Below are 139,275 nucleotides of genomic sequence, written 5' to 3'. Positions count from 1 at the left end.
ATTATCTATTGTATAGTTAAATACTTATATTTATACCTCTACTATATATCATATCGTATTATATCACTGTCTAACAATAACATTACCATCATATCATCAGTACTATTACCATCATCTTGCCACTGCACCTTATCTACCTATTTATCTTGTGCTTCTGTTTTTTATTCTTTCTACCTCAATATTTTTATTTTATTTTATTCTATTGTATTGTATTTTATTGTATTCAAATATACCGGCTGCTATGACGATTTAATTTCCCTTCGGGGATGAATAAAGTAATCTATCTATCATCCATTTATCCATCCCTCTATCTATCTATCTATCTATCTATCTATCTATCTATCTATCATCCATCCATCCATCCCTCTATCCATCCCTCTATCTTTCCAGATAGCAGCTAGCAGCTAGCAGCTAACCCCAGGGGGACCTTGCCTGTGTCGGACCCGGTCCCCGCGCCCCCGTTAGCGGGGAACTAGCTCCTCCCTGAAGCTCGTGGTCGCGTTAGCAGAAAGCTCCTGTTAGCTCCAGTAGATAAAGATACAGTTAGCTAGTGGAGAAAGTTAGGTAACTAACCAGCGCAGGTAACTAACTCATTATTACTACTAGTTACTGGTTATTCTCTTACTCACAGTCAGAACATCAAGAAGAGAGATGGACCAGACTTCCGCAATGAAACACGCCGCTGATTCGTTATCGATGTCAACAGTTAGCGACCGGGCCTCTGATTGGTGAGCATCAAATACGAAGCGTGATGATTGGTTAGAATTAGGAAATCATATGTGGGAAAACCAATCAGAGGCAGGGAGGGGCGGGTCTTTGGGGAAATTACTTATTGGTTAGAAAATAGGTTTTCAGACACAGCAGCGACCTCAGCTGGCCTGGAGACAAACTATTATTACATTACATTATGACCAGGGGACGGCCAAAGTTTATCCTCTCTTCTTTTTCTCTTCTTTTACTCCTTCTCTTTTATTACGGCTCTTTTATTCCTTCTCTCCATCTACTTTTTCTGTATTATTTCTTCTCTTCTTTTATTCCTTCTCTTTTACTTCTTCTCTTTTATTTCCTCTATTCTTTTACTCCTTCTCTTTTGCTTCTTCTCTTTTACTTCTTCTCTTTTACTTCTTCTCTTTTATTTCGGCTCTTTTATTCCTTCTCTCATCTACTTTTTCTGTATTATTTATTGTCTTCTTCTACTTCTTCTCTTTATTTCCTCTCTTCTTTATCTTCTTCTCTTTTATTTCTTCTCTTCTTTTCTTTTTTCTCTTTTCTTTCTTCTCTTTGACTTCTTCCTCTTCTTTTTTGTAAAGTGTTGCATTTTTTGAAACATGCCCCTGAACCTCGAAGCCCCTCCGTATAGTTTCACTGTCTGTGGTGGATGTTCAGGGGTAAACAGCGCTGCAGCAGAATCCAACACAATTGAAGTAACTGGTGACTCCTTCTTCAAATGTAAGATACAAACACGCCTCCTGTGACGTCATCAAGTGTCGGCAAGCCTGGACATTCAAACTCCAGTGGAAACTGAGTCAATTAATCAAGATGTTAGTCTGACATCACAGGAGCAGGATGGAGGCGTGTCCTGTTTTCAGCTGATGAAATAAGTCGGACATGTTGAGACGACTGATACAAAGATCGTGTTAAATTTGAATCCTGGGTCCAGTGAATTTAATTGTGCTTTCATGGGAGGATGTTTCAGGAACAACACTATAAACCTGTAACCACCACCAATGTGTTTTCTAGTATTTACACTGACGGGTCAGGAACAGTCGATCTCAATCCTGATGGGACGAAACATCATGTCTGAGCTCCTGGTAAATGTTAGAGGTCAGAGGTCAGCTTGGTTGGCCAAGGTCATGAAATGGTCCTGGTTAGTAAAAAAGTCCTATAAAGATAGTCTGTGTGTGTGTGTCTGTGTGAGGGTGTGTGTGTGTGTGTGTGTGTGTGTGTGTGTGTGTGTGTGTGTCTATCAGCTTCAGTCAGATTCAGAGGAAACGAGGAAATGCTCGCTGATGTTTCATCACACAGACGCCAACAACTAAACTAACTTTCATCATCCTGTCAGACTGAAGACAACACCCCCCTTATCTGGCAGGGAGGAGTGAATGTGTGTGTGTGAGTGTGTGTGTGTGTGTGTGTGTGTGTCTGTGTGTGTGTGTGTCTGTGTGAGTGTGCGTGATATTTCATTTGTTTTGCAGAAAATGTCATTTTTCTGTCAGTTGGATAAAACACGTGCTCATGACGCTACGTACACAAATACAAATGTTGTTATTTTCAGTAAATATGTGATAAACTGAACATATACGTGATCAAATATACATGTTTGTAGCTCGAGGAGAAAATAGGAGGATGGAGAGAGGGATGAAAACAAAGTCTGGAGGCAAAGAAAGACAAATGATGTGAGAAGAGATAAAACAGAGACAGACGGACGCTGGAGAGACATTAAGGAACGAGTGCAGACAGACAGAGAGACAGTTTCAGATCCACAGACAGATAGAGGGAAGAAAAAAAGAAAGAGAGGGAGGGGGAGAGGAGGAGGAGTCAGGGAGGAAGATAAAATACAGTCTCAGCAGAGAGGAGACGTCCAAAGTGACGAGGAGCTGAGGAGAAAAACGGTCTCATCACTCATCTGCCGCATAAACGACTGAGGAGAAACGAGTCTGCACTGAAAGACAAGAGACGAAGATCTGGAAAAGAGGAGGAGGAGGGGAGGAGGAAAGGAGGAGACAACAAAGTTTCCTCAAACTGACTCACTGACGACGGAAACTAACAGAGCTAAGAAGGAAAAGGAGAAAGGACACAGAAAAGAGACAGAAGAGGAGAAAGAGACAGAGAAGTCGACAGAAGAGGACACAGCGGAGGAGACAGAAGAGGAGACAGAGACAGAGACAAAGAAGTCGACAGAAGAAGAGACAGAGGAGGAGACAGAAGAAGAGACAGAGACAGAGGAGGAGACAGAAGAGGACACAGCGGAGGAGACAGAGACAGAGAAGTTGACAGAAGAGGACACAGAGGAGGAGACAGAAGAGGAGACAGAGGAGGAGACGGAAGAGGAGACAGAGACAGAGACAGAGAAGTCGACAGAAGAAGAGACAGAGGAGGAGTCAGAGGAGGAGACGAAGACAGAGAAAGAGACAGAAGAGGAGACAGAGGAAGAGAAGGAGACAGAAGAGGAGACAGAGAAGGAGTCAGAGGAGGAGAAGAAGACAGAAAAGGAGACAGAAGAGGAGACAGAGACAGAGAAGGAGACACAAGAGGAGACCGAGAAATAGACAGAAGAGGACCAAAGAGAAGGAGACGAGGAGACAAACAATTCAAGCTGAGCTGATAAAGGAGGAGCAGATATGCAGAGGTGCATCATGGGAATGTCTTAGGTCCATAAAGACACAGACGTGAACACCTTTGTCCTCTAGTTCCAACTCCACCACATCCACCCAGCATGCTGGCCAAGTTATCCCAGGGAAGGAGCTCTGCGGGTGGGACAGGAGGGCTGCTGCTGCCCCCTGTGCTGCTGGGACTGATGATGATGATGATGATGATGACGATGATGATGATGGCGGTGGAGGCAGCGAGTGTCGATGACGTCGACAGCGAAGAGAGTCTGGAGATCCTGGATGAGGACGAGGCCGTGGACATCCTGGTAAGAAAACATTAGTGATGATTAAATATTGATCTTAGTAAAAACAATGATGGACACCAGACGTGATGATGTCACCACTTTAAATCCTCCGCCATAGTTTCTGTACTTAGCCGGACCATCAGCACAGTTGCTCCGGTTACCAGGTGTCAAACATGTCCGTCTCGTCTGGTGTCTTCCAGGAGCCGGCGTCCTCGGACGCGTCCAGACTGTCTCCTTTCAGCTCCTGGCTGATCTTCAGAAGAAACTCCAACAAGGGGGAGAACCGGAGAATCAAAGGGTCGAGGAGAACGTCCAAGGTCAGAGACACGCCCCCCCTTCATGTCCCCCATGTTTTTCTCAGACAGCTGATCGCTGTCATTAGAATTAAAGGAATCATACAAAGATCTGTTGGGACTATTTTCAGCAGCGGAGGAATCCACACGAGTTCTTTGTGAGTGTTGAACTTTGACTCACAACATGTTGATGCTTCTCCACAGCACGGCCTACCTGGACCTCCAGGACCTCCTGGACCTCCTGGACCTCCAGGACCTCCAGGACCTCCTGGACCCCTTGGGCCTCTGGGCCCCACCGCCCCCCTCTTACCCCAACAACAGGAGCTGAAACAGAGAGGTGAAACTGAGGCCTTTATGCTTAGCTAGGATAACAGTTTCCTCCTGTCTCCAGTCTTTGTGCTAAGCTAAGTTAACAGCTTCCTTCGGATTGTGTATTTGATTTGTTTGGTATCTGTGTATGTCATGGTCTAAATTACCCAGAATTCATAGAGCATTAGTTGAGATTAACGATGACTACAGACATCTGAAATGTGACCTGTCCTATCACCGCCCTCAGACATAGTGGGAGGAGCCAGCGTCCTGTGTGATCGTCCCCGTGTCTCCGCCTCTTTCGTCAGTCATCTCCTGCAGCCAATCACCATTCAACGCCGCAGTCTGCTGGAGCTGCAGCCATTCAGCGAGGTGACCAACACACACACACACACACACACACACACACACACTCTGATCCATGTCCAATCTGCTAACATGGAGGAGGTGGGTTATTGCTGTAGCCAGTCACCAGGGGGCGTTGTCCTGTGATGTATATGTGTGTGTGTGTGTTTGGGAGCGGGGCTTCATCAGAGGACGTCTCCAGGGGCCACAGCCTCACTGACTCTTCATGTGCGGCTTTAACACACAAACTTCATGTGACCTTTGACCCCTGCAGCCCTCAGACTCTGGGCGGAGCCTCCAGAGAGGTCACAGCTTCAACAGCAGCAGCGGCAGATACTTGGTCCACGTCTCTGGATTCTACCAGCTCACCTGCAGCCTCCTGATAGGTGGGGCCACTATATACACTATATACATGTACAATTATTAATATTAGAAAACTGCATCTAAAGTGTGTGTGTGTGTGTGTGTGTGTGTGTGTGTGTGTGTGTGTGTGTGTGTGTGTGTGTGTGTGTTTCAGAGTCGGGTGACAGAGTTCAGCTTCGCCTCAGAGACAGTGTGAGAGCATCGATCTGCATCGAGTCGTTGTGTCAAAGTAACATGTGAGTACACTATATATAAAGAGGATCAGTGACTGTATATAAAGAGGATCAGTGACTGTATATAAAGAGGATCAGTGACTGTATATAAAGAGGATCAGTGACTGTATATAAAGATGATCAGTGACTGTATATAAAGAGGATCAGTGACTGTATATATAGATGATCAGTGACTGTATATAAAGAGGATCAGTGACTGTATATAAAGAGGATCAGTGACTGTATATAAAGATGATCAGTGACTGTATATAAAGAGGATCAGTGACTGTATATAAAGAGGATCAGTGACTGTATATAAAGATGATCAGTGACTGTATATAAAGAGGATCAGTGACTGTATATAAAGTGGATCAGTGACTGTATATAAAGATGATCAGTGACTGTATATATAGATGATCAGTGACTGTATATAAAGAGGATCAGTGACTGTATATAAAGTGGATCAGTGACTGTATATAAAGATGATCAGTGACTGTATATAAAGAGGATCAGTGACTGTATATAAAGTGGATCAGTGACTGTATATAAAGATGATCAGTGACTGTATATATAGATGATCAGTGACTGTATATAAAGAGGATCAGTGACTGTATATAAAGTGGATCAGTGACTGTATATACAGACGATCAGTGACTGTGTGTGTTAGCTCTATAGAGTCGGTGATGGGCGTGGCTGCTGCTGGAGGAACCTTCAGCATCCTTCTGACAGGAACTCTTTATCTTCAGGTACGAGAACACCTCCACTCACAGGCTCCTCCCATATCACTGATGCTATGATTCAAACTGGTGGAGTTTTTCAGCCAATCAGAGACTCTGAAAACTGTTGTGTTATATTTGGACGAACAGAAACAGTTTGAGGTGTTTTAGGTTCGACAACCACACAACCGTTCAGATTAAAGAGACACAACCTGAACTTCACAGCAGGTTCTAAACAGGTTGATTAAAACACCTTTTCTTTAGTTTGACGTGATGAACAGTCGATGTCCGTGTGGGACCTTGTTCTTCTGTTGCAGGCCGGAGAGTACGTCTCTGTGTTTGTGGACAACGCCAGCAGTTCGTCCCTCAGCGTCCTGCAGGACTCTCTGTTCTCTGGGATCCTGCTCGGAGTGTGAGACACCAACAGATGACATCCGTCAGCAGGGTAGAGCAGGGGAGGGACATTCAACATCGTCCAGCTGTCTCTGAATCCTCAAAGCCCAGAGCAGGACCAGACAGGACGTTTGGATCCAAGCTGGTGTCGGACATCAAGACCTGAGACCTGCAGCAACACAACAGGAGCAGACCTCATGTACACAACTTAGACCTGGTTCAACGCTCACACATCTGAGGAGCACGGAACAAACCTTCTCATCTCCATCACACTGAGTCACTTCCTGTCTGAATCTTCATTCACAAACACCAAGGACACAACTTTCACCCCTTCAGCTTCACCGTGTCAGAAACAGCTCAGTTTGTTTTTGTCCAAATTCACTTCTGTCGACAGAGTTTAAAAAGGTTTGTCCTTCAAACAGAGAAGAAGAAATCCACACATCCATGGACAGACAGAAGTGCATCTTTTATTTAAATGACAAATATTCTATATTCATGTTGATAATTCTATTCATGTTAAAACAGTGACCTCTTTCCTTTCTTTAATGGAAACCTCCCTTTCCTCAGACTTTCCATTGCTGCAGCTCCTCTTTTCAGCCTCTGCTCTCAGTTGACCCGACGTAGGAACGGGGCTTTTCGGACTCTGCGATCTTTGTGTTAGCATAATGAGCGGCTAGCGGTCGGTCCACACAACACTTCCTGATCTCGTCATGTGACATCAGGAGAATGTAGAAGTGTGGGCAGGATGACCTACCAGGCGTTAAGCACTGAACAAACGTCTTGTTTAAAGACGTGAAGATGAGGACTTCATCAGCCTGAAACTCTTGTGTCTTACTTTGCTCTGAAATAAAAAGCTGAATGTGTAAATGCCTGCAAGGTTTCCCTCTAACTTCTACTAACTGACACAACCTGGCCCTGAGAGAGACGTTACACCAGGAGAAAGCTCAGCTGCTGGAGTTGAGTCACATTTTCCAGGACTGGTGAACAAAGACGTCTGTGTTGAGCTGTAACGTCGTGAGAAACCTCAGCCGTCTACACAGAAGGATCCTGACCGAGGCTGACTCTGGAAGTCTGCTCGGGGGTCTGAGCCCAGACAGCCTGACCACTGCCGAGTGGTTCACACGTTCACTGGAAGAACCAGAGGTCGTCTGTGCACATGAAGGTGTGAATCACAGGGAGTGAATCCATGATGGTGAGTGGATGAAGCCACATGTGATGGTGCTGAGAGAAACCTGCTGGAGCTGCACTTTGTTCTTCATGTCGCAGATCAGAACTGAAACAGAATCATCTCCGTACAGCTGCTGTGGAACCATCAGTCTCTGTGGAGGAGTCAGAGCAGTCCGGTTTCCTGGAGCACCATCTCGTGGACATTAGAGGAACTGTGGTCATCTTCTGGGGTCCACCTTTGTTCTGATGATATTTTCATATTTAACATGTTGTGAATTCTTTATGTTTTCATGCCTTTTCTCCGCCCCCTGCTGGTCACAGACAGTCATGTAGATTTGACGCCTGACCTCATTTTACTTTAATATGAATATTTATTCTCTGGATGTGATAAACATGTGCTGTGTGAATAATTATGATAATAAATATATTACTTTCCACCCATGACCACATTTATATACTTAAAACAACATTTAGTTTGATGAATGAGCTTCAGGACGTACGTATGTCAGACTAAATTCTTTAGTCCCTAAATTATAATGTGAAACCAAAACTTAGAGATCAGATGAAACCTGGAACAAACAGGAAGCTTCAGACTCAGATCAGAAAACGACTCTCTATTTGTGATGATGGCGATTTCTGTGAATCAAGCACAAAGTCCAACACTTGTTTATTCCAGCAGCTGCAGATGGATCCAGAGTCCACGTCCCCTGATGACATGTACAAATCATAGACATGTCCAAATGAGAAAGACCAGGGATGAGATCTGTGGTCTTATAACCCACAGCCCCTCCCCTTGGGTGTGTAAAGTTATTTATTACCCTCCTGATGTCTTATCAGGGTGGGACACATCCTGTCTTCATGTCTCTGTGGACGAGCCCTGAAGTGAGACCCCTGGGGTGAGATCCCATAAACAGAAAGATATCGTTGAACCGAGGCGTCACCATGAGCAGTTAGCAGCTGCTACATCAGCCGGATGGATCCTCCTGCTCCTCTTCATCATTCACTTCATGCAGGTTTCACAGGCCCTCCCTGACTGACACGCTGGTAGCATTAGCATTAGCAGAATGCTAGCTTGATTAAGAGGGAATTACCCTCAACATGATATAAACAAAGGCACATGACATTTTCATTTCAGTTTTAGATTTAATATCAATACTAGTTTAAAAAAAAGCTTCATATTTATTTTCGGTCATTATTTCAACAAGAAGTCATTGATTCATCAACAGGAAGTCATTGATTCATCAACAGGAAGTCATTGATTCATCAACAGGAAGTCAGTGATTCATTGATTCCTCAACAGGAAGTCATTGATTCATCAACAGGAAGTCATTTATTCATCAACAGGAAGTCAGTGATTCATTGATTCGTCAACAGGAAGTCAGTGATTCATTCATTCATCAACAGGAAGTCATTGATTCACCAACAGGAAGTCAGAGATACATTGATTAATCAACAGGAAGTCATTTATTAATCAACAGGAAGTCAGAGATTCATAGATTCATCAACAGGAAGCCATTGATTCATTAGCAGGAAGTCAGTGATTCATTGATTCATCAACAGGAAGTCATCGATTCATTAACAGGAAGTCAGTGATTCATTCATTCATCAACAGGAAGTCATTGATTCTTCAACAGGAAGTCATTCATTCATCAACAGGAAGTCAGAGATTCATTGATTCATCAACAGGAAGTCATTGATTCATCAACAGGAAATCATTGATTCATCAACAGGAAGTCATTGATCAATTTAAGAATGTCAGGACTGTGATTGTGATGAAAACCAGAAGTTTACTCATCGTGGACAAAAGGATCAACACCAGGTTCAGTCAAAACCTTGAGGAGGAAACGTTCATGACTTCAAGGTTCAGTTTGACACGATTCAGAATTTATTTACTGTAACGAGTTCCAGCTGAGTCCAGTCGACTCTTGTAACTTGTATATGTTTGATCTTATCTAACAATCGGTATAATTGAATGGAGTCGAGTGAGTTCAGGACTCGGGTCTCCACCAGGTATCAAACCTGTGTAATATACAACGACACACAGCGGCGTCACTGAGCCGTCGGTCCAGGTGGAACCGCTCGGAGTCGGTAGCGGAAGCGGACGTCAGCGCTGGGCCACAGGATTCCCAGTCCGGCCCTGCCGGGGTCCAGAGCAGCTCCGCCCTGACCTTCCTCCAGCTGGAGGTCCAAGTGGAGCAGCACGAGACACAGGAACTGTTTGATCTCGTAGACAGCAAAGTATCGTCCGGGACACTTGCTGGAGCCAGAGCCAAACGGCATGAGGTAATACTTCAGCTTCCTCCCGTCCTTGTAGAAGTTCTTCTTCTCTTTGCCGTCCTGCACGAAGCGATCAAACCGGTACGTCTGACAGGAAGAGCAACAAGACGCAGCTTCGTACAACAGCTCAAGTGCAAACAGGTCGAAGAGGAAAAACACTGTAAATGAGGAACTCATTGATAAACACGATTTACAGTATATCTACCAGAGTGAATTAAAGTCATCAGGTCGACAGGCCGATATGAAGAGTTTGTAAAAACAAAGATAATGGTTTGATAAAAGCTGATTAAATATGTTTATGATATATAAAGCTCTTCTGATTTGAATCGATTTGTTTATTGCTAAGTGATCGATCGGTACCTCAGGCTCCTCGTAGATCTCAGGGTCCATGTGTGTAATCTGAGGGAACAAGGTCACAACATCTCCTTTTCTAACGGCCACCGAGCGCTCGCCATCCAGCCGCAGACTGAAGTCATCCATCGCCACGCGGACGTTCATGGAGGCAGAGGACAGACGCAGACTCTCCTTGACGGCGCTGTCTGTGGAGGAAGGTCAGATCCCAGGTTACTATTAACTGAGAGTTCAATGGCGAACCAGCTAAATCCGACCGCCGCTGAAGTTTGACTTCCTGCCAACGTGACAGTGGTTTAAAAAAAATGCAAAACGTCGTACCCAGATAGACGAGTTTGTCCAGCTGCTCTCTGGTGAGCGTCACGTCTCTGTCGCTGCTGAACTCCACGCCGCTCTGCGACAGGACGTCCAGCAGCTCCTGACGGACGACCTCCGCCACCTCTGGGTGAGTCACCAGGTGGTACAGGGCCCAGAACGTGGCGGGGACAGTGTTCGCCGCCGACGCCCACAGTATGCCAAAGTTGTGGGCTGAAAGATACAGGAGGTCGTAACTCAGCCATAGACTCATCCAATCAGAGACAGTTAATAACGATTGATGACATGACAGCTCCCTAACTTGAAGCCAGTGTCTAAATCACCCCCTGGTGGCTGGCTGCAGTACAGGGCATAAACTCCTCCTCCTCCGTGTTAGCAGATGGGACATGGACCAAACTAAAAACTTAAAAGTAGTCGTTAAATAAATGTTTGTAAAGATGTTTCTGTCATTTCAGGTCGTTCTTCTCTCTCTGATGTTTGTTCAAGTGTTTCTGATCAGTTTGGTTTCGATCAGTTATTTGATGATATAAAACCAGGCTGAGACGTGATGATTGACAGCTGACACTGACTCCTGGTCAACCTATCCCTACCCCCCCCCCCCATCTCTCCTTCACAGACAGTTGAACACATGGTGGTTGTAAACAACATTTAAGCAACACACTGACTACTCATATATATATATATATATAATTATATATACATATATATATATATAACATTTAAATAAAGAAACAGGATGAGGTGAGACAGACAGATAAATAATTAAAAACGTGTGTACTGAATACCTTGTTGCTTTTGGGAGCTTGTGTGAGATGAACAGTGATAAAAGTTTAACATTTGACAAGTTCACATTAAAAGTTTATATTTACAGCTGATTATAAAATGATGGTTTATAAGTGTCAACCTCAGCAACTTGACAACTTGTTTCCCAGAGTTTTGCAGATTATTGTCTCCTCACATCTTCTACCATTAGGACCTCCTCAGTTCATCTGCTCCTTCATCTCCATCAGACATTATGTATAAACACTTTAAACATGAAGTTTCAAACTGGTTCTTCTCATCACAGAGAAGTGTTAAATGATCTACATGTGATTGCACTCGTTCAGCAGCAGAACAGCGTCCTGCTCCTGATCACCGGCCTCAGTAAAGGACCATGTGTACCTGCTTTGTCCAGATCCCTCAGCATGTCGAACTGATCGAAGATCTCCAATCGCTTCCTGATGAACTGTGAAGCGTTGGACCAACGCGTCATCTTCTGCGGCAGGAAGACTCTGGTGAGCTCCTCGCGGATGGCCTTGGTCTGTCCCAGCAGCCACAGAGGGATTTGAGCCACGAGGAGGGGAAACTTAGTGTCGTACTTTACAAAGTTCTCCATTATCACGTCCATCCCGCTGTGGCGGCTGGCGGCCGGCGGCCGGCCATACATGGTGAGGAGCGTGGCTTCGAACATGACGGAGTTACAGAACTTGTATATGCTGTGGCTCTTCCAGTCGCATTCCTCACCCGGCCTCTGCCCCAGGAAGTCCTGACGTAACACCAGCTGGAGGTTACCCAGCATGCTCTCTGTCAGGGGAGAGAGACTTTCGCCCTGGAGGAGGAGGAAGGAGCGGCTGACCTGCTCCTGCAGGCCGGGGAACTCCTTGGGCTTCATGAGCGGGTAACCAAAAGCATGCGAACCCACCTTGTAGGAGAACTCATGGAAGTCCAGGTGTCGGCCATCTTTGACGATGTTTGGAAACAGTAGCGGGTTCAGGATGAAGGTCATGTACTTACCTGCAGGGGAGAGGACATCTGAGTCAACACAAAACATGACCCACCAGTCTGTCATGGAGGAGCTCAGGTCCAACCCGACGGAACCCGGGACAAAACCAACCGAGTCTGACTCCGACCACACAGCGATCTGTTTCCTGAGTCCGAAGCTGAGGTTTCTCTGGTTACAGCCACGAGCAGCATTAAAGAATCAAGCTGACGAATCTTACCTTGTGACTGAACCCCCCCAACCCCTCAGCCCCTGTGCTCACTATGGAGTTTGCTGGTTGGATCATTTGTCTGTGGGTGGAGTCAGACTGGGTCAAGTTTTGGTATCAGCTGTGGCTGAGGTGAAGGAAGGAATTTAAATACCGACCGGCTATCTGCACTGTAAAGATGTCTCCATGTTTCTTCTGATGTTCCAGAAGAAATTTGAAGGAATTTTGTCCAAACTCGAGAGCTTTTCCAACAACAGGGATCCAGCCTTTAATCAAGGGAGGTTCTCCGTCTCTTCTGCAAGAGAGAAACGTTTGATTCATAGTTATTCTTCTTCATGATTAATATTTTTATTAACATGGTTTATACATGCGTGGATCTCTTATCCTCCATGTTTTATTCATCTGTGAACAGAAGCTGCTTCTGTCCAGTTTTAACCAACCATAACTGAAATGTTTCCTCCCATCTGTAACTTGTGTATTACTCTATTACACCATTACTTTGTAACTAGGTTACTCTACTACTCTAGTACTCAATTACTTCATCACATAATGACTCTGCTATTATAACTTTTATAATTAAGTAGTATTAATATAACTACTAATCTATTACTGTAACACTTTACTACTTAACAACTGTATTACTCTTCTTCCTCATTTATTTATTGACTTCCAGGTTCTCCTCCTCACACACAAGGTTCTGAACGGACCCAGTTACACAGCTCCCTGTCTAGTGAACCATGTTCCCTCTAGAGCGGCCCACCCACACCTTTAACCACAACTACATGATCCACACAAAGGACTAGAATCACACATATTATAATTTTATAGCAAAAGTTGTCCTCTGGGCCTGCGACAGGTCCTCACTTGACTCCTTTCTGCGAGGCCGCTTCTTAGTTTTGAATGATTCAGTTTTACTTTGTGATTCCTCTTCGTCACTAGCAGCTTTGCTCTTCATCATCCTGCTCGACCCAGCTCATCTCAAAGGTCTCCCTCATCTGTGACTCCCCCCCGCTAATGATGCGTTCAGGTGTTAATGTGACGGTCAGCAAATACAACGACACCTGCTTTATAGGTCAAATCAAATAAGAACAATGTAGAATTTATATCTCGTGTCTTTATTTCATTACCTGTGATGATAACTTATTTTGAATCAATCCTAAAGTTGGTATTAAACGCTTACTTACAAACCTAAAACTTTTTTATCTATTTATTTTCTGATGACCTCTCACGACCCACCTGCGGTGGCTTCACGGCCCACCAGGGGGCCGCGGACCACACTTTGGGAATGACTGCTCTAGAACAGAGAATATCTGCAGCAACTCTATCAGAAGTTCCAACAACAAACCAAAGAAAATCCCAGTAATAAAATAACAGAATAACAGAGTAATAATATAACAGAGTAGTTAGATAACAGAGTAACAGAGTAATAGGATAACAGAGTAACAGAGTAATAGGATAACAGAGTAACAGAGTAACAGAGGACCAGAGTAGTGAACTCTCTGGTCCTCATTAGTCCGGAGGAAGCCGCAGCAGCAGCGGCTCAAACACTCACCTGGTCCTGGAGGATCTGCGGAGGACGAGCAGCAGCAGAGAGACGAGGCCGAGCAGCAGCAGCAGCACAGCGGACATGATTCAGTCTGAGTCCGGGGACCGAGTGAGGAGCTCCGGGAGAGGAGGAGGAGGAGGAGGAGCGGGAGCAGGAGGAGGAGGATGAGGAGGAGGAGGAGGAGCGGGAGCAGGAGGAGGAGGATGAGGAGGAGGAGGAGGAGCGGGAGCAGGAGGAGGAGGAAAGACTCCACAACAACAACACAACTCTCCTCCAGCAACAAGTCACCCGAAAGGCTTCCGGTGCCGACCTTCAAAATAAACTCCCTGACCAAGTGACTAAGACGTCATGAATGATTCATGACGTCACACCTTCATTCTTTCACTAAACCAGTTTTAAACTTATCTTAACTGTTGAGTCTGGATCATCAACAGGAGGTTATATTATATACGTATATATATATGTTTATATATATGCATATATATATGTAATAGTAATATAATTTCATGATGTATCATTGAGAGAGAAACAAGGAGTCACTGGTGACGTCAGGACGAAGGAGAGAGCAGGAGAAATAGTTCTGCTGTGACGTCACAGCAGTTCATTTCTAACTTGACTGGATTACATTCCCTCACAATGAGAACATAAAGATGTATTACACAAGTGGAAAAAGGACGTCCTAGAAATTTGATTTAGTTGTGAATTAAAGGACAAATGAGGATCGAGGATCACTCCCAAGTTCCTGATGTTTCATTGGAAACAAGGACGATGTCGTCTAGAGCAGCTTCATCATGAGATAATGTATCTCTAAGGTGTTTGGGGCCAAGTGTTATAACCTCTGTTTTGTCTGAGTTTAATAAGAGAAACTTGCGGGTCATCCAGGTTTTTATGTTCTTGAGACATGATGAAGTTTAGTTAATTGATTACTTTGTTCAGGTTTTATTGATAAGTATAACTGGGTGTCATCCGCATAGCAGTGGACATTTACCGAGTGTGTCCTGATAATGTTTCCTAGTGGAAGAATATATAATGAGAATATAATTGGGCCGAGCACAGAGCCCTGTGGAACACCATGGTTAACTTTGATGCGCACAGATGACTCATCATTAATTTGCATGAATTGGAATTGGTATGAAAAATATGATTTAAACCAGTTTAGTATGGTTCCTTTATACAAACACAGAACTCGTCACTAAAGTGAAAGTTTACAGTGAGGTTGGTTTGATCGTTAAGAATCAAGTAAAGTTTCAGATAAAACACGTCACAAGTGCAAATTACAACAATGACACATTTAGGAACACGTGACTCTATTAAAGTGTCGATTCATCATTATCTCAGGTTTGCTGCATCATTTCAGATAAATGAAAGTTCTGCTGCCAGTCGGGGTGACGCATCCCACCGGTTGTTTTAATAAGAGAAACTTTACAGACACTCAGCAGCTGCTTCATGTTCCTGTCTCAGCAGGACATGAAAAGACTTGTCCACATTTCTGTCTTCAGTCGATCCCACACTGGGATCACTTCAGAATGCTGCTGCTGCTCAAGCCATCGCTGTGTTCATTTGTGCCTGGGTCCGCCTCCCCCTTTCAGCGTCCTCCAGTTTTATATAATCTGATAAAGCCTCTTTTCCACTGGTCAAAAACCACTAACACCCCGAACAACCAGCTTTTTGCTGAATGGGTCAAAGGTCATTCACTCTCGGGTCAAATTTCTCTGCAGGTTTTTATCGTCTCCATCAGACATGAGGCCCAGGTTGAACCCGACAGCATGGTGAGAGGGGGCGTGGCCAGAGGGCGCCTCAGTTGTTGGTGCGTTCATGACGTCGACCATGATGCATCAGCGAAGAAACACAGAAGGAAACTCTTATACCGTTCCCACGTTTTGGTGTGTAAAAAGATGAGTGTCAAATTCAATCAAATTCAAAAACTGTAGAAATCTGACAGAGTCCCAAGTGAGGATCCTCTCCCAGGACACACAGAAGCTGAAGGAACTGAACACATCAACACAACAACACAACAACAGGATTCACTTAACTTAACTTCATGTTTAAAGTGTTGATACATAAAGTCTGATGGAGATGAAGGAGCAGATGAACTGAGGAGCTCCTCTCAGTGATGGTAGAAGATGTGAGGAGACATGTTGTGTATCAAGAAGTCTTGTTGTGATCATGGACCATAGATCATGATCCACCACCATGATCTATGGTCCATGATCACAGTCTGTGATCCACATCAGGATCCACGATGTGGCTGCAGCTCTGATCCTGGAGACTTCTGGTGAAGAAGTCACGTCAGTAACATGTGTTGATGAGACATTAATGCGATTGAGATGGAGAAGAGGAAAGAGAAGCTCCATGTGTCACGTGACCCCGACCTTCTAGACCTGCAGCAGCAGAACTGAGATCTAAGACAAACCTGGACCAGCTCCAACTATAACTTTATCCTAAAGGAAGGTTTGAATCTCCAACGTACAGAGGGAGTCTGCCTCCAGAACTGAGGCTGAGATGATTCCACAGGAGAGGAGCTTGATGCTGAAGCTCCTCCTCATCCTCCTCCTCCTCCTCCTCTAGAGACGTTAAGGACAACAGCCTGGATTCTGGGAGCTCAAGGCTCTAGTGGTGATAAGGTACGATGAGCTCTTTAAGGTTTGATGCTGCCATATTATTAATGTAGGTGAGGAGGAGGATTTTAAATTCTAAATGTAACAGGAAGTCAGTGTAGTGAAGCTAACACAGGAGACATGTGGTGTCTGTCCCTGGTTGTCTTCAGGACACGTGCTGCAGCATTGAGGACAAACTGCAGAGTCTTTAACGACTTCCTGCTGGAGCCGGATAATACTTAATTACAATAATCACGTCTGGATGGAACAAAGACCTGGACTCGTTCTTCTGAGTCTTTTTGAGAGCTGATGTTTGAGATGTTACGTAAGAGGAAGAAGGTGGTCCTAGAAATGTGTTATAAATGAGATCAAAGGACAAATCAGGATCAAAGATAAGAGCAATGTCCTCAAGCACAGCTCCATCATTAGATAATGTGTCTCTGAGGTGTTTAGGGCCAAGTATCAGAACCGGTTTTATCTGAGTTTAATAATAAATAATATTGCTTGAGTTTATTATTCTATACTCCGCCTCAGTATAAAGTTTGTCCCACTACTTCTACACTAGAGCCATAAAAGAACATGCAGAACTACGTTGAATCGTGTGCTCAGACTTTTCTCAGACTTTCGTCAAATGATTTGCTCAAAAAGTGTGAATGGAAGTAAAGCTCTCTCGGCCAAAAGAGCGATGGTTGTCAAACATTATAATATCAAAACGTAGGAAAAACTTGTTAGCTTCGCAGACATGTCACTATGAAATCCATCAGACCTAAATCCTTTTTTTATATTTTAGTTCACCATGTTAATTATGAGAAGACATATCTGGAAGGAGCAAATCAGTCAAACTATTCTAACTCGCTCCCCTGGTCCCATTTCTTAACTCTAACTGATGAAGATCTGTTTGCTCGGCAAAGTCTTTGGATTCTCGCTGAGTTGTTATTTCCCAGATCGGAGTTATGGTTTTTGAACTAGAGCTGTTTGTGCCGGGGCCTGGATCTGTCTCTTCCCTGACTCACCTGGCTGGGCAGTCCCTCACACACACGGGTGGGGGGGGGACTTCTGAACTCATTTAACATATTGAGCAACAATGTGTTTGTTCCAGTGGGTTGCGTCATCGACTTACTGGTCACCAGTCCAAACCCTGCTGTCACATGATCACAGTCCCACCCTGATCACATCCTCATATTGACTCATCCTTACAGCGACAGGAAGTGACATGTTTTATGCTTTGAGGCTGGATTTTCTAAATGTAACCCCCACATTATTACAGGAAGTTACCAGGAACCCCACCCAAAACCCTGGATTTTCAAAATAAAACCCCCCAGATAGCTGCAGGACGTTATCAGGAAGGTCATTAGAGGTCGTCTGAACCAAGCTCCAGTTCTTTTGTTCCATTGTTTCGATTTAATCTCTGATGTTGACCTTTCACACTGGATACTTAGGTTCAGACTAAACTGAAGGTCTGAAAGTCTGAGTATTGATCAATTTCACAGGAAACTGCTGGAAATCAAATTCAGTAACTTTTTATTTTCACCATGTGATTCACTGTCAGTTTAACAGAGTCTGTAAAGTTTGAAGGAAATTATTCACACAAGATTAAAGTTTGTGTTTAATGCTGAAGCTTCATCTCAGTTTGTGATCTTGTTGTTCAACTGGATTATTAAACTTCATGATATTGACATGTCCTGAACATACCTTGACCTGGATGACTGAGAATCACACTTATAAAGCTTGGATTGTTCTAGATTCACACATTCAATCTTAGCTGCCTGTACTTTCTGATTCTGAGTCAAACGAGCATTCTCGTATTCTTCGTTTAAGTTCCTCTTACATCTGTTTGTACGACTCGTCAGTTTCAGCTTCAGAAAATAGAGATGATAAACACGCTGAAGGCCACCTGTGCGTATTTGAGTAAATCGTAGACTTTCATAAAGATGGACGACAGCCTGTCTCCACACACCCTGACCCACTCTCCAGAAATGAGTTTAAATGATCTCACATACAGACGCTGAGCCGACAGAAATCGGACAGCGATCTGTTTTCTGTCTGAATGAGATGTTTTCCCTGATCACACGTATGTAGTTTAAATAAATAAAAATAAATAAAAAGATACACGACCTAGACACTGTGACCGAACCGTCGGGCGTCCGAACTCGAGTCATTAAACACACCATTAAACCACACACCTGTTTGTATGAACGCTTCTGACATGAGGTTCAATGAGTCCAAACACAATCTGCCTCACTGAGGTGGATCTACACCTGAACTGTCATGTGATCAGACTGGGTGTAATCCGATTACCCAGGTTTGAGATTGCAAATTTAAATGAAGTTTGCCAGAACTTCTATGTAGCACTGTATCAGCACAACAGAATTCAGATAGACCAGGAGGGAATAAAGGTCACGAGAATAAATTGAGTTACTAAGACAAAAGGCACAATTTATCACACACACACACACACACACACACACACACACACACACACACACACACACACACACACACACACACACACACACACACACACACACACACACACACACACACACACACACACACACACACACACACACACACACGGTCCACTTTCAGAGACAGATTAAGAGGCTAGATTGAAATGAATAGGTCAGAATCTACTGGTGGTGTGAGAAACACTGCACAGACACACTGAGCAGTAAATGGTTCAGTCAACTCGGCAACAGGCACTTTTATAATACTTTAAATAATAAAACTATTTTGCAGCATAAATAACACAAATCAGATCAACATTGTCACGATATGATGTTACAACTTTCTCAAAGAGAGCCACCATGTGGCATGTCTTCAGTGCAGCAGAGTGTTTAACTGACACACACAGGGAAACTAGTCTGGTATCTCACCTGAAGGAAATTACCATCTGCTTCATCCTCCAAGTGTTATGATATAATAATAGAACTCACAAATGTACAAGTGTAAACTTCGAGGAAGGTGCTGCCCAATGCTCGATTGATCCCCCCATGGTCATCCTCTTTCTACAGACCGAGCAGAACCCTAAGCCTCTCGTCATTCCCAGCGACGGGCTTCAACCAGGGCTTGAACTGGTCGTGTTCCAACCACGACTCGGCGAATTCACACTTCCCCATGCCTATTCCTTTGCAGCCATATACATAATTAATAGCGCACTATTTGCAGCTAGCCGTCCTCTACATGGAAGATTCAACAACAAGTGCTACTCGCGCTGCGGTCTCGCGCTGAGACAGACAGACTGTCTAGTTCCTGTTATAAGCAGGGTGTTGGATGGGACTCTTATTTTGAAGGGGGGTTCTAACGGAGGGGGTGTTGTCAAGAGAGAAGTTTTGAAGTGTGAAGGAACATAGAACATAGGAACATAGACGGGTGCCATGTCCCGATTCAATAACCACCTCTCGTGTCATGTTTCGGCTGCGGCCTGATATTATATTATATATACATTTGTAATACTTTTCAAGACACCGCGGATACCCTGAAATAAAACGTCAGTAACACGTCTCCGAAAAACACTTCAGAGTTCATGGCCTGGTTCACAGGAAGTGAGAAAATAAAAGTTGAGTTTAAAGGCATTCCAAAATCAGCAGAGAAATTCAGAAAGAAAGAAAAGCAACGTCCTGTCGCTGATGACGAGATCACAAGTCTGGTCTCTTGACCCCCCCGATCGAGGTCACCTGTCACCGCTAACACTCTGTCCACACTTCAACGCAGTAACATCCGGGGCCAGAGGAGTTTCTGTTACAGGCGCAAGATTTCTTAAGTTTGACTTCCTGTTTGCTGATCATGTGACTTCTGGACTCTTCTCCAGACTGATGGACAGATGAGAGAAAACGGAGCAGGACGTCTGTGGATGACAGGAAGTGAGGAATCAGCTGACCTCAAACGGCAGGAAGGAAAGTTTCTGCTCAAATAAATAACAAAAGGTAAGAGGCCAGCGACGCCCTGCTCATGACTCCATAGTCTAACTGGTTAGGGTCGGCTCGGCTCCTTTCACGATGCCTGCAGCTAGTTGGTAAGACCAGTTTAGGGACTTCACAGCTCTCCAGCAGGAACTTCAAACCACGATGGGGTTGATGGAGATGGTTTCCTCTCGACTGCGACACCGGTAACTTTTCATCTTGACGGATCGCGTCTGTTTTTAGTTCTCAGTTTTAGTTTCACCCTGACAGCGCTGGGATTTGGCAGCTGGTAGGTCTTGGTTCCGAGAGGAGGCAGGAGGTTTAATGGGAGGTCACCAGTAGAAGGAGCGGGAGAGGAAGTTGGTGGCTGCCCCGAGCCAGCTGGCCCCGTCCTGGTTGGATCCCACCCGGGTCACCGCCTTGTCGGGTTCCTGAGAGGGACTCTCGTCCTCTGGCAGGTAGTCGGGCACGTCCAGGTTCGGCTCCATCTCCGCCGAACCGTTCTCCACAAACGAAATCAGCACCTGGAGACAGCGACAGGGAAGAGGACAGGCTCAATGGTTCTGATGGAGTCAGTGAAGTGGCTGCAGATTAGTTTCATAATGACTAATATTCACTTAAAATGTGGTCATGTGAAGTCCCACCGGGTAACGCTGTGGGTCCTCTTTCTTTTAAATCGAATACAATTAGTGATTTAACATTTTAAAGACATTGGTTGGTTGCATGGAAACCCACTAATGATAAAACCTGCGGGTCACTATACACCTTCACTTCAATATCCATCATATTAATGTTTACTTGAGTCTGTTTGGGAGTTTGACCATAAAACAAAGACAATGTGACCTTGTGACTCAGACGCAGTAAGTGGCTTCAAACCGAAAGTGAATTTAGAGCTTGTTTACAGCTGTTTTCAGACATGGACTAAAGTCTACACATGTTCCTCACGTGTTGCTCACGTGTTCCTGACATGTTCCTGACGTGTTCTGCAGGTTCTGTCTGTGAGAACTAATATCGGAGTCAGTGTCTCTGGACACTTTCTGGATCTTCTCCTGCAGCCTCCTAGTAAAATGTGTGTAACATGTTAGAGTGAGTCCATGTGAGCAAACAGCAGGACAATGTGTGTTTATACGTCATGTCCGGCCTCCTGCTGCTCTACAGGCTCCGCCCCTCGCCTGGATGTTCCCACATGTTCCTGTTTGATCGAGTCGGACCCAACAACCTGCTGCTGCTGCTTCACAAACACCAACTACACAACATGTACACACACTGTTTTACCGACTCGTGTGAAAACGGTTCCATTTTGGCTGCCTGTGGTTCAGGGTCACGAGGACTCTGCTGCCCCCTCCTGGTGTAAAGGATTATCTCATGCTAACACCACTTCAGGTATTAAGTTGTGAGAGTTATTAAGTTAAGAGTCGGCTTTACTTTACATAATAAGTGATTTCTAACAGATTCTGTTATTGAAGCTGATCTCCTTTCTCTGACCGACACTAAAGGAAAATGCTGTCTTGTGTAGATGTTGAAAGATAAACTGTTCTTAAAGGAGCAGGACACCTGATGCTCAGGCTCATTCTCCTTTGGGAGTTTTGATCCTGTGACCTTTGGACACCGTGAAGTGACTGAAGCTGAAACTGACCTCGTCTCCATGTTCTCCTTTGACCACCTGCTGAGCACTCATCACCTGAGTGGAGGCGATCGCAGACGCCAGAGACTGGAAACCAAAAACATTCCCATGATTCATCACTTCATCCAATTCACTCATTGACAATAACCTGCTCACCAGGCTGTAATTGAAGTTACATATTTCCAGCTGAGCTTATTAAATATGAAACCTAATTATAATTTCACTTCATAGAGCAGCTCATACTTCAGCTGAAATGCAAACAAATTAATAATCACATGATTAAAATACATTTTCCTCATCATCAGTTTGAATTTTGATGATAAACACATTTAGTTCGAGCTGGTAAAAAGGATCTTTGTTTCTATCATCATCACGTCTGCCTCACCTCGGCCTTCAGGTCCGCCCGGACCCGGACGATGCACCTCCTCACGGCCATCTGAAAGGTGAAGCTGATCACTCCTCTGATCTTCAGCAGAACCTCCTCACACAGACTCCTCCGACTCTGACGAGGACCAAAACAAACGTTCAGCCTGAGCCTCCGGACATCATCATTTATAATTCAGGGGTTCGGCGCCGGCTCCCTGCTCACCCAGTCGTCCAGCCCGTCGATGAGGAGGATGACCGTCTTGGCTCTCTTGTTGCTGGAGCCCAGGAAGAACTGGGCTTTGCGGCGGCTGCTGACGACGTCCTGGTCCGGCTCGGAGTCAGCGTGGCAGGTCGCCTGCAGGAGCTCGTAGATCTCAGACGCCAACAGCTTAGTCTCTCCGGGAGTGGTCGATCTGGAGGACACAACAAGACCAAACTCAGAGGGATCTGTGCATGCACCATGCTCGGAGCCTTAAAGTGCGACAATACTGTAAGAGAATTGTGTCTCGTTCCTCGTTGTTAAAGTGGGATTGCATTGTGTTTGATTTGGCTGCAGTGGTTTAAAGTCGGAGTCGTGTCCACATCACATGGATGAGACTCACTTCTGTACGACCCTCTGGAGGCTCAGCATCATGCCCAGCTCCCCCTGCAGCTTCTCCCGATTGGCTCGACATTCTGCCAGGTAACGAATCGCCTGCAACACCGACCAATCACAATCATCAGCAAGCCTAACAACCGGCCGGGCTGCAACCACGTGTTGGTTTTGAAATAAAAGTCGTCGTCCTGGAATCTTCAGCGGGAGGGTGAGTGTGAACGCAGCTCACCAGCAGGGCGGCGTAGACCACCTGAGGGTTTGGGTGGTCCAGGAAGAGGATGAGTCCCGGCAGGCAGCCCTGGTCCTGGACGATGGCCCGGCGGTTCATGGGGTCGGCAGCCAGGTCCCTCAGCTGGTTGACCACAGCCAGCGCGTCTGGCTCCACACTCATGTTTGACATTCACTCCCCCAATCAGGAACCAGCTGAGGGAGACAGACACACATGAGACACATGAAACGTCCACCAGGCGGCGCCACAGCTCTGGTTCCTGTCCGCTCGCCACCACCCAACACAAATCCTGTCTCCACACACAGAAACTCAACACATACACATTTAAAAAAGGTTTTGTGGCTTTTGAGATGTTCAAGGTCTCTGAGCATTTGCTGCTACACACAGATTAATGCTCAGATGCTAACATGGAGCTGTGTGTGTCCTCGGTCAGCAGCAGGACCCGGGACGTGCTGCCAGCAGCGGGTGAGGTCACCGGTCACTGCGGGCCTCAGGTGCTGTATTTTGGGTCAGAACAGCTGTGAGAGCCGCCGGCGCTGAGGAACGCTAATGCTAAAGCTAACAGAGCTCACCTGTGACCGGGCCCGAGCTAGCGGCTAGCTGTCCGGTGAGCTCCCGCTCCGTGGAGCACCGGGGACCGGGCTGTAGCGGCAGCTGGAGCCGGAACGAGCGGATTCTCCGGTTTATTCAAACACGTTAACGATGTTTCCACCGAACATGAACCGAGGACTTCCGGCTGGGGAGCCAGTAACAACAGAGCCTGTGATTGGACCGGTGACTGTCATGTGACTGTGCTGACCAATGAGCTGCAGAGTTCTAACAGTTAAAGAACCCACGCCCTGTGACATGAACACACACTTTATAAATATGTTATACATGTTTATACAGTGTGTGTTCACCAAACTGAGGAAACCTTTCAGTTAGAGACATGTGAAGCAGTCATGCAGCACTAAGTGGTTAAGAACAGTAGACATGTGCAGCCCAGTATAACCAGCAGATGTGAGGGGCGGAGCCCTGCTCTCCTCCCAGTGGCTGCAGTGGAAGCTGATTGGTTCAAACGCTTTGATTCCAGCTGAGAACATCAGACTGAACCCTCACAGCTTCTCTGTCAACATGGAGAAACTGGCTTCACTTCTGTTCTTCTCAGCTCTTGTAGGTTCGTATGATTTAGAAAAGAAAACCTGAAACAGGAAGACATCTTGTTTGGATATTCTTTTAGTTCCTGTTAAAGATTAAAACATTTCCACATCACAGATCTAGATGATAAAGATGTCCTCACTTCACCACTGATAACTTTTGAGTCTGCCCTTCACAGGATCAATTCATCAGGATCAACATTCAAACCCTGGACAAGTCTCATTGGAACGTTAGTGTGAATGTAACATGTGGTTTCCATCACTAGGTCACAGCTTGGAAGATGATGTCACCGCCAGCAGTGCTGAGGTGTTTTCAGCATCGGGCCGTCCTGTCTCTCTGTCCTGTCAATATTCTGTTAAAGCTGAAAACCTCCAGTGGTATCGACAGGATCCTGGATCAGCTCCTCACTATCTTCTCCTGATCACTGATACACAAGAGCCTCAAGTGGTGAGAGCGACTCCTCCAGACCCTCGACTGACAGCTGAACTGAACCAGGAGAGAAATGGAGTCACACTGCAGATCTCCTCTGCTGCAGTGACAGACTCTGCTGTGTACTACTGTGCTGTGAGGCCCACAGTGACAGGAAACTACACAACTCTGTACAAAAAACCTGTGGAGCAAACACACAACTCCTCAGGACGGGTTTGTGTGTTTGAGCTGAAAGCTGCAGAATAAAGCGACGTGTGGTTTAGGTGTTGGTAACAAGTAGTGATATGAGAGGACGCACAGAGAGGGAGGAGCAACACTGTCAAAGAGCAGAGCAGAAAAGACCTCCTGCTGTGCTGCATTCAATATCTACAGCAGACCTCAGATAGTGTCTGTAAGATGTTCCCTCTGCGTCACGCTGGAGTCTGGCCTTTGTTTCTCTTCATCCTGAAAGGTCGGTCAAAGCAGGAATAACAAATGTCTTCAGAGGATCTGTTTCTAGAAACCACTGGAACAGACAGTCAGAGTTTAACATGGTCTTTAACCACATGTTTCTGTTTCTGTAGGTGTCAGCTGTGATGAACTGACTCCAGACCAGACTGCAGAGTTCAGTGTAGAAGGCAGCTCTGTTACTCTGTCCTACAATTTCTCCAGGACAATAACTGGTACTGATTATTTCTACTGGTATCGACAGAATCCAGGACAAGCTCCAGAGTTCCTCCTCTCACACTCTGCTTCAGGACAAATACTAGCTGCTCCAACCTCTGGACTGAAGATTGAAGTGGAGCAGAACCAAATCCACATGATCATCTCTGCTGCAGTGACAGACTCTGCTGTGTACTGTAGGATATTTCTTAAATGTGTGGTGCACCACAGGGTTCAATGCTGGGTCCTCTCATCTTCACTTTACATGTTGAGTTTGGATCATTTTTTAAAAAAAATCATGAATTTCATGGTTTTGTTGAACATGTTTATAGTAAAGTTCCACTGAAGTCCAGTGATTATGACAGAAGGTTTGTCACATGTGGAGTTTTGGTGTCAAACACCTTCAGACTTTGTGTGAGTCTAGAACTTAGATCCTTGTTCTGTGTAATTGATGAAAGCAGCTGAATTTAAATCTCTCTGTTCTGCCTCTGATGTTCACCATCTAGTATTTGATCAGACTCTCTTTCCTCACCAGTTGACGTTGGTAGTAGTGATGCAATGGTTTCCACTCATCATTAGGTTTATAAAACATGATCATCTCATGTTTCCAAACCTTGAAGAGGGGATCCATCTTTTCACCACCTCAGTTAACTTTGTTGAAGTTCAGGTTGAACAAGATCCCTCAAATACAAATCCCAGCTGCAGCTTGAACAAACTGTTGCTCCCAGTGTGGAGGACGAGAAAGTCCAGATCTAAGAGGAGACGCAGAGATTCAGGGAGGAGCTGAGCTGCTACTGAACTATAGAAGAGAGAGGAGCTTCCATATTCAGACCAGTTCAATCTACAAAGCACCAACATCACCTGGATTCAACATGCTCTCACTGCATCAGGCTCTATCTTCTCTACTGCTTCTCTCCACTCTAACAGGTTTGTTACATTATACAGAACAAAAAGGTTCAATTCCTAAAACTTCACAGAGTGAATTGTGTTTGAATCCTTAAATAACAGAGTTACTTTTCTCCTTTAGCAATCAGCTGTGAAGAACTCACACCGGTCCACAATGAAGAGTTCAGTGCAGAAGGCAGCTCTGTTACTCTGTCCTATAACTCCTCCAAAGTGGACCTAGGGGATTATTTCTTCTGGTATCGACAGAATCCAGGACAAGCTCCAGAGTTCCTCCTCTCACACTCTGCTTCAGGACAAGAAGCTGCTCCAACCTCTGGACTGAAGATCCAAGTGGAGCAGAACCAAATCCACATGATCATCTCCTCTGCTGCAGTGACAGACTCTGCTGTGTACTACTGTGCTGTGAGGCCCACAGTGACAGGAAACTACACAACTCTGTACAAAAACCTGTGGAGCAAACACACAACTCCTCATCCTCCACTAGAGGGAGTCACTCACTGTTACTCTTACAACCTGAGCCACTGCACCAACCTCACATCAAGTGAACTGATTTGTTCCAAGATGTTACGACACATACACCAAACCAGTTTTCAGCAGAACCTCCACAGACTCCACAGATTTTAGTTAAAGCCTCAAATACCGAGTGTCTTCATCCTCCCATCACTCAGCAGCCTCACAGGAAGCAGCAGGAGAGAAGCTCACAAATGACAAGTTCAGTGGAAAAAGACCATTGAGATCAAGTTAATTAAGTGAGATTCAACTGAGAAAACTTGAACAACAACATGTGTAGGAAATGTAAAACCAACTGGTCCAATGTTTCAGGATCTCAGAGAATTTGGAATCATTTGAATATGAACGTTGATGCTGTCATGTGGCTTTTCAGACAATATCTTACAAGACACTTTATTGTTCAGAAATGTGTCACAAGTCCAAGAAAGAAACAGAAAACTGATCCAAAGACAGGTTTGTGTGTTTGAGCTGAAAGCTGCAGAGTAAAGCGACGTGTGGTTTAGGTGTTGGTAACAAGCAGTGATATGAGAGGACGCACAGAGAGGGAGGAGCAACACTGACAAAGAGCAGAGCAGAAAAGACCTCCTGCTGTGCTGCATTCAATATCTACAGCAGACCTCAGATAGTGTCTGTAAGATGTTCCCTCTGCGTCACGCTGGAGTCTGGCCTTTGTTTCTCTTCATCCTGAAAGGTCGGTCAAAGCAGGAATAACAAATGTCTTCAGAGGATCTGTTTCTAGAAACCACTGGAACAGACAGTCAGAGTTTAACATGGTCTTTAACCACATGTTTCTGTTCCTGTAGGTGTCAGCTGTGATGAACTGACTCCAGACCAGACTGCAGAGTTCAGTGTAGAAGGCAGCACTGTTACTCTGTCCTACAAGTTCTCTAGGACAATGACTGGTAATGATTATTTCATCTGGTATCGACAGAATCCAGGACAAGCTCCAGAGTTCCTCATCTCACACTCTGCTTCAGGACAAATACTAGCTGCTCCAACCTCTGGACTGAAGATCCAAGTGGAGCAGAACCAAATCCACATGAACATCTCCTCTGCTGCAGTGACAGACTCTGCTGTGTACTACTGTGCTGTGAGGCCCACAGTGACAGGAAACTACACAACCCTGTACAAAAACCTGTTGAGCAAAGACACAACTCCTCATCCTCCACTAGAGGGAGTCACTCACTGTTAAACCTCAGTGGTTTTTGATGACGTTTGTTTCACAATAAAACAAATTCTAACCATCATCAGGTTCTGTAGGATATTTCTTAAATGTGTGGTGCACCACAGGGTTCAATGCTGGGTCCTCTCATCTTCACTTTACATGTTGAGTTGGATCATTATTCTTCTAAAAATCATATATTTCATGGTTTTGTTGAACATGTTTATAGTAAAATTCCACTGAAGTCCAGTGATTATGACAGAAGGTTTGTCACATGTGGAGTTTTGGTCTCAAACACCTTCAGACTTTGTGTGAGTCTAGAACTTAGATCCTTTTACTCGTCACTAAATGTCTTTAAACCAGGTGAAATCAAATCTGCACTGTTGGTTGATATTAAGAATAAAAATGACACTGAACTGTTTTTTCTTTATCAGAAGAATAAAGTTTAGCGATGATGAAAAACTGTCGTTGCTACTTCAGGAGTTTAAAACACGTTCTTGTTGTGTTGGCAAAGTGTTTAAAGTGATGGACGCTTTAAATCATCTCAGCTACTTTCTGTAACTTCTGTTCTAAAGACTAAACACCATTGCCCTTAGGCAACCTGATGAGTTTTCAGTTATAGTGCGGGGTAGACTTACTCACAAGTTATCCCTCTATGCAGATGACTTGCTATTATATACATCTAACCCCGTATCTGCAGTTCCCTCAATTATCAAGACTCTAAATAATTTTGGGAAAATATCTGGTTACAAAATGAATCTCCAGAGGAGTGAAATGTTCCCTCTCTATCAGTCTGCCTCTCAAATTTCCCCATCACATTTCCCATTCAAAGTCGTAAAGAAGGGATTTAATTACCTTGGAGTAGAAATCACGCCCACTTTTTCCACTGCTATGTATCAAGAGCTTGGGAGTGCTCCTTGAAAAGTGTAAACAAGATATGGTGAGATGGTCAATTCTGCCGCTCTCCTTGGTTGGTCGAGTTAACCTAATTAACATAATTGTGTTACCAAAATTCCTTTACCTCTTCTAAAACATTCCCATCTTGATAAGGAAAAAGTTTTTTTAAACTTTGGACCAATGCATAGCGTCATTCATCTGGAGTGGTAAATCACACAGGATCAAAAGACAATCGCTTGAAAGACCCAAAGGGCTTGTTGGCTTGGCTTTTCCCAATTTTATATATATTATAACTGGGCCTGTAATATCCAGAAAATATTGTTCTGGATGGAGGACTATCAACCTGACAGCAGTGAGGCCTGGATTCATCTTGAGTGCACAGGCGGCCCGGTCCACTTGCGCTCTGTCTTACGCGCTCCGTCCCCTCCGACCCCACATACCCGACTCTTCTCCAACCCAATTGTCCTTAACTCAGTTAGAATCTGTTCGCATGTAAAAGACATTTCAACCTGTCTTCAATGTCAATTCACCCCCAAGTTGTCAATAATTACTATTTCCCACCCTCTACCTTGGACTCAGCTTTTAAAATCTGGATGGCAAAAGGCATAACTTCCACACGTAGCCTCTTTTTTCAGGGCAAACTTGGATCATTCGCACAACTCTCTGAGAAGTTCGACCTGCCACATGACATTTTGTGCAGAAAAACATTTCTTCATTTCCAAATTTACCAGCAGATAACACAACTGACAATCTTCTCACTTTGACTCCACACCGTAAAGGCTTCATTTCAGTCCTTTACAATCAAATCTGCAACATCTGCTCCTAGTCACTGCAAGAAACTAGAACACTTTGGGAAGAAGACCTAGGGGTGGTCCTGAGAGAAGATCAGTGGCAGCCTGCGCTAAACCTAGTTCACACATCATCCCCCTGCACTAGACACAGTTTAATTCAACTTAAAATCCTCCTGAGAGTTCACTGGACCAGGGCTAAACTTGCCAAGATTTCCCCTGATGTTGACCCCTCTGCCCCCGCTGTAAAAGTCAACCAGCTGATCACATACATATGTTCTGGTCTTGCCCTCTCCTCAGAACATTTTGGGCAGACATCTTTCATGCTTACTCTACCGTTTTTGGTGTGGTCATCCCTCCAAACCCATTATGTGCCATTTTTGGCTTTACTGATGAAACTCATCCTCTTAAGGGCCCATGTTGTCTGAGGGCAGAAGGTTGCTCCAGCTCTTTTCCACAACTCTTCAAGGAGTGAGGCTGCCGGCCTTTCTCCTCCTGCATCGGTGAGAGGGAGAAACCTGATTTCTCCAGCTCAACCCTTCTCTTCGCTCCAAAGAGAGGAACACAAAGGTCGAGCTTCCAGCTCACCTTCTCAGGGAAACCTCCTCGACCTTCAGGCTCTATAACTCCTGGCAGCGACTCAATGTCCTGCAGGTAAGGATTTCGAACAAGCAACGGAGCTTCACAGCTCAACAGAACCGCTAAGAGAGGAACCTTTCAACCAACCAGAGACTTCACCGAATTGCAAACGGGACATCAACCTCTTTCCTTGTCCCTCGGACTGGTAACACAATCTGGGCTTAATAATTATACATGCTAAGGAAGACTGTTTATTTGATTCTGTTTGTGTTCATAAGTTCGATGTGTTGTGTGATATTGTGGCTACAAGTTAAATGAAAGCTAATGTGAGATAGGCCCTTCACAGGTTTCCTTTGTAGGTCTCTCTGATTCTTGCACTCTCTGATTTAACATCCACACAGACACACATACCTCTACACCTACTTATCTACTTCCCATCTCCAGAAGAAAAGGGGCGGGGGGGTGCTATCTTAAGGGCCATCTTAGAGCCCACAGGAAGGTGTTACCCTTTTGGTCAACCACCATTTTGAGAGCCCCTAATTTACATTTCACACACACACACTCACTCACATACACATCCTTGTTAGTTAGTACGTTTTTTTAGTAATTTGTGTTTTTATACTTTATTATTTTCATAAAAACATGTTCTCTTTCACAAATGTTCTGTCATTAATGTTGCATAAGTGAATTTTGCCAACCGTTACACTGTCATGAACTCCATAACCTTCACTGTTCATTATATAATCTTTAATAGTAAATATTGAGATTTCTAAACGAACTAGATCTGAATGAGACTTAATCAATAAATTGTCTATCTTTTCCCTTCTTTGAAGGGTGGTGCCCCGTGAGAACTTTAATCAACTAAATTTATGATCTAATATTAATATTTTAAATATTAATGTTTATATATTTTTTTGATAACCAAATTTATTGAATGCCTAAAGGCACAACATTCTATGGTAACACTTTTTAAGCACTATTGCACAACATGTGTTTGAGCTGAAAGCTGCAGAATAAAGCGACGTGTGGTTTAGGTGTTGGTAACAAGCAGTGATATGAGAGGACGCACAGAGAGGGAGGAGCAACACTGACAAAGAGCAGAGCAGAAAAGACCTCCTGCTGTGCTGCATTCAATATCTACAGCAGACCTCAGATAGTGTCTGTAAGATGTTCCCTCTGCGTCACGCTGGAGTCTGGCCTTTGTTTCTCTTCATCCTGAAAGGTCGGTCAAAGCAGGAATAACAAATGTCTTCAGAGGATCTGTTTCTAGAAACCACTGGAACAGACAGTCAGAGTTTAACATGGTCTTTAACCACATGTTTCTGTTTCTGTAGGTGTCAGCTGTGATGAACTGACTCCAGACCAGACTACAGAGTTCAGTGTAGAAGGCAGCTCTGTTACTCTGTCCTACAAGTTCTCCAGGACAATAACTGGTACTGATTATTTCTTCTGGTATCGACATAATCCAGGAAAAGCTCCAGAGTTCCTCCTCTCACACTCTGCTTCAGGACAAATACTAGCTGCTCCAACCTCTGGACTGAAGATCCAAGTGGAGCAGAACCAAATCCACATGATCATCTCCTCTGCTGCAGTGACAGACTCTGCTGTGTACTACTGTGCTGTGAAGCCCACAGTGACAGGAAACTACACAACCCTGTACAAAAACCTGTGGAGCAAACACACAACTCCTCATCCTCCTTTAGAGGGAGTCACTCACTGTTAAACCTCAGTGTTTCTTATGATCCAGTCCAGATTCTTTGTTGTGATGATTAAACAGATGAATGACCAGCAGATTATTTTCTATATAAAATAACAGAAAGTCTCAAAGATGACAAGATGCTGAGTCATGTTCACTGCGTCATGTGTTGTTATACTTGAGGCATCGACCTATATTGTCCCGTCTCTGCTGTTTTATCTTTAAAGTTTAAACTGGTTCAAAACCACAATTGGACAAATCACAAGACGTATAATACTGAACTCTACTGTTGCAGTTTCATCGGTTTCCCTGAAGCTGGAGTCGTCTCCACGTACGAATCGTTTCACAGCAGTAACAGGTGGTTAGCTGGCCCCGCCCACTGACGTCCAACTGGACCAATGAGATGGTTGGAGTGTCCAGTGCAGAGATGTTGGAGGAAGTCAAAGCACAATGAGCTGGATGTTGAGGACGACTGTGCAGCAGAGAGGCTGCTGAGTGGTTTCATTCTCCTGCAGTGGAAGAACATTGTTCATCTGTTTGGCTTCAACTACAAAGACTAAGACATGTTGCTTCACCTCTTTGTGTTTCTCTCTCCCTTCATAGGTGAGTTCTACAACTAGTCTCTGTCTCACTGAACCTGTGGAATCATCATAACCTTTCTTCTGCATTTCATGACAGGAGGTTTATTTGTGGAGTTTAACAATTTACTCTGTGGAAAAATCTTCACATTTATTAGAAGAAGTCAAGAACCTGTTGAGTCTCTTGATGTTTGATTCTCTTCAGACTCACTGACATGAATAATCCTCATTTTGCAGCCATGGGTTCCATGGACAGCATAACACCAGAAAGTACTGAAGAAGTAGTTTCAGAGGGAAGACACATCAACCTGACCTGTAAATATGACGGATCCATCCGCAACATCCAGTGGTACCGACAACAGCAGAGATCCAGACCAGAGTTCCTGCTCTTCATCACAAAGGAAGGATCCATTCATCCAACTCTGTCTGATTTCTCTGCTCACATCAACCAGACTGAGAAACGAGTCAAACTGCAGATCTCCTCTGCTGCAGTGACAGACTCTGCTGTGTACTACTGTGCTCTGCAGCCCACAGTGACAGGAAACTACACAACTCTGTACAAAAACCTGTGGAGCAAACACACAACTCCTCATCCTCCACTAGAGGGAGTCACTCACTGTTAAACCTCAGTGGTTTGTGATGACGTTTGTTTCCCAATAAAACAAATTCTAACAATCATCAGGTTCTGTAGGATATTTCTTAAATGTGTGGTGCACCACAGGGTTCAATGCTGGGTCCTCTCATCTTCACTTTACATGTTGAGTTTGGATCAATATTCTTCTAAAATCATGAATATCATGGTTTTGTTGAACATGTTTATAGTAAAATTCCCCTGAAGTCCAGTGATTATGACAGAAGGTTTGTCACATGTGGAGTTTTGGTGTCAAACACCTTCAGACTTTGTGTGAGTCTAGAACTTAGATCCTTTTACTCGTCACTAAATGTCTTTAAACCAAGTGAAATCAAATCTACACTGCTGGTTGATGTTAAGCACAACTCTCTGAGAAGTTCGACCTGCCACATGACATTTTGTGCAGAAAAACATTGCTTCATTTCCAAATTTACCAGCAGATAACACAACTGACAATCTTCTCACTTTGACTCCACACCGTAAAGGCTTAATTTCAGTCCTTTACAATCAAATCTGCAACATCTCCTCCTAGTCACTGCAAGAAACTAGAACACTTTGGGAAGAAGACCTAGGGGTGGTCCTGAGAGAAGATCAGTGGCAGGCTGCGCGAAACCTAGTTCACACATCATCCCCCTGCGCTAGACACAGCTTAATTCAACTTAAAATCCTCCTGAGAGTTCACTGGACCAGGGCTAAACTTGCCAAGATTTCCCCTGATGTTGACCCCTCTTGCCCCGCTGTAAAAGTCAACCAGCTGATCACATTCATATGTTCTGGTCTTGCCCTCTCCTCAGAACATTTTGGGCAGACATCTTTCATGCTTACTCTACAGTTTTTGGTGTGGTCATCCCTCCAAACCCATTATGTGCCATTTTTGGCTTTACTGATGAAACTCGTCCTCTTAAGGGCCCATGTTGTCAAAGCTTTCACCTCTCTGCCTTCCAGACCTCTGATACTACTCTTATGGAAGGAACAAACACCTCCCACATTCAGTAGATGGATTAGAGACACCATGTCTTTCTTGAAACTGGAGAAAATCAGATATATGCTGAAAGGTTCCATACAGAGCTTTGAGAGAATCTGGACCCCTTTCTAGTCGAACTATGAGAGCATACAAAGCCCAGTGCAAGAGAAAGATTAGATGGCAACCACCATATACATATATATATATAAATATATATGTATATACATATATATATATTCTAAAGTCTCTCTTAATGTATGTACTTCTGCTGCATAGGGTAGGCTGGCTGGGGGTGGGTGGGTCTTTTTGTGGGTAGGGGTATAACCATTAGATTTGTGATGTGTAATTGTAGAACTGTATTGATTACCCCCCAAAAAACAATAAAAAAGTGTTAAACATAAAGACCAAACACTAACAGAATAAAGACTGGCCACGCCCACTTCGCTCTAACTCGACCAATGAGATGGTTGGAGTGTCCAGTGCAGAGATGTTGGAGGAAGTCAAAGCACAATGAGCTGGATGTTGAGGACGACTGTGCAGCAGAGAGGCTGCTGAGTGGTTTCATTCTCCTGCAGTGGAAGAACATTGTTCATCTGTTTGGCTTCAACTACGAAGACTAAGACATGTTGCTTCACCTCTTTGTGTTTCTATCTCCCTTCATAGGTGAGTTCTACAACTAGTCTCTGTCTCACTGAACCTGTGGAATAGATGATATTTGCCTGTTTCAATCCCATAATGATCTTTGTCTTGACGTCCTGTGTGATGTAGCTTTGACCTCAGCTCCAGTGAAGCAGTTTCTGTCAAACTGTGTTTTGGTCTCAACCTCATGAACAATGTTGGTCTGCTTCACTCTCTCTTCTCTCTCAGGACTAAGAGCTGCAGACACAATCTCTCCTCGAACAAAAGAAGTCAGTGGAAGTGAAGGACAATCTGTCAAACTCACATGTGACTATGAGACAACATCAGATTATGTTGATCTTCTCTGGTACAGACATGATTCTGACCTTCAGGCTCCTCAGTTTCTTCTCTACAAAGGAGCGAGGTCAAATAGTCATCGTGAACATAATCCTGATAAACGATACAAATCAGAAACAACCAGATCATCAACTGTAATGACCATCAGCAAACTAACCCTGGCAGACAGCACTTTGTTCTACTGTGCACTAGACACACAGTGATACAAAGAGTAGAAGAGGCTGTACAAAAACCTGAGCACACAGATCTGCCACGTCTCCAAAGAGGAGGGAAGTGGGATTCAAACCACCGCCTCATATCAGATGGATTCTGATCATTCCGGTTTCATCAGAGTCATCGTGGTTACAGCTGCTGATGAGAAACCGTGTGAGGATTCACATGAGCAGCAAATCCACGTCAGTGACAAAGCACCTGGACGATGCATCAAATAAAAGACAACATGTCAAATATGATCCACCACTGACTGTGGAGCACTGAGTGACCAGCAGCGCCCCCTGCAGCCACATGAGGGGAGTAACTCTGTTGGGCTCTGTGTCTGATGAAGAGATGTTCTGTTAGAACAAAGTGAATCAATGTGTTGACTGAGTCCTCCCACTGGATATTACCCATGATCCTCTGCTTCCTGAACCTGAAGAGCTACAGCTGGAACAAATCCAGCAAACTGATCAGAATTCTTCATGTTTCACAGTTTCCTGCTGAATATTGGAGATAAACTCTGTTTTTAATAACTTCAGAGTGTTTTGAACTGATCTCAGTTCAGCTTCACTCTTCAGCTGCAGCTGGTTGAGACAGTTTGAGACTCTCAGTCAGTTTTCTCTCAGGAGATGGAACCCACTCACCAGAGCAGAGCTGGACCACCTTGTACGCTCACACATTGTGTCGGGCCCCTCAAATCAAGCAAGCCCCCCCCCCCCCCCCCCCCCCTTGTATCAGAGCCAATGTCTCAGTGAGTGAAATGTGGTTTAAGCCCTGACTTCTGAGCAGCTGTGTGTTCATTTGCAGCCACTTACAGTGCCTTGCATAAGTACGCCCCCCCCCCCTTGGACTTTTCCCCATTTTGTACTGTTACAAACTGGAATTCAAATAGACATAAACAGACTTTTCCCCATTAGATCAACAGAATATGCATAGTACTTTGACGGTGCAAAATACCTTTATTGTGACACAAACAATAATGAGAACATAAAAGTTGACATATGTTGGATGCATAAGTATTCAGCCCCCTCTGAGTCAATACTTGGTAGAACCCCCTTTCTCTGCAATTTCAGCTACAAGTCTTTTGAGGTTTGTCTCTACCAGCTTTGCAAATCTAGAGATGGAAATGTTTGTCCATTCTCCTTGTGGATTGTTTGAGACCGTCTGTGAACAGCAGTTTTCAAGTCTTGCCATAGATTCTCTATTGGATTGAGGTCTGGGCTTTGACTGGGCCATTTGAAGACATTAACATGCTTTGATCTAAACCATTCCATAGTAGCTCTGGCTGTATGTTTAGGGTCATTGTCCTGCTGGAAGATGAACCTCCGCCCCAGTCTCAAGTCTTTTGCAGACTGCATCAGATTTTCTTCAAGGATTTCCCTGTATTTAGCTCCATCCTTCTTTCCTTCAATTCTGACCAGCTTCCCTGTAGCTGCTGAAGAGAAGCATCCCCACAGCATGATGCTACCACCACCATGTTTCACTGATGGGATGGTGTGCTCAGGGTGATGGGCAGTGTTGGGATTCCGCCACACACACATAGCCTTTTGCATCGAGGCCAAAAAGTTCAGTTTTGGTCTCATCTGACCAGAGCACCTTCTTCCACATGTTTGCTGTGTCTCCCACATGGCTTGTGGCAAACTCCAAATGGGATTTTTTATGGTTCCCTTTCAACAATGGCTTTCTTCTTGCCACTCTTCCATAAAGGCCAGATTTGTGGAGTAGACGACTAATAGTTGTCCTCTGGACAGATTCTCCCACCTCAGCTGTGGATCTCTGCAACTCCTCCAGAGTAACAATGGGCCTCTTGGTGGCTCCTCTGATTAATTTTCTCCTTGTCCGACTCTTCAGTTTGGGTGGACGGCCTCCTCTTGGTAGGTTTGCGGTTGTGCCATATTCTTTCCATTTTCTGATGATGTATTTCATGGTGCTCTGTGAGATTTTCAAAGCTTGGGATATTTTGGGCTCCTTGTTCTTCATGATGCTGTTTGTTCAGTAATGATCTCTAATAAACTCAGTCCGTCACAGAACAGGTGTATTTATACTGAGATTAAATTGCAAACATGTGGACCCTATTTACTAATTATGTGACTTTTTGTTAGGGGTTTCACAATAAAGGATGTGAATACATATGCACTCAACACTTTTCAGATTTTTATTTGTAAATAATTTTGAAATCCATGTAATATTTTCCCCCACTTCCAAATTATGGACTATTTTATGTTGGTCCATTACATAAAATCACAATGAAATAAATTATAATCTGTGGTTATGCCATAACAAAATATAGAAAAGTCCAAAGGGGGTGAATACTTATGCAAAGCACTGTAGCAGCAGCTGCATTTAAAGAACATCTGGAACTGGAGAAGCTCCAGACAAGATCCTGGGTTCCACCTTCTTCAGAGTCCTCATTGGAGGATTTGATCTTCCACAGCAACTCCACTTTGTATATGAGCCACAAATACTAAAGTGGGAGTTTATATTCAAGAGGAAAAACTGTGTCAAAGATCATAAGAAGTCAGATGGAGCTGAGATATTGATTCTGAGTTAACGTGTTCTCTTTCTCATAAGAGATATAAAAGAGTCAGAGGAGCTTCACAACAGTTCTGGAGCAAAGTGAATCTACAGCAGATGTGAAGGAGGAAACTGTGATGAATCAAACACTGAGGACATAAAAGACAAGATGCAGTGGGACAGGAGAGAGAATGCAAAGTGTGCGAGGGGTAGAGTTGTGAGTCGGGGCTGAACGGGGCCGAGACTCCTCCTTCTAATCTGAGTCCAAACACAGAGTCACAGCTTCTTTCCTCTTTCTACTCACAGAGACTCACACTGCAGATATGAAGCCTCTGTTCATCTCACTGCTGCTGGCTGCTCTGTGTCCTGGTATGAACACAACTCTGTGTCTCTGAAATCAACACAACTCTGTGTCTCTGATATCAACACAACTCTGACCTGACTCACACTGATGCTGTTACTGTTGTTTTACAGAAGGCAGAGCACAACAAGACATGGTGCAGCAACCAGGAGGAGACGTGACTGCGACTGGAGGAGAAGCAGCAACACTTGGTTGTCGATACGTCAGCAGCGCAGCAAGTGTGTCTCTCCTCTGGTACAAACAGGAAGGAACCAACAACCCAACATTCATCCTGATCCGCTTTCAAGTGGGAGAAGGAAAAACAGCAGATGACTTCAGAGAGAGATTTTCATCCACACTGAATTCCACCTTGAGATCTTCTCCTCTGAAGATCCAGAAGCTGCAGCCGTCTGACTCTGCTGTGTACTACTGTGCTGTGAGGCCCACAGTGACAGGAAACTACACAACTCTGTACAAAAACCTGTGGAGCAAACACACAACTCCTCATCCTCCACTAGAGGGAGTCACTCACTGTTAAACCTCAGTGGTTTGTGATGACGTTTGTTTCACAATAAAACAAATTCTAACAATCATCAGGTTCTGTAGGATATTTCTTAAATGTGTGGTGCACCACAGGGTTCAATGCTGGGTCCTCTCATCTTCACTTTACATGTTGAGTTTGGATCATTATTCTTCTAAAATCATCTATTTCATGGTTTTGTTGAACATGTTTATAGTAAAATTCCACTGAAGTCCAGTGATTATGACAGAAGGTTTGTCACATGTGGAGTTTTGGTGTCAAACACCTTCAGACTTTGTGTGAGTCTAGAACTTAGATCCTTTTACTCGTCACTAAATGTCTTTAAACCAGTTGAAATCAAATCTACTCTGTTGGTTCAAGCTGTTTTTTATTTATTAGAAGACTAAAGTTTAACTATGATGTAAAACTGTCGTTGCTACTTTAGGAGTTGAAAACAGGTTCTTGTTGTGTCTAAAGTGACGGACGCTTTAAATCATCTCAGCTACTTTCTGTAACTTCTGTTATAAAGACCAAACACTAACAGAATAAAGACTGGCCCCCCGGCTGGGGAGCCACTAACAACAGAGCCTGTGATTGGACCAATTACCGTCATGTGACTGTGCTGATCATTACATTACATTTCATTTAGCTGACACTTTTATCCAACGCGATTCACAATAAGTGAATCAACCATGAGAGTACAAACCCAGAACAATAAGAATCAAGAAGGACAATGTTGTGCAATAGTAGGGGGACTCGACGTTGGCTAATTATCAATAATCATGGAATATGATTATTGAAACAATAAAGATTATTTATTAAACAAAATAATTAGATTATTAATTGAAGATGATCAGTAATCAAATAACAATAAAACCATTAATGAGTAAATAAGGAAGTTCAACAATTAAGAATTATTAAATCACTAATTTGAGAATGATAAAGTTTATTGATTAAGAATAATTAAATAATTAATGTAAACTTTAAGAATAATCAATCAATGAATAACAACTACTAATGAAAAACAAGTAATTATCAATTTAGAAAGTACAAGCTATCAATTAATAATGATAAGGTTATCAACCAAGAATAATGAAATAATTAGTCACAACAATAAAATCGTCAATTTAAGAATGCTACTATCTATATTAATACTCGAGAAGGGGCACCACCCTGGTTACAGGGACCAACGAGTCAGTCTATAAGTATCAGTCTCATCTGATAAAGTTAAATTAATAATCTCAATAGTTAATATTAGGGATTATATAATAAACGATGAAGGGTTTGAGTTCAAGCACTGGCTATCATTATCTGTGTTCACATAAACATGCACCAATAATCACAAGATTCAAATACTTTAAGTATAAAAGGGGGTTTATTAAAAAGATATAAAAGTCAAAGTTGTTCCAAATGATTCTTCATTTAACACAATCCGCTATATCCAATACAGTCGCAGCACATTTATCACAATTGATCACACTGCAATCCTTCTGATAGGGCTGTGTGTGTGTTCGTGTGTGTTCGTGTGTGAGTGGGGGGAGGTGTATGTGTGTGTGAGAGAGAGAGGAAAAAGGGGGGGTCGATGACTCACGAAGTTTAAGAGGGCCGGCTTAACCCTGGGGGTTTGACTACAAAATTGGTGATGTAATATACACCAGGACTACAACTCAAAATGGCGGAGTCGCCTAAGGAATTTAGAGTCCGAATGGAGGGCGGGCCTCGATGTGTATTGCAATCAATGGTCGAAGGACCACGTAACTTAGAGTCAAGATGGTCAAAGATGGCCGACTTAAACACACGTGGGACAAAGGTCGAGGGAGGACAAAGGGATTCTTTGTCTTAGCTTAGCTTAGCTTTAGCGCCGAATGGCGTCGAGGTGCGTTCAGGCCCTCCTTGATATCAGAATGACTATATGTAATGCGACTATGTGTGTGTGCGTGGGCGAGGATGTGTATGTCGGCGGATGTGAGAGAATACAAGAGAGAGAAAGAGAGAAACATATAGTAACACAGATCGGAGATGATCTTAAAAACGCCGTCAGAGGCGATCACACAGTGAGGCCGGCAATCCAGCTACGTGAGAGGTGTCTTTTAACAGATGCACGTCTTCTGTGAGATCGGCCTGACGGAAACACGAATCAAACAGGAAGCGCCGGATCGTCACCGCGCGCTTTTCACAATAAGATCGACACGGCGGTCTTTCTATAAAAGTACAATCATATAAAAACACGCTAAGTATTAAACTAGACTCTGCCCAGACATATGTCTCTTACTTCGTGTTGCTTCGCGGGGTTTCGTGCACGACCGTAGTAGCGCGAATCCCGTAAGGAGGAAGTGGATGATGTCCTGGCCTCAGGCCGCTGATCGCGGAGCCGCTGGGGGCGACAGCGAGATTGCGCTGGGCCCAATCGGAGAGGATTCTTCTCGTTCTCCTTGGCAAGGTCTTTGCCCGTCTCGGAGAGAATGCTTCTCGTTCTCCTTGGCAAGGTCTTTGCCCGTCTGCAGGAAGGAACAACCGTCGCCGGATTGTCCGTGGATGGCGGGGAAAGTGTCTCTGTTCTCGGCCAGCGAGTGAGGGGGAGCTTCTGCCGCGCGCTATTCAGATTAAAAGCTTTAAGTAAAAATAGGAAAGAATAAGCTTACGATGTACTAAAAAAGGATAAGTTAAGCTTAAACTGGATTAAAAAAATAGCTTTAAACTAAAAGTGAAACTACGAAAAGATAAGTTTAAAATAAACTTATGAAAAATCAAACAGCTGTTAAGTTTGTTTCCTTTGTGTCCTGTGGATCGCTTAGAACTAAACTGGAGATGCTAGCTCTAATGTGAGTGGAACTGGAAAGAACTATTTTCGGTGTGTTTGCCCTTAAATAGCACCTTGGAGGTGACTCCCGCCTTCTAGCAGGGCTAAGGGTCTTAGGCCAATAGGAAGGTCAGAGTTCAAAATCTGAGGCGCGGCTAGAGACACAGCAGGGGTCATTGACAGTTTCAACTGTAGCCTGCTCCCCCCCTGTACTTTAGGCTGGATTGGAATATTCCACCAGTCCTCATTTTATAGTTCTCTGTGGCTGTAGGTCCCAACAACAATAAACAGTCATGATGTTGATGAGTGCTGAGCAGTGAGGGAGCAACGAGCCGATTGGCCGAAGCAGATCGGAGTAAACGGGCTGGGGTGTGAGGTTTGACCAAGTACTGGACCTGATTCTTTCACAGCACGGTAGCAATGTTGGGACAGTGTTTTTGTGGCCAGGTCTCCCCCTCTTCTCTTTCTTTCTTCAATCCGTCTGAGGGCGGAAGGCTGCCAGCCTCTCTTCCTGCATCGCCAAGAGGAGAAGCCTGATTTCTCCAGCTTGCATCTTCTCTTTGCATCCAACTCTACGAGAGGAGCACAAAGGTGGAGCTTCCAGCTCAACTCACCAAGGGAACCTCTTCGCAAATCAAGCTCTACCAAACTCCTAGAAGAGACTCAATGTCCTGCAGGAGAACTTCAACCAGCAACTGAGCCCCACAGCTCAACAGAACCGCTAAAGCAGAAACCACACAAAGCCAGAAGACTTCACATCACTGGCGAGAAGAACTGCTAACTGCTAACTTTATCGTTTTAATTAGTAATTGTATTATTTTTAACACGGAGTTGTCAAGTTAATAGTCAGGTCGTGGGTGGGAGAGTCTTTCTTTGGAAGGAAAAGTAGTTCAGTCTTGTCAAGGTTAATCTTCAGGTGGTGTGCAGACATCCACTGAGAGATGTCGGTCAGACAGGCAGAGACTCCTGCTGCTTCCTGTGTTTCAGATCGGGGAAGAGAGAGGATTAGTTGGGTGTCATCAGCATAGCTATGGTAGTAAAAACCCTGTATGTGAATGACAGAGCCGAGAGAGAAGAGGAGGGGACCCAGGACAGAACCTTGAGGGACCCCAGTAGTGAGAGGACAAGGTTCAGACACAGATCCTCTCCAAGTTACCCTATAAGTGCGTTCATTGAGGTAGGAAGAGAGCAGGGTGAGAGCAGAGGCTGAGACACCCAGGACCTGAAGGGAGGAAATCAGGATCTGGTGGTTCACGGTGTCAAATGCAGCAGAGAGGTCTAGAAGGATGAGGACAGAGGACAGAGGACAGAGAGAGGCAGCTCTAGCAGTGTGAAGCTGCTCAGAGACAAGGAGGACAGTCTCAGTTGAGTGACCTTGAAACCAGACTGGTGAGGGTCAAGAAGGTTGTTATGATGGAGATAGTTGGAGAGTTGATTAAAGATCACTCGCTCAGAGCTGTGGAAAGAAAGAGAAGAAGAGAGACAGGTCTGTAGTTATTGACTTCAGACGGGTCAAGGGGGGGGGGGGGTTCTTTAGGAGAGAGTTAGGGAAAAAGCCAGTGGACAGGGAAGTGTTGATAAGATGTGTGAGAAAAGGAAGAAGGTCAGGAGCGATAGACTGGATGAGAGGGGGTCAAGGGGGCAGGTGGTCGGGGGGCGGAGGTTACCAAGGTAAGAACTTGATTGGGAGACGGGGGGGGGGGGTGAAAGAGGAAAGAGAAGGGGATGAAGATGAAGATGATGGAGATATAGTCATAGAAGGAGGATTAGAAAATGAGGAGAGTAGGTCATCAGACGTTTTTGTAAAGTAGTTGACAAATGGCTTGGTAGAAGAGTGGGGGGGACTGGGGGGGTCGAGGAGGTTGGAAAAGATGGAGAAGAGTTTTTTGGTTAGAAAATTAGGTTTGAATTCTATTTTGGTAATAAAAGCTTTTGGCTGCAGAAGTAGAGAAAGAGAAAGAGGAGAGAACATGTGGACCTGGCGTGAAGTAAGAGGACAAAGTGTAAAGGAGAGTAACTGTGGAAGAGTTCGGATGCAGGAGTGAGAACGAGTCAGATGAAGGGAGATAAAACAGAGGAGGTCAGGTTTATACAGAGTGTGTTCATCAAACTGAGGAAACCTTTCAGTTAGAGACATTTGAAGCAGTCATGCAGCACTAAGTGGTTAAGAACAGTAGACATGTGCAGCCCAGTATAACCAGCAGATGTGAGGGGCGGAGCCCTGCTCTCCTCCCAGTGGCTGCAGTGGAAGCTGATTGGTTCAGACGCTTTGATTCCAGCTGAGAACATCAGACTGAACCCTCACAGCTTCTCTGTCAACATGGAGAAACTGGCTTCACTTCTGTTCTTCTCAGCTCTTGTAGGTTCGTATGATTTAGAAAAGAAAACCTGAAACAGGAAGACATCTTGTTTGGATATTCTTTTAGTTCCTGTTAAAGATTAAAACATTTCCTCATCACAAATCCAGATGATAAAGATGTCCTCACTTCACCACTGATAACTGTTGAGTCTGCCATTAACAGGATCAATTCATCAGGATCAACATTCAAACCCTGGACAAGTCTCATTGGAACGTTAGTGTGAATGTAACATGTGGTTTCCATCACTAGGTCACAGCTTGGAAGATGATGTCACCGCCAGCAGTGCTGAGGTGTTTTCAGCATCGGGCCGTCCTGTCACTCTGTCCTGTCAATATTCTGTTAAAGCTGACAACCTCCAGTGGTATCGACAGGATCCTGGATCAGCTCCTCACTATCTTCTCCTGATCACTGATACACAAGAGCCTCAAGTGGTGAGAGCGACTCCTCCAGACCCTCGACTGACAGCTGAACTGAACCAGGAGAGAAATGGAGTCACACTGCAGATCTCCTCTGCTGCAGTGACAGACTCTGCTGTGTACTACTGTGCTCTGCAGCCCACAGTGACAGGAAACTACACAACTCTGTACAAAAACCTGTGGAGCAAAGACACAACTCCTCATCCTCCACTAGAGGGAGTCACTCACTGTTAAACCTCAGTGGTTTGTGATGACGTTTGTTTCACAATAAAACTAATTCTAACCATCATCAGGTTCTGTAGGATATTTCTTTAATGTGTGGTGCACCACAGGGTTCAATGCTGGGTCCTCTCATCTTCACTTTACATGTTGAGTTTGGATCATTCTTCTTCTAAAATCATCAATTTCATGGTTTTGTTGAACATGTTTATAGTAAAATTCCACTGAAGTCCAGTGATTATGACAGAAGGTTTGTCACATGTGGAGTTTTGGTCTCAAACACCTTCAGACTTTGTGTGAGTCTAGAACTTAGATCCTTGTTCTGTGTAATTGATGAAAGCAGCTGAATTTAAATCTCTCTGTTCTGCCTCTGATGTTCACCATCTAGTATTTGATCAGACTCTCTTTCCTCACCAGTTGACGTTGGTAGTAGTCCAGATCTAAGAGGAGACGCAGAGATTCAGGGAGGAGCTGAGCTGCTACTGAACTATAGAAGAGAGAGGAGCTTCCATATTCAGACCAGTTCAATCTACAAAGCACCAACATCACCTGGATTCAACATGCTCTCACTGCATCAGGCTCTATCTTCTCTACTGCTTCTCTCCACTCTAACAGGTTTGTTTGTTAGGAGGGTGTGACACCATCACTCTCCATCAACTCCGTCTCTCCTACATCAGCAATGACTTTAACCTTGTCAGAATCCGTCCTAACTCTATCTGCACAGATGACATGTCCAAGAAACTTAACTGAGCTCTTCAGGACATGGCATTTCTTGGGGGCCAGCTTAAGTTTGTGATTCTTCAGACGTGAAAACACCATCTCCAGATGCTCAAGGGCAAGCTGCTCATCGGGGGCGAAAACCAACAAGTCGTCCAGGTAACACAGTAAGCTGCTGAAGTTTTCGTCTCCGAAAATGGACAACATCATCCGCATGAAGGTTGCAGGACTGTTACACAGACCTTGGGGCATCATATTGTACTCCTGGAGGCCAAAGGGTGAGGAAAACGCTGTGTACTTCTTGTGTGCCTCATGCAGTGGTACATTGTAGAATCCAGATGTCAAGTCCATGGTGGAAAAGAAAACATTCCCTCCAAGCGCAGCAAGGGCATCTGCTTGGTGAGGCAGTGGGTGTGCATCTTTCACAGTCTTTGCATTGAGCAATCTGAAGTCAGTACAGATGCGCAGACTTCCATCTTTCTTCCACACCAAGACCAGTGGGGATGCATACTCGCTGTTGCTGATGATGCCTCTTTCCTCCATCTCATTGAGTGCTGTTCTCAGCTTCTCATACTGGCCTGGTGGTACTCGGCGGTAGGGCAGGCGAAATGGTCTCTCATCCACGAGGTGTATTTTGTGGACGAAGTCCATAGCCTCCCCACAGTCCATCTTGTCCCTGGAAAAAACAGACTCATACTTTTCAACAAGCTGCAAAAGTCTATCTTTCCACTGGTCAGAAACCTCGCAGCCCTCTAAGTCTAAGTCTTTTAATCCCAACTTGTCTAAAGAATCTTGTCTCTGCTCAGGGGACTTTGCTGTCACAGAGGCCTGTGTAACACCATGGTTATTGACAAACACTTTCTCGGGTGAAGACAACTCCTCTACTGCGACACATGGGAAAACATCTGCAATCTTGCAGTTTCTCCTGAGAGTCACTGCCCTACTGCTAGGATTGCTAAGTTTAAGAGGAACCCACCTATCGCCCCACATAGGCGTGACAACACGGCCAACCATCACATTTCTGGGCCTGGATCTTGATTGTGTCGGTTCAACAATCACTGTGCTACCTACTGATAAGGGGGTTCAAGTTTAACACTCTGCCTCAACTTTACGGTGCCGATCTTGTCAGGCATGGGACCTCCCCGCCATTTGTCAGTGTTTGAGAGCAGGGACAAAAACTGGCCACATTCATCATCTGCGATGTCAACTGGTGCAGCCAGAAGTTTCCAATAGTCCTCAGACTTTTTCATCAAGTGTATTAACAGCTTGATAGCATTGCTACCGACAATCATGTCATCTACTTGTCCAGGGATGACCAGTGTTGGGATGAGCAACTTGAACCCATAAATAACCACCTCCAAATAGTAGACAGCTGAAGGGTAAACATGGTGTCCTCCAGCACCAACAACAACAATATCATCAGCATGACCACTTCTCAAATCAGGACAATCAAACAAAAGCGTGAAACAGCAGCTTCATTTAAAGAACATGACATAGAGCCACTATCGATCATCGCTTTCAGTTGAACACCACCTGCGGCACAAACATCGGTTTAGAATAAGCTGTCAGATTTCTGAAGTCTGTGTGTCAATTGAAAAATAACAGTCTTTCCAGATGGTGCAAATGAAGAAAGAGATTCATATAAGGATTCAATGTCATCACTATCACAGCTGGGAGGGTCACTATCATAATCCACACTATCCTCCCTAACGTGCGGATCCACTAGTTTTCCTGCTGCTGATGAATGGCTGACGATGTCCGGCCAGGACAAGCAAGCCTAGAGTGGTTCGGTGAGTGGCACTGGAAACAGAGTCTATGGTCACGACAGTGGGTGAAGGTTGAGTGAGCAGCATCATGACAAACAGAACAAGGCATTTCATGTAACCCTTCAATCCTAGTCCGCCATGGGCCAGACTGTCTGGCTGGGCCCGAGTGAACAGGTTTCTGCAGGAGCACTTTCTCCAGCATGCTAATAAGGCGTTCCAGGGTAGCAGAGTCTGTGGCCTGCGACTGCGGTGAGCCTTTCCCCCCAGTAGCTGTCGGCGTGGCAGTGTGCTGCGTGTTCATTGTTAATCTCTCCTTAGCTGCCTTGCTCAGTGTGGAGGTCAAACCTGAATGATACTCATACAAAATGTCCTGAACTTCATTAGCAGTCCACTTTTCCATCATCTTGGAACGAAAGGTCATAGAAAGTTCAGGAGAGGGACAGTTCCTTATGAACATGCGCGTCACCTCAGTACCAGGACAGTCAAGTGATTTGCCCTGCTCTTTAAGACGTTCAATGGCAAGGTCAACGGCACGGTGCAGCCAGAGCCAGTAGTCAAATGCACCCTCACCTTTCTCCGGCAAAGTGGTGTAGAAGTCAGCTAATGGGAGTGGTGAGCATGGGGCTGAGTCAAAGTGCCTTCGAAGGAGACCATAGATAGCCTCAGGGTCACGGTTGAGGTCAATGTCACTGTTCCTGGTACCAAACTTTACAACATCTCTAGCTTTGCCTCTAAGATGAATGAGGATTTCCTCGGCTTGTTCCTCAGATCTCAGATTACCTCTCTTAATAAAAGCCCTCATGAGATCCTCCCATTCTCTCACGGAAACAGGGTCAGAGCTGTCCCCTCTGTAGCATGGTGGATCTTTCAGCTTTCTGTGAGACACAAGCTGCACATGGGAGGCATCTAGCATGTTTGAAGTTGACATGTCATCTTTGGGCGGTGGGGTGAGAGCATTGGTTAAAGGGGTGCTAACAGATGGGCTTAGTTGAGTCATAATGTTCTGTAATACCTTCTGACTAACCTGCTGGATCACATCTCCCATCTGACTGACAATTTCAGTGGCAAGAGCATCAGGGCTACTAATAGTCGAACTGGCGTTTTGAGACTCATGCGTAATTACACTATCATGCCCCAGAACAGGAGTTTCAAACTGCAAGAACTTAGGAGAACTCAACAATCCTCTTCCCCTACCCCTGCCAAAGCTATGGGGTGTGCTATGGGGTGTGCTAAGATCAAATCATCTTAGCACACCCATCAACCTCATCAAATAAAAAAATATACAGTATCAGAAATAAAAATGAAATATCAAAATGTAAAAAGTTAAACACAGATGAGGCGGAAAAAAAAAACTTAATATATTTGCATTCAGCTCAACACAATTCAAGTTACATGTCCACCTGGTCACACAGAGAAGACCAGCAGCAGCAGAACAATCCCCAGATCGGCGCTGAAGAATCCACCATCCAGCAGGAGAATCGACGGGTCATGGCACCAATGTGACGGTCTCTGTTTTGCTTTGCTGCTTATTCATTCACTTCACTTGAGTCAGGCTTAGTGGAGACAGTTTAACTTTATTCTCTGTAACATATAATGGACAAACAGCCACAGTCTGTTATGGTTTGCAGGGAGGAGATGGACCCAGGATGCAGAGGTTACAAACAAAGGTATTTAATATAATAAAAGGGTTTAAACAAGACAAAAACAAAACAAGAACACTAACAAAAGTAACACTGGCGACAAGGCGCACTGAGAACAAGGAACGAGGAAGCAGGAGAAGCTGGACGAAACAGCAGGAGCAAACAAACCATTTCTCACGACGTGGGGAGAAAACAACTATTACAAACCGACCCCGGGCTTGGGGAACACAGAGGCTTAAGAAGACACAGAGGGAAGGCAGGAACAATTAACCCCAGGTGAAACACATGAGGACTGGGAAGACAATCACCGAAAGGAAGTGAAGATGGAAACCACACACAAGGGACAGATACTATAAAATAAAACAGGAAACCGAAAATACACAGAAGAGACTGAAATTAACAAACTAAAATGACAAGACACCACACAGTCATCTACAAAAGAAAAGTTGCATATTACTAAACATGTTTCATACACTAAATAAACCATTAGCAACTAACTAAAACACTAACAGGACAGAGAGACAACCTACAGCGCGAGCACCTGCTTCTGAGGTAAAAACAATCATCAATCATGAATTTCATGGTTTTGTTGAACATGTTTATAGTAAAGTTCCACTGAAGTCCAGTGATTATGACAGAAGGTTTGTCACATGTGGAGTTTTGGTCTCAAACACCTTCAGACTTTGTGTGAGTCTAGAACTTAGATCCTTGTTCTGTGTAATTGATGAAAGCAGCTGAATTTAAATCTCTCTGTTCTGCCTCTGATGTTCACCATCTAGTATTTGATCAGACTCTCTTTCCTCACCAGTTGACGTTGGTAGTAGTGATGCAATGATTTCCACTCATCATTAGGTTTATAAAACATGATCATCTCATGTTTCCAAACCTTGAAGAGGGGATCCATCTTTTCACCACCTCAGTTACCTTTGTTGAAGTTCAGGTTGAACAAGATCCCTCAAATACAAATCCCAGCTGCAGCTTGAACAAACTGTTGCTCCCAGTGTGGAGGAAGAGAAAGTCCAGATCTAAGAGGAGACGCAGAGATTCAGGGAGGAGCTGAGCTGCTACTGAACTATAGAAGAGAGAGGAGCTTCCATATTCAGACCAGTTCAATCTACAAAGCACCAACATCTCCTGGATTCAACATGCTCTCACTGCATCAGGCTCTATCTTCTCTACTGCTTCTCTCCACTCTAACAGGTTTGTTACATTATACAGAACAAAAAGGTTCAATTCCTAAAACTTCACAGAGTGAATTGTGTTTGAATCCTTAAATAACAGAGTTACTTTTCTCCTTTAGCAATCAGCTGTGAAGAACTCACACCGGTCCACAATGAAGAGTTCAGTGCAGAAGGCAGCTCTGTTACTCTGTCCTATAACTCCTCCAAAGTGAACCTAGGGGATTATTTCTTCTGGTATCGACAGAATCCAGGACAAGCTCCAGAGTTCCTCCTCTCACACTCTGCTTCAGGACAAGAAGCTGCTCCAACCTCTGGACTGAAGATTAAAGTGGAGCAGAACCAAATCCACATGATCATCTCCTCTGCCGCAGTGACAGACTCTGCTGTGTACTAATGTGCTGTGAGGCCCACAGTGACAGGAAACTACACAACTCTGTACAAAAACCTGTGGAGCAAACACACAACTCCTCATCCTCCACTAGAGGGAGGCACTCACCGTTAAACCTCAGTGTTTCTTATGATCCAGTCCAGATTCTTTGTTGTGATGATTAAACAGACGAATGACCAGCAGATTATTTTCTATATAAAATAACAGAAAGTCTCAAAGATGACGAGATGCTGAGTCATGTTCACTGTGTCATGTGTTGTTATACTTGAGGCATCGACCTATATTGTCCCGTCTCTGCTGTTTTATCTTTAAAGTTGAAACTGGTTCAAAACCACAATTGGACAAATCACAAGACGTATAATACTGAACTCTACTGTTGCAGTTTCATCGGTTTCCCTGAAGCTGGAGTCGTCTCCACGTATGAATCGTTTCACAGCAGTAACAGGTGATTAGCTGGCCCCGCCCGCTTCGGTCTAACTCAACCAATGAGATTGTTGGAGTGTCCAGTGCAGAGATGTTGGAGGAAGTCAAAGCACAATGATCTGGATGTTGAGGACGACTGTGCAGCAGAGAGGCTGCTGAGTGGTTTCATTCTCCTGCAGTGGAAGAACATTGTTCATCTGTTTGGCTTCAACTACGAAGACTAAGACATGTTGCTTCACCTCTTTGTGTTTCTCTCTCCCTTCATAGGTGAGTTCTACAACTAGTCTCTGTCTCACTGAACCTGTGGAATCATCATAACCTTTCTTCTGCATTTCATGACAGGAGGTTTATTTGTGGAGTTTAACAATTTGCTCTGTGGAAAAACCATCACATTTATTAGAAGAAGTCAAGAACCTGTTGAGTCCCTTGATGTTTGATTCTCTTCAGACTCACTGACATGAATAATCCTCATCTTGCAGCCATGGGTTCCATGGACAGCATAACACCAGAAAGTACTGAAGAAGTAGTTTCAGAGGGAAGACACATCAACCTGACCTGTAAATATGACGGATCCATCTACAGCATCCAGTGGTACCGACAACAGCAGAGATCCAGACCAGAGTTCCTGCTCTACATCACAAAGGAAGGATCCATTCATCCAACTCTGTCTGATTTCTCTGCTCACATCAACCAGACTGAGAAACGAGTCAAACTGCAGATCTCCTCTGCTGCAGTGACAGACTCTGCTGTGTACTACTGTGCTCTGCAGCCCACAGTGACAGGAAACTACACAACTCTGTACAAAAACCTGTGGAGCAAAGACACAACTCCTCATCCGCCACTAGAGGGAGTCACTCACTGTTAAACCTCAGTGGTTTGTGATGACGTTTGTTTCACAATAAAACAAATTCTAACAATCATCAGGTTCTGCAGGATATTTCTTAAATGTGTGGTGCACCACAGGGTTCAATGCTAGGTCCTCTTATCTTCACTTTACATGTTGAGTTTGGATCATTATTTTTCTAAAAACATAAATTTCATGGTTTTGTTGAACATGTTTATAGTAAAGTTCCACTGAAGTCCAGTGATTATGACAGAAGGTTGGTCAAATGTGGAGTTTTTGTCTCAAACACCTTCAGACTTTGTGTGAGTCTAGAACTTAGATCCTTTTACTCGTCACTAAATGTCTTTAAACCAGGTGAAATCAAATCTACACAGCTGGTTGATGTTAAGCACAACTCTCTGAGAAGTTCGACCTGCCACATGACATTTTGTGCAGAAAAACATTGCTTCATTTCCAAATTTACCAGCAGATAACACAACTGACAATCTTCTCACTTTGACTCCACACCGTAAAGGCTTAATTTCAGTCCTTTACAATCAAATCTGCAACATCTCCTCCTAGTCACTGCAAGAAACTAGAACACTTTGGGAAGAAGACCTAGGGGTGGTCCTGAGAGAAGATCAGTGGCAGGCTGCGCTAAACCTAGTTCACACATCATCCCCCTGCGCTAGACACAGCTTAATTCAACTTAAAATCCTCCTGAGAGTTCACTGGACCAGGGCTAAACTTGCCAAAGTTTCCCCTGATGTTGACCCCTCTTGCCCCCGCTGTAAAAGTCAACCAGCTGATCACATTCATATGTTCTGGACTTGCCCTCTCCTCAGAACATTTTGGGCAGACATCTTTCATGCTTACTCTACAGTTTTTGGTGTGGTCATCCCTCCAAACCCATTATGTGCCATTTTTGGCTTTACTGATGAAACTCGTCCTCTTAAGGGTCCATGTTGTCATAGCTTTCACCTCTCTGCCTTCCAGACCTCTGATACTACTCTTATGGAAGGAACAAACACCTCCCACATTCAGTAGATGGATTGGAGACACCATGTCTTTCTTGAAACTGGAGAAAATCAGATATACTCTGAAAGGTTCCATACAGAGCTTTGAGAGAATCTGGACCCCTTTCTAGTGGAACTATCAGAGCATACAAAGCCCAGTGCAAGAGAAAGATTAGATGGCAACCACCATATACATATATATATATTCTAAAGTCTCTCTTAATGTATGTACTTCTGCTGCATAGGGTAGGCTGGCTCGGGGTTGGTGGGTCTTTCTGTGGGTAGGGGTATAACCATTAGATTTGTGATGTGTAATTGTAGAACTGTATTGATTACCCCCCAAAAAACAATAAAAAAGTGTTAAACATAAAGACCAAACACTAACAGAATAAAGACTGGCCACGCCCACTTCGGTCCAACTCGACCAATGAGATGGTTGGAGTGTCCAGTGCAGAGATGTTGGAGGAAGTCAAAGCACAATGAGCTGGATGTTGAGGACGACTGTGCAGCAGAGAGGCTGCTGAGTGGTTTCATTCTCCTGCAGTGGAAGAACATTGTTCATCTGTTTGGCTTCAACTACGAAGACTAAGACATGTTGCTTCACCTCTTTGTCTTTCTATCTCCCTTCATAGGTGAGTTCTACAACTAGTCTCTGTCTCACTGAACCTGTGGAATCATCATAATTTTTCTTCTGCATTTCATGACAGGAGGTTTATTTGTGGAGTTTAACAATTTACTCTGTGGAAAAATCTTCACATTTATTAGAAAAAGTCAAGAACCTGTTGAGTCTCTTGATGTTTGATTCTCTTCAGACTCACTGACATGAATAATCCTCATCTTCCAGCCATGGGTTCCATGGACAGCATAACACCAGAAAGTACTGAAGAAGTAGTTTCAGAGGGAAGACACATCAACCTGACCTGTAAATATGACGGATCCATCCTCAACATCCAGTGGTACCGACAACAGCAGAGATCCAGACCAGAGTTCCTGCTCCTCATCACAAAGGAAGGATCCATTCATCCAACTCTGTCTGATTTCTCTGCTCACATCAACCAGACTGAGAAACGAGTCAAACTGCAGATCTCTTCTGCTGCAGTGACAGACTCTGCTGTGTACTACTGTACTCTGCAGCCCACAGTGACAGGAAACTACACAACTCTGTACAAAAACCTGTGGAGCAAACACACAACTCCTCATCCGCCACTAGAGGGAGTCACTCACTGTTAAACCTCAGTGGTTTGTGATGACGTTTGTTTCACAATAAAACAAATTCTAACAATCATCTGGTTCTGTAGGATATTTCTTAAATGTGTGGTGCACCACAGGGTTCAATGCTGGGTCCTCTCACCTTCACTTTACATGTTGAGTTTGGATCATTATTTTTCTAAAAATCATCAATTTCATGGTTTTGTTGAACATGTTTATAGTAAAATTCCACTGAAGTCCAGTGATTATGACAGAAGGTTTGTCACATGTGGAGTTTTGGTCTCAAACACCTTCAGACATTGTGTGAGTCTAGAACTTAGATCCTTGTTCTGTGTAATTGATGAAAGCAGCTGAATTTAAATCTCTCTGTTCTGCCTCTGATGTTCACCATCTAGTATTTGATCAGACTCTCTTTCCTCACCAGTAGACGTTGGTAGTAGTGATGCAATGATTTCCACTCATCATTAGGTTTATAAAACATGATCATCTCATGTTTCCAAACCTTGAAGAGGGGATCCATATTTTCACCACCTCAGTTACCTTTGTTGAAGTTCAGGTTGAACAAGATCCCTCAAATACAAATCCCAGCTGCAGCTTGAACAAACTGTTGCTCCCAGAGTGGAGGAAGAGAAAGTCCAGATCTAAGAGGAGACGCAGAGATTCAGGGAGGAGCTGAGCTGCTACTGAACTATAGAAGAGAGAGGAGCTTCCATATTCAGACCAGTTCAATCTACAAAGCACCAACATCACCTGGATTCAACATGCTCTCACTGCATCAGGCTCTATCTTCTCTACTGCTTCTCTCCACTCTAACAGGTTTGTTACATTATACAGAACAAAAAGGGTCAATTCCTAAAACTTCACAGAGTGAATTGTGTTTGAATCCTTAAATAACAGAGTTACTTTTCTCCTTTAGCAATCAGCTGTGAAGAACTCACACTGGTCCACAATGAAGAGCTCAGTGCAGAAGGCAGCTCTGTTACTCTGTCCTATAACTCCTCCAAAGTGAACCCAGGGGATTATTTCTGCTGGTATCGACAGAATCCAGGACAAGCTCCAGAGTTCCTCCTCTCACACTCTGCTTCAGGACAAATACTAGCTGCTCCAACCTCTGGACTGAAGATCCAAGTGGAGCAGAACCAAATCCACATGATCATCTCCTCTGCTGCAGTGACAGACTCTGCTGTGTACTACTGTGCTGTGAGGCCCACAGTGACAGGAAACTACACAACTCTGTACAAAAACTCTAGCTGCCAGAAGCCTCGTCTCCTCACTGCTCACCTCTGCATCTTCCCTCCACTAGAGGGAAAATATAAGTCAGTAGGTGTGTGTGATAACTGCTGTGAGGAGACCATGTGTCAGACTGAAGGTTGAACCTCAGCGAGTTCCTCCTGTGGAGTTAAACCTTGTTGTGGAGATGGAACATCGGCTCTGGATGATTCTTGCTGCTCTGGTCTTTAGTAAGAAAGAAAACACAACATGATTCCACGTGAAGCAGTTGAACATGTTACTGATCTGGTGTCAGTCAGAAATCCTCTTTCTTGATTTGTCTCTTCCTCTCCATGTTGTGTTGTTCCTCAGAGTGTGATGGAGACGACAGAGTGATGCAGCCGAGCGGAGGCCTCACTGCTGCTGAAGGAGAGACACTCACACTGGGCTGTACTTTTCAGACCAGTGATCCAACTCCAACTCTGCTCTGGTACAAACAACAAGTCAACGATTTCCCAAAGCTTCTCCTGCAACGATTCTCAACACAAGCAGATAATCCAGCAGAAAGACAGAGGGACAGAAGAACAGATGCTGCTGTCAACCAGACCTCATTTCCTCTGAAGATCCAGAAGCTGCAGCTGTCTGACTCTGCTGTGTACTACTGTGCTCTGCAGCCCACAGCGACAGGAAACTACACAACTCTGTACAAAAACCTGTGGAGCAAACACACAACTCCACATGACAGGTTTGTGTGTTTGAGCTGAAAGCTGCAGAATAAAGCGACGTGTGGTTTAGGTGTTGGTAACAAGCAGTGATATGAGAGGACGCACAGAGAGGGAGGAGCAACACTGTCAAAGAGCAGAGCAGAAAAGACCTCCTGCTCTGCTGCATTCAATATCTACAGCAGACCTCAGATAGTGTCTGTAAGATGTTCCCTCTGCGTCACGCTGGAGTCTGGCCTTTGTTTCTCTTCATCCTGAAAGGTCGGTCAAAGCAGGAATAACAAATGTCTTCAGAGGATCTGTTTCTAGAAACCACTGGAACAGACAGTCAGAGTTTAACATGGTCTTTGACCACATGTTTCTGTTCCTGTAGGTGTCAGCTGTGATGAACTGACTCCAGACCAGACTGCAGAGTTCAGTGTAGAAGGCAGCTCTGTTACTCTGTCCTATAACTCCTCCAAAGTGAACCCAGCGGATTATTTCTTCTGGTATCGACAGAATCCAGGACAAGCTCCAGAGTTCCTCCTCTCACACTCTGCTTCAGGACAAATACCAGCTGCTCCAACCTCTGGACTGAAGATTAAAGTGGAGCAGAACCAAATCCACATGATCATCTCCTCTGCTGCAGTGACAGACTCTGCTGTGTACTACTGTGCTGTGAAGCCCACAGTGACAGGAAACTACACAACTCTGTACAAAAACCTGTTGAGCAAACAAACAACTCCTCATCCTCCACTAGAGGGAGTCACTCACTGTTAAACCTCAGTGGTTTGTGATGACGTTTGTTTCATAATAAAACAAATTCTAACAATCATCAGGTTCTGTAGGATATTTCTTAAATGTGTGGTGCACCACAGGGTTCAATGCTGGGTCCTCTCATCTTCACTTTACATGTTGAGTTTGGATCATTATTTTTCTAAAATCATTAATTTCATGGTTTTGTTGAACATGTTTATAGTAAAGTTCCACTGAAGTCCAGTGATTATGACAGAAGGTTTGTCACATGTGGAGTTTTGGTCTCAAACACCTTCAGACTTTGTGTGAGTCTAGAACTTAGATCCTTTTACTCGTCACTTAATGTCTTTAAATCAGGTGAAATCAAATCTACACTGTTGGTTGATGTCAAGTATTAAAGTGACACTGAGCTGTTTTTTCTTTATCAGAAGAATAAAGTTTAGCGATGATGAAAAACTGTCGTTGCTACTTCAGGAGTTTAAAACAGGTTCGTGTTGTGTTGGCAAAGTGTTTAAAGTGATGGACGCTTTAAATCATCTCAGCTACTTTCTGTAACTTCTGTTATAAAGACCAAACACCATTGCCCTTAGGCAACCTGATGAGTTTCAGTTATAGTGCGAGGTAGACTTACTCACAAGTTATCCCTCTATGCAGATGACTTGCTATTATATACATCTAACCCTGTGACTGCAGTTCCCTCAATTGTCAATACTCTAAATCATTTTTGGAAAATATCTGGCTAAAAAATGAATCTCCAGAGGAGTGAAATGTTCCCTCTCTATCAGGCTCCCTCTCAAATTTCCCCATCACATTTCCCATTCAAAGTAGTAAAGACGGGATTTAAATACCTTGGAGTAGAAATCACGCCCACTTTTTTCACTGCTATGTATCAAGAGCTTGGGAGTGCTCCTTGAAAAGTGTAAACAAGATATGGTGAGATGGTCCAGCCTGCCGCTCTCCTTGGTCGGTCGAGTTAACCTAATTAAAATGATTTAGTTACCAAAATTCCTTTACCTCTTCTAAAACATTCCCATCTTGACAAGGAAAAGTTTTTTTTAAACTTTGGACCAATGCATAGCGTCATTCAGCTGGAGTGGTAAATCACACAGGATCAAAAGACAATCGCTTGAAAGACCCAAAGGGCTTGCTGGCTTGGCGTTTCCGAATTTTATATATATTATAACTGGGCCTGTAATATCCAGAAAATATTGTTCTGGATTGAGGACTATCAACCTGACAGCAGTGAGGCCTGGATTCATCTTGAGTGCACAGGCGGCCCGGTCCACTTGCGCTCTGTCTTATGCGCTCCGTCCCCTCCGACCCCACATACCCGACTCTTCTCCAACCCAATTGTCCTTAACTCAGTTAGAATCTGTTCGAATGTAAAAGACATTTCAACCTGTCTACAATGTCAATTCACCCCCAAGTTGTCAATAATGACTATTTCCCACCCTCTACCTTGGACTCAGCTTTTAAAATCTGGATGGCAAAAGGCATCACTTCCACACGTAGCCTCTTTTTTCAGGGCAAACTTGGATCATTCGCACAACTCTCTGAGAAGTTCGACCTGCCACATGACATTTTGTGCAGAAAAACATTGCTTCATTTCCAAATTTACCAGCAGATAACACAACTGACAATCTTCTCACTTTGACTCCACACCGTAAAGGCTTAATTTCAGTCCTTCACAATCAAATCTGCAACATCTCCTCCTAGTCACTGCAAGAAACTAGAACACTTTGGGAAGAAGACCTAGGGGTGGTCCTGAGAGAAGATCAGTGGCAGGCTGCGCTAAACTTAGTTCACACATCATCCCCCTGCGCTAGACACAGCTTAATTCAACTCAAGATCATCCTGAGAGTTCACTGGACCAGGGCTAAACTTGCCAAGATTTCCCCTGATGTTGACCCCTCTTGCCCCGCTGTAAAAGTCAACCAGCTGATCACATTCATATGTTCTGGTCTTGCCCTCTCCTTAGAACATTTTGGGCAGACATCTTTCATGCTTACTCTACAGTTTTTGATGTGGTCATCCCTCCAAACCCATTATGTGCCATTTTTGGCTTTACTGATGAAACTCGTCCTCTTAAGGGCCCATGTTGTCAAAGCTTTCACCTCTCTGCCTTCCTGACCTCTGATACTACTCCTATGGAAGGAACAAACACCTCCCATATTCAGTAGATGGATTAGAGACACCATGTCTGTCTTGAAACTGGAGAAAATCTGATATATGCTGAAAGGTTCCATACAGAGCTTTGAGAGAATCTGGACCCCTTTCTAGTGGAACTATGAGATCATACAAAGCCCAGTGCAAGAGAAAGATTAGATGGCAACCACCATATACATCTATATATAAAAATATATATTCTAAAGTCTCTCTTAATGTATGTACTTCTGCTGCATAGGGTAGGCTGGCTGGGGGTGGGTGGGTCTTTCTGTGGGTAGGGGTATAACCATTAGATTGCTGTCCATGGGTTCCATGGACAGCATAACACCAGAGAGTACTGAAGAAGTAGTTTCAGAGGGAAGACACATCAACCTGACCTGTAAATATGACGGATCCATCAACAACATCCAGTGGTACCGACAACAGCAGAGATCCAGACCAGAGTTCCTGCTCTACATCACAAAGGAAGGATCCATTCATCCAACTCTGTCTGATTTCTCTGCTCACATCAACCAGACTGAGAAACGAGTCAAACTGCAGATCTCTTCTGCTGCAGTGACAGACTCTGCTGTGTACTACTGTGCTCTGCAGCCCACAGTGACAGGAAACTACACAACTCTGTACAAGAACCTGTGGAGCAAACACACAACTCCTCATCCTCCACTAGAGGGAGTCACTCACTGTTAAACCTCAGTGGTTTGTGATGACGTTTGTTTCACAATAAAACAAATTCTAACAATCATCAGGTTCTGTAGGATATTTCTTAAATGTGTGGTGCACCACAAGGTTCAATACTGGGTCCTCTCATATTCACTTTACATGTTGAGTTTGGATCATTATTCTTCTAAAAATCATCAATTTCATGGTTTTGTTGAACATGTTTATATTAAAGTTCCACTGAAGTCCAGTGATTATGACAGAAGGTTTGTCACATGTGGAGTTTTGGTGTCAAACACCTTCAGACTTTGTGTGAGTCTAGAACTTAGATCCTTGTTCTGTGTAATTGATGAAAGCAGCTGAATTTAAATCTCTCTGTTCTGCCTCTGATGTTCACCATCTAGTATTTGATCAGACTCTCTTTCCTCACCAGTTGACGTTGGTAGTAGTGTTGTGCAAAAGTGCTTAAAAAGTGTTACCATAGAATGGTGTGCCTTTAGGCACTCAATAAATTTGGTTATCAAAATAAAATATAAACATTAATGTATATTAAAAATATTAAAATTAAATCATAAACAGTTTTCCTATTTTAACTGCATGAAACTTAATACTGACTGTCCGTACAGGATTTAACTGTTGTGTTGGTTATGGCTGTGAGGAGCGAGCTCTTGGTCGCCTGTGTCCCGGCTCAGAACTGTAATGATCTGCGGAGCCAGGCTCTAAGTGGATTTCAGAGGCGCTGTCATTGTGTGCTCGGTCATAACCATATTCTGAACTGTACTCAGAGATGCTGTCGTCATCTTCTGAGTAGAGGTTGTTTGTCTGGGCCAGAATGTCAGAGTACGGCTTCCTGCAGCTTCTACTGTGGGAATGCCTATCTCTGGGAACTTGATGGACAAGGCGGATACGCTCTGTGTCCCCACACTGCCTGCTGTCACCCCCCCTCGTTTTGTGGTGAGGGTGAAGTTTCGAGGCTGTGGATAAATGTGACACCTTGGTGTTTGTTCTGACAGGCTTGGTTGCACCAACTGTAGCCTTGAGAGTGATAACAGTTTCCCAAGTCACCTGTGACATCTTTCTTCTCTTCTGCATTGAAGGTTTTCCTTCCTGGGTCATCAGTACAACATGTGTGCGTATACATGGATGTAAATTGGGTAAGAACATGGCCTTGAAGGTGGGATTTTCTTCTAGGCCTGGTTCGTTCTTTCCCTGAAAATAAACATGCCTCAAACGTCTGAAATAATCCTTGGGATTTTCACAAAGTGAATGTTTAATTTCGGATGCTCTGACAATGGCTGTTATCTCATCAGCAGTAGAAGAGAATTCCTCGACTACTGTCAGGAGCTCTCTGTAGTTACTGGTGACACTGGAAGGAAGTGACTGAATTAACTTGTGAACAGCTGTAGAGCTGGTTTTTAACACAAGTCTAACCTTCTCTCTTTCTGTTGCAGTTGGCACATCACTTAAGCTGAGATCTAGTTCTCTAAAGTAATTATCAATGTTGTGATCACAGTTGTCTGGATCAAATGTTCAATATCTTCAGCTAGAAACTCCAGCAACTTGAAGTGCGGACACTGTGAGGTCCGGCTGCGTGCATCACCTGCTACAGGTCTCTCTGGTTGAGGGGGAGGTGCTAAAACATTTTTGAATGTTGAAGTCCCCCCTTTCGAGAGTTGTGCATGGAAAAATGTGTCATGCAGCAGTGGATGAGAAGTGTATGAGGCACAATGTGTTCTTGAAGATAAACTACATGTGTCATCAATGTCAGTCTCAGAGTCAGAAAGATGGGCGGTTAGGAAGCTGTTACCTCTTCCTGTCAGTGGAGGATCAGAAAGTGACTTCATTCCCAAAGACTTCGGGTCGGATGGGATTCTGTCCCATCTTGGGAGTGAAGAGGGAGTTAACTGTAAACTATCAGAGGAGTATGAATCGGAATAACCAGAATCGCATTGGTTCAAAAACTGATGTGAGGCCGCGCCTTCTAATCTAAGTTTTAACAATTCCTCCTTGTGTGAAAACAGATCTGACTCTGCTGAGTGCAGGTCTTCCAAATAGTGCAGAGTTTTCTTACTAGCAGTCTGAACCTCCTGGAGGAGAAAAGCATTTTGTGCTCTAAGGGCATTTACCTCCTGTTCCATGGCTGCTGTGCTCTGACAGGCAAGGTTGATTTGCCTGTGGAAATTAAGAATCATACATCTCAACAATGGACCCTTTGATGCTGTTTGTGCATCACACCTGTCGTTCAGTAGAGAATCTATTTCTTTATTACAGTCATTGAAGTTCAACTTGTTGATGAATTCAGGATAGCCAGGGGTCAGGCTTGGTGCTAGGGAAGAAACAAACTGTTCTACACAGGGATTCTCCATTGTTGGGTCTGAAATTTAAGGATTAGATTTAAATTTATGAATCAAAAACAGTGTGAATGGCTTTGGTGTTGCGATGGCAGACACCTTGTAGTGTGGATTTGATCATACACTAGCCTAACCAAAACTATGGTGAGTAAAACAATTCACCAAACTTTGTATCACAATAACTGATATGCAGGGCAGTAACAGTTAGGGGTTCTATAAATTCACAGGGCTGTGAGCACACTGTGGCTCTTTCTCATGTTCTCTTATCCAACTTGGGCTGATATGCTAGGCAGTAACAGCCAGGTACAAGCTCTGTTACATAGGGCCGGTGGCACGCTATGTCCTAATTCAAAAGCATTTAACAGTTACAGGCAATTTCGCAGCTTGACCAGTTAACATTGAATATGTGATATTCAAATGTTAAAAGAAATTCTTAAAATTTCAACAAAGAACGTTCAACTAGAATTATTAGCAACAATGGCAATCTTTTAGGGTAACACTATGATGACTTAAAATGGTAGTTCTTAATAATTAATTATTAATAAACATTTAATTTATGAATAAATAAAATTTCACCACAATGCACTTGTTTTTAAATACGGTTGAATGTCTACTCCGGTAGCAGACTAGAGGAATTGAATTCAAATCTTTGGTTTTACGGAAAATTCCAAATTTACTTATTAAAACAGATTAACATTGCTTAGTCATGATTTTTTTTTCAACTGTACTCTGCCTTACACGGGGCACCATTCATGTTGTGCAATAGTGCTTTAAAAGTGTTACCATAGAATGGTGTGCCTTTAGGCACTCAATAAATTTGGTTATCAAAATAAAATATAAACATTAATATTTAAAATATTAATATTAAATCATAACTTTAATTGGTTAAAGTTGTCTCCCGGAACACCACCCTTCAAAGAAGGGAAAAGATAGCCAGTTTATAGAATAAGATCAGTCTCATTTAGATCTAGTTCGATTAGAAATCTCAATATTTTACTATTAAAGATGATATAATGAACAGTGAAGGCTATGGAGTTCTTAACAGTGTAACGGTTGGCATAATTCCCTTATGCAACATTAATGACAGAACATTTGTGAAAGAAGAACATTTATTATGAACATAATAAAGTATAAAAACACAAATTACTAAACAATCAAACTAACAAGGAGGTGTATATGAGTGTTTGTGTGAATGTAAATTTGGGGGCCTCCCAAAATTGCTGACCTCACACCTTTCTAGAATGCTGTCAAAATGGTGGTTTAATCCCCTAAAATAAGAGTCCCCCCCCCCCCCCCCCTTCTTCTGAGGTGGCTTTACGGCCAAGGGGGATTGTTAAATTAGGTGAAATGCTATGCGTGTCTGTGTAGATCTTAATCAGAGAATGCCAGAGTCAGAGAGACCTACAAAGGAAGTCTGTGAAGGGCCTATCTAACATTAGCTTTAATATAACTTAGAACACAATATCAGAAACACATATTAAACTTATAAACACACACAGAATCAAATAAACAGTCTTGCTTAGCGCAGTATAATTATTAAGCCCAGATTGTTACCAGTCCGAGATACAAGGAAAAGAGGTTGCTGTTCAGTAGCAATTCGGTGAAGTCTCCGGTTGGTCGAGAGGTTTCTGCCTTAGCGGTTCTGTTGAGCTGTGAAGCTCCGTTGCTTGTTGAAGTTTTCCTGCAGGACATCGCGTCGCTACAAGGAGTTTGTAGAGCTTGAAGGGCGAGGAGATTTCCTTGAGAAGGTGAGCTGGAAGCTAGACCTTTGACCTCCTGTTGTTGGTGGGAAGAGAAGTGAAGCTGGGGCAGCCCTAGGTTTATATATTATATATATATATATATTATATATTATATATTCACAAAAACCAACAGTAGTGATGCAATGATTTCCACTCATCATTAGGTTTATAAAACATTATCATCTCATGTTTCCAAACCTTGAAGAGGGGATCCATCTTTTCACCACCTCAGTTACCTTTGTTGAAGTTCAGGTTGAACAAGATCCCTCAAATACAAATCCCAGCTGCAGCTTGAACAAACTGTTGCTCCCAGTGTGGAGGAAGAGAAAGTCCAGATCTAAGAGGAGACGCAGAGATTCAGGGAGGAGCTGAGCTGCTACTGAACTATAGAAGAGAGAGGAGCTTCCATATTCAGACCAGTTCAATCTACAAGGCATCAACATCACCTGGATTCAACATGCTCTCACTGCATCAGGCTCTATCTTCTCTACTGCTTCTCTCCACTCTAACAGGTTTGTTACATTATACAGAACAAAAATGTTCAATTCCTAAAACTTCACAGAGTGAATTGTGTTTGAATCCTTAAACAACAGAGTTACTTTTCTCCTTTAGCAATCAGCTGTGAAGAACTCACACCGGTCCACAATGAAGAGTTCAGTGCAGAAGGCAGCTCTGTTACTCTGTCCTATAACTCCTCCAAAGTGAACCCAGGGGATTATTTCTTCTGGTATCGACAGAATCCAGGACAAGCTCCAGAGTTCCTCCTCTCAAAATATGCTTCAGGACAAGAAGCTGCTCCAACATCTGGACTGAAGATCCAAGTGGAGCAGAACCAAATCCACATGATCATCTCCTCTGCTGCAGTGACAGACTCTGCTGTGTACTACTGTGCTGTGAGGCCCACAGTGACAGGAAACTACACAACTCTGTACAAAAACTCCAGCTGCCAGAAGCCTCCTCTCCTCACTGCTCACCTCAGCTTCTTCCCTCCACTAGAGGGCGATATAAGTCAGTAGGTGTGCGTGATAACTGCTGTGAGGAGACCACGTGTCAGACTGAAGGTTGAACCTCAGCGAGTTCCTCCTGTGGAGTTAAACCTTGTTGTGGAGATGGAACATCGGCTCTGGATGATTCTTGCTGCTCTGGTCTTTAGTAAGAAATAAAACACAACATGATTCCACGTGAAGCAGTTGAACATGTTACTGATCTGGTGTCAGTCAGAAATCCTCTTTCTTGATTTGTCTCTTCCTCTCCATGTTGTGTTGTTCCTCAGAGTGTGATGGAGACGACAGAGTGATGCAGCCGAGCGGAGGCCTCACTGCTGCTGAAGGAGAGACACTCACACTGGGTTGTACTTTTCAGACCAATGATCCAACTCCAACTCTGCTCTGGTACAAACAACAAGTCAACGATTTCCCAAAGCTTCTCCTGCAACGCTTCTCAACACAAGCAGATAATCCAGCAGAAAGACAGAGGGACAGAAGAACAGATGCTGCTGTCAACCAGACCTCATTTCCTCTGAAGATCCAGAAGCTGCAGCTGTCTGACTCTGCTGTGTACTACTGTGCTCTGCAGCCCACAGCGACAGGAAACTACACAACTCTGTACAAAAACCTGTGGAGCAAACACACAACTCCACATCACAAGTTTGTGTGTTTGATCTGAAAGCTGCAGAATAAAGCGACGTGTGGTTTAGGTATTGGTAACAAGCAGTGATATGAGAGGACGCACAGAGAGGGAGGAGCAACACTGACAAAGAGCAGAGCAGAAAAGACCTCCTGCTGTGCTGCATTCAATATCTACAGCAGACCTCAGATAGTGTCTGTAAGATGTTCCCTCTGCGTCACGCTGGAGTCTGGCCTTTGTTTCTCTTCATCCTGAAAGGTCGGTCAAAGCATGAATAACAAATGTCTTCAGAGGATCTGTTTCTAGAAACCACTGGAACAGACAGTCAGAGTTTAACATGGTCTTTAACCACATGTTTCTGTTTCTGTAGGTGTCAGCTGTGATGAACTGACTCCAGACCAGACTGCAGAGTTCAGTGTAGAAGGCAGCTCTGTTACTCTGTCCTACAATTTCTCCAGGACAATAACTGGTAATGATTATTTCTTCTGGTATCGACAGAATCCAGGACAAGCTCCAGAGTTCCTCCTGTACATCTCAGGGTTCAATGTGACAAGAAGGTCAGATTCTCTGAAGTCAGAAACAAGGTTCTTCACTCACCTGTCAGGAGATGATGTCAAACTGCAGATCTCCTCTGCTGCAGTGACAGACTCTGCTGTTTACTACTGTGCTGTGAAGCCCACAGTGACAGGAAACTACACAACTCTGTACAAAAACCTGTGGAGCAAACACACAACTCCTCATCCTCCACTAGAGGGAGTCACTCACTGTTTAACCTCAGTGGTTTGTGATGACGTTTGTTTCACAATAAAACGAATTCTAACAATCATCAGGTTCTGTAGGATATTTCTTAAATGTGTGGTGCACCACAGGGTTCAATGCTGGGTCCTCTCATCTTCACTTTACATGTTGAGTTTGGATCATTATTCTTCTAAAAATCATATATTTCATGGTTTTGTTGAACATGTTTATAGTAAAATTCCACTGAAGTCCAGTGATTATGACAGAAGGTTTGTCACATGTGGAGTTTTGGTCTCAAACACCTTCAGACTTTGTGTGAGTCTAGAACTTAGATCCTTGTTCTGTGTAATTGATGAAAGCAGCTGAATTTAAATCTCTCTGTTCTGCCTCTGATGTTCACCATCTAGTATTTGATCAGACTCTCTTTCCTCACCAGTTGACGTTGGTAATAGTGATGCAACGATTTCCACTCATCATCAGGTTTATAAAACATGATCATCTCATGTTTCCAAACCTTGAAGAGGGGATCCATCTTTTCACCACCTCAGTTACCTTTGTTGAAGTTCAGGTTGAACAAGATCCCTCAAATACAAATCCCAGCTGCAGCTTGAACAAACTGTTGCTCCCAGTGTGGAGGAAGAGAAAGTCCAGATCTAAGAGGAGACGCAGAGATTCAGGGAGGAGCTGAGCTGCTACTGAACTATAGAAGAGAGAGGAGCTTCCATATTCAGACCAGTTCAATCTACAAAGCACCAACATCACCTGGATTCAACATGCTCTCACTGCATCAGGCTCTATCTTCTCTACTGCTTCTCTCCACTCTAACAGGTTTGTTACATTATACAGAACAAAAAGGTTCAATTCCTAAAACTTCACAGAGTTAATTGTGTTTGAATCCTTAAATAACAGAGTTACTTTTCTCCTTTAGCAATCAGCTGTGAAGAACTCACACCGGTCCACAATGAAGAGTTCAGTGCAGAAGGCAGCTCTGTTACTCTGTCCTATAACTCCTCCAAAGTGGACCCAGGGGATTATTTCTTCTGGTATCGACAGAATCCAGGACAAGCTCCAGAGTTCCTCCTCTCACACTCTGCTTCAGGACAAATACTAGCTGCTCCAACCTCTGGACTGAAGATTAAAGTGGAGCAGAACCAAATCCACATGATCATCTCCTCTGCTGCAGTGACAGACTCTGCTGTGTACTACTGTGCTGTGAGGCCCACAGTGACAGGAAACTACACAACTCTGTACAAAAACCTGTGGAGCAAACACACAACTCCTCATCCTCCACTAGAGGGAGTCACTCACTGTTAAACCTCAGTGTTTCTTATGATCCAGTCCAGATTCTTTGTTGTGATGATTAAACAGATGAATAACCAGCAGATTATTTTCTATATAAAATAACAGAGATTCTCAAAGATGAGGAGATGCTGAGTCATGTTCACTGTGTCATGTGTTGTTATACTTGAGGCATCGACCTATATTGTCCCGTCTCTGCTGTTTTATCTTTAAAGTTGAAACTGGTTCAAAACCACAATTGGACAAATCACAAGACGTATAATACTGAACTCTACTGTTGCAGTTTCATCGGTTTCCCTGAAGCTGGAGTCGTCTCCATGTACGAATCGTTTCACAGCAGTAACAGGTGGTTAGCTGGCCCCGCCCACTGACGTCCAACTGGACCAATGAGATTGTTGGAGTGTCCAGTGCAGAGATGTTGGAGGAAGTCAAAGCACAATGATCTGGATGTTGAGGACGACTGTGCAGCAGAGAGGCTGCTGAGTGGTTTCATTCTCCTGCAGTGGAAGAACATTGTTCATCTGTTTGGCTTCAACTACGAAGACTAAGACATGTTGCTTCACCTCTTTCTGTTTCCATCTCCCTTCATAGGTGAGTTCTACAACTAGTCTCTGTCTCACTGAACCTGTGGAATCATCATAACCTTTCTTCTGCATTTCATGACAGGAGGTTTATTTGTGGAGTCTAACAATTTACTCTGTGGAAAAATCTTCACATTTATTAGAAGAAGTCAAGAACCTGTTGAGTCTCTTGATGTTTGATTCTCTTCAGACTCACTGACATGAATAATCCTCATCTTGCAGCCATGGGTTCCATGGACAGCATAACACCAGAAAGTACTGAAGAAGTAGTTTCAGAGGGAGGACACATCAACCTGACCTGTAAATATGACGGATCCATCAACAACATCCAGTGGTACCGACAACAGCAGAGATCCAGACCAGAGTTCCTGCTCTTCATCACAGAGGAAGGATCCATTCATCCAACTCTGTCTGATTTCTCTGCTCACATCAACCAGACTGAGAAACGAGTCAAACTGCAGATCTCCTCTGCTGCAGTGACAGACTCTGCTGTGTACTACTGTGCTCTGCAGCCCACAGTGACAGGAAACTACACAACTCTGTACAAAAACCTGTGGAGCAAACACACAACTCCTCATCCTCCACTAGAGGGAGTCACTCACTGTTAAACCTCAGTGGTTTGTGATGACGTTTGTTTCACAATAAAACAAATTCTAACAATCATCAGGTTCTGTAGGATATTTCTTAAATGTGTGGTGCACCACAGGGTTCAATGCTGGGTCCTCTCATCTTCACTTTACATGTTGAGTTTGGATAATTTTTTTTCAAAAATCATGAATTTCATGGTTTTGTTGAACATGTTTATAGTAAAATTCCACTGAAGTCCAGTGATTATGACAGAAGGTTTGTCACATGTGGAGTTTTGGTCTCAAACACCTTCAGACTTTGTGTGAGTCTAGAACTTAGATCCTTGTTCTGTGTAATTGATGAAAGCAGCTGAATTTAAATCTCTCTGTTCTGCCTCTGATGTTCACCATCTAGTATTTGATCAGACTCTCTTTCCTCACCAGTTGACGTTGGTAATAGTGATGCAATGATTTCCACTCATCATCAGGTTTATAAAACATGATCATCTCATGTTTCCAAACCTTGAAGAGGGGATCCATCTTTTCACCACCTCAGTTACCTTTGTTGAAGTTCAGGTTGAACAAGATCCCTCAAATACAAATCCCAGCTGCAGCTTGAACAAACTGTTGCTCCCAGTGTGGAGGAAGAGAAAGTCCAGATCTAAGAGGAGACGCAGAGATTCAGGGAGGAGCTGAGCTAGTACTGAACTATAGAAGAGAGAGGAGCTTCCATATTCAGACCAGTTCAATCTACAAAGCACCAACATCACCTGGATTCAACATGCTCTCACTGCATCAGGCTCTATCTTCTCTACTGCTTCTCTCCACTCTAACAGGTTTGTTAAATTATACAGAACAAAAAGGTTCAATTCCTAAAACTTCACAGTGTGAATTGTGTTTGAATCCTTAAATAACAGAGTTACTTTTCTCCTTTAGCAATCAGCTGTGAAGAACTCACACCGGTCCACAATGAAGAGTTCAGTGCAGAAGGCAGCTCTGTTACTCTGTCCTATAACTCCTCCAAAGTGGATCTAGGGGATTATTTTTACTGGTATCGACAGAATCCAGGACAAGCACCAGAGTTCCTCCTCTCAAAATATGCTTCAGGACAAGAAGCTGCTCCAACCTCTAGACTGAAGATCCAAGTGGAGCAGAACCAAATCCACATGATCATCTCCTCTGCTGCAGTGACAGACTCTGCTGTGTACTACTGTGCTGTGAGGCCCACAGTGACAGGAAACTACACAACTCTGTACAAAAACCTGTGGAGCAAACACACAACTCCTCATCCTCCACTAGAGGGAGTCACTCACTGTTAAACCTCAGTGGTTTGTGATGACGTTTGTTTCACAATAAAACAAATTCTAACAATCATCAGGTTCTGTAGGATATTTCTTAAATGTGTGGTGCACCACAGGGTTCAATGCTGGTTCCTCTCATCTTCACTTTACATGTTGAGTTTGGATCATTATTTTTCTAAAATCATTAATTTCATGGTTTTGTTGAACATGTTTATAGTAAAATTCCACTGAAGTCCAGTGATTATGACAGAAGGTTTGTCACATGTGGAGTTTTGGTCTCAAACACCTTCAGACTTTGTGTGAGTCTAGAACTTAGATCCTTTTACTCGTCACTTAATGTCTTTAAATCAGGTGAAATCAAATCTACACTGTTGGTTGATGTCAAGTATTAAAGTGACACTGAGCTGTTTTTTCTTTATCAGAAGAATAAAGTTTAGCGATGATGAAAAACTGTCGTTGCTACTTCAGGAGTTTAAAACAGGTTCTTGTTGTGTTGGCAAAGTGTTTAAAGTGATGGACGCTTTAAATCATCTCAGCTATTTTCTGTAACTTCTGTTCTCAAGACTAAACACCATTGCCCTTAGGCAACCTGATGAGTTTCAGTTATAGTGCGAGGTAGACTTACTCACAAGTTATCCCTCTATGCAGATGACTTGCTATTATATACATCTAACCCTGTGACTGCAGTTCCCTCAATTGTCAATACTCTAAATAATTTTTGGAAAATATCTGGCTAAAAAATGAATCTCCAGAGGAGTGAAATGTTCCCTCTCTATCAGTCTGCCTCTCAAGTTTCCCCATCACATTTCCCATTCAAAGTAGTAAAGACGGGATTTAAATACCTTGGAGTAGAAATCACGCCCACTTTTTTCACTGCTATGTATCAAGAACTTGGGAGTGCTCCTTGAAAAGTGTAAACAGGATATGGTGAGATGGTCCAGCCTGCCGCTCTCCTTGGTCGGTTGAGTTAACCTAATTAAAATGATTTAGTTACCAAAATTCCTTTACCTCTTCTAAAACATTCCCATCTTGACAAGGAAAAGGTTTTTTTAAACTTTGGACCAATGCATAGCGTCATTCATCTGGAGTGGTAAATCACACAGGATCAAAAGGCAATCGCTTGGAAGACCCAAAGGGCTTGCTGGCTTGGCGTTTCCGAATTTTATATATATTATAACTGGGCCTGTAATATCCAGAAAATATTGTTCTGGATTGAGAACTATCAACCTGACAGCAGTGAGGCCTGGATTCATCTTGAGTGCACAGGCGGCCCGGTCCACTTGCGCTCTGTCTTATGCGCTCCGTCCCCTCCGACCCCACAGACCCGACTCTTCTCCAACCCAATTGTCCTTAACTCAGTTAGAATCTGGTCGCAGTGTAAAAGACAGTTCAACCTGTCTTCAATGTCAATTCAAACCCCAGTTGTCAATAATTACTATTTCCCACCCTCTACCTTGGACTCAGCTTTTAAAATCTGGATGGCAAAAGGCATCACTTCCACACGTAGCCTTTTTTTTTAGGGCAAACTTGGATCATTCGCACAACTCTCTGAGAAGTTCGACCTGCCACATGACATTTTGTGCAGAAAAACATTTCTTCATTTCCAAATTTACCAGCAGATAACACAACTGACAATCTTCTCACTTTGACTCCACACCGTAAAGGCTTCATTTCAGTCCTTTACAATCAAATCTGCAACATCTCCTCCTAGTCACTGCAAGAAACTAGAACACTTTGGGAAGAAGACCTAGGGGTGGTCCTGAGAGAAGATCAGTGGCAGGCTGCGCTAAACCTAGTTCACACATCATCCCCCTGCGCTAGACACAGCTTAATTCAACTCAAGATCATCCTGAGAGTTCACTGGACCAGGGCTAAACTTGCCAAGATTTCCCCTGATGTTGACCCCTCTTGCCCCCGCTGTAAAAGTCAACCAGCTGATCACATTCATATGTTCTGGTCTTGCCCTCTCCTCAGAACATTTTGGGCAGACATCGTTCATGCTTACTCTACAGTTTTTGGTGTGGTCATCCCTCTAAACCCATTATGTGCCATTTTTGGCTTTACTGATGAAACTCGTCCTCTTAAGGGCCCATGTTGTCAAAGCTTTCACCTCTCTGCCTTCCAGACCTCTGATACTACTCTTATGGAAGGAACAAACACCTCCCACATTCAGTAGATGGATTAGAGACACCATGTCTTTCTTGAAACTGGAGAAAATCAGACATATGCTGAAAGGTTCCATACAGAGCTTTGAGAGAATCTGGACCCCTTTCTAGTCGAACTATGAGAGCATACAAAGCCCAGTGCAAGAGAAAGATTAGATGGCAACCACCATATACATATTTATATATAAATATATATTCTAAAGTGTCTCTTAATGTATGTACTTCTGCTGCATAGGGTAGGCTGGCTGGGGGTGGGTGGGTCTTTCTGTGGGTAGGGGTATAACCATTAGATTTGTGATGTGTAATTGTAGAATTGTATTGATTACCCCCCAAAAAACAATAATAAAGTGTCAAACATAAAGACCAAACACTAACAGAATAAAGACTGGCCACGCCCACTTCGCTCTAACTCGACCAATGAGATTGTTGGAGTGTCCAGTGCAGAGATGTTGGAGGAAGTCAAAGCACAATGAGCTGGATGTTGAGGACGACTGTGCAGCAGAGAGGCTGCTGAGTGGTTTCATTCTCCTGCAGTGGAAGAACATTGTTCATCTGTTTGGCTTCAACTACGAAGACTAAGACATGTTGCTTCACCTCTTTGTGTTTCTATCTCCCTTCATAGGTGAGTTCTACAACTAGTCTCTGTCTCACTGAACCTGTGGAATCATCATAACCTTTCTTCTGCATTTCATGACAGGAGGTTTATTTGTGGAGTTTAACAATTTACTCTGTGGAAAAATCTTCACATTTATTAGAAGAAGTCAAGAACCTGTTGAGTCTCTTGATGTTTGATTCTCTTCAGACTCACTGACATGAATAATCCTCATCTTCCAGCCATGGGTTCCATGGACAGCATAACACCAGAAAGTACTGAAGAAGTAGTTTCAGAGGGAAGACACATCAACCTGACCTGTAAATATGACGGATCCATCACCAACATCCAGTGGTACCGACAACAGCAGAGATCCAGACCAGAGTTCCTGCTCTTCATCACAGAGGAAGGATCCATTCATCCAACTCTGTCTGATTTCTCTGCTCACATCAACCAGACTGAGAAACGAGTCAAACTGCAGATCTCCTCTGCTGCAGTGACAGACTCTGCTGTGTACTACTGTGCTCTGCAGCCCACAGTGACAGGAAACTACACAACTCTGTACAAAAACCTGTGGAGCAAAGACACAACTCCTCATCCTCCACTAGAGGGAGTCACTCACTTTTTAACCTCAGTGGTTTGTGATGACGTTTGTTTCACAATAAAACAAATTCTAACAATCATCAGGTTCTGTAGGATATTTCTTAAATGTGTGGTGCACCACAGGGTTCAATGCTGGGTCCTCTCATCTTCACTTTACATGTTGAGTTTGGATCATTATTCTTCTAAAATCATTAATTTCATGGTTTTGTTGAACATGTTTATAGTAAAATTCCACTGAAGTCCAGTGATTATGACAGAAGGTTTGTCACATGTGGAGTTTTGGTGTCAAACACCTTCAGACTTTGTGTGAGTCTAGAACTTAGATCCTTGTTCTGTGTAATTGATGAAAGCAGCTGAATTTAAATCTCTCTGTTCTGCCTCTGATGTTCACCATCTAGTATTTGATCAGACTCTCTTTCCTCACCAGTTGACGTTGGTAGTAGTGATGCAATGGTTTCCACTCATCATTAGATTTATAAAACATGATCATCTCATGTTTCCAAACCTTGAAGAGGGGATCCATCTTTTCACCACCTCAGTTACCTTTGTTGAAGTTCAGGTTGAACAAGATCCCTCAAATACAAATCCCATCTGCAGCTTGAACAAACTGTTGCTCCCAGTGTGGAGGAAGAGAAAGTCCAGATCTGAGAGGAGACGCAGAGATTCAGGGAGGAGCTGAGCTGCTACTGAACTATAGAAGAGAGAGGAGCTTCCATATTCAGACCAGTTCAATCTACAAAGCACCAACATCACCTGGATTCAACATGCTCTCACTGCATCAGGCTCTATCTTCTCTACTGCTTCTCTCCACTCTAACAGGTTTGTTACATTATACAGAACAACAAGGTTCAATTCCTAAAACTTCACAGTGTGAATTGTGTTTGAATCCTTAAATAACAGAGTTACTTTTCTCCTTTAGCAATCAGCTGTGAAGAACTCACACCGGTCCACAATGAAGAGTTCAGTGCAGAAGGCAGCTCTGTTACTCTGTCCTATAACTCCTCCAAAGTGAACTCAGGGGATTATTTCTACTGGTATCGACAGAATCCAGGACAAGCTCCAGAGTTCCTCCTCTCACACTCTGCTTCAGGACAAATAGTAGCTGCTCCAACCTCTGGACTGAAGATCCAAGTGGAGCAGAACCAAATCCACATGATCATCTCCTCTGCTGCAGTGACAGACTCTGCTGTGTACTACTGTGCTGTTGAAGCCCACAGTGACAGGAAACTACACAACTCTGTACAAAAACTCCAGCTGCCAGAAGCCTCCTCTCCTCACTGCTCACCTCAGCTTCTTCCCTCCACTAGAGGGCGATATAAGTCAGTAGGTGTGTGTGATAACTGCTGTGAGGAGACCACGTGTCAGACTGAAGGTTGAACCTCAGCGAGTTCCTCCTGTGGAGTTAAACCTTGTTGTGGAGATGGAACATCGGCTCTGGATGATTCTTGCTGCTCTGGTCTTTAGTAAGAAAGAAAACACAACATGATTCCTCGTGAAGCAGTTGAACATGTTACTGATCTGGTGTCAGTAAGAAATCCTCTTTCTTGATTTGTCTCTTCCTCTACATGTTGTGTTGTTACTCAGAGTGTGATGGAGACGACAGAGTGATGCAGCCGAGCGGAGGCCTCACTGCTGCTGAAGGAGAGACACTCACACTGGGTTGTACTTTTCAGACCAATGATCCAACTCCAACTCTGCTCTGGTACAAACAACAAGTCAACGATTTCCCAAAGCTTCTCCTGCAACGCTTCTCAACACAAGCAGATAATCCAGCAGAAAGAAAGAGGGACAGAAGAACAGATGCTGCTGTCAACCAGACCTCATTTCCTCTGAAGATCCAGAAGCTGCAGCTGTCTGACTCTGCTGTGTACTACTGTGCTCTGCAGCCCACAGCGACAGGAAACTACACAACTCTGTACAAAAACCTGTGGAGCAAACACACAACTCCACATGACAGGTTTGTGTGTTGGGACATGGTTTTTGTGCAAACCACAGGCCTCCTTTCAGTCAAAACTTTAAACAAGCACGCCACATGTTCTGGAGTGGACTCAATCCCCCAAGGTGCAACATGTTTTCTTTGTCTCAAGAAAGCCAAAGAACTCAGTCCCCCAGGATGTAACAGGATGCTGCATGTCCTGTGGTCTGGACAACATCACACAAAGGTGTCAAGAACCACCAGGGTCAACTCCTATTGGTCACTATGAACCAGGACCCGTGAGGTCACGGGCCGAAATAAGGAGAGGTCTCCCCCAAAGTCTTCCTCTTTCTCCAATCCCTCTGAGGGCAGAAGGTTGCTCCAGCTCTTTTCCACAACTCTTCAAGGAGTGAGGCTGCCGGCCTTTCTCCTCCTGCATCGGTGAGAGGGAGAAACCTGATTTCTCCAGCTCAACCCTTCTCTTCGCTCCAAAGAGAGGAACACAAAGGTCGAGCTTCCAGCTCACCTTCTCAAGGAAACCTCCTCGACCTTCAGGCTCTACAACTCCTGGCAGCGACTCAATGTCCTGCAGGTAAGGATTTCGAACAAGCAACGGAGCTTCACAGCTCAACAGAACCGCTAAGAGAGGAACCTTTAAACCAACCAGAGACTTCACCGAATTGCAAACGGGACATCAACCTCTTTCCTTGTCCCTCGGACTGGTAACACAATCTGGGCTTAATAATTATAAATGCTAAGGAAGACTGTTTATTTGATTCTGTGTGTGTTTATAAGTTCGATATGTGGTGTGATGTTGTGGCTACAAGTTAAATGAAAGCTAATGTTAGATAGGCCCTTCACAGGTTTCCTTTGTAGGTCTCTGATTCTTGCACTCTCTGATTTAACATCCACACAGACACACATACCTCTACACCTACTTATCTACTTCCCATCTCCAGAAGAAAGGGGGGGGGGGGGGGGGGGCTATCTTATAGCCCACAGGAAGGCATTACCCTTTTGGTCAACCACCATTTTGAGAGCCCCTAATTTACATTTCACACACACACACTCACTCACATACACATCCTTGTTAGTTAGTACGTTTTTTTAGTAATTTGTGTTTTTATACTTTTATTTTCATAAAAACATGTTCTCTTTCACAAATGTTCTGTCATTAATGTTGCATAAGTGAATTTTGCCAACCGTTACACTGTCATGAACTCCATAACCTTCACTGTTCATTATATAATCTTTAATAGTAAATATTGAGATTTCTAAACGAACTAGATCTGAATGAGACTTAATCAATAAATTGTCTATCTTTTCCCTTCTTTGAAGGGTGGTGCCCCGTGAGAACTTTATTCAACTAAATTTATGATCTAATATTAATATTTTAAATATTAATGTTTATATATTTTTTTGATAACCAAATTTATTGAATGCCTAAAGGCACAACATTCTATGGTAACACTTTTTAAGCACTATTGCACAACATGTGTTTGAGCTGAAAGCTGCAGAATAAAGCGACGTGTGGTTTAGGTGTTGGTAACAAGCAGTGATATGAGAGGACGCACAGAGAGGGAGGAGCAACACTGACAAAGAGCAGAGCAGAAAAGACCTCCTGCTGTGCTGCATTCAATATCTACAGCAGACCTCAGATAGTGTCTGTAAGATGTTCCCTCTGCGTCACGCTGGAGTCTGGCCTTTGTTTCTCTTCATCCTGAAAGGTCGGTCAAAGCAGGAATAACAAATGTCTTCAGAGGATCTGTTTCTAGAAACCACTGGAACAGACAGTCAGAGTTTAACATGGTCTTTAACCACATGTTTCTGTTTCTGTAGGTGTCAGCTGTGATGAACTGACTCCAGACCAGACTGCAGAGTTCAGTGTAGAAGGCAGCTCTGTTACTCTGTCCTACAAGTTCTCCAGGACAATAACTGGTAATGATTATTTCTACTGGTATCGACAGAATCCAGGACAAGCTCCAGAGTTCCTCCTCTCACACTCTGCTTCAGGACAAATACTAGCTGCTCCAACCTCTGGACTGAAGATCCAAGTGGAGCAGAACCAAATCCACATGATCATCTCCTCTGCTGCAGTGACAGACTCTGCTGTGTACTACTGTGCTGTGAAGCCCACAGTGACAGGAAACTACACAACTCTGTACAAAAACCTGTGGAGCAAACACACAACTCCTCATCCTCCACTAGAGGGAGGCACTCACCGTTAAACCTCAGTGTTTCTTATGATCCAGTCCAGATTCTTTGTTGTGATGATTAAACAGACGAATGACCAGCAGATTATTTTCTTTATAAAATCACAGAAAGTCTCAAAGATGACAAGATGCTGAGTCATGTTCACTGTGTCATGTGTTGTTATACTTGAGGCATCGACCTATATTGTCCCGTCTCTGCTGTTTTATCTTTAAAGTTGAAACTGGTTCAAAACCACAATTGGACAAATCACAAGACGTATAATACTGAACTCTACTGTTGCAGTTTCATCGGTTTCCCTGAAGCTGGAGTCGTCTCCACGTACGAATCGTTCCACAGCAGTAACAGGTGGTTAGCTGGCCCCGCCCACTGAAGTCCAACTGGACCAATGAGATGGTTGGAGTGTCCAGTGCAGAGATGTTGGAGGAAGTCAAAGCACAATGAGCTGGATGTTGAGGACGACTGTGCAGCAGAGAGGCTGCTGAGTGGTTTCATTCTCCTGCATTGGAAGAACATTGTTCATCTGTTTGGCTTCAACTACGAAGACTAAGACATGTTGCTTCACCTCTTTGTGTTTCTCTCTCCCTTCATAGGTGAGTTCTACAACTAGTCTCTGTCTCACTGAACCTGTGGAATCATCATAACCTTTCTTCTGCATTTCATGACAGGAGGTTTATTTGTGGAGTTTAACAATTTACTCTGTGGAAAAATCTTCACATTTATGAGAAGAAGTCAAGAACCTGTTGAGTCTCTTGATGTTTGATTCTCTTCAGACTCACTGACATGAATAATCCTCATCTTGCAGCCATGGGTTCCATGTACAGCATAACACCAGAAAGTACTGAAGAAGTAGTTTCAGAGGGAAGACACATCAACCTGACCTGTAAATATGACGGATCCATCACCAACATCCAGTGGTACCGACAACAGCAGAGATCCAGACCAGAGTTCCTGCTCTTCATCACAGAGGAAGGATCCATTCATCCAACTCTGTCTGATTTCTCTGCTCACATCAACCAGACTGAGAAACGAGTCAAACTGCAGATCTCCTCTGCTGCAGTGACAGACTCTGCTGTGTACTACTGTGCTCTGCAGCCCACAGTGACAGGAAACTACACAACTCTGTACAAAAACCTGTGGAGCAAACACACAACTCCTCATCCTCCACTGGAGGGAGTCACTCACTGTTAAACCTCAGTGGTTTGTGATGACGTTTGTTTCACAATAAAACAAATTCTAACAATCATCAGGTTTGTAGGATATTTCTTAAATGTGTGGTGCACCACAGGGTTCAATGCTGGGTCCTCTCATCTTCACTTTACATGTTGAGTTTGGATCATTATTCTTCTAAAATCATTAATTTCATGGTTTTGTTGAACATGTTTATAGTAAAATTCCCCTGAAGTCCAGTGATTATGACAGAAGGTTTGTCAAATGTGGAGTTTTGGTGTCAAACACCTTCAGACTTTGTGTGAGTCTAGAACTTAGATCCTTGTTCTGTGTAATTGATGAAATCAGCTGAATTTAAATCTCTCTGTTCTGCCTCTGATGTTCATCATCTAGTATTTGATCAGACTCTCTTTCCTCACCAGTAGACGTTGGTAGTAGTGATGCAATGATTTCCACTCATCATTAGGTTTATAAAACATGATCATCTCATGTTTCCAAACCTTGAAGACGGGATCCATCTTTTCACCACCTCAGTTACCTTTGTTGAAGTTCAGGTTGAACAAGATCCCTCAAATACAAATCCCAGCTGCAGCTTGAACAAACTGTTGCTCCCAGTGTGGAGGAAGAGAAAGTCCAGATCTAAGAGGAGACGCAGAGATTCAGGGAGGAGCTGAGCTGCTACTGAACTATAGAAGAGAGAGGAGCTTCCATATTCAGACCAGTTCAATCTACAAAGCACCAACATCACCTGGATTCAACATGCTCTCACTGCATCAGGCTCTATCTTCTCTACTGCTTCTCTCCACTCTAACAGGTTTGTTACATTATACAGAACAAAAAGGTTCAATTCCTAAAACTTCACAGAGTGAATTGTGTTTGAATCCTTAAATTACAGAGTTACTTTTCTCCTTTAGCAATCAGCTGTGAAGAACTCACACCGGTCCACAATGAAGAGTTCAGTGCAGAAGGCAGCTCTGTTACTCTGTCCTATAACTCCTCCAAAGTGAACCCAGGGGATTATTTCTTCTGGTATCGACAGAATCCAGGACAAGCTCCAGAGTTCCTCCTCTCACACTCTGCTTCAGGACAAGAAGCTGCTCCAACCTCTGGACTGAAGATCCAAGTGGAGCAGAACCAAATCCACATGATCATCTCCTCTGCTGCAGTGACAGACTCTGCTGTGTACTACTGTGCTGTGAAGCCCACAGTGACAGAAAACTACACAACTCTGTACAAAAACCTGTGGAGCAAAGACACAACTCCTCATCCTCCACTAGAGGGAGTCACTCACTGTTACTCTCACAACCTGAGCCACTGCACCAACCTCACATCAGGTGAACTGATTTGGTCCAAGATGTTACGACACATACACCAAACCAGTTTTCAGCAGAACCTCCACAGACTCCACAGATTTTAGTTAAAGCCTCAAATACCGAGTGTCTTCATCCTCCCATCACTCAGCAGCCTCACAGGAAGCAGCGGGAGAGAAGCTCACAAATGACAAGTTCAGTGGAAAAAGACGATTGAGATCAAGTTAATTAAATGAGATTCAACTGAGAAAACTTGAACAGCAACATGTGTAGGAAATGTAAAACCAACTGGTCCAATGTTTCAGGATCTCAGAGAATTTGGAATCATTTGAATATGAACGTTGATGCTGTCATGTGGCTTTTCAGACAATATCTTACAAGACACTTTATTGTTCAGAAATGTGTCACAAGTCCAAGAAAGAAACAGAAAACTGATCCAATGACAGGTTTGTGTGTTTGAGCTGAAAGCTGCAGAATAAAGCGACGTGTGGTTTAGGTGTTGGTAACAAGCAGTGATATGAGAGGACGCACAGAGAGGGAGGAGCAACACTGTCAAAGAGCAGAACAGAAAAGACCTCCTGCTGTGCTGCATTCAATATCTACAGCAGACCTCAGATAGTGTCTGTAAGATGTTCCCTCTACGTCATGCTGGAGTCTGGCCTTTGTTTCTCTTCATCCTGAAAGGTCGGTCAAAGCAGGAATAACAAATGTCTTCAGAGGATCTGTTTCTAGAAACCACTGGAACAGACAGTCAGAGTTTAACATGGTCTTTAACCACATGTTTCTGTTCCTGTAGGTGTCAGCTGTGATGAACTGACTCCAGACCAGACTGCAGAGTTCAGTGTAGAAGGCAGCACTGTTACTCTGTCCTACAAGTTCTCCAGGACAATAACTGGTAATGATTATTTCTTCTGGTATCGACAGAATCCAGGACAAGCTCCAGAGTTCCTCCTCTCACACTCTGCTTCAGGACAAATACTAGCTGCTCCAACCTCTGGACTGAAGATCCAAGTGGAGCAGAACCAAATCCACATGATCATCTCCTCTGCTGCAGTGACAGACTCTGCTGTGTACTACTGTGCTGTGAGGCCCACAGTGACAGGAAACTACACAACTCTGTACAAAAACCAGTGGAGCAAACACACAACTCCTCATCCTCCACTAGAGGGAGTCACTCACTGTTAAACCTCAGTGGTTTGTGATGACGTTTGTTTCACAATAAAACAAATTCTAACAATCATCAGGTTCTGTAGGATATTTCTTAAATGTGTGGTGCACCACAGGATTCAATGCTGGGTCCTCTCATCTTCACTTTACATGTTGAGTTTGGATCATTATTTTTATAAAATCATTAATTTCATGGTTTTGTTGAACATGTTTATAGTAAAATTCCACTGAAGTCCAGTGATTATGACAGAAGGTTTGTCACATGTGGAGTTTTGGTCTCAAACACCTTCAGACTTTGTGTGAGTCTAGAACTTAGATCCTTTTACTCGTCACTAAATGTCTTTAAACCAGGTGAAATCAAATCTACACTGTTGGTTGATGTTAAGAATAAAAATGACACTGAACTGTTTTTTCTTTATCAGAAGAATAAAGTTTAGCGATGATGAAAAACTGTCGTTGCTACTTCAGGAGTTTAAAACAGGTTCTTGTTGTGTTGGCAAAGTGTTTAAAGTGATGGACGCTTTAAATCATCTCAGCTACTTTCTGTAACTTCTGTTCTAAAGACTAAACACCATTGCCCTTAGGCAACCTGATGAGTTTTCAGTTATAGTGCGAGGTAGACTTACTCACAAGTTATCCCTCTATGCAGATGACTTGCTATTATATACATCTAACCCTGTGACTGCAGTTCCCTCAATTATCAAGACTCTAAATAATTTTGGGGAAATATCTGGTTACAAAATGAATCTCCAGAGGAGTGAAATGTTCCCTCTCTATCAGTCTGTCTCTCAAATTTCCCCATCACATTTCCCATTCAAAGTCGTAAAGAAGGGATTTAATTACCTTGGAGTAAAAATCACGCCCACTTTTTTCACTGCTATGTATCAATAGCTTGGGAGTGCTCCTTGAAAAGTGTAAACAGGATATGGTGAGATGGTCCAGCCTGCCTCTCTCCTTGGTCGGTCGAGTTAACCTAATTAACATAATTGTGTTACCAAAATTCATTTACCTCTTCTAAAACATTCCCATCTTGATAAGGAAAAAGTTTTTTTAAACTTTGGACCAATGCATCGCGTCATTCATCTGGAATGGTAAATCACACAGGATCAAAAGACAATCGCTTGAAAGACCCAAAGGGCTTGTTGGCTTGGCTTTTCCCAATTTTATATATATTATAACTGGGCCTGTAATATCCAGAAAATATTGTTCTGGATTGAGAACTATCAACCTGACAGCAGTGAGGCCTGGATTCATCTTGAGTGCACAGGCGGCCCGGTCCACTTGCGCTCTGTCTTATGCGCTCCGTCCCCTCCGACCCCACATACCCGACTCTTCTCCAACCCAATTGTCCTTAACTCAGTTAGAATCTGGTCGCGGTGTAAAAGACATTTCAACCTGTCTTCAATGTCAATTCAACCCCCAGTTGTCAATAATTACTATTTCCCACCCTCTACCTTGGACTCAGCTTTTAAAATCTGGATGGCAAAAGGCATCACTTCCACACGTAGCCTCTTTTTTCAGGGCAAACTTGGATCATTCGCACAACTCTCTGAGAAGTTCGACCTGCCACATGACATTTTGTGCAGAAAAACATTTCTTCATTTCCAAATTTACCAGCAGATAACACAACTGACAATCTTCTCACTTCGACTCCACACCGTAAAGGCTTAATTTCAGTCCTTTACAATCAAATCTGCAACATCTCCTCCTAGTCACTGCAAGAAACTAGAACACTTTGGGAAGAAGACCTAGGGGTGGTCCTGAGAGAAGATCAGTGGCAGGCTGCGCTAAACCTAGTTCACACATCATCCCCCTGCGCTAGACACAGCTTAATTCAACTTAAAATCCTCCTGAGAGTTCACTGGACCAGGGCTAAACTTGCCAAGATTTCCCCTGATGTTGACCCCTCTTGCCCCGCTGTAAAAGTCAACCAGCTGACCACATTCATATGTTCTGGTCTTGCCCTCTCCTCAGAACATTTTGGGCAGACATCTTTCATGCTTACTCCACAGTTTTTGGTGTGGTCATCCCTCCAAACCTATTATGTGCCATTTTTGGCTTTACTGATGAAACTCGTCCTCTTAAGGGCCCATGTTGTCATAGCTTTCACCTCTCTGCCTTCCAGACCTCTGATACTACTCTTATGGAAGGAACAAACACCTCCCACATTCAGTAGATGGATTAGAGACATCATGTCTTTCTTGAAACTGGAGAAAATCAGACATATGCTGAAAGGTTCCATACAGAGCTTTGAGAGAATCTGGACCCCTTTCTAGTCGAACTATGAGATCATACAAAGCCCAGTGCAAGAGAAAGATTAGATGGCAACCACCATATACATATATATATATATTATAAAGTCTCTCTTAATGTATGTACTTCTGCTGCATAGGGTAGGCTGGCTGGGGGTGGGTGGGTCTTTCTGTGGGTAGGGGTATAACCATTATATTTGTGATGTGTAATTGTAGAACTGTATTGATTACCCCCCAAAAAACAATAAAAAAGTGTTAAACATAAAGACCAAACACTAAGAGAATAAAGACTGGCCACGCCCACTTCGGTCCAACTGGACCAATGAGATTGTTGGAGTGTCCAGTGCAGAGATGTTGGAGGAAGTCAAAGCACAATGAGCTGGATGTTGAGGACGACTGTGCAGCAGAGAGGCTGCTGAGTGGTTTCATTCTCCTGCAGTGGAAGAACATTGTTCATCTGTTTAGCTTCAACTACGGAGACTAAGACATGTTGCTTCACCTCTTTGTGTTTCTCTCTCCCTTCATAGGTGAGTTCTACAACTAGTCTCTGTCTCCCTGAACCTGTGGAATCATCATAACCTTTCTTCTGCATTTCATAACAGGAGGTTGATTTGTGGAGTTTAACAATTTACTCTGTGGAAAAATCTTCACATTTATTAGAAGAAGTCAAGAACCTGTTGAGTCTCTTGATGTTTGATTCTCTTCAGACTCACTGACATGAATAATCCTCATCTTGCAGCCATGGGTTCCATGGACAGCATAACACCAGAAAGTACTGAAGAAGTAGTTTCAGAGGGAGGACACATCAACCTGACCTGTAAATATGACGGATCCATCAACAACATCCAGTGGTACCGACAACAGCAGAGATCCAGACCAGAGTTCCTGCTCTTCATCACAAAGGAAGGATCCATTCATCCAACTCTGTCTGATTTCTCTGCTCACATCAACCAGACTGAGAAACGAGTCAAACTGCAGATCTCCTCTGCTGCAGTGACAGACTCTGCTGTGTACTACTGTGCTCTGCAGCCCACAGTGACAGGAAACTACACAACTCTGTACAAAAACCTGTGGAGCAAAGACACAACTCCTCATCCTCCACTAGAGGGAGTCACTCACTGTTAAACCTCAGTGGTTTGTGATGACGTTTGTTTCCCAATAAAACAAATTCTAAGAATCATCAGGTTCTGTAGGATATTTCTTTAATGTGTGGTGCACCACAGGGTTCAATGCTGGGTCCTCTCATCTTCACTTTACATGTTGAGTTTGGATCATTATTCTTCTAAAAATAATATATTTCATGGTTTTGTTGAACATGTTTATAGTAAAATTCCACTGAAGTCCAGTGATTATGACAGAAGGTTTGTCACATGTGGAGTTTTGGTGTCAAACACCTTCAGACTTTGTGTGAGTCTAGAACTTAGATCCTTGTTCTGTGGAATTGATGAAAGCAGCTGAATTTAAATCTCTCTGTTCTGCCTCTGATGTTCACCATCTAGTATTTGATCAGACTCTCTTTCCTCACCAGTTGACGTTGGTAGTAGTGATGCAATGATTTCCACTCATCATTAGGTTTATAAAACATGATCATCTCATGTTTCCAAACCTTGAAGAGGGGATCCATCTTTTCACCACCTCAGTTACCTTTGTTGAAGTTCAGGTTGAACAAGATCCCTCAAATACAAATCCCAGCTGCAGCTTGAACAAACTGTTGCTCCCAGTGTGGAGGAAGAGAAAGTCCAGATCTAAGAGGAGACGCAGAGATTCAGGGAGGAGCTGAGCTGCTACTGAACTATAGAAGAGAGAGGAGCTTTCATATTCAGACCAGTTCAATCTACAAAGCACCAACATCACCTGGATTCAACATGCTCTCACTGCATCAGGCTCTATCTTCTCTACTGCTTCTCTCCACTCTAACAGGTTTGTTACATTATACAGAACAAAAAGGTTCAATTCCTAAAACTTCACAGAGTGAATTGTGTTTGAATCCTTAAATAACAGAGTTACTTTTCTCCTTTAGCAATCAGCTGTGAAGAACTCACACCGGTCCACAATGAAGAGTTCAGTGCAGAAGGCAGCTCTGTTACTCTGTCCTATAACTCCTCCAAAGTGAACCCAGCGGATTATTTATTCTGGTATCGACAGAATCCAGGACAAGCACCAGAGTTCCTCCTCTCACACTCTGCTTCAGGACAAGAAGCTGCTCCAACCTCTGGACTGAAGATCCAAGTGGAGCAGAACCAAATCCACATGATCATCTCCTCTGCTGCAGTGACAGACTCTGCTGTGTACTACTGTGCTGTGAAGCCCACAGTGACAGGAAACTACACAACTCTGTACAAAAACCTGTGGAGCAAACACACAACTCCTCATCCTCCACTAGAGGGAGTCACTCACTGTTAAACCTCAGTGTTTCTTATGATCCAGTCCAGATTCTTTGTTGTGATGATTAAACAGACGAATGACCAGCAGATTATTTTCTATATAAAATAACAGAGAGTCTCAAAGATGACGAGATGCTGAGTCATGTTCACTGTGTCATGTGTTGTTATACTTGAGGCATCGACCTATATTGTCCCGTCTCTGCTGTTTTATCTTTAAAGTTGAAACTGGTTCAAAACCACAATTGGACAAATCACAAGACGTATAATACTGAACTCTACTGTTGCAGTTTCATCGGTTTCCCTGAAGCTGGAGTCGTCTCCACGTACGAATCGTTTCACAGCAGTAACAGGTGATTAGCTGGCCCCGCCCACTGAAGTCTAACTGGACCAATGAGATGGTTGGAGTGTCCAGTGCAGAGATGTTGGAGGAAGTCAAAGCACAATGAGCCGGATGTTGAGGACGACTGTGCAGCAGAGAGGCTGCTGAGTGGTTTCATTCTCCTGCAGTGGAAGAACATTGTTCATCTGTTTGGCTTCAACTACGAAGACTAAGACATGTTGCTTCACCTCTTTGTGTTTCTCTCTCCCTTCATAGGTGAGTTCTACAACTAGTCTCTGTCTCACTGAACCTGTGGAATCATCATAACCTTTCTTCTGCATTTCATGACAGGAGGTTTATTTGTGGAGTTTAACAATTTGCTCTGTGGAAAAATCTTCACATTTATTAGAAGAAGTCAAGAACCTGTTGAGTCTCTTGATGTTTGATTCTCTTCAGACTCAATGACATGAATAATCCTCATCTTGCAGCCATGGGTTCCATGGACAGCATAACACCAGAAAGTACTGAAGAAGTAGTTTCAGAGGGAGGACACATCAACCTGACCTGTAAATATGACGGATCCATCCTCAACATCCAGTGGTACCGACAACAGCAGAGATCCAGACCAGAGTTCCTGCTCCTCATCACAGAGGAAGGATCCATTCATCCAACTCTGTCTGATTTCTCTGCTCACATCAACCAGACTGAGAAACGAGTCAAACTGCAGATCTCCTCTGCTGCAGTGACAGACTCTGCTGTGTACTACTGTGCTCTGCAGCCCACAGTGACAGGAAACTACACAACTCTGTACAAAAACCTGTGGAGCAAACACACAACTCCTCATCCTCCACTAGAGGGAGTCACTCACTGTTAAACCTCAGTGGTTTGTGATGACGTTTGTTTCACAATAAAACAAATTCTAACAATCATCAGGTTCTGTAGGATATTTCTTAAATGTGTGGTGCACCACAGGGTTCAATGCTGGGTCCTCTCATCTTCACTTTACATGTTGAGTTTGGATCATTATTTTTCTAAAAATCATCAATTTCATGGTTTTGTTGAACTTGTTTATAGTAAAATTCCACTGAAGTCCAGTGATTATGACAGAAGGTTTGTCACATGTGGAGTTTTGGTCTCAAACACCTTCAGACTTTGTGTGAGTCTAGAACTTAGATCCTTGTTCTGTGGAATTGATGAAAGCAGATGAATTTAAATCTCTCTGTTCTGCCTCTGATGTTCACCATCTAGTATTTGATCAGACTCTCTTTCCTCACCAGTTGACGTTGGTAGTAGTGATGCAATGATTTCCACTCATCATTAGGTTTATAAAACATGATCATCTCATGTTTCCAAACCTTGAAGAGGGGATCCATCTTTTCACCACCTCAGTTACCTTTGTTGAAGTTCAGGTTGAACAAGATCCCTCAAAAACAAATCCCAGCTGCAGCTTGAACAAACTGTTGCTCCCAGTGTGGAGGAAGAGAAAGTCCAGATCTAAGAGGAGACGCAGAGATTCAGGGAGGAGCTGAGCTGCTACTGAACTATAGAAGAGAGAGGAGCTTCCATATTCAGACCAGTTCAATCTACAAAGCACCAACATCACCTGGATTCAACATGCTCTCACTGCATCAGGCTCTATCTTCTCTACTGCTTCTCTCCACTCTAACAGGTTTGTTACATTATACAGAACAAAAAGGTTCAATTCCTAAAACTTCACAGAGTGAATTGTGTTTGAATCCTTAAATAACAGAGTTACTTTTCTCCTTTAGCAATCAGCTGTGAAGAACTCACACCGGTCCACAATGAAGAGTTCAGTGCAGAAGGCAGCTCTGTTACTCTGTCCTATAACTCCTCCAAAGTGAACCCAGGGGATTATTTCTTCTGGTATCGACAGAATCCAGGACAAGCTCCAGAGTTCCTCCTCTCACACTCTGCTTCAGGACAAATACTAGCGGCTCCAACCTCTGGACTGAAGATCCAAGTGGAGCAGAACCAAATCCACATGATCATCTCCTCTGCTGCAGTGACAGACTCTGCTGTGTACTACTGTGCTGTGAGGCCCACAGTGACAGGAAACTACACAACTCTGTACAAAAACTCCAGCTGCCAGAAGCCTCCTCTCCTCACTGCTCACCTCAGCTTCTTCCCTCCACTAGAGGGCGATATAAGTCAGTAGGTGTGCGTGATAACTGCTGTGAGGAGACCACGTGTCAGACTGAAGGTTGAACCTCAGCGAGTTCCTCCTGTGGAGTTAAACCTTGTTGTGGAGATGGATCATCGGCTCTGGATGATTCTTGCTGCTCTGGTCTTTAGTAAGAAAGAAAACACAACATGATTCCTCGTGAAGCAGTTGAACATGTTACTGATCTGGTGTCAGTCAGAAATCCTCTTTCTTGATTTGTCTCTTCCTCTCCATGTTGTGTTGTTCCTCAGAGTGTGATGGAGACGACAGAGTGATGCAGCCGAGCGGAGGCCTCACTGCTGCTGAAGGAGAGACACTCACACTGGGCTGTACTTTTCAGACCAATGATCCAACTCCAACTCTGCTCTGGTACAAACAACAAGTCAACGATTTCCCAAAGCTTCTCCTGCAACGCTTCTCAACACAAGCAGATAATCCAGCAGAAAGACAGAGGGACAGAAGAACAGATGCTGCTGTCAACCAGACCTCATTTCCTCTGAAGATCCAGAAGCTGCAGCTGTCTGACTCTGCTGTGTACTACTGTGCTGTGAGGCCCACAGTGACAGGAAACTACACAACTCTGTACAAAAAACTGTGGAGCAAACACACAACTCCACATGACAGGTTTTTGTGTTTGAGCTGAAAGCTGCAGAATAAAGCGACGTGTGGTTTAGGTGTTGGTAACAAGCAGTGATATGAGAGGACGCACAGAGAGGGAGGAGCAACACTGTCAAAGAGCAGAGCAGAAAAGACCTCCTGCTGTGCTGCATTCAATATCTACAGCAGACCTCAGATAGTGTCTGTAAGATGTTCCCTCTGCGTCACGCTGGAGTCTGGCCTTTGTTTCTCTTCATCCTGAAAGGTCGGTCAAAGCAGGAATAACAAATGTCTTCAGAGGATCTGTTTCTAGAAACCACTGGAACAGACAGTCAGAGTTTAACATGGTCTTTAACCACATGTTTCTGTTCCTGTAGGTGTCAGCTGTGATGAACTGACTCCAGACCAGACTGCAGAGTTCAGTGTAGAAGGCAGCTCTGTTACTCTGTCCTACAAGTTCTCCAGGACAATAACTGGTAGTGATGATTTCTACTGGTATCGACAGAATCCAGGACAAGCTCCAGAGTTCCTCCTGTACATCTCAGGGTTGAATGTGACAAGAAGGTCAGATTCTCTGAAGTCAGAAACAAGGTTCTTCTCTCACCTGTCAGGAGATGATGTCAAACTGCAGATCTCCTCTGCTGCAGTGACAGACTCTGCTGTTTACTACTGTGCTGTGAGGCCCACAGTGACAGGAAACTACACAACCCTGTACAAAAACCTGTGGAGCAAACACACAACTCCTCATCCTCCTTTAGAGGGAGTCACTCACTGTTAAACCTCAGTGTTTCTTATGATCCAGTCCAGATTCTTTGTTGTGATGATTAAACAGACGAATGACCAGCAGATTATTTTCTATATAAAACAACAGAAAGTCTCAAAGATGACGAGATGCTGAGTCATGTTCACTGCGTCATGTGTTGTTATACTTGAGGCATCGACCTATATTGTCCCGTCTCTGCTGTTTTATCTTTAAAGTTGAAACTGGTTCAAAACCACAATTGGACAAATCACAAGACGTATAATACTGAACTCTACTGTTGCAGTTTCATCGGTTTCCCTGAAGCTGGAGTCGTCTCCACGTACGAATCGCTTTACTGCAGTGACAGGTGGTTAGCTGGCCCCGCCCACTGAAGTCCAACTCGACCAATGAGATGGTTGGAGTGTCCAGTGCAGAGATGTTGGAGGAAGTCAAAGCACAATGAGCTGGATGTTGAGGACGACTGTGCAGCAGAGAGGCTGCTGAGTGGTTTCATTCTCCTGCAGTGGAAGAACATTGTTCATCTGTTTGGCTTCAACTACGAAGACTAAGACATGTTGCTTCACCTCTTTGTGTTTCTCTCTCCCTTCATAGGTGAGTTCTACAACTAGTCTCTGTCTCACTGAACCTGTGGAATAGATGATATTTGCCTGTTTCAATCCCATAATGATCTTTGTCTTGACGTCCTGTGTGATGTAGTTTTGACCTCAGCTCCAGTGAAGCAGTTTCTGTCAAACTGTGTTTTGGTCTCAACCTCATGAACAATGTTGGTCTGCTTCACTCTCTCTTCTCTCTCAGGACTCAGAGCTGCAGACACAATCTCTCCTCGAACAAAAGAAGTCAGTGGACGTGAAGGACAATCTGTCAAACTCACATGTGACTATGAGACAACATCAGATGATGTTGATCTTTACTGGTACAGACATGATTCTGACCTTCAGGCTCCTCAGTTTCTTCTCTACAAAGGAGCGAGGTCATCGAGTGATGAACATAATCCTGATAAACGATACAAATCAGAAACAACCAGAACATCAACTGAAATGACCATCAGCAAGCTAACCCTGGCAGACAGCACTCTGTTCTACTGTGCACTAGACACACAGTGATACAAAGAGTAGAAGAGGCTGTACAAAAACCTGAGCACACAGATCTGCCTCGTCTCCAAAGAGGAGGGAAGTGGGATTCAAACCACCGCCTCATATCAGATGGATTCTGATCATTCCGGTTTCATCAGAGTCATCGTGGTTACAGCTGCTGATGAGAAACCGTGTGAGGATTCACATGAGCAGCAAATCCACGTCAGTGACAAAGCACCTGGACGATGCATCAAATAAAAGACAACATGTCAAATATGATCCACCACTGACTGTGGAGCACTGAGTGACCAGCAGCGCCCCCTGCAGCCACATGAGGGGAGTAACTCTGTTGGGCTCTGTGTCTGATGAAGAGATGTTCTGTGAGAACAAAGTGAATCAATGTGTTGACTGAGTCCTCCCACTGGATATTACCCATGATCCTCTGCTTCCTGAACCTGAAGAGCTGCAGCTGGAACAAATCCACTAAACTGATCAGAATTCTTCATGTTTCACAGTTTCCTGCTGAATATTGGAGATAAACTCAGTTTTTAATAACTTCAGAGTGTTTTGAACTGATCTCAGTTCAGCTTCACTCTTCAGCTGCAGCTGGTTGAGACAGTTTGAGACTCTCAGTCAGTTCTTCTCACAGGAGATGGAACTCACTCACCAGAGCAGAGCTGGACCACCTTGTACGCTCACACATTGTGTCGGACCCTCAAATCAAGCAAGCCCCCCCCCCCTTGTATCAGAGCCAATGAGTGAAGCGATGGTTTGAGCCCTGAGTTCTGAGCAGCTGTGTGTTCATGTGCAGCCACTGAGCAGCAGCTGCATTTAAAGAACATCTGGAACTGGAGAAGCTCCAGACAAGATCCTGGGTTCCACCTTCTTCAGAGTCCTCATTGGAGGATTTGATCTTCCACAGCAACTCCACTTTGTATCTGAGCCACAAACACTAAAGTGGGAGTTTATATTCAAGAGGAAAAACTGTGTCAAAGATCATAAGAAGTCAGATGGAGCTGAGATATTGATTCTGAGTTAACGTGTTCTCTTTCTCATAAGAGATATAAAAGAGTCAGAGGAGCTTCACAACAGTTCTGGAGCAAAGTGAATCTACAGCAGATGTGAAGGAGGAAACTGTGATGAATCAAACACTGAGGACATAAATGACAAGATGCAGTGGGACAGGAGACAGAATGAAAAGTGTGCGAGGGGTAGAGTTGTGAGTCGGGGCTGAACGGGGCCGAGACTCCTCCTTCTAATCTGAGTCCAAACACAGAGTCACAGCTTCTTTCCTCTTTCTACTCACAGAGACTCACACTGCAGATATGAAGCCTCTGTTCATCTCACTGCTGCTGGCTGCTCTGTGTCCTGGTATGAACACAACTCTGTGTCTCTGAAATCAACACAACTCTGTGTCTCTGATATCAACACAACTCTGACCTGACTCACACTGATGATGTTACTGTTGTTTTACAGAAGGCAGAGCACAACAAGACATGGTGCAGCAACCAGGAGGAGACGTGACTGCGACTGGAGGAGAAGCAGCAACACTTGGTTGTCGATACGTCAGCAGCGCAGCAAGTGTGTCTCTCCTCTGGTACAAACAGGAAGGAACCAACAACCCAACATTCATCCTGAGCTGCTTTCAACTGGGAGAAGGAAAAACAGCAGATGACTTCAGAGAGAGATTTTCATCCACACTGAATTCCACCTCGAGATCATCTCCTCTGAAGATCCAGAAGCTGCAGCCGTCTGACTCTGCTGTGTACTACTGTGCTCTGCAGCCCACAGTGACAGGAAACTACACAACTCTGTACAAAAACCTGTGGAGCAAACACACAACTCCTCATCCTCCATTAGAGGGTGTCACTCACTGTTAAACCTCAGTGGTTTGTGATGACGTTTGTTTCACAATAAAACAAATTCTAACAATCATCAGGTTCTGTAGGATATTTCTTAAATGTGTGGTGCACCACAGGGTTCAATGCTGGGTCCTCTCATCTTCACTTTACATGTTGAGTTTGGATCATTATTCTTCTAAAATCATCAATTTCATGGTTTTGTTGAACATGTTTATAGTAAAATTCCACTGAAGTCCAGTCATTATGACAGAAGGTTTGTCACATGTGGAGTTTTGGTGTCAAACACCTTCAGACTTTGTGTGAGTCTAGAACTTAGATCCTTGTTCTGTGTAATTGATGAAAGCAGCTGAATTTAAATCTCTCTGTTCTGCCTCTGATGTTCACCATCTAGTATTTGATCAGACTCTCTTTCCTCACCAGTTGACGTTGGTAGTAGTGATGCAATGGTTTCCACTCATCATTAGGTTTATAAAACATGATCATCTCATGTTTCCAAACCTTGAAGAGGGGATCCATCTTTTCACCACCTCAGTTAACTTTGTTGAAGTTCAGGTTGAACAAGATCCCTCAAATACAAATCCCAGCTGCAGCTTGAACAAACTGTTGCTCCCAGTGTGGAGGAAGAGAAAGTCCAGATCTAAGAGGAGACGCAGAGATTCAGGGAGGAGCTGAGCTGCTACTGAACTATAGAAGAGAGAGGAGCTTCCATATTCAGACCAGTTCAATCTACAAAGCACCAACATCACCTGGATTCAACATGCTCTCACTGCATCAGGCTCTATCTTCTCTACTGCTTCTCTCCACTCTAACAGGTTTGTTACATTATACAGAACAAAAAGGTTCAATTCCTAAAACTTCACAGAGTGAATTGTGTTTGAATCCTTAAATAACAGAGTTACTTTTCTCCTTTAGCAATCAGCTGTGAAGAACTCACACCGGTCCACAATGAAGAGTTCAGTGCAGAAGGCAGCTCTGTTACTCTGTCCTATAACTCCTCCAAAGTGAACCCAGGGGATTATTTCTTCTGGTATCGACAGAATCCAGGACAAGCTCCAGAGTTCCTCCTCTCAAAATATGCTTCAGGACAAGAAGCTGCTCCAACCTCTGGACTGAAGATCCAAGTGGAGCAGAACCAAATCCACATGATCATCTCCTCTGCTGCAGTGACAGACTCTGCTGTGTACTACTGTGCTGTGAGGCCCACAGTGACAGGAAACTACACAACTCTGTACAAAAACCTGTGGAGCAAAGACACAACTCCTCATCCTCCACTAGAGGGAGTCACTCACTGTTACTCTCACAACCTGAGCCACTGCACCAACCTCACATCAGGTGAACTGATTTGGTCCAAGATGTTACGACACATACACCAAACCAGTTTTCAGCAGAACCTCCACAGACTCCACAGATTTTAGTTAAAGCCTCAAATACCGAGTGTCTTCATCCTCCCATCACTCAGCAGCCTCACAGGAAGCAGCAGGAGAGAAGCTCACAAATGACAAGTTCAGTGGAAAAGACCATTGAGATCAAGTTAATTAAGTGAGATTCAACTGAGAAAACTTGAACAACAACATGTGTAGGAAATGTAAAACCAACTGGTCCAATGTTTCAGGATCTCAGAGAATTTGGAATCATTTGAATATGAACGTTGATGCTGTCATGTGGCTTTTCAGACAATATCTTACAAGACACTTTATTGTTCAGAAATGTGTCACAAGTCCAAGAAAGAAACAGAAAACTGATCCAATGACAGGTTTGTGTGTTTGAGCTGAAAGCTGCAGAATAAAGTGACGTGTGGTTTAGGTGTTGGTAACAAGCAGTGATATGAGAGGACGCACAGAGAGGGAGGAGCAACACTGTCAAAGAGCAGAACAGAAAAGACCTCCTGCTGTGCTGCATTCAATATCTACAGCAGACCTCAGATAGTGTCTGTAAGATGTTCCCTCTGCGTCACGCTGGAGTCTGGCCTTTGTTTCTCTTCATCCTGAAAGGTCGGTCAAAGCAGGAATAACAAATGTCTTCAGAGGATCTGTTTCTAGAAACCACTGGAACAGACAGTCAGAGTTTAACATGGTCTTTAACCACATGTTTCTGTTCCTGTAGGTGTCAGCTGTGATGAACTGACTCCAGACCAGACTGCAGAGTTCAGTGTAGAAGGCAGCTCTGTTACTCTGTCCTACAAGTTCTCCAGGACAATAACTGGTAATGATTATTTCTACTGGTATCGACAGAATCCAGGACAAGCTCCAGAGTTCCTCCTCTCACACTCTGCTTCAGGACAAATACTAGCTGCTCCAACCTCTGGACTGAAGATCCAAGTGGAGCAGAACCAAATCCACATGATCATCTCCTCTGCTGCAGTGACAGACTCTGCTGTGTACTACTGTGCTGTGAGGCCCACAGTGACAGGAAACTACACAACTCTGTACAAAAACCTGTGGAGCAAACACACAACTCCTCATCCTCCACTAGAGGGAGTCACTCACTGTTAAACCTCAGTGGTTTGTGATGATGTTTGTTTCACAATAAAACAAATTCTAACAATCATCAGGTTCTGTAGGATATTTCTTAAATGTGTGGTGCACCACAGGGTTCAATGCTGGGTCCTCTCATCTTCACTTTACATGTTGAGTTTTGGTGTCAAACACCTTCAGACTTTGTGTGAGTCTAGAACTTAGATCCTTGTTCTGTGTAATTGATGAAAGCAGCTGAATTTAAATCTCTCTGTTCTGCCTCTGATGTTCACCATCTAGTATTTGATCAGACTCTCTTTCCTCACCAGTTGACGTTGGTAGTAGTGATGCAATGATTTCCACTCATCATTAGGTTTATAAAACATGATCATCTCATGTTTCCAAACCTTGAAGAGGGGATCCATCTTTTCACCACCTCAGTTAACTTTGTTGAAGTTCAGGTTGAACAAGATCCCTCAAATACAAATCCCAGCTGCAGCTTGAACAAACTGTTGCTCCCAGTGTGGAGGAAGAGAAAGTCCAGATCTAAGAGGAGACGCAGAGATTCAGGGAGGAGCTGAGCTGCTACTGAACTATAGAAGAGAGAGGAGCTTCCATATTCAGACCAGTTCAATCTACAAAGCACCAACATCACCTGGATTCAACATGCTCTCACTGCATCAGGCTCTATCTTCTCTACTGCTTCTCTCCACTCTAACAGGTTTGTTACATTATACAGAACAAAAAGGTTCAATTCCTAAAACTTCACAGAGTGAATTGTGTTTGAATCCTTAAATAACAGTTACTTTTCTCCTTTAGCAATCAGCTGTGAAGAACTCACACCGGTCCACAATGAAGAGTTCAGTGCAGAAGGCAGCTCTGTTACTCTGTCCTATAACTCCTCCAAAGTGAACCCACGGGATTATTTCTACTGGTATCGACAGAATCCAGGACAAGCTCCAGAGTTCCTCCTCTCAAAATATGCTTCAGGACAAGAAGATGCTCCAACATCTAGACTGAAGATCCAAGTGGAGCAGAACCAAATCCACATGATCATCTCCTCTGCTGCAGTGACAGACTCTGCTGTGTACTACTGTGCTGTGAGGCCCACAGTGACAGGAAACTACACAACTCTGTACAAAAACCTGTGGAGCAAAGACACAACTCCTCATCCTCCACTAGAGGGAGTCACTCACTGTTACTCTCACAACCTGAGCCACTGCACCAACCTCACATCAGGTGAACTGATTTGGTCCAAGATGTTACGACACATACACCAAACCAGTTTTCAGCAGAACCTCCACAGACTCCACAGATTTTAGTTAAAGCCTCAAATACCGAGTGTCTTCATCCTCCCATCACTCAGCAGCCTCACAGGAAGCAGCAGGAGAGAAGCTCACAAATGACAAGTTCAGTGGAAAAGACCATTGAGATCAAGTTAATTAAGTGAGATTCAACTGAGAAAACTTGAACAACAACATGTGTAGGAAATGTAAAACCAACTGGTCCAATGTTTCAGGATCTCAGAGAATTTGGAATCATTTGAATATGAACGTTGATGCTGTCATGTGGCTTTTCAGACAATATCTTACAAGACACTTTATTGTTCAGAAATGTGTCACAAGTCCAAGAAAGAAACAGAAAACTGATCCAATGACAGGTTTGTGTGTTTGAGCTGAAAGCTGCAGAATAAAGCGACGTGTGGTTTAGGTATTGGTAACAAGCAGTGATATGAGAGGACGCACAGAGAGGGAGGAGCAACACTGACAAAGAGCAGAGCAGAAAAGACCTCCTGCTGTGCTGCATTCAATATCTACAGCAGACCTCAGATAGTGTCTGTAAGATGTTCCCTCTGCGTCACGCTGGAGTCTGGCCTTTGTTTCTCTTCATCCTGAAAGGTCGGTCAAAGCAGGAATAACAAATGTCTTCAGAGGATCTGTTTCTAGAAACCACTGGAACAGACAGTCAGAGTTTAACATGGTCTTTAACCACATGTTTCTGTTCCTGTAGGTGTCAGCTGTGATGAACTGACTCCAGACCAGACTGCAGAGTTCAGTGTAGAAGGCAGCACTGTTACTCTGTCCTACAAGTTCTCCAGGACAATAACTGGTACTGATTATTTCTTCTGGTATCGACAGAATCCAGGACAAGCTCCAGAGTTCCTCCTCTCACACTCTGCTTCAGGACAAGAAGCTGCTCCAACCTCTGGACTGCAGATCCAAGTGGAGCAGAACCAAATCCACATGATCATCTCCTCTGCTGCAGTGACAGACTCTGCTGTGTACTACTGTGCTGTGAGGCCCACAGTGACAGGAAACTACACAACTCTGTACAAAAACCTGTGGAGCAAACACACAACTCCTCATCCTCCACTAGAGGGAGTCACTCACTGTTAAACCTCAGTGGTTTGTGATGACGTTTGTTTCACAATAAAACAAATTCTAACAATCATCAGGTTCTGTAGGATATTTCTTAAATGTGTGGTGCACCACAGGGTTCAATGATGGGTCCTCTCATCTTCACTTTACATGTTGAGTTTGGATCATTATTTTTATAAAATCATTAATTTCATGGTTTTGTTGAACATGTTTATAGTAAAGTTCCACTGAAGTCCAGTGATTATGACAGAAGGTTTGTCACATGTGGAGTTTTGGTCTCAAACACCTTCAGACTTTGTGTGAGTCTAGAACTTAGATCCTTTTACTCGTCACTAAATGTCTTTAAACCAGGTGAAATCAAATCTACACTGTTGGTTGATGTTAAGAATAAAAATGACACTGAACTGTTTTTTCTTTATCAGAAGAATAAAGTTTAGCGATGATGAAAAACTGTCGTTGCTACTTCAGGAGTTTAAAACAGGTTCTTGTTGTGTTGGCAAAGTGTTTAAAGTGATGGACGCTTTAAATCATCTCAGCTACTTTCTGTAACTTCTGTTCTAAAGACTAAACACCATTGCCCTTAGGCAACCTGATGAGTTTTCAGTTATAGTGCGAGGTAGACTTACTCACAAGTTATCCCTCTATGCAGATGACTTGCTATTATATACATCTAACCATGTGACTGCAGTTCCCTCAATTATCAAGACTCTAAATAATTTTGGGGAAATATCTGGTTACAAAATGAATCTCCAGAGGAGTGAAATGTTCCCTCTCTATCAGGCTGCCTCTCAAATTTCCCCATCACATTTCCCATTCAAAGTCGTAAAGAAGGGATTTAATTACCTTGGAGTAGAAATCACGCCCACTTTTTCACTGCTATGTATCAAGAGCTTGGGAGTGCTCCTTGAAAAGTGTAAACAAGATATGGTGAGATGGTCCAGCCTGCCGCTCTCCTTGGTCGGTCGAGTTAACCTAATTAACATAATTGTGTTAGAACCAAAATTCCTTTACCTCTTCTAAAACATTCCCATCTTGATAAGGAAAAAGTTTTTTTAAACTTTGGACCAATGCATAGCGTCATTCAGCTGGAGTGGTAAATCACACAGGATCAAAAGACAATCGCTTGAAAGACCCAAAGGGCTTGTTGGCTTGGCTTTTCCCAATTTTATATATATTATAACTGGGCCTGTAATATCCAGAAAATATTGTTCTGGATGGAGGACTATCAACCTGACAGCAGTGAGGCCTGGATTCATCTTGAGTGCACAGGCGGCCCGGTCCACTTGCGCTCTGTCTTACGCGCTCCGTCCCCTCCGACCCCACATACCCGACTCTTCTCCAACCCAATTGTCCTTAACTCAGTTAGAATCTGGTCGCAGTGTAAAAGACATTTCAACCTGTCTTCAATGTCAATTCAACCCCAAGTTGTCAATAATGACTATTTCCCACCCTCTACCTTGGACTCAGCTTTTAAAATCTGGATGGCAAAAGGCATCACTTCCACACGTAGCCTCTTTTTTCAGGGCAAACTTGGATCATTCGCACAACTCTCTCAGAAGTTCGACCTGCCACATGACATTTTGTGCAGAAAAACATTTCTTCATTTCCAAATTTACCAGCAGATAACACAACTGACAATCTTCTCACTTCGACTCCACACCGTAAAGGCTTCATTTCAGTCCTTTACAATCAAATCTGCAACATCACCTCCTAGTCACTGCAAGAAACTAGAACATTTTGGGAAGAAGACCTAGGGGTGGTCCTGAGAGAAGATCAGTGGCAGGCTGCGCTAAACCTAGTTCACACATCATCCCCCTGCACTAGACACAGTTTAATTCAACTTAAAATCCTCCTGAGAGTTCACTGGACCAGGGCTAAACTTGCCAAGATTTCCCCTGATGTTGACCCCTTTTGCCCCCGCTGTAAAAGTCAACCAGCTGACCACATTCATATGTTCTGGTCTTGCCCTCTCCTCAGAACATTTTGGTCAGACATCTTTCATGCTTACTCTACAGTTTTTGGTGTGGTCATCCATCCAAACCCATTATGTGCCATTTTTGGCTTTACTTTTTTTTTTTTTTTTTTTAATATTTTTATTAGGAGGTAAGGCACAGTAGGACAGAAATCAATGTCAAATTTACATTGGGTATCATAAAATCTCAGCAGGACAATCAGCAATACACAAAGGCATTGATACCACAAAAACACTGCGCATCTTGATCAAGAGTAGTATATACAGTCTTCCTCCTAGGAAGTTTTTCTTATTTTATGGACCACATGAACGTGATCCAGCAAACAACACATTACACAACTCAATGAAAACAACAACAATAATGATAGATAGATAACTGGAAATTATATTAAGTAACAATTAAGTATTAAAGCTGCACAGTATAAACAAATTAAAAGGAAAGAAAAAATAAAATATACATAAATAAAAAAAAAATATATATAAATAAAATAAATAAATGAATAAAACGGAAGAAGAAAGAGAGAAAAGAGAGAGAGAGGGGGGGTTCCGTCAATCAGGGGGCAGGGACTGGAGAGAGTGGAAGAATGTAAGAAAGGGAAGCCACTTACTATAAAATTTGTTAGAGCTGCCTTTTACTGAATATCTGATCTTTTCCAGCTTTAGAAGAGACATGGTGTCGTTGAGCCACTGAGTACTAGAGGGAGCTTTAGTCGACTTCCAGTGGAAAAGAAGGTGGCGTCTTGCCAGTAAGGAAGTAAAAGCTAAAATGTCTAATTGTGTAGAGGTAAACCGGTTATGGTTCTCTGGGAGCCCGAATATGGCAACATGGGGGGAGACTTTTATAGTCACTGAGAGTATTTTTGACATGGTGTCAAAATAATTCAGCCAAAAGCAAGAGAGTAGCGGACAAGAGTAGAACATATGGGTTAAATTGCAGGATGAGGGCTGACATTTGTCGCATTTGTCAGTGATACTGGGATAGATTTTCGACAGTCGCGCTTTAGAAAAGTGGACTCTAAACACTACTTTAAACTGTATAAGTGTGAGACGAGCGCAGGATGAACTTGTGTGAATTTTCTGAAGAGCAGTGTCCCACCAGTCATCCTCCAAATTCAGATCTAGTTCATCTTCCCAGGCAGCCCTAATTTTAGTAACTGGAGAGCAATCAAAGGACAGAAGTTCATTATAAACTTTAGAGATGAATGATTTTTGAAGTGGATCGTGGTTTAAGAGCACCTCCCACTGTAGGGTCGGCGGCGAGGAGGGAAAAACTGGAAACAATGCTTTAGCGCAGTGTCTAATTTGAAAGTATCGAAAGAGATGAGAAGGTGGGAGATGAAATTCTCCTGAGAGATCTGTAAAGCTGCGAAAAATACCATCCTTGTAAAGATCTTCAAAACATTTCAGGCCTTTATTATGCCATGTGAGAAAGGTTGAATCTGTGAGCGGAGGTCGAAATAAATGATTGTTCAGTAAAGGAGCTAAAGTAGATGTTGATTTAAATTTGAAGTGTTTCCTAAACTGATACCAAATTTTAAGTGTGGAGTGAACCACTTGATTATTTGTGAAGCCAGAGAGGTTGGATGGAATAGAAGAAGTAAGTAGAGCAGGTAAGGAGGATGAAACACATGACTGTGCCTCCAGGTGACACCATGGCAGATTCACTGACTTGAACCAAAATTACATTTTTTGAATATGTGTCGCCCAATAATACAGTTGGAAATTCGGAAGTGCCAATCCGCCATTGAATTTAAATCTCTGAAGTGTGGATTTGCGGATCCTAGGAGCCTTTCCACACCATAAGAAGTCAGAAATAGTTTGATCAATTGTTTTAAAAAACTGCTTTGGCAGGAAAAGTGGGAGACAATGGAACAAAAAAAGAAATTTGGGCAAAATGTTCATCTTAACCGCGTTAATTCTTCCAATTAACGAAAGAGGTAAGCTCCTCCATCTTTGGAGGTCAGATTTAATTTTAGACATTAAAGGTGAGAAATTAGCAGAAAAAAGAGAATTTAACGTTCTGGTTACGTTGATCCCGAGATACTTAAAGCCAGAAAGACTCATTTTGAAAGGGACATCTGACTGTGTGAGCTGTGATGCTGAAGCATTGACAGGATAGCATTCACTTTTAGAAGTATTCACTTTATAGCCTGAGAATGATCCAAATCTCTGGAAAGCAGATACAATTGTGGGAATGGAAAGGACAGGATCTGAGACGTACAATAATAAGTCATCCGCATAAAGTGACAGCTTAAATTCTGTGCCCAATCGTGAGATCCCAGTAAAAGTGGAGGAGGACCTCAGAAAGATTGACAGGAGCTCTATAGCTAGCGCGAACAATAGAGGAGATAGGGGACACCCCTGTCTGGTGCCACGGGTTAGAGTGAAAAAATTGGACTGAATGCCATTAGTGGAAATGTTTGCTTGTGGTGATATGTAAAGGAGACGTATCCACGAAATGAACCCATTACCCAGTCCAAACCTCTTTAGTACAGTAAATAAATAGTCCCATTCAACCCTATCGAATGCTTTTTCAGCATCGACCGATATCACTACTTCAGGTGTTGTTGTGGCAGTTTTAGAGTAAATAATATTTAGGAGTGTTCGGACGTTAAAGAATAACTGCCGCCCCTTAACAAATCCAGTTTGCTCATGTGAGACAATAGTTGGTACAATGTTCTCCAGGCGATAGGCCAAAGCTTTAGCAAGGATCTTAGCATCTACATTTATTAATGAGAGAGGTCTGTATGAGCCGCAGAGATTCGGATCCTTATCTTTTTTTAAGAGGAGACTTATGGAGGCTTGCCTTAAAGTGGGAGGGAGAGTGCCATGTTCCATTGATTCCTTATAAACAGCATGCAGTAAAGGGGACAATCTATCCTGAAATCTCTTAAAAAATTCCACTGGAAATCCATCAGGGCCAGGAGCTTTGTTATTCTGCATACCTCTCACAGCGAAAGTGATTTCTTCTACCGTTAATGGTGAGTCAAGTTTTTTAGCAGCATCTGAGCTTATCACAGGAAAGTTGAGGCTATCTAAGAATGAATTCAATTCAGTGGTGTCAGATGGAGATTCAGACTTATATAGAGAGGAATAGAATGAGTGAAAGACAGAATTAATGGTGGCGGAATCCTTATGCAATGAGCCAGATGAATCTTTTATTTGAGGGATCGTACGTGAGGCATCCTGGCGACGTAGTTGATGAGCCAGGAGCCGACTTGCCTTGTCACCATGTTCATAATATGTGGAGCGTGATCGTAAAAGAAGTCGCTCTGCATCACTAGAGGTGATGAGATCATATTCAGTCTGTAATTCAACACGCTGTTTAAGTAAACTGGGAGAGGGGCAAGTAGCGAGTTGTTGGTCCAATTTGGTGATATTGATAGAGATTTCTTGCAATTTGGCTTTACGGGACTTATTCAAGTGGGCAGAGTAGGAAATAATTTGTCCCCGCAAGTATGCTTTTAATGATTCCCACAGCAGTGAACATGAAATTGGTTCCATATCATTTTGATTTAGAGAGATATAATCATCAATTTTAGTTGTAATAAATTTGGTGAACTTATCATCTGAAAGAAGTAATGTATTGAACCTCCAAGGTGTTGAGTACCGGGGTTGTGAGGAGAACTGAATATCTAATGAAAGAGGGGCGTGGTCAGAAATAACAATAGGATGATAATTAACAGCCAGTACTTTGGAAATTAGTTTAGCATCAATAAAATAATAATCAATCCGAGAGAAAGATTGATGCATCTGAGAAAAGAAGGAATATTCCTTATTACGAGGGTTATAAAATCTCCAAGGATCAGTGCAACCGTTCTTGGACACCAAATCTGAAAGTGACCTCGACATTGAAGAAGGGGTCAGAGTTCGTGGGTTGGAGCGGTCTAGGTTGGGATCAATTACACAGTTCATGTCCCCGCCAATTATAAGGAGGCTGTTGTTCAATGAGGGAAGACGTTCAAATAGCTTATTCATAAAGTGTGGATCATCGAAATTGGGGGCATATATGTTAACTAATAAAATGGGAATATGGAATAGCGTACCTGCAACAATTAAGTATCTGCCGTTTTTGTCTGATATCACCTTAGAAGCTGAAAACTGAATTGACTTACTAATTAAAATAGCAACCCCTCTGGCCTTAGAGTTGAAATTAGAGTGAAACACCTCAGAAACCCAGGGACATTTAAGTCTGACCTGATCTTTAGTGCGCATGTGGGTTTCCTGTAGAAACACTAAGTCCGCTTTAAGACGTTTCAAATGAGCAAATATCCTTGATCTCTTAATTGGACTCCCCATGCCTTTAATATTCCAGCTCAATAATCTCATTGAGGACCCAGTGAGTGGAACATCAGAAGTATTAGTATTGGTGGCCATATGTTAAATCCTTAGAGATAGAAATAGACTGAATGCGGATCCCCAAGGAAGGAAGAAGAAGAAAAAGGAAGAAGAAGAAGAAAAAACAAAACAATAAACAAAAGAAAAAAAAAAAACACAGAGAAAAAAAAAAAAAAAAAAAAGAAAAGAAAAAAACACATTGAACCACCCCCCCTCCCCCCAATTGCACTTACAACGTCCCCATCCCCAAACGATGGAGAACCCAGTGCTAACTCCACAAGGAGTCAGATCCCTAAAACGAACACTTTCGGCTTTTTGCATAACTAACAAGCTTCGGGTTTAGCTCCTGCAAGCCTAGCAACATTTGACATGAAGGTACAACCAATCAAGACCAAGTTAAACTGAAAACCACATACTGTGTGTTAATGAAAATAAGAGGAAACAGATTATCTGAAAAGAGTAATAAATGTCAATATTAACTGTCACTGCTTCCTCAACGGTGTGCATCACTTCTCGGTTCTCTTACTTGTTGAGCGAACTGATGAATGCGCTGGCCTCCTCTGCTGAATCGAACTTCCTCTCCGCACCGTTGTGAGTGACCCGGAGGCGCGCCGGGTATAGCAGACCATAGCGGATCCCCGGTATTTCGCGGAGCCGGCGACGGACATCATTGAATGCGGCTCGGGCACGAGCCGTCTTCGGGGTATGGTCGGGAGAGACAGAGAAACTCAGCTCTCCGATCTTGATCCGTTGCTGGGTCCTGGCTCTGCGCAATATGTCCACACACTCTGTATGATAGTGTAGACGAGCGATTATGGGGCGAGGGTGCTCTCCGGGCTTCGGCTTCGGCTGGAGAGTACGATGTGCGCGGCCCACGAGAGGCTCCTTCTCCAGGTTAAACGCCTCTTTGAGCAGAGAGGAAACATCCACAGCAGCAGAAAAGGTGGAAAAATCTTCGGGAATTCCCACTAATCGTATGTTATTGCGCCGCGATCTCGCCTCCAAATCCTCGCATTTATTGTCCAGTTTTATCAGCTCAGTTGACAGATGCTCCACTTTAGCCTGTATGGTAGTAATGTCATCGGTGCAGGAGGAGAGCGATGTTTCCATTTCACCTACGGTGTTCTTCAGAGTACGCACCTCAGACTGGATGTTTGTAATGCTGCTGGATAACTCCGACTTCACTGCCTGTAGCTCAGTCTTGATGCTTGACAAGGTCTCGGTCAAAGCAGCTTGAAGCTCAGTTTTGAAAATAGCCGCCATCTCAACACGGAGTGACGAGAGGAGTTCGGCCTTGAAATCGTGTGGCGAAGCCTCACCGGCAGCTTCGACCAGGCAGGTGAAGGAGTCACTACGAGGCGGGGATGCAGTGTGTGCAGCAGGCCGCGGCAGTTGTACAGGTGGCTTGGCTTTTGGAGGCATTTTGGTCGGCAAAAAGACGGCTGAAATTCAGATGAAGGTGGGAAAAATACACACCGAAGAAAGATGCAGCAGGTGTACCTAAAATAGGATTTTTTTAAAAGTTGTTGCAGGAGCTCAGAGAAACACGTGCTACTCCATTAGTATTTTTGGCTTTACTGATGAAACTCGTCCTCTTAAGGGTCCATGTTGTCATAGCTTTCACCTCTCTGCCTTCCAGACCTCTGATACTACTCTTATGGAAGGAAAAAACACCTCCCACATTCAGTAGATGGATTAGAGACACCATGTCTTTCTTGAAACTGGAGAAAATCAGATATATGCTGAAAGGTTCCATACAGAGCTTTGAGAGAATCTGGACCCCTTTCTAGTCGAACTATGAGATCATACAAAGCCCAGTGCAAGAGAAAGATTAGATGGCAACCACCATATACATATATATATATAAATATATATGTATATACATATATATATATTCTAAAGTCTCTCTTAATGTATGTACTTCTGCTGCATAGGGTAGGCTGGCTGGGGGTGGGTGGGTCTTTCTGTGGGTAGGGGTATAACCATTACATTTGTGATGTGTAATTGTAGAACTGTATTGATTACCCCCAAAAAACAATAAAAAAGTGTTAAACATAAAGACCAAACACTAACAGAATAAAGACTGGCCACGCCCACTTCGCTCTAACTCGACCAATGAGATGGTTGGAGTGTCCAGTGCAGAGATGTTGGAGGAAGTCAAAGCACAATGAGCTGGATGTTGAGGACGACTGTGCAGCAGAGAGGCTGCTGAGTGGTTTCATTCTCCTGCAGTGGAAGAACATTGTTCATCTGTTTGGCTTCAACTACGAAGACTAAGACATGTTGCTTCACCTCTTTGTGTTTCCATCTCCCTTCATAGGTGAGTTCTACAACTAGTCTCTGTCTCACTGAACCTGTGGAATCATCATAACCTTTCTTCTGAATTTCATGACAGGAGGTTTATTTGTGGAGTTTAACAATTTACTCTGTGGAAAAATCTTCACATTTATTAGAAGAAGTCAAGAACCTGTTGAGTCTCTTGATGTTTGATTCTCTTCAGACTCACTGACATGAATAATCCTCATCTTGCAGCCATGGGTTCCATGGACAGCATAACACCAGAAAGTACTGAAGAAGTAGTTTCAGAGGGAGGACACATCAACCTGACCTGTAAATATGACGGATCCATCAACAACATCCAGTGGTACCGACAACAGCAGAGATCCAGACCAGAGTTCCTGCTCCTCATCACAGAGGAAGGATCCATTCATCCAACTCTGTCTGATTTCTCTGCTCACATCAACCAGACTGAGAAACGAGTCAAACTGCAGATCTCCTCTGCTGCAGTGACAGACTCTGCTGTGTACTACTGTGCTGTGGAGCCCACAGTGACAGGAAACTACACAACTCTGTACAAAAACCTGTGTAGCAAACACACAACTCCTCATCCTCAACTAGAGGGAGTCACTCACTGTTAAACCTCAGTGGTTTGTGATGATGTTTGTTTCCCAATAAAACAAATTCTAACAATCATCAGGTTCTGTAGGATATTTCATAAATGTGTGGTGCACCACAGGGTTCAATGCTGGGTCCTCTCATCTTCACTTTACATGTTTAGTTTTGATCAATATTCTTCTAAAAATCATCAATTTCATGGTTTTGTTGAACTTGTTTATAGTAAAATTCCACTGAAGTCCAGTGATTATGACAGAAGGTTTGTCACATGTGGAGTTTTGGTCTCAAACACCTTCAGACTTTGTGTGAGTCTAGAACTTAGATCCTTGTTCTGTGTAATTGATGAAAGCAGCTGAATTTAAATCTCTCTGTTCTGCCTCTGATGTTCACCATCTAGTATTTGATCAGACTCTCTTTCCTCACCAGTTGACGTTGGTAGTAGTGATGCAATGATTTCCACTCATCATTAGGTTTATAAAACATGATCATCTCATGTTTCCAAACCTTGAAGAGGGGATCCATCTTTTCACCACCTCAGTTACCTTTGTTGAAGTTCAGGTTGAACAAGATCCCTCAAATACAAATCCCAGCTGCAGCTTGAACAAACTGTTGCTCCCAGTGTGGAGGAAGAGAAAGTCCAGATCTAAGAGGAGACGCAGAGATTCAGGGAGGAGCTGAGCTGCTACTGAACTATAGAAGAGAGAGGAGCTTCCATATTCAGACCAGTTCAATCTACAAAGCACCAACATCACCTGGATTCAACATGCTCTCACTGCATCAGGCTCTATCTTCTCTACTGCTTCTCTCCACTCTAACAGGTTTGTTACATTATACAGAACAAAAAGGTTCAATTCCTAAAACTTCACAGAGTGAATTGTGTTTGAATCCTTAAATAACAGAGTTACTTTTCTCCTTTAGCAATCAGCTGTGAAGAACTCACACCGGTCCACAATGAAGAGTTCAGTGCAGAAGGCAGCTCTGTTACTCTGTCCTATAACTCCTCCAAAGTGAACCTAGGGGATTATTTCTTCTGGTATCGACAGAATCCAGGACAAGCACAAGAGTTCCTCCTCTCACACTCTGCTTCAGGACAAGAAGCTGCTCCAACCTCTGGACTGAAGATCCAAGTGGAGCAGAACCAAATCCACATGATCATCTCCTCTGCTGCAGTGACAGACTCTGCTGTGTACTACTGTGCTGTGAGGCCCACAGTGACAGGAAACTACACAACTCTGTACAAAAACCTGTGGAGTAAACACACAACTCCTCATCCTCCACTAGAGGGAGTCACTCACTGTTAAACCTCAGTGGTTTGTGATGATGTTTGTTTCCCAATAAAACAAATTCTAACAATCATCAGGTTCTGTAGGATATTTCATAAATGTGTGGTGCACCACAGGGTTCAATGCTGGGTCCTCTCATCTTCACTTTACATGTTTAGTTTTGATCAATATTCTTCTAAAAATCATCAATTTCATGGTTTTGTTGAACTTGTTTATAGTAAAATTCCACTGAAGTCCAGTGATTATGACAGAAGGTTTGTCACATGTGGAGTTTTGGTCTCAAACACCTTCAGACTTTGTGTGAGTCTAGAACTTAGATCCTTGTTCTGTGTAATTGATGAAAGCAGCTGAATTTAAATCTCTCTGTTCTGCCTCTGATGTTCACCATCTAGTATTTGATCAGACTCTCTTTCCTCACCAGTTGACGTTGGTAGTAGTGATGCAATGATTTCCACTCATCATTAGGTTTATAAAACATGATCATCTCATGTTTCCAAACCTTGAAGAGGGGATCCATCTTTTCACCACCTCAGTTACCTTTGTTGAAGTTCAGGTTGAACAAGATCCCTCAAATACAAATCCCAGCTGCAGCTTGAACAAACTGTTGCTCCCAGTGTGGAGGAAGAGAAAGTCCAGATCTAAGAGGAGACGCAGAGATTCAGGGAGGAGCTGAGCTGCTACTGAACTATAGAAGAGAGAGGAGCTTCCATATTCAGACCAGTTCAATCTACAAAGCACCAACATCACCTGGATTCAACATGCTCTCACTGCATCAGGCTCTATCTTCTCTACTGCTTCTCTCCACTCTAACAGGTTTGTTACATTATACAGAACAAAAAGGTTCAATTCCTAAAACTTCACAGAGTGAATTGTGTTTGAATCCTTAAATAACAGAGTTACTTTTCTCCTTTAGCAATCAGCTGTGAAGAACTCACACCGGTCCACAATGAAGAGTTCAGTGCAGAAGGCAGCTCTGTTACTTTGTCCTATAACTCCTCCAAAGTGAACCTAGGGGATTATTTCTTCTGGTATCGACAGAATCCAGGACAAGCACAAGAGTTCCTCCTCTCACACTCTGCTTCAGGACAAGAAGCTGCTCCAACCTCTGGACTGAAGATCCAAGTGGAGCAGAACCAAATCCACATGATCATCTCCTCTGCTGCAGTGACAGACTCTGCTGTGTACTACTGTGCTGTGAGGCCCACAGTGACAGGAAACTACACAACTCTGTACAAAAACCTGTGGAGTAAACACACAACTCCTCATCCTCCACTAGAGGGAGTCACTCACTGTTAAACCTCAGTGGTTTGTGATGACGTTTGTTTCCCAATAAAACAAATTCTAACAATCATCAGGTTCTGTAGGATATTTCTTAAATGTGTGGTGCACCACAGGGTTCAATGCTGGGTCCTCTCATCTTCACTTTACATGTTGAGTTTGGATCATTATTCTTCTAAAATCATGAATTTCATGGTTTTGTTGAACATGTTTATAGTAAAATTCCACTGAAGTCCAGTGATTATGACAGAAGGTTTGTCACATGTGGAGTTTTGGTGTCAAACACCTTCAGACTTTGTGTGAGTCTAGAACTTAGATCCTTGTTCTGTGTAATTGATGAAAGCAGCTGAATTTAAATCTCTCTGTTCTGCCTCTGATGTTCACCATCTAGTATTTGATCAGACTCTCTTTCCTCACCAGTTGACGTTGGTAGTAGTGATGCAATGGTTTCCACTCATCATCAGGTTTATAAAACATGATCATCTCATGTTTCCAAACCTTGAAGAGGGGATCCATATTTTCACCACCTCAGTTACCTTTGTTGAAGTTCAGGTTGAACAAGATCCCTCAAATACAAATCCCAGCTGCAGCTTGAACAAACTGTTGCTCCCAGTGTGGAGGAAGAGAAAGTCCAGATCTAAGAGGAGACGCAGAGATTCAGGGAGGAGCTGAGCTGCTACTGAACTATAGAAGAGAGATGAGCTTCCATATTCAGACCAGTTCAATCTACAAAGCACCAACATCACCTGGATTCAACATGCTCTCACTGCATCAGGCTCTATCTTCTCTACTGCTTCTCTCCACTCTAACAGGTTTGTTAAATTATACAGAACAAAAAGGTTCAATTCCTAAAACTTCACAGAGTGAATTGTGTTTGAATCCTTAAATAACAGAGTTACTTTTCTCCTTTAGCAATCAGCTGTGAAGAACTCACACCGGTCCACAATGAAGAGTTCAGTGCAGAAGGCAGCTCTGTTACTCTGTCCTATAACTCCTCCAAAGTGGACCCAGGGGATTATTTCTTCTGGTATCGACAGAATCCAGGACAAGCTCCAGAGTTCCTCCTCTCACACTCTGCTTCAGGACAAATAGTAGCTGCTCCAACCTCTGGACTGAAGATCCAAGTGGAGCAGAACCAAATCCACATGATCATCTCCTCTGCTGCAGTGACAGACTCTGCTGTGTACTACTGTGCTGTGAGGCCCACAGTGACAGGAAACTACACAACTCTGTACAAAAACCTGTGGAGCAAACACACAACTCCTCATCCTCCACTAGAGGGAGTCACTCACTGTTAAACCTCAGTGTTTCTTATGATCCAGTCCAGATTCTTTGTTGTGATGATTAAACAGACGAATGACCAGCAGATTATTTTCTTTATAAAATAACAGAAAGTCTCAAAGATGACGAGATGCTGAGTCATGTTCACTTTGTCATTTGTTGTTATACTTGAGGCATCGACCTATATTGTCCCGTCTCTGCTGTTTTATCTTTAAAGTTGAAACTGGTTCAAAACCACAATTGGACAAATCACAAGACGTATAATTCTGAACTCTACTGTTGCAGTTTCATCGGTTCCCTGAAGCTGGAGTCGTCTCCACGTACGAATCGTTTCACAGCAGTGACAGGTGGTTAGCTGGCCCCGCCCACTGACGTCCAACTGGACCAATGAGATGGTTGGAGTGTCCAGTGCAGAGATGTTGGAGGAAGTCAAAGCACAATGAGCTGGATGTTGAGGACGACTGTGCAGCAGAGAGGCTGCTGAGTGGTTTCATTCTCCTGCAGTGGAAGAACATTGTTCATCTGTTTGGCTTCAACTACGAAGACTAAGACATGTTGCTTCACCTCTTTGTGTTTCTATCTCCCTTCATAGGTGAGTTCTACAACTAGTCTCTGTCTCACTGAACCTGTGGAATAGATGATATTTGCCTGTTTCAATCCCATAATGATCTTTGTCTTGACGTCCTGTGTGATGTAGTTTTGACCTCAGCTCCAGTGAAGCAGTTTCTGTCAAACTGTGTTTTGGTCTCAACCTCATGAACAATGTTGGTCTGCTTCACTCTCTCTTCTCTCTCAGGACTCAGAGCTGCAGACACAATCTCTCCTCAAACAACAGAAGTCAGTGGAAGTGAAGGACAATCTGTCAAACTCACATGTGACTATGAGACAACATCAGATCGTGTTTTACTTCTCTGGTACAGACATGATTCTGACCTTCAGGCTCCTCAGTTTCTTCTCTACAAAGGAGCGAGGTCATGGAGTGATGAACATAATCCTGATAAACGATACGAATCAGAAACAACCAGAACATCAACTGAAATGACCATCAGCAAACTAACCCTGGCAGACAGCACTCTGTTCTACTGTGCTCTAGACACAGTGATACAAAGTGTTGAAGAGGCTGTACAAAAACCTGAGCACACAGATCTGCCTCGTCTCCAAAGAGGAGGGAAGTGGGATTCAAACCACCGCCTCATATCAGATGGATTCTGATCATTCCGGTTTCATCAGAGTCATCGTGGTTACAGCTGCTGATGAGAAACCGTGTGAGGATTCACATGAGCAGCAAATCCACGTCAGTGACAAAGCACCTGGACGATGCATCAAATAAAAGACAACATGTCAAATATGATCCACCACTGACTGTGGAGCACTGAGTGAGCAGCAGCGCCCCCTGCAGCCACATGAGGGGAGTAACTCTGTTGGGCTCTGTGTCTGATGAAGAGATGTTCTGTTAGAACAAAGTGAATCAATGTGTTGACTGAGTCCTCCCACTGGATATTACCCATGATCCTCTGCTTCCTGAACCTGAAGAGCTGCATCTGGAACAAATCCACTAAACTGATCAGAATTCTTCATGTTTCACAGTTTCCTGCTGAATATTGGAGATAAACTCAGTTTTTAATAACTTCAGAGTGTTTTGAACTGATCTCAGTTCAGCTTCACTCTTCAGCTGCAGCTGGTTGAGACAGTTTGAGACTCTCAGTCAGTTCTTCTCACAGGAGATGGAACCCACTCACCAGAGCAGAGCTGGACCACCTTGTACGCTCACACATTGTGTCGGACCCTCAAATCAAGCAAGCCCCCCCCCCCTTGTATCAGATTCAATGTCTCAGTGAGTGAAGCGATGGTTTGAGCCCTGAGTTCTGAGCAGCTGTGTGTTCATGTGCAGCCACTGAGCAGCAGCTGCATTTAAAGAACATCTGGAACTGGAGAAGCTCCAGACAAGATCCTGGGTTCCACCTTCTTCAGAGTCCTCATTGGAGGATTTGATCTTCCACAGCAACTCCACTTTGTATCTGAGCCACAAATACTAAAGTGGGAGTTTATATTCAAGAGGAAAAACTGTGTCAAAGATCATAAGAAGTCAGATGGAGCTGAAATATTGATTCTGAGTTAACGTGTTCTCTTTCTCATAAGAGATATAAAAGAGTCAGAGGAGCTTCACAACAGTTCTGGAGCAAAGTGAATCTACAGCAGATGTGAAGGAGGAAACTGTGATGCTTCAAACACTGAGGACATAAAAGACAAGATGCAGTGGGACAGGAGAGAGAATGCAAAGTGTGCGAGGGGTAGAGTTGTGAGTCGGGGCTGAACGGGGCCGAGACTCCTCCTTCTAATCTGAGTCCAAACACAGAGTCACAGCTTCTTTCCTCTTTCTACTCACAGAGACTCACACTGCAGATATGAAGCCTCTGTTCATCTCACTGCTGCTGGCTGCTCTGTGTCCTGGTATGAACACAACTCTGTGTCTCTGAAATCAACACAACTCTGTGTCCTGGTATGAACACAACTCTGTGTGTCTGATATCAACACAACCCGGTGTCTCTGATATCAACACAACTCCGTGTCTCTGATGTCAACACAACTCTGTCCTGACTCACACTGATGCTGTTACTGTTGTTTTACAGAAGGCAGAGCACAACAAGACATGGTGCAGCAACCAGGAGGAGACGTGACTGCGACTGGAGGAGAAGCAGCAACACTTGGTTGTCGATACGTCAGCAGCTCAACAAGTGTGTCTCTCCTCTGGTACAAACAGGAAGGAACCAACAACCCAACATTCATCCTGATCCGCTTTCAACTGGGAGAAGGAAAAACAGCAGATGACTTCAGAGAGAGATTTTCATCCACACTGAATTCCACCTCGAGATCATCTCCTCTGAAGATCCAGAAGCTGCAGCCGTCTGACTCTGCTGTGTACTACTGTGCTCTGCAGCCCACAGTGACAGGAAACTACACAACTCTGTACAAAAACCTGTGGAGCAAACACACAACTCCTCATCCTCCACTAGAGGGAGTCACTCACTGTTAAACCTCAGTGGTTTGTGATGACGTTTGTTTCACAATAAAACAAATTCTAATAATTGTTGTGCAATAGTTGTAGATTTGACGTTGGCTGATTATTAATAATCATGAAGTATGATTATTAAAATATAAAATATTTATAAAAAAAATAAAATAAATAAAGCTATTAATTAAGAACAGTAAAATAATTAATTAGAAATGATATGGTTATCAATCAACAATAATTAAATAATTAATGAAAACAATAAAATTATCAATCAAGAATAATACAATCTGTAATTACTACTTATCGTCACGGGGCACCTCCCTGTGTACAGGGACCAACAAGTCAATCTTTAAAGATCAGTCTCAAGTTATACAATTTAAATAAATATTATCAATATTTAATATTAAAGATGATATAATAAACAATGAAGTGTTTTAAGTTCGAGCACCGGCTATAGTTATCCAGCTGTATTCACACACATATGCACAAATAATCACAGATTACAGATACTTTAATTACAAAAGGAATTATTGAAAAGGGAAATAAAGTTAATGTTATTCAATGATTCTTCATTTAACAAACTCCAATATTTCAAAGGTAACAGCAGCAGCAGCACTTATCACAATTTAGAAACACACATGTAATACTGAGGGTATCTATATGTGTGTGTGTGGGCATGTGTGTGTCTGCCTGTCTGTGTCTCTGTGTGTGTGTGTGTGATTGTTTGTGTGTGTAAGAAAGAGTAGGGGGAGTGACGATGGTGTAATGACGCGGTCACGTGGTGAGGTAGTGCGGCCGAATTCAAGATGATGTTACGTTCAAGTAATTCAAAATGGAGGTTTACGACCTCAACGACTTCATGAGGCCGAAGACAAGATGGCGGTAGGTCACATATGATACACTAAGACATTTCAGACAAAGAGATTCTTAACTCCTCATCCTCCACTAGAGGGAGTCGCTCACTGTTACTCTTACAACCTGAGCCACTGCACCAACCTCACATCAGGTGAACTGATTTGGTCCAAGATGTTACGACACATACACCAAACCAGTTTTCAGCAGAACCTCCACAGACTCCACAGATTTTAGTTAAAGCCTCAAATACCGAGTGTCTTCATCCTCCCATCACTCAGCAGCCTCACAGGAAGCAGCGGGAGAGAAGCTCACAAATGACAAGTTCAGTGGAAAAAGGCGATTGAGATCAAGTTAATTAAGTGAGATTCAACTGAGAAAACTTGAACAGCAACATGTGTAGGAAATGTAAAACCAACTGGTCCAATGTTTCAGGATCTCAGAGAATTTGGAATCATTTGAATATGAACGTTGATGCTGTCATGTGGCTTTTCAGACAATATCTTACAAGACACTTTATTGTTCAGAAATGTGTCACAAGTCCAAGAAAGAAACAGAAAACTGATCCAATGACAGGTTTGTGTGTTTGAGCTGAAAGCTGCAGAATAAAGTGACGTGTGGTTTAGGTGTTGGTAACAAGCAGTGATATGAGAGGACGCACAGAGAGGGAGGAGCAACACTGACAAAGAGCAGAGCAGAAAAGACCTCCTGCTGTGCTGCATTCAATATCTACAGCAGGCCTCAGATAGTGTCTGTAAGATGTTCCCTCTGCGTCACGCTGGAGTCTGGCCTTTGTTTCTCTTCATCCTGAAAGGTCGGTCAAAGCAGGAATAACAAATGTCTTCAGAGGATCTGTTTCTAGAAACCACTGGAACAGACAGTCAGAGTTTAACATGGTCTTTAACCACATGTTTCTGTTTCTGTAGGTGTCAGCTGTGATGAACTGACTCCAGACCAGACTGCAGAGTTCAGTGTAGAAGGCAGCACTGTTACTCTGTCCTACAAGTTCTCCAGGACAATAACTGGTACTGATTATTTCTTCTGGTATCGACAGAATCCAGGACAAGCTCCAGAGTTCCTCATCTCACACTCTGCTTCAGGACAAATACTAGCTGCTCCAACCTCTGGACTGAAGATCCAAGTGGAGCAGAACCAAATCCACATGAACATCTCCTCTGCTGCAGTGACAGACTCTGCTGTGTACTACTGTGCTGTGAGGCCCACAGTGACAGGAAACTACACAACTCTGTACAAAAACCTGTGGAGCAAAAACAGAACTCCTCTTCCTCCACTAGAGGGAGTCACTCACTGTTAAACCTCAGTGGTTTGTGATGACATTTGTTTCACAATAAAACAAATTCTAACAATCATCAGGCTCTGTAGGATATTTCTTAAATGTGTGGTGCACCACAGGGTTCAATGCTGGGTCCTCTCATCTTCACTTTACATGTTGAGTTTGGATCATTATTCTTCTAAAATCATCAATTTCATGGTTTTGTTGAACATGTTTATAGTAAAATTCCACTGAAGTCCAGTGATTATGACAGAAGGTTTGTCACATGTGGAGTTTTGGTCTCAAACACCTTCAGACTTTGTGTGAGTCTAGAACTTAGATCCTTTTACTCGTCACTTAATGTCTTTAAACCAGGTGAAATCAAATCTACACTGTTGGTTTATGTTAAGCATAAAAGTGACACTGAGCTGTTTTTTATTTATCAGAAGAATAAAGTTTAACTATGATATAAAACTGTCGTTGCTACTTCAGGAGTTTAAAACAGGTTCTTGTTGTGTTGGCAAAGTGTTTAAAGTGACGGACGCTTTAAATCATCTCAGCTACTTTCTGTAACTTCTGTTTTAAAGACCAAACACTAACAGAATAAAGACTGGCCACGCCCACTTCGTTCCAACTGGACCAATGAGATTGTTGGAGTGTCCAGTGCAGAGATGTTGGAGGAAGTCAAAGCACAATGAGCTGGATGTTGAGGACGACTGTGCAGCAGAGAGGCTGCTGAGTGGTTTCATTCTCCTGCAGTGGAAGAACATTGTTCATCTGTTTGGCTTCAACTACGAAGACTAAGACATGTTGCTTCACCTCTTTGTGTTTCTATCTCCCTTCATAGGTGAGTTCTACAACTAGTCTCTGTCTCACTGAACCTGTGGAATCATCATAACCTTTCTTCTGTATTTCATGACAGGAGGTTTATTTGTGGAGTTTAACAATTTACTCTGTGGAAAAATCTTCACATTTATTAGAAGAAGTCAAGAACCTGTTGAGTCTCTTGATGTTTGATTCTCTTCAGACTCACTGACATGAATAATCCTCATCTTCCAGCCATGGGTTCCATGGACAGCATAACACCAGAAAGTACTGAAGAAGTAGTTTCAGAGGGAAGACACATCAACCTGACCTGTAAATATGACGGATCCATCACCAGCATCCAGTGGTACCGACAACAGCAGAGATCCAGACCAGAGTTCCTGCTCTTCATCACAAAGGAAGGATCCATTCATCCAACTCTGTCTGATTTCTCTGCTCACATCAACCAGACTGAGAAACGAGTCAAACTGCAGATCTCCTCTGCTGCAGTGACAGACTCTGCTGTGTACTACTGTGCTCTGCAGCCCACAGTGACAGGAAACTACACAACTCTGTACAAAAACCTGTGGACCAAACACACAACTCCTCATCCTCCACTAGAGGGAGTCACTCACTGTTAAACCTCAGTGGTTTGTGATGACGTTTGTTTCACAATAAAACAAATTCTAACAATCATCAGGTTCTGTAGGATATTTCTTAAATGTGTGGTGCACCACAGGGTTCAATGCTGGGTCCTCTCATCTTCACTTTACATGTTGAGTTTGGATCATTATTCTACTAAAATCATGAATTTCATGGTTTTGTTGAACATGTTTATAGTAAAATTCCATTGAAGTCCAGTGATTATGACAGAAGGTTTGTCACATGTGGAGTTTTGGTGTCAAACACCTTCAGAGGTGATGGGCAGTGTTGGGATTCCGCCACACACACATAGCCTTTTGCATCGAGGCCAAAAAGTTCAGTTTTGGTCTCATCTGACCAGAGCATTGGTAGAATCCCCTTTCTCTGCAATTTCAGCTACAAGTCTTTTGAGGTTTGTCTCTACCAGCTTTGCAAATCTAGAGATGGAAATGTTTGTCCATTCTCCTTGTGGATTGTTTGAGACCGTCTGTGAACAGCAGTTTTCAAGTGTTGCCATAGATTCTCTATTGGATTGAGGTCTGGGCTTTGACTGGGCCATTTGAAGACATTAACATGCTTTGATCTAAACCATTCCATAGTAGCTCTGGCTGTATGTTTAGGGTCATTGTCCTGCTGGAAGATGAACCTCCGCCCCAGTCTCAAGTCTTTTGCAGACTGCATCAGATTTTCTTCAAGGATTTCCCTGTATTTAGCTCCATCCTTCTTTCCTTCAATTCTGACCAGCTTCCCTGTAGCTGCTGAAGAGAAGCATCCCCACAGCATGATGCTACCACCACCATGTTTCACTGATGGGATGGTGTGCTCAGGGTGATGGGCAGTGTTGGGATTCCACCACACACACATAGCCTTTTGCATCGAGGCCAAAAAGTTCAGTTTTGGTCTCATCTGACCAGAGCACCTTCTTCCACATGTTTGCTGTGTCTCCCACATGGCTTGTGGCAAACTCCAAATGGGATTTTTTATGGTTCCCTTTCAACATCGGCTTTCTTCTTGCCACTCTTCCATAAAGGCCAGATTTGTGGAGTAGATGACTAATAGTTGTCCTGTGGACAGATTCTCCCACCTCAGCTGTGGATCTCTGCAACTCCTCCAGAGTAACAATGAGCCTCTTGGTGGCTCCTCTGATAAATGTTCTCCTTGTCTGGCTTGTCAGGTTGGGTGGACGGCCTTGTCTGGGTAGGTTTGCGGTTGTGCCATATTCTTTCCATTTTCTGATGATGTATTTCATGGTGCTCTGTGAGATTTTCAAAGCTTGGGATATTTTTTTTATAACCTAACCCTGCTTCATACTTCTAAACATCTTTATCCCTGACCTGTTGGGTGGGCTCCTTGTTCTTCATGATGCTGTTTGTTCAGTAATGATCTCCAACAAACTCTGAGTCCGTCACAGAACAGGTGTATTTATACTGAGATTAAATTGCAAACATGTGGACCCTATTTACTAATTATGTGACTTTTTGTTAGGGGTTTCACAATAAAGGATGTGAATACATATGCACTCAACACTTTTCAGATTTTTATTTGTAAATAATTTTGAAATCCATGTAATATTTTCCCCCACTTCCAAATTATGGACTATTTTATGTTGGTCCATTACATAAAATCACAATGAAATAAATTATAATCTGTGGTTATGCCATAACAAAATATAGAAAAGTCCAAAGGGGGTGAATACTTATGCAAAGCACTGTAGCAGCAGCTGCATTTAAAGAACATCTGGAACTGGAGAAGCTCCAGACAAGATCCTGGGTTCCACCTTCATCAGAGTCCTCATTGGAGGATTTGATCTTCCACAGCAACTCCACTTTGTATCTGAGCCACAAATACTAAAGTGGGAGTTTATATTCAAGAGGAAAAACTGTGTCAAAGATCATAAGAAGTCAGATGGAGCTGAAATATTGATTCTGAGTTAACGTGTTCTCTTTCTCATAAGAGATATAAAAGAGTCAAAGGAGCTTCATAACAGCAAAGTGAATCTACAGCAGATGTGAAGGAGGAAACTGTGATGCTTCAAACACTGAGGACATAAAAGACAAATTGCAGTGGGACAGGAGAGAGAATGCAAAGTGTGCGAGGGGTAGAGTTGTGAGTCGGGGCTGAACGGGGCCGAGACTCCTCCTTCTAATCTGAGTCCAAACACAGAGTCACAGCTTCTTTCCTCTTTCTACTCACAGAGACTCACACTGCAGATATGAAGCCTCTGTTCATCTCACTGCTGCTGGCTGCTCTGTGTCCTGGTATGAACACAACTCTGTGTGTCTGATATCAACACAACTCTGTGTCTCTGATATCAACACAACTCTGTGTCTCTGATATCAACACAACTCTGTGTCTCTGATATCAACACAACTCTGACCTGACTCACACTGATGCTGTTACTGTTGTTTTACAGAAGGCAGAGCACAACAAGACATGGTGCAGCAACCAGGAGGAGACGTGACTGCGACTGGAGGAGAAGCAGCAACACTTGGTTGTCGATACGTCAGCAGCACAACAAGTGTGTCTCTCCTCTGGTACAAACAGGAAGGAACCAACAACCCAACATTCATCCTGATCCGCTTTCAACTGGGAGAAGGAAAAACAGCAGATGACTTCAGAGAGAGATTTTCATCCACACTGAATTCCACCTCGAGATCATCTCCTCTGAAGATCCAGAAGCTGCAGCCGTCTGACTCTGCTGTGTACTACTGTGCTCTGAGTTCCACAGTGACAGGAAACTACACAACTCTGTACAAAAACCTGTGGAGCAAACACACAACTCCTCATCCTCCACTAGAGGGAGTCACTCACTGTTAAACCTCAGTGGTTTGTGATGACGTTTGTTTCACAATAAAACAAATTCTAACAATTATCAGGTTTGTAGGATATTTCTTAAATGTGTGGTGCACCACAGGGTTCAATGCTGGGTCCTCTCATCTTCACTTTACATGTTGAGTTTGGATCATTATTCTTCTAAAATCATCTATTTCATGGTTTTGTTGAACATGTTTATAGTTAAATTCCACTGAAGTCCAGTGATTATGACAGAAGGTTTGTCACATGTGGAGTTTTGGTCTCAAACACCTTCAGACTTTGTGTGAGTCTAGAACTTAGATCCTTTTACTCGTCACTAAATGTCTTTAAACCAGGTGAAATCAAATCTGCACTGTTGGTTCAAGCTGTTTTTTTTTTATTAGAAGACTAAAGTTTAACTATGATGTAAAACTGTCGTTGCTACTTTAGGAGTTTAAAACAGGTTCTTGTTGTGTTGGCAAAGTGTTTAAAGTGACGGACGCTTTAAATCATCTCAGCTACTTTCTGTAACTTCTGTTATAAAGACCAAACACTAACAGAATAAAGACTGGCCCCCCCGGCTGGGGAGCCACTAACAACAGAGCCTGTGATTGGACCAATTACCGTCATGTGACTGTGCTGATCATTACATTACATTTCATTTAGCTGACACTTTTATCCAACGCGATTCACTATAAGTGAATCAACCATGAGGGTACAAACCCAGAACAATAAGAATCAAGAAGGACAATAAACAGTCATGATGTTGATGAGTGCTCAGCAGTGAGGGAGCAACGAGCCGATTGGCCGAAGCAGATCGGAGTAAACGGGCTGGGGTGTGAGGTTTGACCAAGTACTGGACCTGATTCTTTCACAGCACGGTAGCAATGTTGGGACAGTGTTTTTGTGGCCAGGTCTCCCCCTCTTCTCTTTCTTTCTTCAATCCGTCTGAGGGCGGAAGGCTGCCAGCCTCTCTTCCTGCATCGCCAATTTCTCCAGCTTGCATCTTCTCTTTGCATCCAACTCTACGAGAGGAGCACAAAGGTGCAGCTTCCAGCTCAACTCACCAAGGGAACCTCTTCGCAAATCAAGCTCTACCAAACTCCTAGAAGAGACTCAATGTCCTGCAGGAGAACTTCAACCAGCAACTGAGCCCCACAGCTCAACAGAACCGCTAAAGCAGAAACCACACAAAGCCAGAAGACTTCACATCACTGGCGAGAAGAACTGCTAACTGCTAACTTTATCGTTTTAATTAGTAATTGTATTATTTTTAACACGGAGTTGTCAAGTTAATAGTCAGGTCGTGGGTGGGAGAGTCTTTCTTTGGAAGGAAAAGTAGTTCAGTCTTGTCAAGGTTAATCTTCAGGTGGTGTGCAGACATCCACTGAGAGATGTCGGTCAGACAGGCAGAGACTCCTGCTGCTACCTGTGTTTCAGATCGGGGAAGAGAGAGGATTAGTTGGGTGTCATCAGCATAGCTATGGTAGGAAAAACCCTGTGAGTGAATGACAGAGCCGAGAGAGAAGAGGAGGGGTCCCAGGACAGAACCTTGAGGGACAAGGTTCAGACACAGATCCTCTCCAAGTTATCAGATAAGTGTGGATGTTGAGGTAGGAAGAGAGCAGGGAGAGAGCAGAGCCTGAGACACCCAGGACCTGAAGGGAGGAAATCAGGATCTGGTGGTTCACTGTGTCAAATGAGAAGAGAGGTCTAGAAGGATGAGGACAGAGGACAGAGGACAGAGAGAGGCAGCTCTGGCAGTGTGAAGCTGCTCAGAGACAAGGAGGACAGTCTCGGGGGGGTCACGTGATGCAGCGTAGCTAGGTAGACGCAGACCCACAGGCTCCTCAAACAAATCCATTTTTTATTATTTTAATACACCCAAACTCAGTCCGAACCCGGTCGGATAGCTTTATTATGGTCCGAAGAACCAGAAACAGGCAACTGAATTCAGCTGGTGAGCAAAACTCGACATCTATCGATAAAACAACTCCCGATCACAGTGACGACGAAGTTCATGTGATGGCGGCGGCACAAGACCACCTGGGCGGTGTACAAGACTCCCTCATTCTTCAAGAGATACGAAACGGTAATCAAGCTCTCTCCAGTAAACTCGACGCTAAAACGGCAGAAATTAACCAATCTACCTCTGGACTAAAAGTAATGCTGGATACGTTGAACACCCGCACAACGGAGGCGGAAAGCCGCATCAGCACAGCGGAGGACCAACTGGTGAGCCTAGATTCTCGCGTCCAAAAACTGAGTAAAGAAAATGACTTTTTATTGGAGAAAATCGACCAGCTGAAAAACTACAGCCGACGCAACAATATACGTGTCGTTAATCTGAAGGAAAACTGTGAGGGAAACGACCTTGTGAACTTTCTTGCCAGCTGGATCCCAGCCACTCTCAGACGAGAGCATTTCACTGAGCCGCTGATCATAGAGCGAGCGCACCGAGCTCTTACGCACCGTCCACCTGCAGACCAGAGACCGAGACATGTATTGATACGCCTGCTTAAATGCCAGGACCGGGATGAAATCCTGCAGATCGCCGCACAGAGGTCCCGGAAGAACAACGGTCCCGTCATGTACGAGGACAAGCCTGTATTGTTTTTTCCTGACCTGAGCGCCAGCCTGATGAAACGCAGAAAGGAGTTCGACCAAGTTAAGAGGGAGCTTCGATCCAAGGACCTCCCGTTTGCCCTGCTTCAGAAGGGGTTTGTTTTCTTGTTGAATGTTGGTGCTTTGGTTTATCTTTTTTTCTTTCATCATGGGAGATACACTGGCTCTTGCACAGTGCATTTAAAAGGAGGCTATGACACTCTTGTGTACACAGTTAATTAATGAATAGGGTAGTTAAGTTTGTTAGCTTCAATATGAACGGGCTAAATGGACCAGTTAAGAGGAAGAGAGTTTTGACACAACTTAAAAAACTGCAAATGGATATCGCTTTTTTACAAGAGACCCACCTTACCACACAGGAGCATAAAAAGCTGAGAAGAGAATGGGTGGGACACGTGTTATCATCATTTAACTCTAAAGCCAGGGGGGTTGCTATTTTAATAAATAAAAACATTCCACTTACAATTGGAGAAACTATAATTGATCCAGCAGGCCGCTATGTCCTAGTTAATTGCCAAATCTACTCGGAACCCTAGACACTGTTAAACTTATACGCACCCAACTATGATGATGAATCCTTTATTCAAGATATTTTTATGAGGGTATCGGAGGGACAACAAAACATACTTGTAGGAGGCGACTTTAATTTTTGCTTAGATCCTATATTAGATAAGTCAGCTACAACAAAATCCAAAACAAAAGCAGCCAAGACTACCTTATCATTTATGAAAGATCTAAACCTGACTGATGTTTGGCGACAGATACACCCTCAAACTAGAGACTATTCCTTTTACTCCTGCCCACACAACTCTCACACCAGGATCGACCTTTTCTTATTGTCAACACAGTTGATTCATAGAACACTAGAATCTAACTATTTATCTAGGATGCTGTCTGACCATTCACCTTTGACCCTATCTATTTTGATGCCAGAAAAACCAGCAAACCAATATAGATGGCGTCTGAACCCTACTCTCCTTCATAGACAAGACTTTTGCCAGTTTATTAGGGACCAGATAATATTGTTCTGTGAGATAAACTGCCCCTCCTCCCCCAGTAGTTTCATATTATGGGACACGCTGAAAGCTTATCTTAGAGGGCAAATAATATCTTATACAAAGGGTATCAAAAAGAAATATATGGCAGAGATAAATGAGTTAGAAGCAGATATTCTGAAATTGGAAAAGGAGTTTCAACAATCTGGGTCTAAAGAACTTTACCAACGACTGGTTAACAAAAAATTAAAATACAATACTTTACATACTTAGAAGGTTGAAAAAAACATTTTAAGAACCAAACAAAAATATTATGAATTGGGAGAGAAAGCTCACAAAATCTTGTCCTGGCAGTTGAGAACAGAGGAAAGCTCAAGGACAATTAATGCAATTCAAACTGAAACTGGTGCAATCTCACACAACCCAACAGAAATTAACAGCGCATTCAAACAATTTTATACAAATCTATATACATCAGAATCGCCAGAGGATCTATCTAAGATTGATGAATTTCTGTCCACTATTGATTTGCCGAAACTCAGCCATGAAGACAAAAAGAATCTTGATTTGCCCTTCACTCAGAAAGAAATCGAAAAGGCCTTATGCTCACTACAATCCAATAAATCCCCGGGAGAGGATGGCTTCCCCCCTGAATTCTACAGAAAATTTAAGGACTTACTAACCCCCCTTATAATGGATGTGATTAATTTGGCATCTAAAACTCAAACCCTTCCTGAATCGTTCTCCACTGCCATAATCACAGTGATTCTCAAAAAAAATAAAGATCCATTACAATGTTCCTCTTTTCGACCCATTTCATTATTGAATTCAGATTATAAATTGATTTCCAAAGCCCTGGTAAACAGGCTTGGCCAACTTTTGCCAAAATTAATAAACCCAGACCAGAGTGGCTTTATTTTGAAACGCTCATCAGCCAATAACCTGTGCAGACTCTTTAATATTATCCACCTAACTAAATCTAAATCTGAACCTAGTGTAGCTGTAGCATTAGATGCTGAAAAGGCCTTTGATAGGCTAGAGTGGCCGTATTTATTCAAAGTTTTGGACAAGTTTGGATTCGACTATTTTTTTATCAATTGGGTGAAAACACTCTACCATAAACCCAGAGCCAAAATTACCACAAATGGACAGACTTCGGCAGCATTTCCCTTGAGTAGATCGAGTCGACAGGGATGTCCTCTGTCTCCAGGACTCTTTGTCCTGGCTATTGAACCACTTGCTGAAGCAATTAGACGGGATCCAGATATAAAGGGGTTCAGAGTGGACCAAATAAATCATAAAATTAATCTCTTGGCAGATGATGTAATACTGTATCTAACAGACCCGGTTAACTCTCTCACAAAATTACAGACGCTGCTAAACACCTATGCTATTTCAGGATACAAGGTCAATTTGGAAAAAAGTGAAATTATTCCACTCACGAACTTTGATCACACCGAACACCAACAAACAACCCCATTTAAGTGGCTCCAGAATATTAAATATCTAGGAATAATTATAGACAATGATCTTAAAAACTTATACAAACTTAATTACCTCCCATTGCTGAGTAAAATCGAGGAAGACTTCGACAGATGGAGGAACCTACCCATTACTCTAATTGGTCGAATAAACTGTGTGAAAATGAATACTCTCCCGAAGTTGCAATATCTTTTCCAGTCCTTACCCGTTCCATTACCTGAAACCTTTTTTAAAACACTCAACAAACACATTAGACAGTTTTTATGGAACGGTAAAATCCCAAGGGTGTCAATGGAAAAATTAACATGGGATTTTAGCCTGGGAGGTTTTCGATTGCCCAATTTTAAAAAGTATTATTTAGCGGCCCAGGTGCGATATATTTCGTCACTTTTTGGCGGTGATGCTGCCCCCTCTTGGATACAAATTGGACTTCATCCTCTGAAGGAGGGAGCTTTCAGTGATTTTATTTATAAATGGAACTCCAAAACCTTATCCAACAGGACAGATATTCCTATTTTGAAACATTTGATTAAAATATGGTGTGAAGTTCAGAAAAATCTTGGGCTGAATTTGAGACTGTCACCAAAAACACCTCTAAGACAAAATGAACTTGTACCCATGACTCTAAAAAATAAGATTCTGGAGACTTGGCATGACAAGGGAATCCAGCATCTGGAAGATTGCTTTGATAAAGGACGTCTCATGTCTTTTGAAGAACTGAAGAGAAAGTATGACTTGTCCAGTAGAACTTTCTTTTGTTACCTCCAGTTAAGATCCTTTTTGAGAACTAACCTGGGCCCTGAAATGATTCTACCTGTATTAACTAATGTGGAAAAAATGCTTCATGAGGGAAATATGTGCAAATTTATTTCTAAAATGTACTCCATGTTGATGAATGAGTGCCCAAAACCAGGATTACACAGATCCAGAATGAGATGGGAATCAGACTTGAATATAGCAATTGATGAACAACTCTGGTCAGCTTTGTGCCAGAACAGTCTGTCAGCAACGGTTAATGCCCGGTACAGACTTGTGCATTATAATTTTCTTCATCAACTGTACCTTACCCCACAGAAGCTACATAAATCCAAACCTGAATTGTCAGAAATGTGTTTCAGATGTGGTATAGAGGTTGGCTCCTTCCTACACTGTACCTGGCTTTGCACAAAGGTGAGGTCCTTTTGGTATGACTTTTGTAATGCCTTAACTGAAATCATAAGAGTTCCCTTTTCATTGGATCCTGAGCTTTGTTTACTAGGAAACTTCACAACTTTCAACGGGTCTTTAACGAAGCTCCAAATAAAATTTGCAGAAATTGCTTTATGTGTGGCCAGAAAATGTATAGCAATGACTTGGAAGTCTGATTCCCCGACTCTCATAGACAGATGGCCTGTGGAAATGAACAGTTGTATTCCTCTTGAAAAGATTACATATAGTCTCAGAAAGAAATATAAGTTATTTTTGAAAATCTGGCAGCCTTATTTGGAGTACATGGATACACCACCAACAGTACCATAGGACTAATTATTTGGAGCTCTGAATTACGCTATGTACTGTGTCATTGCGGTATTTCTCTGTGATGTGTCATCCTATGCACCAACTTATTTTTTTTTTTTTTTTTTTTTTCTCTTTGGGTGGGGGGACTTATTTACAAAATGTATTTAATTAGTTTTATTCAATCTATATTTGTATTTTGTTATGTAATTTTTTTGTAATGTTTAATGTAGTATGCTCTGTATGTTCTGCATGTTCTCTTGGATTGTGAAAATATTTGGAAAAATAAAATATCACAAAAAAAAAAAAGGAGGACAGTCTCAGTTGAGTGACCTTGAAACCAGACTGGTGAGGGTCAAGAAGGTTGTTATGATGGAGATAGGAGGAGAGTTGATTAAAGATCACTCGCTCAGAGCTGTGGAAAGAAGAGAAGAAGAGAGACAGGTCTGTAGTTATTGACTTCAGACGGGTTGGGGGGCGGAGGTTACCAAGGTAAGAACTTGATTGGGAGACGGGGGGGGGGGGGTGAAAGAGGATAGAGAAGGGGATGAAAATGAAGATGATGGAGATATAGTTATAGAAAGAGGATTTGAAAATGATGAGAGTAGGTCATCTGACTTTTTTGTAAAGTAGTTGACAAAGTGGCTTGGTGGAAGCGTAGGGTGGGGGGGACTGGGGGGTTGAGGAGGTTGGAAAAGTTGGAGAAGAGTTTTTTGGGGTTCGAAAATGAGGATTGAATTCTATTTTGGTAAAAAGAGCTTTTGGCTGCAGAAGTAGAGAAAGAGAAAGAGGACATGTGGACCTGGCGTGAAGTAAGAGGACAGAGAGTCACGAGAGGAGGAACGAATAGAAAGGAGAGTGTCTGTGGAATAGTTAGGATGCATGGGTGAGAACGAGTCAGATGAAGGGAGATAAAACAGAGGAGGTCAGGTTTATACAGAGTGTGTTCACCAAACTGAGGAAACCTTTCAGTTAGAGACATTTGAAGCAGTCATGCAGCACTAAGTGGTTAAGAACAGTAGACATGTGCAGCCCAGTATAACCAGCAGATGTGAGGGGCGGAGCCCTGCTCTCCTCCCAGTGGCTGCAGTGGAAGCTGATTGGTTCAAACGACTTGATTCCAGCTGAGAACATCAGACTGAACCGTCACAGCTTCTCTGTCAACATGGAGAAACTGGCTTCACTTCTGTTCTTCTCAGCTCTTGTAGGTTCGTATGATTTAGAAAAGAAAACCTGAAACAGGAAGACATCTTGTTTGGATATTCTTTTAGTTCCTGTTAAAGATTAAAACATTTCCACATCACAGATCTAGATGATAAAGATGTCCTCACTTCACCACTAATAACTGTTGAGTCTGCCATTAACAGGATCAATTCATCAGGATCAACATTCAAACCCTGAACAAGTCTCATTGGAACGTTAGTGTGAATGTAACATGTGGTTTCCATCACTAGGTCACAGCTTGGAAGATGATGTCACCGCCAGCAGTGCTGAGGTGTTTTCAGCATCGGGCCGTCCTGTCACTCTGTCCTGTCAATATTCTGTTAAAGCTGAAAACCTCCAGTGGTATCGACAGGATCCTGGATCAGCTCCTCACTATCTTCTCCTGATCACTGATACACAAGAGCCTCAAGTGGTGAGAGCGACTCCTCCAGACCCTCGACTGACAGCTGAACTGAACCAGGAGAGAAATGGAGTCACACTGCAGATCTCCTCTGCTGCAGTGACAGACTCTGCTGTGTACTACTGTGCTGTGAGGCCCACAGTGACAGGAAACTACACAACTCTGTACAAAAACCTGTGGAGCAAACACACAACTCCTCATGAAAGGTTTGTGTGTTTGAGCTGAAAGCTGCAGAATAAAGTGACGTGTGGTTTAGGTGTTGGTAACAAGCAGTGATATGAGAGGACGCACAGAGAGGGAGGAGCAACACTGTCAAAGAGCAGAGCAGAAAAGACCTCCTGCTGTGCTGCATTCAATATCTACAGCAGACCTCAGATAGTGTCTGTAAGATGTTCCCTCTGCGTCACGCTGGAGTCTGGCCTTTGTTTCTCTTCATCCTGAAAGGTCGGTCAAAGCAGGAATAACAAATGTCTTCAGAGGATCTGTTTCTAGAAACCACTGGAACAGACAGTCAGAGTTTAACATGGTCTTTAACCACATGTTTCTGTTTCTGTAGGTGTCAGCTGTGATGAACTGACTCCAGACAAGACTGCAGAGTTCAGTGTAGAAGGCAGCTCTGTTACTCTGTCCTACAAGTTCTCCAGGACAATAACTGGTACTGATTATTTCTACTGGTATCGACAGAATCCAGGACAAGCTCCAGAGTTCCTCCTCTCACACTCTGCTTCAGGACAAATACTAGCTGCTCCAACCTCTGGACTGAAGATTGAAGTGGAGCAGAACCAAATCCACATGATCATCTCTGCTGCAGTGACAGACTCTGCTGTGTACTACTGTGCTGTGAAGCCCACAGTGACAGGAAACTACACAACTCTGTACAAAAACCTGTGGAGCAAACACACAACTCCTCATCCTCCACTAGAGGGAGTCACTCACTGTTAAACCTCAGTGTTTCTTATGATCCAGTCCAGATTCTGTGTTGTGATGATTAAACAGACGAATGACCAGCAGATTATTTTCTTTATAAAATAACAGAAAGTCTCAAAGATGACGAGATGCTGAGTCATGTTCACTGTGTCATGTGTTGTTATACTTGAGGCATCGACCTATATTGTCCCGTCTCTGCTGTTTTATCTTTAAAGTGGAAACTGGTTAAAAACCACAATTGGACAAATCACAAGACGTATAATACTGAACTCTACTGTTGCAGTTTCATCGGTTTCCCTGAAGCTGGAGTCGTCTCCACGTACGAATCGTTTCACAGCAGTAACAGGTGGTTAGCTGGCCCCGCCCACTGACGTCCAACTGGACCAATGAGATTGTTGGAGTGTCCAGTGCAGAGATGTTGGAGGAAGTCAAAGCACAATGAGCTGGATGTTGAGGACGACTGTGCAGCAGAGAGGCTGCTGAGTGGTTTCATTCTCCTGCAGTGGAAGAACATTGTTCATCTGTTTGGCTTCAACTACGAAGACTAAGACATGTTGCTTCACCTCTTTGTGTTTCTATCTCCCTTCATAGGTGAGTTCTACAACTAGTCTCTGTCTCACTGAACCTGTGGAATAGATGATATTTGCCTGTTTCAATCCCATAATGATCTTTGTCGTGGTTGATGTAGTTTTGACCTCAGCTCCAGTGAAGCAGTTTCTGTTAAACTGTGTTTTGGTCTCAACCTCATGAACAATGTTGGTCTGCTTCACTCTCTCTTCTCTCTCAGGACTCAGAGCTGCAGACACAATCTCTCCTCTAGAAAAAGAAGTCAGTGGAAGTGAAGGACAATCTGTCAAACTCACATGTGAATATGAGACAACATCAGATTATGTTGATCTTCACTGGGACAGACATGATTCTGACCTTCAGGCTCCTCAGTTTCTTCTCTACAAAGGAGCGAGGTCAAATAGTCAATATCAACTTAATCTTGATAAACGATACAAATCAGAAACAACCAGATCATCAACTGTAATGACCATCAGCAAGCTAACCCTGGCAGACAGCGCTCTGTTCTACTGTGCTCTACACACAGTGATACAAAGAGTAGAAGAGGCTGTACAAAAACCTGAGCACACAGATCTGCCTCGTCTCCAAAGAGGAGGGAAGTGGGATTCAAACCACCGCCTCATATCAGATGGATTCTGATCATTCCGGTTTCATCAGAGTCATCGTGGTTACAGCTGCTGATGAGAAACTGTGTGAGGATTCACATGAGCAGCAAATCCACGTCAGTGACAAAGCACCTGGACGATGCATCAAATAAGAGACAACATGTCAAATATGACCCACCACTGACTGTGGAGCACTGAGTGACCAGCAGCGCCCCCTGCAGCCACATGAGGGGAGTAACTCTGTTGGGCTCTGTGTCTGATGAAGAGATGTTCTGTTAGAACAAAGTGAATCAATGTGTTGACTGAGTCCTCCCACTGGATATTACCCATGATCCTCTGCTTCCTGAACCTGAAGAGCTGCATCTGGAACAAATCCACCAAACTGATCAGAATTCTTCATGTTTCACAGTTTCCTGCTGAATATTGGAGATTTTTAATAACTTCAGAGTGTTTTGAACTGATCTCAGTTCAGCTTCACTCTTCAGCTGCAGCTGGTTGAGACAGTTTGAGACTCTCAGTCAGTTCTTCTCACAGGAGATGGAACCCACTCACCAGAGCAGAGCTGGACCACCTTGTACGCTCACACTTTGTGTCGGGCCCCTCAAATCAAGCAAGGCCCCCCCTTGTATCAGAGTCAATGTCTCAGTGAGTGAAGCGATGGTTTGAGCCCTGAGTTCTGAGCAGCTGTGTGTTCATGTGCAGCCACTGAGCAGCAGCTGCATTTAAAGAACATCTGGAACTGGAGAAGCTCCAGACAAGATCCTGGGTTCCACCTTCTTCAGAGTCCTCATTGGAGGATTTGATCTTCCACAGCAACTCCACTTTGTATCTGAGCCACAGATACTAAAGTGGGAGTTTATATTCAAAAGGAAAAATGGTGTCAAAGATCATAAGAAGTCAGATGGAGCTGAAATATTGATTCTGAGATAACGTGTTCTCTTTCTGATAAGTGTGACGCCCGGCTTTGACACCAGGCTCTGTGGTTTCCATGTGTGTATGTCTCCTGTTTTCTCTGTGCAAACATGCAGGAGGAGCTGGAGAGTGCAGGCGGTGATTAATGAGGGGCGGGGCTCCAGGTGATGGCCACCAGGTGATGGCCATCACTATTTAAACGGTGTCCCGGGACCTCAAGGCTCTTGGTCCTGCTCTGACCACCTGATGTGGGAAGGCTGTCTGCCCTGTCTTTTTGTATCTGTTTTGTGAATAAATGTGAAGCATTGTAAAAACGTTGCCGGACGGTGTCTGTCTTCCCTATGTCACGACTATTGTGAGCTAGGTAGTCGTGACATAAGAGATATAAAAGAGTCAGAGGAGCTTCACAACAGTTCTGGAGCAAAGTGAATCTACAGCAGATGTGAAGGAGGAAACTGTGATGAATCAAACACTGAGGACATAAAAGACAAGATGCAGTGGGACAGGAGAGAGAATGCAAAGTGTGCGAGGGGTAGAGTTGTGAGTCGGGGCTGAACGGGGCCGAGACTCCTCCTTCTAATCTGAGTCTAAACACAGAGTCACAGCTTCTTTCCTCTTTCTACTCACAGAGACTCACACTGCAGATATGAAGCCTCTGTTCATCTCACTGCTGCTGGCTGCTCTGTGTCCTGGTATGAACACAACTCTGTGTCTCTGATATCAACACAACTCTGTGTCTCTGATATCAACACAACTCCGTGTCTCTGATATCAACACAACTCTGTGTCTCTGATATCAACACAACTCTGTGTCTCTGATATCAACACAACTCCGTGTCTCTGATATCAACACAACTCCGTGTCTCTGATATCAACACAACTCTGACCTGACTCACACTGATGCTGTTACTGTTGTTTTACAGAAGGCAGAGCACAACAAGACATGGTGCAGCAACCAGGAGGAGACGTGACTGCGACTGGAGGAGAAGCAGCAACACTTGGTTGTCGATACGTCAGCAGCTCAACAAGTGTGTCTCTCCTCTGGTACAAACAGGAAGGAACCAACAACCCAACATTCATCCTGATCCGCTTTCAACTGGGAGAAGGAAAAACAGCAGATGACTTCAGAGAGAGATTTTCATCCACACTGAATTCCACCTCGAGATCTTCTCCTCTGAAGATCCAGAAGCTGCAGCCGTCTGACTCTGCTGTGTACTACTGTGCTCTGAGTTCCACAGTGACAGGAAACTACACAACTCTGTACAAAAACCTGTGGAGCAAAAACAGAACTCCTCATCCTCCACTAGAGGGAGTCACTCACTGTTAAACCTCAGTGGTTTGTTATGACGTTTGTTTCACAATAAAAGAAATTCTAATAATTGTTGTGCAATAGTTGTAGATTTGACGTTGGCTAATTATTAATAATCATGAAATATGATGATTAAAATAAAAAATATTTATTAAAAATAATTAAAAATTATAAAGCTATAAATTAAGAATAGTAAAATAATTAATTAGAAATTATACGGTTATCAATTAAGAATACTTAAATAATTAATGAAAACAATAAAATTATCAATCAAGAATAATACAATCTGTAATCACTACTTATCGTCGCGGGGCACCTCCCTGTGTACAGGGACCAACAAGTCAATCTTTAAAGATCAGTCTCAAGTTATACAATTTAAATTAATAATCTCAATATTTAATATTAAAGATTATATAATAAACAATGAAGTGTTTTAAGTTCGAGCACAGGCTATAGTTATCCAGCTGTATTCACATACATATGCACAAATAATCACAGATTACAAATACTTTAATTACAAAAGGATTTATTGAAAAGGGAAATAAAGTTAATTTTGTTCAATGATTCTTCATTTAACAAACTCCAATATTTCAAAGGTAACAGCAGCAGCAGCACTTATCACAATTTAGAACACATGTTATACTGAGGGTATGTATGTGTGTGTGTGGGCATGTGTGTGTCTCCCTATCTGTGTCTCTGTGTGTGTGTGTGTGTGTGTGTGTGTGTGTGTGTGTGTGTGTGTGTGTGTGTGTGTGTGTGAGAAAGAGTAGGGGAGTGACGATGGTGTAATGACGCGGTCACGTGGTGAGGTAGTGTGGCCGAATTCAAGATGATGTTACGTTCAAGTAATTCAAAATGGAGGTTTACGACCTCAGCGACTTCATGAGGCCGAAGACAAGATGGCGGTCGGTCACATATGTTACACTAAGGAATTTCAGACAAAGAGATTCTTATCTCGTGGTTTTGGCGCCAACGGGCGTCGAGATGCGTTCAGGCTCTCTAAGTCTAGATTTATCTAGGTAATGTAAGCTATTTTGTGCAGTGACTTTTATTTTGAAGAGGGGTTTTCCGGAAGTGTGTTCGGTGAGTTGTGTTGGATATGTGACGAGTTATTAAACGGGTGCTGTGTCCCGAATGGATGAACTTCTTCTGTCTTCTCATGGTGCATTCAACACAACTAAAACGCTCGGCTACAGTAACATGAAATGTGTAAATGGAGGTCGGGACGTGTGTAAAAGCAGGTTTAGGAGGGAAGAGAGAGAGAGGAAGATAAACATTCCAGGAGTGATCAGAGAAGCTCTCCAAAACACCGTCAGAGACAAGTTTACAGTGACTTTACCACTCTGTACCCAAATTGGCATTGTGTACCGATCTTTAGATCGGTAAAGTCTCTGCAAACCTAGTCGGACGATAACAGCGCTGCCGGAGAGGCTCCGTCACGGCGCGAGGCACTTTAAATACAGTCAACATGAACAAAAGAAACCGGAAGTGACAGCTTGTATCGCCGTGTTTTACAAGGGCTGGAAATAGACACAGAGGTCTTTAAACAAACATACACTCAAATAAAACCACACGCTAAGTATTAAAACTAGTCTCTGCCCATACAATAAAGCCTCTTACTGTGACCCTCGCGTCGTGGCATGCGCGGTTTGCGCGAATTTTCCGGAAGTCCAGTGAATGATCGTGGCCGCTCTAGCTCGGTGGCGCTGGTTCCTTTGTGGCAGCGGGCGTCGTGCTAGGCCAGAATAGAGCGAATTCTTCTCGTGCTCTTGGAACGGAATTAACTCTTGTTCGTCTTCTGCAGGGATGAACAGCTGTGGCGCAGTTGTTTGGGGATCGTGGAAAAGAAAGTCTGTGTGAAACTCGGCCTGCCGAGTGACTTCCTGTGCGTGGCCTTTTCAAGTCAAAAACAAAAATAGTCTTTAGAAATAAGACGTCGACTTAAGATATAAGAAAATGAAAATGAAACAAACGTTTGTGGTTGTTGCCCCCTTTAGCAACTAAATCATCTAGCTAGACCGGGAACGGTCTGTTGAAGTCTCCAGAGCAGGGAAATGGCAGAGATTTTTGATGAGCAACCCTTCTTATTACCTGAGAGGTGTCTGCCCCCTTCCGGAGGGGGCTAGGGGGTTCAGTCTTCAGTGGGCGGGGCTTGGAAATCAGCAGGGGTCCCCAAAGGATCCCCAGGACATTTTCCCCCACTCAGAGGAATACTGTTAGGGTCGATTGGAACGTGAAAACTGGTAGAACTGGTTTCGGCCTGGCCTCCAGGCCTCAGTTTTATTGGTGGTTGTGTGGACTCTACCACATGGTCAGCACTCTGGACTCTACCCCAACACAATCATCAGGTTCTGTAGGATATTTCTTAAATGTGTGGTGCACCACAGGGTTCAATGCTGGGTCCTCTCATCTTCACTTTACATGTTGAGTTTGGATCATTATTTTTCTAAAAATCATGAATTTCATGGTTTTGTTGAACATGTTTATAGTAAAATTCCACTGAAGTCCAGTGATTATGACAGAAGGTTTGTCACATGTGGAGTTTTGGTGTCAAACACCTTCAGACTTTGTGTGAGTCTAGAACTTAGATCCTTGTTCTGTGGAATTGATGAAAGCAGCTGAATTTAAATCTCTCTGTTCTGCCTCTGATGTTCACCATCTAGTATTTGATCAGACTCTCTTTCCTCACCAGTTGACGTTGGTAGTAGTGATGCAATGGTTTTCACTCATCATTAGGTTTATAAAACATGATCATCTCATGTTTCCAAACCTTGAAGAGGGGATCCATCTTTTCACCACCTCAGTTACCTTTGTTGAAGTTCAGGTTGAACAAGATCCGTCAAATACAAATCCCAGCTGCAGCTTGAACAAACTGTTGCTCCCAGTGTGGAGGAAGAGAAAGTCCAGATCTAAGAGGAGACGCAGAGATTCAGGGAGGAGCTGAGCTGCTACTGAACTATAGAAGAGAGAGGAGCTTCCATATTCAGACCAGTTCAATCTACAAAGCACCAACATCACCTGGATTCAACATGCTCTCACTGCATCAGGCTCTATCTTCTCTACTGCTTCTCTCCACTCTAACAGGTTTGTTACATTATACAGAACAAAAAGGTTCAATTCCTAAAACTTCACAGAGTGAATTGTGTTTGAATCCTTAAATAACAGAGTTACTTTTCTCCTTTAGCAATCAGCTGTGAAGAACTCACACCGGTCCACAATGAAGAGTTCAGTGCAGAAGGCAGCTCTGTTACTCTGTCCTATAACTCCTCCAAAGTGAACCCAGACGATTATTTCTTCTGGTATCGACAGAATCCAGGACAAGCTCCAGAGTTCCTCCTCTCAAAATATGCTTCAGGACAAGAAGCTGCTCCAACATCTGGACTGAAGATCCAAGTGGAGCAGAACCAAATCCACATGATCATCTCCTCTGCTGCAGTGACAGACTCTGCTGTGTACTACTGTGCTGTGAGGCCCACAGTGACAGGAAACTACACAACTCTGTACAAAAACCTGTGGAGCAAAGACACAACTCCTCATCCTCCACTAGAGGGAGACACTCACTGTTAAACCTCAGTGTTTCTTATGATCCAGTCCAGAATCTTTGTTGTGATGATTAAACAGACGAATGACCAGCAGATTATTTTCTATATAAAATAACAGAAAGTCTCAAAGATGACGAGATGCTGAGTCATGTTCACTGTGTCATGTGTTGTTATACTTGAGGCATCGACCTATATTGTCCCGTCTCTGCTGTTTTATCTTTAAAGTTGAAACTGGTTCAAAACCACAATTGGACAAATCACAAGACGTATAATACTGAACTCTACTGTTGCAGTTTCATCGGTTTCCGTGAAGCTGGAGTCGTCTCCACGTACGAATCGTTTCACAGCAGTAACAGGTGGTTAGCTGGCCCCGCCCACTTCGGTCTAATTCGACCAATGAGATGGTTGGAGTGTCCAGTGCAGAGATGTTGGAGGAAGTCAAAGCACAATGAGCTGGATGTTGAGGACGACTGTGCAGCAGAGAGGCTGCTGAGTGGTTTCATTCTCCTGCAGTGGAAGAACATTGTTCATCTGTTTGGCTTCAACTACAAAGACTAAGACATGTTGCTTCACCTCTTTGTGTTTCTCTCTCCCTTCATAGGTGAGTTCTACAACTAGTCTCTGTCTCACTGAACCTGTGGAATCATCATAACCTTTCTTCTGCATTTCATAACAGGAGGTTTATTTGTGGAGTTTAACAATTTACTCTGTGGAAAAATCTTCACATTTATTAGAAAAAGTCAAGAACCTGTTGAGTCTCTTGATGTTTGATTCTCTTCAGACTCACTGACATGAATAATCCTCATCTTGCAGCCATGGGTTCCATGGACAGCATAACACCAGAAAGTACTGAAGAAGTAGTTTCAGAGGGAGGACACATCAACCTGACCTGTAAATATGACGGATCCATCCGCAACATCCAGTGGTACCGACAACAGCAGAGATCCAGACCAGAGTTCCTGCTCTTCATCACAGAGGAAGGATCCATTCATCCAACTCTGTCTGATTTCTCTGCTCACATCAACCAGACTGAGAAACGAGTCAAACTGCAGATCTCCTCTGCTGCAGTGACAGACTCTGCTGTGTACTACTGTGCTCTGCAGCCCACAGTGACAGGAAACTACACAACTCTGTACAAGAACCTGTGGAGCAAACACACAACTCCTCATCCTCCACTAGAGGGAGTCACTCACTGTTTAACCTCAGTGGTTTGTGATGACGTTTGTTTCCCAATAAAACAAATTCTAACAATCATCAGGTTCTGTAGGATATTTCTTAAATGTGTGGTGCACCACAGGGTTCAATACTGGGTCCTCTCATCTTCACTTTACATGTTGAGTTTGGATCATTATTTTTCTAAAAGTCATCAATTTCATGGTTTTGTTGAACATGTTTATAGTAAAGTTCCACTGAAGTCCAGTGATTATGACAGAAGGTTTGTCACATGTGGAGTTTTGGTGTCAAACACCTTCAGACTTTGTGTGAGTCTAGAACTTAGATCCTTGTTCTGTGTAATTGATGAAAGCAGCTGAATTTAAATCTCTCTGTTCTGCCTCTGATGTTCACCATCTAGTATTTGATCAGACTCTCTTTCCTCACCAGTTGACGTTGGTAGTAGTGTTGTGCAATAGTGCTTAAAAAGTGTTACCATAGAATGGTGTGCCTTTAGGCACTCAATAAATTTGGTTATCAAAATAAAATATAAACATTAATGTATATTAAAAATATTAAAATTAAATCATAAACAGTTTTCCTATTTTAACTGCATGAAACTTAATACTGACTGTCCGTACAGGATTTAACTGTGTGTTGGTTATGGCCGTGAGGAGCGAGCTCTTGGTCGCCTGTGTCCCGGCTCAGAACTGTAATGATCTGCGGAGCCAGGCTCTAAGTGGATTTCAGAGACGCTGTCATTGTGTGCTCGGTCATAACCATATTTTGAACTGTACTCAGAGATGCTGTCGTCATTTTCTGAGTAGAGGTTGTTTGTCTGGGCCAGAATGTCAGAGTAAGGCTTCCTGCAGCTTCTACTGTGGGAATGCCTATCTCTGGGAACTTGATGGACAAGGCAGATACGCTCTGTGTCCCCACGCTGCCTGCTGTCACCCCCCCTCGCTTTGTGGTGAGGGTGAAGTTTCGAGGCTGTGGATAAATGTGACACCTTGGTGTTTGTTCTGACAGGCTTGGTTGCACCAACTGTAGCCTTGAGAGTGATAACAGTTTACCAAGTCACCTGTGACATCTTTCTTCTCTTCTGCATTGAAGGTTTTCCTTCCTGTGTCATCAGTACAACATGTGTGTGTATACATGGATGTAGGTTACGTAAGAACATGGCCTTGAAGGTGGGATTTTCATCTAGGCCTGGTTCGTTCTTTCCCTGAAAATAAACATGCCTCAAACGTCTGAAATAATCCTTGGGATTTTCACAAAGTGAATGTTTAATTTCGGATGCTGTGACAATGGCTGTTATCTCATCAGCAGTAGAAGAGAATTCCTCGACTACTGTCAGGAGCTCTCTGTAGTTACTGGTGACACTGGAAGGAAGTGACTGAATTAACTTGTGAACAGCTGTAGAGCTGGTTTTTAACACAAGTCTAACCTTCTCTCTTTCTGTTGCATTTGGCACATCACTTAAGCTGAGATCTAGTTCTCTAAAGTAATTATCAATGTTGTGATCACAGTTGTCTGGATCAAATGTTCAATATCTTTAGCTAGAAACTCCAGCAACTTGAAGCGCGGACGCTGTGAGGTCCGGCTGCGTGCATCACCTGCTACAGGTCTCTCTGGTTGAGGGGGAGGTGCTAAAACATTTTTGAATGTTGAAGTCCCCCCTTTCGAGAGTTGTGCATGGAAAAATGTGTCATGCATCAGTGGATGAGAAGTGTATGAGGCACAATGTGTTCTTGAAGATAAACTACATGTGTCATCAATGTCAGTCTCAGAGTCAGAAAGATGGGCGGTTAGGAAGCTGTTACCTCTTCCTGTCAGTGGAGGATCAGAAAGTGACTTCATTCCCAAAGACTTCGGGTCGGATGGGATTCTGTCCCATCTTGGGAGTGAAGAGGGAGTTAACTGTAAACTATCAGAGGAGTATGAATCGGAGTAACCAGAATCACATTGGTTCAAAAACTGATGTGAGGCCACGCCTTCTAATCTAAGTTTTAACAATTCCTCCTTGTGTGAAAACAGATCTGACTCTGCTGAGTGCAGGTCTTCCAAATAGTGCAGAGTATTCTTACTAGCAGTCTGAACCTCCTGGAGGAGAAAAGCATTTTGTGCTCTAAGGGCATTTACCTCCTGTTCCATGGCTGCTGTGCTCTGACAGGCAAGGTTGATTTGCCTGTGGAAATTAAGAATCATACATCTCAACAATGGACCCTTTGATGCTGTTTGTGCATCACACCTGTCATTAAGTAAAGAATCTATTTCTTTATTACACTCATTGAAGTTCAACTTGTTGATGAATTCAGGATAGCTAGGGGTCAGGCTTGGTGCTAGGGAAGAAACAAACTGTTCTACACAGGGATTCTCCATTGTTGGGTCTGAAATTTAAGGATTAGATTTAAGTTTATAAATCAAAAACAGTGTGGTTGGCTTTGGTGTTGCGATGGCAGACACCTTGTAGTGTGGATTTGATCATACACTAGCCTAACCAAAACTATGGTGAGTAAAACAATTCACCAAACTTTGTATCACAATAACTGATATGCAGGGCAGTAACAGTTAGGGGTTCTATAAATTCACAGGGCTGTGAGCACACTGTGGCTCTTTCTCATGTTCTCTTATCCAACTTGGGCTGATATGCTAGGCAGTAACAGCCAGGTACAAGCTCTGTTACATAGGGCCGGTGGCACGCTATGTCCTAATTCAACAGCATTTAACAGTTACAGGCAATTTCGCAGCTTGACCAGTTAACATTGAATATGTGATATTCAAATGTTAAAAGAAATTCTTAAAATTTCAACAAAGAACGTTCAACTAGAATTATTAGCAACAATGGCAATCTTTTAGGGTAACACTATGATGACTTAAAATGGTAGTTCTTAATAATTAATTATTAATAAACATTTAATTTAT

General features: G+C 43.3%; 5 protein-coding genes, 2 long non-coding RNA genes and 33 gene segments (V, D, J or C); 36 read left to right on the top strand and 4 right to left on the bottom strand.

Annotated features, from left to right (window-relative positions):
* The window catches only part of dhx9 (DEAH (Asp-Glu-Ala-His) box helicase 9), a 16,782-nt gene extending 15,281 nt beyond the window's left edge, over positions 1–1,501 (bottom strand). Inside the window, exon 1 of the mRNA XM_053437798.1 lies at positions 630–1,501. The gene's annotated coding sequence lies outside the window, so the exon portion shown is untranslated. The remainder of the gene's footprint in view (positions 1–629) is intronic.
* A 1,048-nt stretch (positions 1,502–2,549) lies between these two features.
* On the top strand, positions 2,550–7,851 carry si:ch1073-184j22.1 (erythroferrone). 3 transcript variants are annotated; one of them, XM_053437796.1, is made up of 8 exons: positions 2,550–3,637; positions 3,817–3,933; positions 4,114–4,246; positions 4,472–4,590; positions 4,838–4,949; positions 5,081–5,162; positions 5,814–5,884; positions 6,172–7,851. In XM_053437796.1, exons 1-8 carry the CDS (start codon positions 3,437–3,439, stop codon positions 6,411–6,413), a joined length of 1,077 nt encoding a protein of 358 aa, XP_053293771.1. In that variant the 5' UTR covers positions 2,550–3,436; the 3' UTR covers positions 6,414–7,851. The 3 variants fall into 3 exon arrangements, with proteins under 3 accessions (XP_053293771.1, XP_053293770.1, XP_053293772.1); XM_053437795.1 differs by having other exon boundaries at positions 4,466–4,590; XM_053437797.1 differs by having other exon boundaries at positions 4,466–4,590; positions 5,806–5,884; positions 6,172–6,413.
* Positions 7,852–8,573: 722 nt separating this feature from the next.
* LOC128455100 (cytochrome P450 7B1) lies at positions 8,574–14,184 on the bottom strand. Of its 3 annotated transcripts, XM_053438737.1 has the most exons (7): positions 14,114–14,184; positions 13,877–14,074; positions 12,483–12,619; positions 11,519–12,130; positions 10,364–10,570; positions 10,052–10,230; positions 8,574–9,778 (listed from the first exon to the last, which is right to left on the bottom strand). In XM_053438737.1, exons 2-7 carry the CDS (start codon positions 13,951–13,953, stop codon positions 9,464–9,466), a joined length of 1,527 nt encoding a protein of 508 aa, XP_053294712.1. In that variant the 5' UTR covers positions 13,954–14,074; positions 14,114–14,184; the 3' UTR covers positions 8,574–9,463. The 3 variants fall into 3 exon arrangements, with proteins under 3 accessions (XP_053294712.1, XP_053294714.1, XP_053294713.1); XM_053438739.1 differs by lacking the exons at positions 13,877–14,074; positions 14,114–14,184 and adding an exon at positions 12,231–12,406 and having other exon boundaries at positions 12,483–12,622; XM_053438738.1 differs by lacking the exons at positions 13,877–14,074; positions 14,114–14,184 and having other exon boundaries at positions 12,231–12,616.
* A 3,787-nt stretch (positions 14,185–17,971) lies between these two features.
* LOC128454923 (armadillo repeat-containing protein 1) lies at positions 17,972–24,498 on the bottom strand. The gene is made up of 7 exons (XM_053438520.1): positions 23,756–24,498; positions 23,184–23,377; positions 22,962–23,053; positions 22,583–22,772; positions 22,379–22,495; positions 22,006–22,080; positions 17,972–20,893 (listed from the first exon to the last, which is right to left on the bottom strand). The coding sequence occupies exons 2-7, from the start codon at positions 23,352–23,354 to the stop codon at positions 20,702–20,704; spliced, it is 837 nt and encodes a 278-aa protein (XP_053294495.1). The 5' UTR covers positions 23,355–23,377; positions 23,756–24,498; the 3' UTR covers positions 17,972–20,701.
* A 2,185-nt stretch (positions 24,499–26,683) lies between these two features.
* Positions 26,684–28,014, top strand: LOC128454998 (T cell receptor alpha variable 3-like). The segment is given in 2 exon segments: positions 26,684–27,498; positions 27,611–28,014. Coding segments are annotated over 2 exon segments (444 nt in total).
* Positions 28,015–31,332: 3,318 nt separating this feature from the next.
* Positions 31,333–31,956, top strand: LOC128454999 (T cell receptor alpha variable 3-like). The segment is given in 2 exon segments: positions 31,333–31,455; positions 31,568–31,956. Coding segments are annotated over 2 exon segments (444 nt in total).
* A 438-nt stretch (positions 31,957–32,394) lies between these two features.
* Positions 32,395–33,174, top strand: LOC128455000 (T cell receptor alpha variable 12-3-like). The segment is given in 2 exon segments: positions 32,395–32,532; positions 32,745–33,174. Coding segments are annotated over 2 exon segments (426 nt in total).
* Positions 33,175–37,632: 4,458 nt separating this feature from the next.
* LOC128454997 (T cell receptor alpha variable 13-1-like) lies at positions 37,633–38,643 on the top strand (the record flags this gene model as incomplete). The annotated part of the segment is given in 2 exon segments: positions 37,633–38,155; positions 38,261–38,643. Coding segments are annotated over 2 exon segments (429 nt in total), but the record flags the coding sequence as incomplete, so codon positions are not given.
* Positions 38,644–43,549: 4,906 nt separating this feature from the next.
* Positions 43,550–44,387, top strand: LOC128454996 (T cell receptor alpha variable 21-like; the record flags this gene model as incomplete). The annotated part of the segment is given in 2 exon segments: positions 43,550–43,809; positions 44,056–44,387. Coding segments are annotated over 2 exon segments (375 nt in total), but the record flags the coding sequence as incomplete, so codon positions are not given.
* A 6,273-nt stretch (positions 44,388–50,660) lies between these two features.
* Positions 50,661–52,984, top strand: LOC128454453 (T cell receptor alpha variable 34-like). The segment is given in 3 exon segments: positions 50,661–50,823; positions 51,036–51,398; positions 52,845–52,984. Coding segments are annotated over 3 exon segments (543 nt in total).
* LOC128454452 (T-cell receptor alpha chain V region RL-5-like) lies at positions 52,856–55,192 on the top strand. The segment is given in 3 exon segments: positions 52,856–53,027; positions 53,240–53,552; positions 55,186–55,192. Coding segments are annotated over 3 exon segments (360 nt in total).
* Positions 55,193–55,603: 411 nt separating this feature from the next.
* On the top strand, positions 55,604–56,375 carry LOC128454661 (T cell receptor alpha variable 26-2-like). The segment is given in 2 exon segments: positions 55,604–55,796; positions 55,909–56,375. Coding segments are annotated over 2 exon segments (441 nt in total).
* Positions 56,376–62,543: 6,168 nt separating this feature from the next.
* Positions 62,544–65,505, bottom strand: LOC128454228 (uncharacterized). Its single transcript, XR_008341613.1, has 3 exons — positions 65,410–65,505; positions 63,423–63,523; positions 62,544–63,220 (listed from the first exon to the last, which is right to left on the bottom strand). It is a non-coding gene; the product is annotated as an uncharacterized LOC128454228 (long non-coding RNA).
* Positions 63,632–64,202, top strand: LOC128454220 (T cell receptor alpha variable 3-like). The segment is given in 2 exon segments: positions 63,632–63,698; positions 63,799–64,202. Coding segments are annotated over 2 exon segments (459 nt in total).
* On the top strand, positions 64,151–64,977 carry LOC128454223 (T cell receptor alpha variable 18-like). The segment is given in 2 exon segments: positions 64,151–64,338; positions 64,460–64,977. Coding segments are annotated over 2 exon segments (435 nt in total).
* On the top strand, positions 64,892–66,223 carry LOC128454227 (T cell receptor alpha variable 26-1-like). The segment is given in 3 exon segments: positions 64,892–65,070; positions 65,183–65,369; positions 65,987–66,223. Coding segments are annotated over 3 exon segments (246 nt in total).
* Positions 66,224–67,263: 1,040 nt separating this feature from the next.
* On the top strand, positions 67,264–68,062 carry LOC128454225 (T cell receptor alpha variable 12-3-like). The segment is given in 2 exon segments: positions 67,264–67,440; positions 67,653–68,062. Coding segments are annotated over 2 exon segments (426 nt in total).
* Positions 68,063–71,884: 3,822 nt separating this feature from the next.
* Positions 71,885–72,843, top strand: LOC128454451 (T-cell receptor alpha chain V region CTL-F3-like). The segment is given in 3 exon segments: positions 71,885–72,084; positions 72,297–72,691; positions 72,781–72,843. Coding segments are annotated over 3 exon segments (498 nt in total).
* A 553-nt stretch (positions 72,844–73,396) lies between these two features.
* Positions 73,397–74,234, top strand: LOC128454218 (T cell receptor alpha variable 26-2-like). The segment is given in 2 exon segments: positions 73,397–73,476; positions 73,577–74,234. Coding segments are annotated over 2 exon segments (513 nt in total).
* A 636-nt stretch (positions 74,235–74,870) lies between these two features.
* Positions 74,871–76,800, top strand: LOC128454221 (T cell receptor alpha variable 26-1-like). The segment is given in 2 exon segments: positions 74,871–76,299; positions 76,412–76,800. Coding segments are annotated over 2 exon segments (444 nt in total).
* A 437-nt stretch (positions 76,801–77,237) lies between these two features.
* On the top strand, positions 77,238–78,378 carry LOC128454450 (T cell receptor alpha variable 12-3-like). The segment is given in 3 exon segments: positions 77,238–77,376; positions 77,589–77,963; positions 78,347–78,378. Coding segments are annotated over 3 exon segments (447 nt in total).
* A 303-nt stretch (positions 78,379–78,681) lies between these two features.
* Positions 78,682–80,302, top strand: LOC128454229 (uncharacterized). The gene is made up of 3 exons (XR_008341614.1): positions 78,682–78,767; positions 78,868–79,947; positions 80,060–80,302. It is a non-coding gene; the product is annotated as an uncharacterized LOC128454229 (long non-coding RNA).
* Positions 80,303–82,923: 2,621 nt separating this feature from the next.
* On the top strand, positions 82,924–83,831 carry LOC128454226 (T cell receptor alpha variable 12-3-like). The segment is given in 2 exon segments: positions 82,924–83,209; positions 83,422–83,831. Coding segments are annotated over 2 exon segments (426 nt in total).
* A 691-nt stretch (positions 83,832–84,522) lies between these two features.
* Positions 84,523–85,345, top strand: LOC128454222 (T cell receptor alpha variable 3-like). The segment is given in 2 exon segments: positions 84,523–84,602; positions 84,703–85,345. Coding segments are annotated over 2 exon segments (438 nt in total).
* An 83-nt stretch (positions 85,346–85,428) lies between these two features.
* Positions 85,429–86,545, top strand: LOC128454445 (T cell receptor alpha variable 12-1-like). The segment is given in 3 exon segments: positions 85,429–85,661; positions 85,874–86,230; positions 86,535–86,545. Coding segments are annotated over 3 exon segments (408 nt in total).
* Positions 86,546–86,675: 130 nt separating this feature from the next.
* LOC128454219 (T cell receptor alpha variable 3-like) lies at positions 86,676–87,786 on the top strand. The segment is given in 2 exon segments: positions 86,676–87,054; positions 87,155–87,786. Coding segments are annotated over 2 exon segments (462 nt in total).
* Positions 87,787–91,184: 3,398 nt separating this feature from the next.
* LOC128454444 (T cell receptor alpha variable 12-2-like) lies at positions 91,185–91,880 on the top strand. The segment is given in 2 exon segments: positions 91,185–91,371; positions 91,477–91,880. Coding segments are annotated over 2 exon segments (450 nt in total).
* A 714-nt stretch (positions 91,881–92,594) lies between these two features.
* Positions 92,595–93,336, top strand: LOC128454971 (T cell receptor alpha variable 3-like). The segment is given in 2 exon segments: positions 92,595–92,674; positions 92,775–93,336. Coding segments are annotated over 2 exon segments (558 nt in total).
* A 344-nt stretch (positions 93,337–93,680) lies between these two features.
* Positions 93,681–94,422, top strand: LOC128454443 (T cell receptor alpha variable 26-1-like). The segment is given in 3 exon segments: positions 93,681–93,853; positions 93,966–94,222; positions 94,414–94,422. Coding segments are annotated over 3 exon segments (321 nt in total).
* A 450-nt stretch (positions 94,423–94,872) lies between these two features.
* On the top strand, positions 94,873–95,637 carry LOC128454904 (T cell receptor alpha variable 26-2-like). The segment is given in 2 exon segments: positions 94,873–95,036; positions 95,135–95,637. Coding segments are annotated over 2 exon segments (558 nt in total).
* Positions 95,638–95,756: 119 nt separating this feature from the next.
* LOC128454906 (T cell receptor alpha variable 26-1-like) lies at positions 95,757–96,636 on the top strand (the record flags this gene model as incomplete). The annotated part of the segment is given in 2 exon segments: positions 95,757–96,213; positions 96,326–96,636. Coding segments are annotated over 2 exon segments (366 nt in total), but the record flags the coding sequence as incomplete, so codon positions are not given.
* An 8,481-nt stretch (positions 96,637–105,117) lies between these two features.
* LOC128454820 (T cell receptor alpha variable 17-like) lies at positions 105,118–105,852 on the top strand (the record flags this gene model as incomplete). The annotated part of the segment is given in 2 exon segments: positions 105,118–105,323; positions 105,536–105,852. Coding segments are annotated over 2 exon segments (357 nt in total), but the record flags the coding sequence as incomplete, so codon positions are not given.
* A 5,745-nt stretch (positions 105,853–111,597) lies between these two features.
* LOC128455266 (T cell receptor alpha variable 13-1-like) lies at positions 111,598–112,789 on the top strand. The segment is given in 2 exon segments: positions 111,598–112,191; positions 112,371–112,789. Coding segments are annotated over 2 exon segments (450 nt in total).
* A 911-nt stretch (positions 112,790–113,700) lies between these two features.
* On the top strand, positions 113,701–115,682 carry LOC128454442 (T cell receptor alpha variable 3-like). The segment is given in 3 exon segments: positions 113,701–114,419; positions 114,532–114,825; positions 115,543–115,682. Coding segments are annotated over 3 exon segments (489 nt in total).
* LOC128454441 (T cell receptor alpha variable 12-3-like) lies at positions 115,323–118,308 on the top strand. The segment is given in 4 exon segments: positions 115,323–115,725; positions 115,938–116,309; positions 117,499–117,521; positions 118,279–118,308. Coding segments are annotated over 4 exon segments (465 nt in total).
* An 87-nt stretch (positions 118,309–118,395) lies between these two features.
* On the top strand, positions 118,396–119,193 carry LOC128454786 (T cell receptor alpha variable 13-1-like). The segment is given in 2 exon segments: positions 118,396–118,582; positions 118,738–119,193. Coding segments are annotated over 2 exon segments (450 nt in total).
* A 7,474-nt stretch (positions 119,194–126,667) lies between these two features.
* LOC128454571 (T cell receptor alpha variable 21-like) lies at positions 126,668–127,577 on the top strand. The segment is given in 2 exon segments: positions 126,668–126,921; positions 127,168–127,577. Coding segments are annotated over 2 exon segments (438 nt in total).
* Positions 127,578–127,583: 6 nt separating this feature from the next.
* LOC128454570 (T cell receptor alpha variable 26-2-like) lies at positions 127,584–128,801 on the top strand. The segment is given in 2 exon segments: positions 127,584–127,781; positions 127,894–128,801. Coding segments are annotated over 2 exon segments (441 nt in total).
* A 1,955-nt stretch (positions 128,802–130,756) lies between these two features.
* LOC128454439 (uncharacterized) lies at positions 130,757–135,756 on the top strand. Its single transcript, XM_053437853.1, has 4 exons — positions 130,757–131,040; positions 131,271–131,636; positions 134,841–134,955; positions 135,492–135,756. The coding sequence occupies exons 1-4, from the start codon at positions 130,995–130,997 to the stop codon at positions 135,754–135,756; spliced, it is 792 nt and encodes a 263-aa protein (XP_053293828.1). The 5' UTR covers positions 130,757–130,994.
* Positions 135,266–136,373, top strand: LOC128454574 (T cell receptor alpha variable 12-3-like; the record flags this gene model as incomplete). The annotated part of the segment is given in 2 exon segments: positions 135,266–135,799; positions 136,012–136,373. Coding segments are annotated over 2 exon segments (402 nt in total), but the record flags the coding sequence as incomplete, so codon positions are not given.
* Positions 136,374–139,275: the final 2,902 nt, after the last annotated feature.

This window comes from Pleuronectes platessa, chromosome 13 (genome assembly GCF_947347685.1).
Source record: "Pleuronectes platessa chromosome 13, fPlePla1.1, whole genome shotgun sequence".
In the NCBI taxonomy this organism is placed as follows: domain Eukaryota; kingdom Metazoa; phylum Chordata; class Actinopteri; order Pleuronectiformes; family Pleuronectidae; genus Pleuronectes; species Pleuronectes platessa.
Note: the sequence above shows the minus strand (reverse complement) of the source record. Positions and strands in the feature narration are given on the sequence as shown.

Coding starts and splice junctions, on each gene's coding strand:
- LOC128454439 (XM_053437853.1), top strand. CDS start 130,995: ATGAAGCCTCTGTTCATCTCACTGCTGCTGGCTGCTCTGTGTCCTG. Junction 131,637..134,840: donor CCTGTGGAGCAAAAACAGAA/CTCCTCATCCTC, acceptor TTTCTCCTTTAG/CAATCAGCTGTGAAGAACTC. Junction 134,956..135,491: donor CCAGACGATTATTTCTTCTG/GTATCGACAGAA, acceptor CTACTGTTGCAG/TTTCATCGGTTTCCGTGAAG.
- LOC128455100 (XM_053438737.1), bottom strand. CDS start 13,953: ATGTCCGCTGTGCTGCTGCTGCTGCTCGGCCTCGTCTCTCTGCTGCTG. Junction 12,620..13,876: donor CGCAGATCCTCCAGGACCAG/GTGAGTGTTTGA, acceptor TCTCTCTTGCAG/AAGAGACGGAGAACCTCCCT. Junction 10,231..10,363: donor GGACAAACTCGTCTATCTGG/GTACGACGTTTT, acceptor CTTCCTCCACAG/ACAGCGCCGTCAAGGAGAGT.
- LOC128454923 (XM_053438520.1), bottom strand. CDS start 23,354: ATGTCAAACATGAGTGTGGAGCCAGACGCGCTGGCTGTGGTCAACCAG. Junction 22,773..22,961: donor CTCCAGAGGGTCGTACAGAA/GTGAGTCTCATC, acceptor TGTGTCCTCCAG/ATCGACCACTCCCGGAGAGA. Junction 22,496..22,582: donor TCGACGGGCTGGACGACTGG/GTGAGCAGGGAG, acceptor GGTCCTCGTCAG/AGTCGGAGGAGTCTGTGTGA.
- si:ch1073-184j22.1 (XM_053437795.1), top strand. CDS start 3,437: ATGCTGGCCAAGTTATCCCAGGGAAGGAGCTCTGCGGGTGGGACAGGA. Junction 3,638..3,816: donor ACGAGGCCGTGGACATCCTG/GTAAGAAAACAT, acceptor GGTGTCTTCCAG/GAGCCGGCGTCCTCGGACGC. Junction 4,247..4,465: donor ACAGGAGCTGAAACAGAGAG/GTGAAACTGAGG, acceptor CACCGCCCTCAG/ACATAGTGGGAGGAGCCAGC.